General features: G+C 48.8%; 1 long non-coding RNA gene and 1 pseudogene across 1 annotated transcript; both read right to left on the bottom strand.

Moving 5' to 3' along the window:
* Positions 1–5486: 5486 nt before the first annotated feature.
* LOC147081949 (uncharacterized) lies at positions 5487–24108 on the bottom strand (annotated as a pseudogene).
* Positions 24109–34526: 10418 nt separating this feature from the next.
* On the bottom strand, positions 34527–106692 carry LOC147081948 (uncharacterized). The gene is made up of 4 exons (XR_015076349.1): positions 106290–106692; positions 104223–104374; positions 96370–96822; positions 34527–36218 (listed from the first exon to the last, which is right to left on the bottom strand). It is a non-coding gene; the product is annotated as an uncharacterized LOC147081948 (long non-coding RNA).
* Between the last annotated feature and the right edge of the window lie 20249 nt (positions 106693–126941).

The following is a 126941-nucleotide window of genomic DNA, read 5'->3' as shown; positions in this document are numbered from 1 at the left end:
TGCAATCTTTGAATGTTTGCCATTGCCTATCCACCATCAACCCTTTGAGTAACATTCCCCAATCAATCCTACCCAACTCGTGCCTCAGACCATCATAGTTTCCTTTATATAAATTCAGGACCCTAGTCTCTGAGTCAACTACTTCACTCTCCATCTTAATGAAGAATTCTATCATATTATGATCGCTCCAACGCAAGGGGCCTCGCACAACAAGATTGCTAATTAATCCTTTCTCATTACATAATACCCAGTCTAAGATGGCCTGATCTCTAGTTGGTTCCTCGACATATTGGTCCAGGAAACCATCCCGTATACACTGCAGGAATTCCTCCTCCACAGTATTGTTACTAATTTGGTTAGCCCAATCTATATGTAGATTAAAGTCACCCATGATAACTGCTGTGCCCTTATTGCACGTGTCTCTAATTTCCTGTTTAATGCCATCCCCAACCTCCGCATTACTGTTTGGAGGTCTGTATAACACTCCCACTAATGTTTTCTGCCCCTTGGTATTTCTCAGCTCTACCCATACAGAATCCACATCATCAGAGCTAATATCCTCCCTTTCAATTGTGTTAATCCCCTCTTTAACCAGTAATGCTACCCCACCTCTCCCTTTTTGCCTATCCTTCCTGAATATTGAATACCCCTGGATGTTGAATTCCCAGTCTTGGTCACCCTGGAGCCATGTTTCTGTAATCCCAATCGTATCATAGTCATTTACCTCTATTTGTGCAGCTAATTCATCCACTTTATTATGAATGCTCCTCGCATTAAGACACAAGGCCTTCAGGCTTGTTTTTTTAACTCTCTTAGACCTTTTAGAATTATTATTTACTGTGGCCATGTTTGATTTAAACCCTTGATTTCTCTGACTGCCACCTTTGTTTTTCTCCTTCCTGTCTTTTGCTTCTATCCTTCTTTCCCTTTCCTCTGTCTCCCTGCTCAGGTTCCCAACCTCCTGCCATTTTAGTTTAAACCCTCCCCCAGAGCACTAGCAAACACTCCCCCTAGGACATCGGTCCTGGTCCTGCCCAGGTGCAAACCATCCGGTTTGTACTAGCCCCACCTCCCCCAGAACCGATTCCAATGTCCCAGGAATTTGAATCCCTCCCCCTTGCACCATTCCTCTAGCCACCAGTTCATCTGAAATATCCTTCTATTTCTACTCTGACTAGCACGTGGCACTGGTAGCAATCCTGAGATTACTACCTTTGAGGTCCTATTTTTTAATTTACCTCCTAACTCCCTATAGTCAGCTTTTAGGACCTCATCCTGCTTTTTACCTATATCGTTGGTACCTATATGCACCACGACAACTGGCTGTTCACCCTCCCCTTCCAAAATGTTCTGCAGCCGCTCTGAGACATCCTTGACCCTTGCACCAGGGAGGCAACATACCATCCTGGAGTCTCGTTTGCGGCCACAGAAATGCCTATCAATTCCCCTTACAATAGAATCCCCTATTACTATAGCTCTCCCACACTTTTTCCTCCCGTCCTGTGCAGCAGAGCCACCCATGGTGCCAGGAAGTTGGCTGCTGCTGCCTTCCCCTGATAAGCCATCTCCCTCACCAATATCCAAACAGATCAGGACTACAGGAGGTCAAACAAGACAAGTGCATTCCTGACCAGAATGGCTGGTGGCTCAGCCTCAGGCCCATTCTGGCTTTGTGTCCTTTCTGTTAGGACTCGTCCTTCTCATATTCAACACATATTCCAGGGCCATGTGATAGAAATGTTTAAAATGGTGAAAGATGGGATGGGGTCGATAGAAGCAGGCGGTTTCCAGTGATTGAGGGATCAAGACAAGGAGCCATAGATACAAGATTAAATGTAGGAGATTTAGAACAGTGATCAGGAAAACCTTCTTCACACGGAGAGTTGTGAGGCTGTGGAATTCACTTCCAGGGTCAGTGGTTGGGTAACAAGGTTCTGTGCTGACAAGTGGTCCTCATGTTTTTATCCAGGACAGGCCTCAGCCCAGTCATTTGCTCCAAATGTTGATGCAATGGTTCAAGCTGAGAGGTGCCAGGGATCGGGAGCAGCAGCAGCTGCGAATAAAATCTCACTGTAAATAATCACCGATATAGTTTATCTTCATTTATTCCTATTTTAATAACTTTTGCTGAATGTGGCCAATGCCAAGTGCCAGGATATCGGATCAGACCCATCATAGAAAATGAGTTTGACACCCCTGAGGTCGACAACATCAACTGGATTCCCCTCATCCACCAACCTAGCAACATCTTCACAAAACTCCAGCTAGTTTGTAGACGTGACCTTGTTTTCTGAAGCCGTGTTGAGTCTCTCTAACGGCCCCTTCCCTTTCCCCAGTGATCATAAACAGCATCTCTCAGGATCCCTTCAAGCACCTTCCCTGTGATCGAGGTCACACTGATGGGCCTGTAGTTCCCCGGCTCTGATCTCTCCCTGATTTGGAAAATGGGAACTCCGTGAGCTGCCTTCCAATCTCAGGGAACAATCCCTGACTTTATGGAGCTGTTGATGATACGGGCAAGAGGCTCACAGAGCACCGTCCCATCTCTTTAAACACCCGTGGGTGGATATCATCTGGACCTGGAGCACCATCTAATTTCAGATTTCAGATTTTATCCAAGATGACAATCCCTTTCTATTTTAATATTGATGATGTTATTTTGTCACCAGCACATCCCACAGCTGGAATCTGAGCATCATCCACAGGAGTGTAGACTGACGTGAAATAGTCATTCAACAGCTGTCACAGCCTGGGAATCTGTTTCACTCTGTCCTGAACTGTCTTTCAGTGGCCTTAAACCATCTTTAATGGTCTTCTGACTCCTGACGTAGCTGGAAAAGCTTTTGCAATTATTACCACAATTGGGCAGCTTCTTCTTTTCCAAAGATCTCTGAGCTTCTCTAATGACTGCTTTTGTCTCCCTCAATTCTGGGTGATATTTGTCCCCATTCTCCTGTAAACTGAATTCATCTTGATCCAAACTGGGTTCAATGTAAGACAGTTCAGGGAGTCAGACATCATTCTCCCCTAGACCTACGCTGACAGGTAAAACCCCAGACAGTTCCTCAGTAAGGAGTCCTCTGGTTCCTCAGCATATATTTGTCAGGATACTGAAGCCCAGCTTCCTTACACTTCACTCCTGGAGGCCCCACTCCCTGAGCCTACAACCTTCAGCAGGGTCAGTGCTGGAGTTCCACAGCGCGAGTGATCCCAGAGTAACTGTCGGGATCGCACCCCCGTGGATGTTCCGGGTCATGTATTTTTAGTTATCCTGGTGTCTAACACACACACATCAATAAAACAGGGAATTCCTGGAAACACGCTGCAGGTCCTTCTTTATCTGGAGATCAAATGTCTGTTGTATAATTGTACCAGCAGTTAACAGGCTCCTGTGAACCCCTCCCTCTGCTATTTTAATGCCGACTTTAACCAATTTTATTTTAAATGGTTTTTTTTTTAATGAGTTAATGCCTGCCTTAAAATGGTAGACTCAGGACTGTCACACAAACATGTTAAATCTACATAGAATAATGACCACAGTCATTCTTAGACTGGAAACTTAAACCTGCCGTTTCACTTTCAGTCAGGAATAGATCGCAGTTTTACACCAAACTCTGATTTGACAGCATGTTTCCAGTTGTTGTTTGGCGCACTGACCTCTACCATGCAGAAGCTGAACGCCAACTCTCCGACACCTCCTCCTACCTCCACCTGGACCATGACCCCACTACCGAACATCAAACCACCGTTTCCAAGACTGTCACTGACCTCATCTCCTCTGGAGATCTTCCCCCTGCCACCAACCTCATAGATCCCCAACCCCGCACAGCCCGCTTCTACCTCCTTCCCAAGATCCACAAACAGGACTGCCCTGGTAGACCCATCGTTTCAGCCTGTTCTTGCCCCACAGAACTTATCTCTTCCTATCTTGACTCTATCTATTCTCCCCTTGTCCAGTCTCTTCCCACCTACATCCGCGACTCTTCAGACGCTCTCCACCACTTTTACAGTTTCCAGCTTCCTGGCCCCAACCACTTCCTTTTCACCATGGACGTACAATCCCTCTACACCTCCATCCCCCACCCAGATGGCCTGAGGGTGCTCCGCTTCTTCCTTGAACAGAGGCCTGACCAGTCCCCATCCACCACCACCCTCCTCCGCCTGACTGAACTTGTTCTCACATTGAACAACTTCTCCTTTAACTCCACTCATTTCCTCCAAATCAAAGGTGTTGCCATGGGTACCCGCATGGGTCCTAGCTATGCCTGCCTTTTCGTGGGCTATGTGGAACAATCTTTGTTCCAGTCCTACTCGGGTCCCCTCCCTCACCTCTTTTTCCAATACATTGATGACTGTATCAGTGCCGTTTCCTGCTCTCACCCCGAACTTGACAATTTCATTCACTTTGCCTCCAATTTCCACCCTTCCCTCACTTTCACATGGTCCATCTCTGACTCTTCCCTTCCCTTCCTCGACTTCTCTGTCTCCATCTCTGGGGATAGGTTATCGACCAATATTCACTACAAGCCCACTGACTTCCACAGCTACCTGGACTACACTTCCTCCCACCCCGCTTCCTGTAAGGACTCTATTCCATTCTCCCAGTTTCTCCGTCTCCGCCGTATCTGCTCTGACAATGCCACCTTCCACACCAGTGCTTCCGACATGTCTTCCTTTTTCCGCAACCGAGGATTCCCCTCTACCGTGATTGACACTGCCCTCGACCGTGTCAGTTCTATCTCCCGCACTTCTGCCCTCACCCCTGCCCCTCCCTCCCGGAACCACGATAGGGTTCCCCTTGTCCTCACCTTTCACCCCACCAGCCTCCACATTCAACGGATCATCCTCCGCCATTTCCGCTACCTCCAAAGCGATCCCACCACCAAACGTATCTTCCCCTTCCCTCCCCTTTCAGCATTCTGTAGGGACCGCTCCCTCTGAGACACCCTAGTCCACTCCTCTATCACCCCAAACAGCCCTTCCCCTTCACCTGGCACCTTCCCGTGCAAGCGCAGGAGATGTAACACCTGCCCCTATACCTCCCCCCTTCCCACTGTCCAGGGCCCCAAACACCCCTTCCAGGTGAAACAGCAATTTACTTGTACTTCTCGCAATCTAGTATACTGTATTCACTGCTCACGATGCGGTCTCCTCTACATTGGGGAGACCAAACGCAGATTGGGTGACTACTTTGCGGAATACCTCCGTTCAGTCCGCAAGGGTGACCCCGAGCTTCCGGTCGCCTGTCATTTTAATTCACCGCTCCATTCCCACTCGGACCTCACCGTCCTTGGCCTCTTGTATTGTTCCATGGAAGCTCAACGTAAACTCAAGGAACAGCAACTGATCTTCTGATTAGGCAGTCTGCAGCCTTCCAGACTCAATATCGAGTTCAACAATTTCAGATCATAACCTCGGCCCCTATTTCATTTTTTCTTGTATTTTTCCACTCCTTTCCCCCCCCCACTTTCCTTTTGTTTCTCTCTCACACCTGGCAGCTATCTCTTGCCCTGCCAGTACACTTTACACCTAATCTCAGCCTATCACCATCTCGTCTAGCTTCTAATACCTTTTATTGTCTCTTTTTTACTTCTTTTGTTTCTTTTATTCTTTTGTCCGATCACAGCCCTGCCTCCGATCTATCTTTTCTTTCCAGTTTTGAAGAAGGGTTCGACCCAAAACATCAACTCAAATTTCTGTCCACGGATGTTGCCTGACCTGCTGAGTTTTTCCAGCATTTTCTGTTGTTATCCAGCATTCACTGTTGTTCTTCCTGACTCTAAACACAGTTGTAAAGGAGTCTTCTGTTCCATGCCTAGGAGCTCTGAACCATGGAAGGGAGCGGCTGGGACACATTTCTTACTCGCCTCAAGATTAACCCACACGGCGACTTTGCTGTCAGTGAAGAGAGATGAGGGATCCACACAAAGGTGTTTAAACCAAAGCTGATTTATTTGACAAATATCCAGAATATTAAACTCCAGCCCAGTTACAGGGGTTATTAACATCAGCAGAAACAAACTCCAACTGTCAGAATGAATACGGTTCAGTCCTGGATGTGATTAACAGCAGCAAAAACAACAGAATCCAACCCCTGCTGTGACTTGTGAACTCGCTGGTGCCTCCGCAGATCATTTCTGCTTTTAAAGCTCTTCTCACAGACAGAACATTGAAAAGGTCTCTTATTGGTGTGAACATACTGGTGTGAAGTGAGGTGGGATGAGCGAGTGAATCCCTTCCCACACACGAAGCAGGTGAACGGTCTCTCCCCAGTGTGGGTGCGCTGGTGTACAGTGAGGTCAGATGATTGCTTGAACCCAGTCCTGCAGCGAGAGCACCTGAACGGTCTCTTGTCAGTGTGAACACGTTGATGGCATGTCAATTCCCCAGAACTTTTAAAGCACTTCCCACAATCTGGGCATTTAAAAGGTCTCTCATCAGAGTGAACTCGCTGGTGTGTCAGCAAGTTGGATGACTGAGTGAATCCCTTTCCACACTCAGAGCAGGTGAACAGCCTCTCCCCGGTGTGATTGTGTTGGTGTCTCAGCAGACCACTTCCGCTTTTAAAGCTCAGCTCACACTTCGAACATTTAAACAGTCTTTTATCAGAGTGAACAAGTTTGTGTTTCCGCAGGGTGGAAGAATGAATGAATCTCTTCCCACACATGGAGCAGGTGAACGGCCTCTCCCCAGTGTGAACACGTTGATGGCATGTCAATTCCCCAGAACTTTTAAAGCACTTCCCACAGTCCGGGCATTTAAAAGGTCTCTCATCAGAGTGAACTCGCTGGTGTCTCAGCAGGTGAGATGACTGAGTAAATCCCTTCCCACACACGGAGCAGGTGAACAGCCTCTCCCCAGTGTGACTGCATTTGATGTGTTTCCAGCTCAGACAGGTAATTGAATCCCTTTCCACAGTCCCCACATTTACAGTCCTCACGTTCCTCCATGGTGTGGGTGTCCTTGTGCCTCTCCAGGTTGGACTATCAGTTGAAGCCTCGTCTGCACACAGAACACGTGTACAGTTTCTCCCCGCTGTGAATGGGGTGATGTTTTTTCAGGCTGTGTAACTGGTTAAAGCTCTTTCCACACTCAGTGCACTGGAACACTCTCACTCGGGTGTGTATGTCAATGATTGTCTCTCCTGGTCACTGGGACCTTGAAGCTCCGCCCACTCATTGTTCCGGCACAAGTTAGTCGCGCATGCGCTGTGATCCTGCCCTGTCCAAGATGGCGGCCAGTGACCCCTTGACCCAGGCGGCTGGGCCTGTCACCGCGGGGCAAACACGAGGCCTGTGGGCTCTTATTCGGGGCCTGAGGCCTACCCTGGGTGTTTATGAGACTTCCCAGCCCACCAGCGGGTCCAATTCCTCCCCGAGCCCACAATCTCCTACCGCCTGCCAGAAGTGCATGCTCAGAGCAAGCCCTGTCCTGCGCCTGCACACTGGGCTCCTGTAGTCATTGATAGGGCACATTCTGCCGCGCGGTGGATTCTGGGTAAATGCCCCGCCATTGAAAATCCCCATTGGTGACAGAAATAATATTTTTGTCATCCCATTGAGCTTGTGGGTGCAGAGGCAATAAACTAAGTCAATCAAGAAATTATACAGAAACCTGACTGGGCGCCACTTTTCCATCACCAACATCTTTCTCTGGCCTGCTTCTCGCAGCCTGGTTTAGTCACTAAATGTTTTCTAACTGTTTTCAAATCGAATTCAGGCCTGTTGTTCAAAGGGAAACTCTAGAGGCTTCATTCTTTGTGTGCCCTATCTGAGAGACTGTTCACGGGTTAAATAAGCTGGCAACAAGAGTTTATAAAAGACGGAAAGGGTTTAAAAATACCACTGGCAATGCCTCTAAACACACGGGACAGAAAAATCCACTTCGTCAGTGCCCCTACCACATGTCCCAATATCCAACTCCTCCACCACTGGTGCCATATGTCTGCAGTATATACGGTTTACAAGATGAGCAAGATGGAGTCAAGGGCCGGGTAGCAGAATGGATGGAAAGATGGCTACAAAACAGAAATCAGAGGTTGAAGTTTAAGAACATTTCTCGGTGTGGCAGAAAGTGAGAAGTGGTGTCCCGCAGCGATCTGTGCTGCTGGGACTAGTGTTGTTTCCCATGACACAGCAGCAAAATACTGCGGGTGCTGGAAATCTGAAATAAAAACAAAATGCTGGAAATACTCAGCAGGTCAGGCAGCATCTGTGGAGAGAGAAACAGAGTTAGCGTTTCAGGTCGATGACCCTTCATCAGAACTGGGAAAAGCTGGAGATGGAACAGGTTTTTAAACAAGTGTAGGGGCAGGGAGAGGGAGGAGGGGAGGAAAGAACAAAAGGGAAGGTCTGTGATAGGTGATGTGCCTCAATAAATCTGAGACTCAATGTTAGCGGAACAAAACAAGGCTTTTATTAACTTAGAAGGTAACACACAGTGGAGAGGTATCTTCCATCCAGAGGTCTGCTGTACTGGATGTGAGGCAGGCTGGGCTTGCTTACATAGGGGCCAGGTATGGGCGGAGCCCTACACACAATACATTACAATACAATACAATGGTGAGGAAACGGAACAGAGGTAAGGGAAATGAAACTGAAACTAAACCACAGTCACAGGCAGAGAATACCGATGAGTGATGAATGGCATATTTCATCACATTCACCCCTTCTATAGATTTAGTCTGTTCGGGGGTTTGATAGTCCTCTGTGACTGACGTGGCTGTTGTGGTGCTGCGGGTGTTGGCTGGGTGTCCCCGGTGGCCTCCTGGGTCTCTGCCGGGGGTGCCGCCAGGGTTGTTGAAGGGGTAGTTGGTGGGGGTACCATTGGTCGATGTTCTTCCGGGGGTGATGAAAGAGTAGTGGGTGGGTAAGAGTTGCTGTGATCGTTGTTGCTGCTGTTGTCGTGGTTGTTGTCATTACCGGCTGAGGCGACGTCTTTTATGGACACGGTGTCCTCCCTTCCGTTGGCGTGCCGGACATACGCGTATTGGGGGTTGGCATGGAGTAGGTGCACTGACTCCACGAGATGGTCCATCTTGTGGCCCCTCACATGCCTTCGCACGAATACCGGACCTGGGGTGGAGAGCCATGACGGCATGGATACGCCTGAGGTGGATTTCCGGGGAAAGACAAACATTCGTTCATGAGGCGTGGCATTAGTGGCAGTACACAATAGCGACTGTATCGAATGGAGCACATCTGGGAGGACTTCCTGCCAGCGGGAGATAGGGAGGCCCTTGGTCCTTAGAGCTAGAGTGACTGCTTTCCATACTGTCCCGTTCTCTCGCTCCACTTGACCGTTACCCCAGAGGTTGTAGCTGGTGGTACGGCTCGTGGCGATCCCCCTGGACAGCATGTACTGGCGTAGCTCTTCACTCATGAAGGACACCCCCCTATCCGTATGGATGTAGCTCGGCATACCGAACAGGCAGAACAGGCTGTTGAGGCATTTAATGACCGTGGCGCTGGTCATGTCTGGGCAGGGGAAGGTGAATGGGAACCGGGAGTATTCGTCCACAATGTTCAGGAAGTAAACATTGCAGTCGACGGACGGGAGGGGGCCCTTGAAATCTAAGCTGAGCCGCTCAAAGGGCCGTGTAGCTTTGATTAAGTGGACTCTATCTGGGCGGTAGAACCGAGGCTTGCACTCAGCGCAAGTGCGGCAGTTCCTGGTCAGAGACCGAACTTCCTCAATCGAGTAGGGTAAGTTGTGGGACTTTATGAAGTGGAACAGCTGCGTGACCCCTGGGTGGCAGAGGTCGTTGTGGAGGGTCTGTAGCCGATCCCCGGTGGCGCTGGGACACATCCCTCATGAGAGGGCGTCGGGGGATTCGTTAAGGGCCCCTGGCCGGTAAATGATGTCATAATCGAAGGTGGAGAGCTCGATCCGCCACCTAAGAATCTTATCATTTTTAATCTTCCCCCTCTGTTTATTATTGAACATAAACGTTACCGACCGCTGGTCGGTAAGTAGGGTGAAGCGTTTGCCGGCTAGGTAGTGGCGCCAGTGGTGCACTGCCTCCATGATGGCTTGGGCCTCCTTTTCCACGGAGGAGTGTCTGATCTCGGGCCCTTGGAGGGTCCTCGAGAAGAAAGCTACAGGCCGCCCCGCCTGGTTGAGGGTGGCCGCCAAGGCAAAGTCAGACGCATCACTTTCCACTTGAAATGGAGTGTTCTCGTCCACTGCCTGTAGCGTGGCCCGCTCAATATCCTGCTTAATGCTTTTGAAGGCGGCGTGGGCCTCAGCAGAGAGCGGAAAAGAGGATGCTTTCAAGAGGGGGCGGGCTTTGTCGGAGTAGTTGGGGACCCATTGGGAATAATAAGAAAATAACCCCAGGCACCTTTTCAGGGCTTTGGGAGTGTTGGGCAGGGGCAGCTCCCATAGGGGGCGCAATCGGTCGGGGTCTGGTCCGATTTCCCCATTCTCCACCATGCTGCCTAGTATGCAGAGGCACGTGGTGTTGGAAACGCACTTGTCCTCGTTGTAGGTGAGGTTGAGTTTTTGTGCGGTTTTCAGGAACCTCTCGAGGTTCGAGTCGTGATCCTGCTGGTTGTGACCGCAGATGGTGACGTTGTCGAGGTAGGGGAAGGTTGCCTGCAAGTGGTGGTCATCGACCATGCGGTCCATCTCCCTCTGGAAGACCGAGACCCCATTCGTCACCCCAAAGGGAACTCTGAGGAATTGGTAGAGGCGTTCGTTCACCTCAAAGGCGGTGTACGGGCGGTCCTCTGGTCTGATAGGGAGCTGGTGGTACGCTGACTTGAGGTCGATGGTGGAGAACACCCAGTATTGGGCGATTTGGTTCACCATTTCTGATATGCGGGGTAGCGGGTAGGCGTCTAGTTGGGTGTACCTGTTGATCATTTGGCTATAGTCGATCACCATCCATTTCTTCTCGCTACCCCTTACCACCACCACTTGGGTGCGCCACGGGCTGTTGCTGTGTTCAATAATGCGCTCCTTCAGGAGCCTGTCTACCTCGGTCGTGATAAACCGCCTGTCCTCCCAGCTGTACCTCCTGCTTTTGGTCGCTATTGGCCGGCAGTTAGGGGTAAGGTTCGCGAATAGCGAAGGCGGCTTTACCTTCAGGGTAGCGAGACCGCACACTGTGAGGGGCGGCTTGGACCCACCGTAATTGAGCGTGATGCTTTGGTGGTGGCACTGGAAATCCAGGCCCAAGATCACGCTCGCACATAGATTCTTCATGATTAGTACTTTAAAATTATCGTATACAGTTCCGTTAATGGACAATTGTACCGTGCAGTAACCCATAATGGTCGATGTCTGGGTTTTATCAGCCATAGAGATGGTACCCCGAGTAGGGACCACCTTTAGGGAGAGTTGTTGTGCCAGTTCAGGGTGGATAAAACTCTCCGTACTTCCACTGTCAATTAAACATTTAACCCCGCACCCGTTTACCTCGATGTCCACCATTGATTTGGATAGCGGGTGCGGCCTGGTCTGGTCCACTGTGACTGATGCCACTGTAGGGCCCTGATCGAGACAAGATGGCGTCCACGCTGTCTGCTCACAAGATGGCGGACCCCACGAGGTCGGGCAAGATGGCGTCCAAGATGGCCGCTCCCACGGCGCACACGCAGCGGTGGCGGGTTTTCCGGTGGGGTTCCCTCTGCACACCTTCCCGAAGTGCCCCTTCTTACCACACTTAAAGCAGGTGGTGCCTTTCACCGGGCACAGGTTTCTGGTGTGCTTCGGCTGCCCGCAGAAGTAGCAGTTGTGTCCCCGACGCGTCGCGGCTGTCGTAGGGCTTCTGGGGGGAGAGCGGGGCCCCGACGGTGTCGGGCTGCCGGGCGGGGAAGATGCCTTCCAAGATGGCGGCGCCTTGGTGCACACGTGGCGGCGTGGACAGCGCGGGCTGAAGAGTAGGCGTCCGAGTTTCTCTGGGCCACATCCAGGGATCGTGCTGTGTCCACAGCCTGTTTCAGGTCCAATCCCGTTTTTTCCAGCAGTCTCTGCCGGATGTAAGTGGAGCTGAGGCCTGTGATAAAGGCATCGCGAACAAGCTCGTCAGTGTACACTGCGGCTTTTACATCTCGGCACTTGCAGTCTTTGCCAAGCGTTTTCAGGGTGCCTAGGAACTCATCCAGCGATTCCCCAGGTCGCTGTGCACGAGTAGCGAGCAGATGCCTAGCATACACCTCATTCATAGGCTGCTGGTAATGCGCCTTTAAGATGTCGCAGGCGGCCGGGTATGTGTCGGTGTCTTGGATGAGGGGGTAAACCCGGTGGCTTGCCCAATTCCGCAGGATTCCGAGTTTCATACTTGCAGCATCCATGGCGCCTGTGACAGCTGCGGAATTGTCCAGGAAGAATTCCATACACATAAACCAGCGTCCGAAGCGTGCCGATGCGTCCAAAGCATGCTGGTCCAAATCCAAACATTCGGGTTTAAAGAGTTGATCCATTGTGTTGAAAAGTAAGTTAATAAAATTGATGTGCCTCAATAAATCTGAGACTCAATGTTAGCGGAACAAAACAAGGCTTTTATTAACTTAGAAGGTAACACACAGTGGAGAGGTATCTTCCATCCAGAGGTCTGCTGTACTGGATGTGAGGCCGGCTGGGCTTGCTTACATAGGGGCCAGGTATGGGCGGAGCCCTACACACAATACATTACAATACAATACAATGGTGAGGAAACGGAACTGAGGTAAGGGAAATGAAACTGAAACTAAACCACAGTCACAGGCAGAGAATACCGATGAGTGATGAATGGCATATTTCATCACAATAGGGTGGAAGGCAGGAGAGATTAAGAGACAAAAGGGATGATGGTGCAAAGCAGAAGGAGATGGTAATGGGACAGGTTAAGCAACGAAAGATGGCTCTAGATGAGGTGTAAATGGCAATGGCAGGAAGATCAACAGGGGCCTTGTGAGAGAGGGGGGAAAATGAAAAAAAAGATAGGGACAGAGAATTGTTGAACACGATGTTGAATCCGGAAGGCTGTAAAGTGCCTACTCAAAAGAAGAGGTGCTGTTCCTCGAGCTTACGTTGAGCTTCATTGGAACAATGTAAGAGGCCGAGGACAGAGAGATCAGAGTGGGAGTAGAGCAGAGAATTAAAGTGCCAGGTGACCGGAAGCTCGGGGTCACCCTTACGGACTGAACGGAGGTGTTCCGCAAAGCGGTCACCCAATCTGCGTTTGGTCTCCCCAATGTTGAGGAGACCACATCATGAGCAGTGAATACAGTATACTAAATTGCAAGAAGTACAAGTAAATCGCTGTTTCACCTGGAAGGAGTGTTTGGGGCCCTGGACAGTGGGAAGGGAGGAGGTAAAAGGGTAGGTGTTGCAACTCCTGTGCTTGAACGTGAAGGTGCCAGGCAAAGGGGTGTTGGAGGTGATAGAGGAGTGGACCAGAGTGCTGCGGAGGGAGTGGTCCCTTCAGAATGCTGAAAGGGGAGGTGAGGGGAAGATGTGTTTGGTGGTGGGATCATGCTGGAGGTGGTGGAAATGGCAGAGGATATTCTGTTGAATGTGGAGTCTGGTAGGGTGAAAGGTGAAGGCAAGGGGAACCCTAGGAGGGAGGGGATGGGGTGAGAGCAGAAGTGCAGGAAATGGAATGGACACAGTCAAGGGCCGTGTCAACCACAGTAGAGGGAAATCCTCAGTTGAGGAAAAAGGAAGACATGTCGGAAGCACTGGTATGGAAGTTGACATCATCAGAGCAGGTGCAGCAGAGATGGAGAAACTGGGAGAATGGAATAGAGTCCTTACAGGAGGCGGGGTGGGAGGAAGTGTAGTCCAGGTAGCTGTGGGAGTCAGTGGGCTTATAGTGAATGTTTACCATGATTTGGACTCAGAACTTGGAGTATGGTATCAGAGTTTGCAGATGGCACCAAATTGGGTGGTGTAACTAATAATGTTGGGGACTGCACCAAAATACAGGAAAACATAAACAGGCTTGCAGACTTGGCCGATAAATGGGGAATGAAACTCAATATTGCAAAATGTGAGCTGGTTCATTTTGGTAGGAGGAATAAGGAGGCCACTTATTCCCTGTGCTCACTGACCTACATTGGCTCTCGGTTAAGCAGCGCCTCGATTTCAAAATTCTCATCCTTGTGTTCAAATCCCCACATGGCCGCGCTCTTTCCTATCTCTGTAATCTCCTTCAGCCCCACAACCCCCCGAGATATCTGCGCTCCTCTAATTCTGCCCTCTTGAGCAACCCTGATTATAATCACTCAACCATTGGTGGCCGTGCCTTCTGTTGCCTGGGCCCTAAGCTCTGGAATTCCCTGCCTAAACCTCTCCGCCTCGTTATCTCTCTGTCCTCCTTTAAGACGCTCCTTAAAACCTACCTCTTTGACCAAGCTTTTGGTCACCTGCCCTAATTTATTCTTATGCGGCTCAGTGTCAATGTTTTTGTCTTAAAATACTCCTGTGCAGCGCCGTGGGACGTTTTACTACATTAAATGCGCTATATAAATACAAGTTGTTGTTGTTGTTGTTAGAAGGGAATGAATTAAATGGAATAAAAGTGCAAAGAGATCTGTGATTACAGACACATAAAAGTAGCAACACAAGTTGAACAGGCCATAAAGAGTGCAAAGAAAGGACTGGGGCCCATTTCTAGAATAGAATACAAAAGCAGGGAGGTAATGTTGAATTTATATTGAACCTTGGTGAGACCACAGTTGGAGCACTGTGAGCGGTTCTGGTCTCCACTCTACAAAAGGATATTGAAGCACTGGAGAAAATGCTGAAAAGATTGACAAGAACGTTACCAGAATTGAGAGGATGCGACTCTCGGGCACGATTGAGCAGGTTTGGGCTCTTTTCTCTGGAAGAGAAGACTAAGAGGAGTCCTGATTGATATGAAGGTGTTCGATAGGATACATGTGGCAAAATTGTTTCCACTTATGGGTGAGTCAGGACAAGAGTGGAGCAATATAAGATAGTCACTAACAGATGAAATAAAGAAGTTCGGAGGAAGTTCTTCACACACAGTGTGGTGAGAATGTGGAACTCGCCGCCACACTGAGTGACTGAAGCAGATAGCAATGGTACATTTAAGAGCAGGGTTGATGCATCTATGAGAGAAGGGAATAAAGGAATATGAGGGCAGGGTAGGAAGCGGTCATTCGAGTGGGTGGAGGCTCGTTGATGCGCTATCAATAACTCAAAAAACTGAGATTAAGCGAGTAATTAACAGGCTTTTATTAACAAGAGAATGAAGGTGTGCCTCGAGTGGTCGACCGGTCCAGAATACAAAGGGGCTGCGGAGCAATCACCTTTATACTAGGATTTGTGGGAGGAGTCAGCCGAGACATGTACAGGCATGTACACAGTGGAATACAAACAGTGGTTTACCACATTCACCCCTTGTTTAAAATTGAGTCCGGCGGGGTGAAGTGTATTAAAAGTTAGTGTATTGGAGTCTCTCCGGAGGTCTTGTCTGCCGCTGTGATCGACGTGGCGACGGCAGGGGTAGTGAAGCTTCCAGCGTCGAGTCCCGCGTAGGCTGGGGCACTGGTGTGTCGTCCTCGTAGATGTCGAGCGGGTCGCGGGGCCCAGGCCTGCCGTCTGCTGGGGCTGGATATCGGATCGTGGGGGGGGGTAGTGGGTAGTGGGTTACTGCGGCCCCCGAGGGTGCGAGGTCTCTTATGGAGACTGTGTCCTCCTGCCCGTCCGGGTACGCAATGTAAGCATACTGGGGGTTGGCGTGGAGGAGGTCGACCCTCTCGACCAGGGGGTCCATTTTATGGGTCCTCACGTGTCTTCTCAGTAGGACCGGCCCTGGGGATGTCAGCCATGGCGGTAGCGATGTCCCCGATGTGGACTTCCTTGGGAAGACAAACATTTTCTCATGAGGGGTGGCGTTAGTGGCAGTGCAGAGCAGTGACCGAATAGAGTGGAGCGCATCGGGGAGCACATCCTGCCAGCGGGAGGTCGGAAGGCCCCTAGACTTTAAGGCTAGCAGGGCGGCCTTCCAAACTGTTGCATTTTCTCTTTCCACCTGTCTGTTCCCCCGGGGGTTGTAACTGGTGGTCCTGCTTGTGGCAATACCCCTAGCTAGCAGGTACTGATGGAGTTCGTCGCTCCTAAACGATGAGCCCCGGTCGCTATGGATATAGCTGGGGAAACCGAACAGGGTGAAGAGGTCGTTCAGACATTTAATGACTGTGGCACTGGTCATGTCCGGGCAGGGGATGGCGAACGGGAAACGGGAGTACTCATCAATAATATTGAGGAAGTACACATTGCGGTCGGAGGAGGGGAGAGGCCCTTTAAAATCAATGCTCAGGCGCTCGAAGGGGCGAGTGGCTTTTATCAGGTGAGCCCTGTCTGGTCGATAAAAGTGCGGTTTGCACTCAGCGCAGATTTGGCAGTTCCTGGTCATGGTCCTGACCTCCTCAATGGAGTAAGGCAGGTTGCGGGCCTTGATGAAGTGGAAGAACCTGGTGACCCCTGGGTGGCAGAGGTCATTGTGGAGGGCCCGCAGTCTATCGATCTGTGCGCTGGCGCAGGTGCCACACGATAGAGCATCCGGGAGTTCATTGAGCTTCCCGGGCCGGTACAAGATCTCGTAATTGTAGGTGGAAAGTTCGATTCTCCACCTCAAGATCTTGTCGTTTTTGATTTTGCCCCTCTGCTTGTTGTTAAACATGAAAGCAACTGAACGCTGGTCAGTGAGCAGGGTAAATCGTTTTCCGGCTAGGTAGTGCCTCCAATGACGCACAGCCTCCACAATAACCTGGGCCTCCTTCTCAACAGCGGAGTGTCTGGTCTCCGGGCCCTGGAGGGTTCGTGAAAAGAAGGCCACGGGTCTCCCCGCTTGATTGAGGGTAGCGGCCAGGGCAAAGTCGAACGCGTCGCTTTCCACCTGGAAGGGGATGGATTCCTCCACTGCATGCATGGTGGCTTTAGCAATGTCTTCCTTGATACGGTGGAATGCTAAGCGGGCCTCTGCCATCACGGGAAAAGAGGTGGACTTGATCAGCGGATGGGCCTTGTCCGCATAGTAGGGGAACCACTGGGCGTAATAAGAGAAAAACCCTAGGCACCTCTTCAGGGCCTTGAGGCAGTGGGGCAGTGGGAGTTCCATAAGGGGACGCATCCGGTCGGGGTCGGGGCCGATGACTCCGTGTTCCACAACACAGCCAAGGATGGCGAGGCGGTTTGTGCGGAATATGCACTTCTCCTTGTTATACGTCAGGTTGAGGAGTTTGGCGGTGCAGAGGAATTTTTTGAGGTTTGCGTCATGGTCCTGCAAGTCATGGCCGCAGATGGTCACATTGTCCAGATATGGGAAAGTGGCCTGCAACGCATTTTGATCTACCATCCGGTCCATCTCCCTTTGGAGGACGGAGACCCCATTGGTAACGCCAAAGGGAACCCTAAGGAAGTGATAGAGGTGGCCGTTTGCCTCAAAGGCAGTATACTGGCGGTCCTCAGGGCGGATAGGGAGCTGGTGGTACACTGATTTCAGGTCAATGGTCGAGAAGACGCGGTACTGCGCGATCTGGTTGACCATATCAGCTATGCGGAGGAGTGGGTAAGCGTCCAGCAGGGTGTAGCGATTTATTGTCTGGCTGTAGTCGATGACCAGGCGCTGCTTCTCGCCGGTCTTAACGACCACAACCTGGGCTCGCCAGGGGCTGGTGCTGCCCTCAATAATCCCTTCCTTCAGGAGCCGCTCCACTTCGGTTTTAATGAAAACCCTGTCCCCGGCACTGTATCGCCTGCTCTTTGTGGCGATGGGCTTACAGTCGGGGGTGAGGTTAGCAAACAGTGGGGGGGGTGACTCTGAGTGTGGAGAGGTTGCACCTGGTGCGCAGCGGGCAATTTGGAAGCTGCTGGCTGCGGACTGTGAGTGGGGGGAGGGGTCCACCGTACGCCATCGTAACACTTTTAAGGTGGCACTGAAAATCTAACCCCAGCAGAACGGCAGCACAGAGGTCGGGCAGGACCAGAAGTTTAAAATTATCGTACACAGTCCCGTCTACTACGAGTGTCACCATGCAGTAGCCGCCAATGTCCGCCGAATGGGACTCGGAGGCCATAGAAATCTGCTGGTGCACAGGCAGGACTGGGAGAGAGCAACGCCGCACTGTGTCGGGGTGGATGAAGCTCTCCGTGCTCCCAGAGTCAAAAAGGCAGATTGTTTCGTGACCATTTACCTTAATGTCCATTGTGGAACTGGCCAGCTGGTGCGGTCTCGCTTGGTCCAGTGTAACGGAGGCCAGCGTAGGGGTCGGTGTGTCACTGCGGGTATCAGATGAGGCGGCGTTGGGGGCCTGCTGCATCCCGGCTGTCGTCCAAGATGGCGGCGTCCATGATCCCCATGTGGCTGGAGGCGTCCAAAATGGCTGCTGTTCCGGTGGTTCGCACATGGCTGGGGAGGCCCAAGATGGCGGCCCGCACGGCCCACACGCAGCGCTGCTGGGGTTCGGGGTGGCTTTGGCCCTGCAGATGCTGGCGTAGTGTCCCTTCTTCCCGCAGCCCGAGCAGATCGCATTTTTCACCGGGCAGCGTGCTCTGGGGTGTTTGGCCTGGCCACAGAAGTAGCATTTCTGGCCTTGGGGCACTGCCGTCTGGCCTTGGGACACTGCTGCGGTAGTTGGGCCGTTGCTGGGATGTGGCTGGGGTGGCACGGCGCTATGAGGCGGTCCTACTGTGTCCCAGGCTGTTGTTCCCCGCGGCATCCACGGTGCAGAGGAGTAGGCATCCATGCCCCGGTAGGCTGCATCCAATGATAGTGCGAGTTCAGAGGCCTTGTTGAGGTCGAGGTCACTCTGCTCCAACAGTCGCTGTCGGGTGTAATTGGACCTGTGGCCCGCTACAAAAGCGTCCCAGATAAGTTCCTCTGTGTACACGGCGGCCTTTACATCCTTACAACCACAGGCCCGGCCAAGCACAGACAGTGCCTGAAGGTATTCCACGGTCGATTCCCCAGGTTGTTGTTTACGACTCCCCAGAAGGTGCCTGGCGTACACTTCGTTCACTGGGCGCGTGGACTGGTCCTTGAGGAGCTTGATAGCGTCCGCGTACGAGGTCGCGTCTTGGATGACCGAGTACACTCGGTGGTTCACTTTGGAGGTCAGGACATCCAGTTTGTCCTCGTCTGATTTGATTGCAGCGGAGGCGGTCAGGAATTTTTTGAAACACTTAAGCCAGTGAGTAAACTTGGTGGATGAGTCCGCCTCCCGATGATCTCAGTCCAGGCATGCTGGTGTGAGGATCTTCTCCATTATAAAAATCTTGTTAATAAAATTGATGCGCTATCAATAACTCAAAAGACTGAGATTAAGCGAGTAATTAACCGGCTTTTATTAACAAGAGAATGAAGGTGTGCCTCGAGTGGTCGACCGGTCCAGAATACAAAGGGGCTGTGGAGCAGTCACCTTTATACTAGGGTTTGTGGGAGGAGTCAGCCGAGGCATGTACACAGTGGAATACAAACAGTGGTTTACCACACTCGTGTAGGGTATAAACACTGGCACAGACCAGTTGGACCAAATGGCCTGTTTCTAGGCTGTCAATTCTATGTACGTACAGCAGGGGTGGATTAATATTCGGGCCCTCGGGGCCCTGGGGTGGATTAATGCTCAGAGCTATGTGGCCCTTGCCCATGGGGTGCTTTAGGAACATACATAAGAATTAGGAGCAGGAGTAGGCCATACGGCTCTTCGAGCCTGCTCTGCCATTCAATAAGATCATGGATGATCTTCAACCTCAACTCCACTTTCTCACCCGATCCCTATATTCCGTGATTCCCCTAGAGTCCAAAAATCTATCTATTTTAGCCTTGAATATACTCAAAGACTCAGCATCCACAGCCATTTGGGGTAGAGAATTCCAAAGATTCAGAACCCTCAGTTAAGAAATTTCAACTCATCCTTAAATGGCTGACGCCTTATCCTAAGACTATGCCCCCTAATTCTAGACTCTCCAGTCTGGGGAAACAACCTCACAGCATCTACCCTGTCAATCCCCCTCAGAATCTTACATATTTCAATGAGATCACCTCTCGTTCTTCTAAACTCCAGAGAGTATCGGCCCATTCTACACAATCTCTCATCATAGGACAGCCCTCTCATCCCAGGAATCAATCTAGTGAACCTTCGTTGCACCGCCTCTAAGGCAAGTATATCCTTCCTCAGATAAGGAGACCAAAACTGTGCACAGTACTCCAGGTGTGGTCTCACCAAGGCCCTGTACAATTGTAGTAAGACGTCCTTACTCTTATGCTCCATCCCCCTTGCAGTAAAAGCCAACATGCCATTTGCCTTCCTAATTGTCTGCTGTACCTGCATGCTAACATTCAGTGTTTCCTGTACGAGGACACCGAAATCTCTCTGAACACCAACATTTAATAGTTCCTCAATATTAAAAAATATTGTTTTCCTATTTTTCCTATCAAAGTGAATAACCTCACAATTCTCCACATTATACTCCATCTGCTGTCTTATTGCCCCCTCACCTAACCTGTCTACATACCTTTGCAGGCTGCTTGTGTCCTCCTCTCAGCTGACTTTCCCACCTAGCTTTGTATTGTCAGCAAACCTGAACACATTGCACTCAGTCCCTTCATCTAATCATTGATATAGATTGTAAATAGCTGAGGCCCAAGCATTCTTGTGGCACCCCACGAGTTACAGCCTGCCAATCGGAAATTGACCTGTTTATTCCTACTCTGTGTTTTCTGTCAGTCAACCAATCCTCTCTCCAAGCTAATACATTGCCCTCAATCCCACGAGCCCTTATCTTGCTTAGCAACCTTTTATGTGGCACCTTATCGCATGCCTTTTGCAAATCCAAATATACTACATCCACTGGTTCGCCTTTATCTACCCTGCCAGTTACATCCTTAAAAAACCTAATACATTTGTTAAACACAATTTCCCTTTCATAAAACCATGTTCACTCTGCCTAAGTGCCCTGTTACCACTTCCTCAGTCATGGATTCCAGCATTTTCCCCATGACTGATGTCAGGCTAACTGGATTGTATTTCCCCGTTTTTGCTCTCCCTCCTTTCTTGAATAGAATGCTTGGGCCGATGGGCCCTCCCCAGAGGAGGATTAATGCTCGTGCCTATGGGGCCCTCCCCTATGGATGGATGAATGCTGCTGATGGCCCACAGCGCCTCATGGGTACCCAGTTTTGAGCTGCTAGGTCTGTTCAAATTCTATCGCACTTAGCACAATGGATCATTTGCACAGTGTGAAGACACTTGGTGTAATCTGTTAATTCCAGCAACATACCTCTAGTTTCTGAGTCCAAATGATAGTGAACACCAGTGGTCCCAGCACGGATCTGTGTGGGACACCAGTTCTCACTTTTTGCCAGTCCGAGAAACTCCCCTTAACTTCCACCCTCTGATTTCTGTTTTGTAGCCAGCTTTCCATCCATTCTGCTGCCTGGCCCTTCACTCCACACAGCCTGACCTGGGTCATCTTGTCGATCTTACATACTGTTTATGGATAGCAAGCTGGTCACAAAACAGAAAACAGAGAGTAGGGGTTGGGAGTAGCTACTCAGACTGGCAAAAGGTGGGAAGTGGTGTTCCACAGGGATCGGTGCTGGGATCACTATTGTTCACCATTTATATAAACAATTTGGACTCGGGAATCAGAAGAACAATTTCAAAGTTTGTCAATAACACCAGAAAAGGTAGAGTTAATACTGAGGAAGACAAAATGCAAGAAGATATTAATAAATTTCAGAATGGGTGTGTAATTGGAAAAATAATTTCACTATAGATCAGTGTGAGGTGGTGTGTTAATGAATTTCACTATAGATCAGTGTGAGGTGGTGTGTTAATGAATTTCACTATACATCAGTGTGATGTGGTGTGTTAATGAATTTCACTATAGATCAGTGTGAGGTGGTTTGTTAATGAATTTCACTATTGGTCAGTGTGAGATGGTGTGTTAATGAATTTCACTATAGATCAGTGTGAGATGGTGTGTTAATGAATTTCACTATAGGTCAGTGTGAGGTGGTGTGCTTTGGTGGGAAGAATAAGGGGGCCACTCACTACTTGGATAAGGGGGTGAAATTGGGTTGCTTTGTGCCTCCTGTGATATTCAGCGGGAGGTTAGCGGTGGCGGTAGATGGTAGCTCCCCGCGGCACTGCACTGCCGGCAATGACGTCATTGCCATGCGCAGCACCCTGGCTGCAACCTTGGGTATGAAACACCTGACCTATTGCCGGACGATATGTCAGAACGGGTCAGGGGTCATTCCTGCAGCCACGGCGACGCCACTTAAAGGGCAGGTGTCGGGCGGCAACTTTTTATTTTGGCCGACTGCCAGCACCTGCCGACTTCCCCTTTCTTCTTCGGGGTGTTGGCCGCGATCGCTCAGCCCAGCGCTCCTCTTGATCCAACACCCCGCTCCCCAGTGGTCCAGCAGGGCCCCGGTGTGCGCAGTGCTAGGCCCCTCCCCTTTAATCAGGGAGGGAGGTCTGCTATGTCGCTATGTGCCGACGGGCGTGGCGCTCTTGCATGAAGTGCCGCGGAATTCACTGGTCATGCCCCAAGAGAGAGGGGAGTGCTTCCAGTAGCACCCCTCCTCCTGCTTGGGGTGCCACCACTGAATTTAATGCGCAGGGGTGCTAACTTCGCCCCGGCGACGTTAGCAACCCAAAGGGGGCGCCACCAAATTTTTCCCCCTAAGCGTCTAAATGGGCTGGAGGAGCAGAGGGATCCAGGGATACAGATAAACAAATCACTAAAAGTAGCGACACAGGTTAATAAGGCCATTAAAAAGAAAGCACTGAGTACATTCCTAAAGGAGCCTTCTGTTCCGTGCCTAGGAGCTCTGAACCATGGCAGAGCACGGATGGGACACGTTTCTCACACGCCTCGAGATTACCCGCACGGTGACTTTGCTGTCAGCGAAGAGAGATGAAAAAGACCAAAGTGCCGTTTGCCCCTCTCAGTGTGGCCCTGAAGGACTGTGTCCAGGCTGGGGTTCTGTTCCCGCCGTACGATCCTTCCCCAGGTTGTCCTTTCTGAGCTCCAGCCAGGTGATGCTAAACACTCAGGTGGGAAGGAAGAAAATCTGCAACAATGTGCTTAAAATAAAGCTGGGTTATTTGACATCTATCCAGAATATTAAATTCCAGCCCAGTTACAGGAGTTATTAACATCAGCAGAAACAAACCCCAACTGTCAGAATGAACATGGTTCAGTCCTGGATGTGACTAACAGCAGCAATAACAGCAGAATCCAACCCCTGCAGTCACATGTGAACTCGCTGGTGTCTCAGCAGGTTGGATGACTGAGTGAATCCCTCCCCACACACGGAGCAGGTGAACGGCCTCTCCCCAGTGTGAGTGCGCTGATGTACAGTGAGGTCAGATGATCGCCTGAACCCAGTCCCACAGTAAGAGCACCTGAAAGGTCTCTCGTCAGTGTGAGCTCGCTGGTGTCTCAGCAGGTGGGATGAGCGAGTGAATCCCTTCCCACACACGGAGCAGGTGAACGGCCTCTCCCCAGTGTGAGTGCGCTGGTGTACAGTGCGGTCAGATGACTGCCTAAACCCAGCCCGCAGTGAGAGCACCTGAATGGTCTCTCGTCAGTGTGAACACGTTGATGGCATGTCAGTTCCCAGGAACTTTTAAAGCACTTCCCACAGTCCGAGCAGTTAAAAGGTCTCTCGTCAGTGTGAACTCGCTGGTGATTCAGCAGGTTGGATGACTCAGTGAATCCCTTCCCACACACAGGGCAGGTGAACGGCCTCTCCCCAGTGTGAACTCGCTGGTGTCTCAGTAGGTGGGATGACTGAGTGAATCCCTTCCCACACTCAGAGCAGGTGAACGGCCTCTCCCCAGTGAGAACACGCTGGTGTGTCTGAAGGTCAGATGACTGAGTGAATCCCTTCCCACACTCAGAACAGGTGAACGGTCTCTCCCCGGTGTGAACTCGCTTGTGTCTCGATAGGCCAGATGGTTGGCTGAAGCCTCGTCCACACACAGAACACGTGTACGGTTTCTCCCCGCTGTGAACGGTGCTTTTTGCTTCCATGTTCAGAGGCCGATGATATTCAGATCGGATGAGTCGAGTGACTCTGTCAGATCTTGAAGTGATGTTTGGTTTGAGCTTACCATCTGTAAATCCTCCCCTTCCAGTGCCCTGTAAAATTAATTTAAAACAGGGAGCGTGAGAGACAACCCACAAGAAAACAAAGGCAGGTTGTGAAATTGAGCTCAACGAATCTGGTCAATTGTGGGGCCGGCACTAGAGAAAAGTGACCATGAAAGCTGCCGGATTGTCATAAAAACCCAACTGGTTCACTGATGTCCTTCAGGGAAGGGAATCCGCCACCTGGTCTGGGCCTACACAAGACTCTGGCCTCTATGGGAGGAGCGAGAGAGAGAGAGAGAGGTGGGTGTGGGAGGGGGAGGGGGCGAAGGAAAGGAACTTTATACATCTGCAACTCGACCAGAACTTTGATAGAACCTCCAAAACCCACAACCTCCACCACCTAGAAGGACAAGGGCAGCTGTTGTATGGGAGCACCATCACATCCAAGTTCCCCTCCAAGTCAGACACCATCCTGACTCAGATATATTCATCGTTGCTGGGTCATAATCCTGGAACTCCTTACCGAACAACATTGTGGGAATACCTTCACCACACGGACTGCAGTAGTTCAAGAAGGTGACTCACCACCCCCTTCTCAACGGGAAACTGGGGATCGGCAATACAGGAAACTTTCGTTTAAACGGAGGTTAAATATCCGGAATGCTCTATCCACCGGCAAAATTCAGGAGTGGGTTCAGATAACTTTTTTTACTTTTAGCTGCTTTTTTTCTCCATTTGTGGCTCTGCAAGCGTCTCGCTGAAGCTGTTGCTTAGCTACAGAGATGCTTGCAAGCTGCGCCGACAGTTTTGAAGCTGTTGCTAAGCAACAGGGTTTGTTGCTTCAGACGGAGCTCAGAAGCTCCGTATCTTTTAACTATAGCGCTCGTTTCTCCGGCAGTGTTGATCGACCGGCACCAGCTCGGTCCCGTCAGTGCCGGATACCAGAAAGTTTCCTGTATTTGCTGCTCTTGCGAGCTACGCCCACATCCCAAGAATGAATTAAAACAAATCTGGAGATGTAAACTGGATTAAAAGCCTGTACAGAAATACTGGTTCCTAAAACAATACTCTTTTACATTGTACGGACAGTGTCTGTGTAACAACCTAATCTCCCCTAGAATCCACCTCCCTTAACAGTCTCACATTGGAAATTGTTGGGTCCTCCTGGGCTCAGAAGTACTGGGGGTTAAACCCAGCAGCTTCTCCTCCATCTCCACTCCAGCTCAAACTGAAACATAGAAACATACAAACATAGAAACACAGAAGATAGGAGCAGGAGTAGGTTATTCAGCCCCTCAAGCCTGCTCCGCCATTCAATGCGATCATGGCTGATTATCCAAATTCAGTACCTGGTCCCTGCTTTCTCCCCATACCCCTTGATCCCTTTAGCTTTAAGAAATATATCCAACTCCTTCTTGAATATATTTAATGTATTGGCCTCTACTGCCTTCTGTGGTAGAGAATTCCATAGGTTCACCACTCTCTGGGCGAAGAAATTCCTCCTCATTACTGTCCTAAATGGCTTACCCCGTATCCTTAGACTGTGACCACTGGTTCTGGACTCCCTGACCATCGGGAACATCCTTCCTGCATCTAGTCTGTCCAGTCCTGTCAGAATTTTATAAGTTTCAATGAGATCCCCTCTCATTCTTCTAAACTCCAGTGAGTACAAGCCCAATCGTCCCAATCTCTCCTCACATGTAATTCCTGCCATCCCAGGTATCAGCCTGGTAAATCTTCGTTGAACTCCTTCCACGGCAAGAACATCCTTCCTCAGATAAGGCGACCAAAACTGCACACAATACTCACAATGTGGTCTCACCAAGGCCCTGTACAACTGCAGCAAGACATCCTTGTTCCTGTACTCAAACCCTCTCGCTACGAAGGCCAACATAAAAGGTCCCACATAAAAGATTAGCATGGAAAATTGAGGCTCATGGGATAAAGGGGAAAGTTTTGGCGTGGATAGGGAACTGGCTGTCAGATAGAAAACAGAGAGTTGGAATAAACGGCTCATTTTCTGAATGGCAGGCAGTAACAAGTGGGGTACCACAGGGATCTGTCCTGGGCCCCCAGCTGTTCACAATTTACATTAATGACCTGGATCAGGGAGTCGGATGCAGCATTTCCAAATTTGCAGACGACACTAAACTAGGAGGTGGGGTGGGCTCAGAGGAAGAGACCAGGAAGCTCCAGAGCGATTTGGACAGACTGGGCGATTGGGCGGATAAATGGCAGATGCACTATAATGTGGACAAGTGCGAAGTTATCCACCTTGGGTGCAGGAACGGGAGGGCAAATTATTATTTAAATGGCAATAGATTGGGAGAGGGGGAAGTACAGAGAGACCTGGGTGTTCTTGTACACCAGTCACTGAAGGCGAGCATGCAGGTGCAACAGGCGGTCAAGAAGGCAAACGGTATGCTGGCCTTCATAGCAAAAGGGTTAGAATACAGGAACAGGGATACCTTGCTGCAGCTGTACAGGGCACTGGTGAGACCACACCTCGAGTACTGTGTACAGTTTTGGTCGCCTCATCTGAGGAAGGATGTTCTTGCCATGGAGGGGGTGCAGCGGCGATTCACCAGGCTGATACCAGGAATGGCGGGAATGACCTATGAGGAGAGACTATGTAGTTTAGGGATGTACACACTGGAGTTTAGAAGATTGAGAGGGGACCTCATAGAAGTGTATAAAATTCTGACAGGTCTAGACAGACTGGATGCAGAAGGAATGTTTCCCTTGGCGGGTGAGAACAGAACTAGAGGACATAATTTAAGGATAAGGGCTAAACCATTTAGGACAGAGATGAGGGGGAATTTCTTCACTCAGAGAGTGGTGAACCTGTGGAACTCATTGCCACAGAGGGCAGTGTACGCCAGCTCATTAAATATATTTAAGAGGGAATTAGATATATTTCTACGGGCAAAAGGGGTTAAGGGTTACGGAGAGAAGGCGGGGACGGGATACTGAATTAAAGGATCAGCCATGATCTCATTAAATGGCGGAGCAGGCACGAAGGGCCGAATGGCCTACTCCTGCTCCTATCTTCTATGTATCTATGTAACATACCATTTGCCTTCTTAACCGCCTGCTGCACCTGCATGCTTACCTTCAGCGACTGGTGCACAAGGACACCCAGGTCTCGTTGCACTTCCCCTTCTCCCAATCTATTGCCATTCAGATAATAATCTGCCTTCCTGTTTTTGCCACCAAAGTGGATAACCTCGCATTTATCCACATTATACTGCATCTGCCATGCTTCTGCCTAATCACCCAACCTGTCCAAATCATACTGGAGTTTTTCGGCATCCTCCTCACACACGCCCACACTGCTTTGTGTCGTCTGTAAACTTGGAGATGTTACATCTAGTTCCCTCGTCTAGATCATTTATATATATTGTGAATAGCTGGGGTCCTAGGACCCATCCCTGCGGTACCCCACTAGTCACTGCCTGCCACTCGGAAAAAGACCCGTTTATTCCAACTCTTTGCTTCCTGTCTGCCAACCAGTTCTCGATCCAAGTCAGTACCTTGCCCCCAATCCCATGTGCCTTAACTTTACACGCTAATCTCTTATACGGTACCTTATCGAAAGCCTTCTGAAAGTCCAAATACACCACTTCCACTGGTTCTCCCTTATCTATTCTACCAGATACATCCTCAAAAAATTCCAGATTAGTCAAGCATGATTTACCTTTTGTAAATCCATGTTGACTTTGTCCAATCCTGTCACTGTTTTCCAAGTGCTCTGCTATTACATCTTTTATAATGGACTCTAGCATTTTCCCCACTCCCGATATAATTCCCTGTTTTCTCTCTCCCACCTTTTTTGAATAGTGGGGTAATATTAGCTGCCCTCCAACCCATGGGTACTGTTCCAGAGTCTATCGAATTTTGGAAGATGACCAGCAATGCATCTACTGTTTCTAGGGCTACTTCGTTAAGTACCCGAGGATGTCGATTATCAGGCCCTGGGGATTTATCGACCTTCAATCCCGTCAATTTCCCTAACACCATTTCCCTACAAATACTGATTTCTTTCAGTTCCTCCCTCTCATTAGACCCTATGTTCCCCAACATCTCTGGGAGGTTATTTGTGTGCTCCTTTGTGAAGACAGAACCAAAGTATGTATTTAATTGGCCTGCCATTTCTTTGTTCCCATTATAAATTACCCTGATTCTGCCTGCAAGGGACCTATACTTGACTTCACCAATCTTTTTCTCTTCACATATATCTACAGTTAGTTTTTATGTTCCCTGAAAGCTTACGCTCATACTCTATTTCTCCCCATTTAATTAATCCCTTTGTCCTCCTTTGCTGAATCCTAAACTGCTTCCAATCCTCAGGTTTACTATGTTTTCTGGCCTATTTATATGTCCTCTCCTTGGATCTTACGCTATCCCTAATTTCCCTTGTTAGCCACAGTTGAGTCACACTTTTTGTTTTACTTTTATGTCAAACAAGGATGAACAAATTCTGTAGTTCATCCATGCGATCTTTGAATGTTTGCCATTGCCTATCCACTGTCAACCCTTTGAGTAACATTCCCCAATCAATCCTACCCAACTCATGCCTCATACCATCGTAGTTTCCTTTATTTAAATTCAGGACCCTAGTCTCTGAGTCAACTGCTTCACTCTCCATCTTAATGAAGAATTCTATCATATTATGATCGCTCTGACCCAAGGGGCCTCGCACAACAAGATTGCTAATTAATCCTTTCTCATTACATAATACCCAGATTAAGATAGCCTGATCTCTAGTTGGTTCCTCGACATATTGGTCCAGGAAACCATCCCGTATACGGTCCAGGAAACCATCCCGTATACACTCCAGGAATCCCTCCTCCATAGTATGGTTACTAATTTGGTTAGTCCAATTTATATGTAGATTAAAGTCACCCATGATAACTGCTGTGCCCTTATTGCACACATCTCTAATTTCCCGTTTAATGCCATCCCCAACCTCCGCATTACTGTTTGGAGGTCTGTATAACACTCCCACTAACGTTTTCTGCCCCTTGCTATTTCTCAGCTCTACCCATACAGATTCCACATCATCAGAGCTAATATCCTTCCTTTCAATTGTGTTAATCTCCTCTTTAAAAAGCAATGCTACCCCACCTCCTTTTCCTTTTTGCCGATCTTTCCTGAATATTGAAAACCCCTGGATGTTGAGTTCCCAGCCTTGGTCTTCCTGGAGCCATGTTTCCGGAATCCCAATCATATCCGTTTACCTCTATTTGCGCAGATAATTCATCCACCTTATTATGAATGCTCCTCGCATTAAGACACAAGGCCTTCAGGCTTGTTTTTTTTTAACACTCTTACACCTTTTAGAATTATTATTTACTGTGGCCATGTTTGATTTAAACCCTTGATTTCTCTGACCAACACCTTTGTTTTTCTCCTTCCTGTCTTTTGCTTCTATCCTGGTTTCCCTTTCCTCTGTCTCCCTGCTCAGGTTCCCAACCCCCTGCCATTTTAGTTTGAACCCTCCCCCACAGCACTAGCAAACACTCCCCCTAGGACAGCGGTCCCGGTCCTGCCCAGGTGCAAACCGTCCAGTTTGTACTAGCCCCACCTCCCCCAGAACCGGTTCCAATGTCCCAGGAATTTGAATCCCTCCCCCATGCACCATTCCTCTAGCCACGTAGTCATCTGAAATATCCTTCTATTTCTACTCTGACTAGCACGTGGCACTGGTAGCAATCCTGAGATTACTACCTTGGAGGTCCTATTTTTTAATTTACCTCCTAACCACCTATATTCAGCTTTCAGGACCTCATCCCTTTTTTTTACCTATATCGTTGGTACCTATATGCACCACAACAATTGGTTGTTCACCCTCCCCTTCCAAAATGTTCTGCAGCCGCTCTGAGGCATTCCTAACCCTTGCACCAGGAAGGCAACATATCATCCTGGAGTCACGTTTGCGGCTGCAGAAATGCTTATTTATTCCCCTTACAATAGAATCCCTTATTACTATAGCTCTCCCACTCTTTTTCCTCCTGTCCTGTGCAGCGGAACCATCCACGTTGCCAGGAAGTTGGCTGCTGCTGCCTTCCCCTGATAAGCCATCCTCCCCAACAATATCCAAAGCAGTATATCTGTTTGAGAGGGGGATGGTCACAGGGGAACCCTGCACTACCTGCCTGCGTCTACTGCTCTGCCTGGTGGTCACCCATTCTCTTCCTGCCTGTGTAGCCTTTACTTGCGGTGTGACCAACTCCCTAAACGTGCTATCCACGATGTCCTCAGCATCGCGAATGCTCCAGTATGTATCCACTCGCAGCTCCAGCGCCGCAATGCGGTCTGTCAGTAGCTGCAGCTGGATACACTTCCCGCACACATGGTTATCAGGGACACAGGAAGTGTCACAAGAATTACAGACACCCTATAAACTCCGCCGCCTCGCTCTTTATATCACCGCCGCCGCTCCTCACAGGTCCGCTGCTGTGGGGCTTACCTGCTCCACCACCTCGCTTTAAAGCACCACCGCCGCTCCTCACAGGTCCGCCGCCGCCGTGGGGCTTACCTGTGCCTCGGATAATAGATACATAGAAGATTGGAGCAGGAGTTGGCCATTCGGCCCCTCGAGTACCTGAAGGAAAGAAATTTGCAGGGTTACGGGGAAAGGGCGGGGAGTGGGACTCGCTGAAGTGGTCTTGCAGAGAGCCGGCACGGGCTCGATGGGCCGAATGGCCTCCTTCTGTGCTGTAACCATTCTATGATTCTATAAAATATTAGAAAGTTTGTTTCACAGAAGCACAAGGTTTATCTGCTTTTATTGATGAATTTAAAAAGTCTCTATTAAAACCTGAGCCAGTGTGTTGTGAGACAAAGAGCCTTGTGTCCAATGCGGGGAATAAAGGCCCACAGCCTCCCCGGGCCCCGGGCCCTGAACAAGGGACTGGAGAAACTCGCTGCCCCGCGGATCAGACAATCAGCCGGCGCTAGTCCCGCCCCTCGGGCTCCCCGATTGGTTGGAGGACCCGCCGCCGGCTCGCTCCTCCAGACCCGCCCACTGGGTGCCGCTAGTCCCGCCCCTCGGGCTACCCGATTGGTTGGAGGACCCGCCGCCGGCTCGCTCCTCCAGACCCGCCCACTGGGTGCCGCTAGTCCCGCCCCTCGGGCTACCCGATTGGTTGGAGGACCCGCCGCCGGCTCGCTCCTCCAGACCCGCCCACTGGGTGCCGCTAGTCCCGCCCCTCGGGCTCCCCGATTGGTTGGAGGACCCGCAGCCGGCCCGCTCCTCCAGCCTCGCCCACTGAATGCCGCTAGTCCCGCCCCTCGGGCTCCCCGATTGGTTGGAGGACCCACCACCAACTCGCTCCTCCAGCCCCGCCCCGCTCGCTCCCTATTGGTGGGAAGCTGCCGTCAATCAGGCGGCGGGCCCGAATGACGTTTCCCCGAGGAGATCACGTGCACCGTCCAAGTGCTGCCGCTCGGTCCGGGGCCTCGCGGACTCTGAGGTTTTTCTATTTCTCTCGATTCTCTCCCGATCCACCCCGCGCCATTCTCCACCCAATCGGAGCGGAGAAAACTCACTTCGCGCCACCGATCGCGACTCTGGACCCGACACCAAGGCCTTTCCCCGGAATGGCCCCGCGCCGACTCCGTCCGGCAGGATCCGAGTGCGCAGGCGCAGCTCCGGGTGGGGGGAGGGGGTTGGTCTCCTCTGGGCATGCGCGGTCATTACCCTTGGTGACCGGGAGGGGTCGCTGTGCCGGACTTGGGCCAAACCGCCGCTCCGAGTGCGCATGCGCGGACTCTTGGCTGTCAATCCACCAACCGCCAGAAGAGGTCGCTGGTGAGACCAGTGAAGAAAGAAAGACGCCCCAAAGTACTTTACAGCCAATGAAGTACTTTTGCGGTGTCGTCACTGTTGTAATGTAGGAAATGCGGCAGTCAATTAGCGCACAGCAAGCTCCCACAAACAGCAATGTGATAATGACCAGATAATCTATCATTTTTTATGTTGATTGAGGGATAAACATTGGCTCGGACACTGGGGATAATTACCCTGCTCTTTCCCACATTACAACAGTGACTACTTCATTGTAGTACTTCATTGGCTGTAAAGCACTTTAGGATATCTGGTGGCACTATATAAATGCAAGTCTTTCTTTCCTGAAATAATGCCATGGGATCTTTTACATCCACCTGAGAGAGCAAACAGGGCCTCAATTTAACATCTCATCCGAAAGACGGCACCTCCGACAGTGCCGCACTCCCTCAGCACTGCACTGGAGTGTCAGCCTGGATTTTTGTGCTCAAGTCTCTGGAGTGGGACTATGAACCCACAACTTTCTGACTCAGAGGCGAGAGTGCTGCCCACTGAGCCACTGGCTGACACTAAAGAGCAAGCAGTTCTGACGAATGGTCATCGACCTGAAACGTTAACTCTGTTTCTGTCTCCACAGATGCTGCCTGACCTGCTGAGTATTTCCAGCATTTTCTGTTTTTATTAAAGAAACGAGGGAGTGATTGCTGACAGGAAGAATGTTGGGTCGTCCTGCGCATGCGCACCTCCCTGGTGGCTGAGGCGAAACACCGACTCGCCCCCACCTGAGCCGCTCACGCGTACCAGATGTTGTGGCTCCGCATGCACGACCGATGTTCCAACCGCGGGGTTTTGTGTGCTGAGCATGCATGTTGCGGACCGATCGGGACAGGCGATTGTAGAGCAGGAGGGAGCGCGCGGGGGCCATGAGCAAATGCACGGGACTCACAGTCAAGAGTGCTTTCTGGAGCGCGGGGGCTTGTGGGTATTACAGCCGCCATTACTGCTGATTCTTTCAACCAACCTGTGCAGCAGCTGGGGCCTGAAAATCAGCTTCACTGCCCCTAGGTTCGGAAAGGGGAAAATTAAACAACAGTTTGCCTCTGATCCTTTTCTGATCTCAATTAACAGGGTTATAGAAGTGGAGCAGTTACAGGCGGGAAGCTCAGACCAAACACCACGTCAAGATCTGACAGAGTCGCTGGATTCATCAGGACCTGAATATCATCGGCCTTGGCACATGGAAGGAGAGAGCAGGGATCGCAACGCAGACAAACCGCACACGTGTTCAGTGTGTGGACGCGGATTCAGCCGATCGCCTGACCTGGTGAGACACGTGCACCGTCACACCGGAGAGAAACCGGGTAAAGGTGGGGACAGGGTGAATGGATTCAGTTCCCCGTCTGCATTGGAAGTTCAACGGCGCAGTCACACCAGGGACAGTCTGTTCACCTGCTCCATGTGTGGAAAGGGATTTGTTTGTTCGTCCCACCTGCAAACACACCAGGGAGTTCACACTGGGGAGAAACCATTTCAATGTTCTGACTGTGAGAAGAGCTTTAAAAGCTCTTGGGAGCTGAAGAGACACCAAAACTTACACACTGGGGAGAGACCATTCACATGCTCCGTGTGTGGGAAGGGATTCGCTCAGCCCTCCAACCTGCTGGCACATCAGCGAGTTCACACTGGGGAGAGACCGTTCACCTGCTCCGTGTGTGGGAAGGGATTCGCTCAGCCCTCCAAACTGCTGGTACATCAGCGAGTTCACACTGATGAGAGACCATTTCAATGTTCTGAGTGTGGGAAGAGCTTTAAAAGCTCCGAGGAACTGAAGGGACACCAGCAAGTTCACACTGATGAGAGACCATTTCAGTGTCCTAACTGTGGGAAGAGCTTTAAAAGCCCCGGGGAACTGAAGCGACACCAGCGAGTTCACACTGATGAGAGACCATTTCAGTGTCCTAACTGTGAGAAGAGCTTTAAAAGCTCCGAGGAACTGAAGGGACACCAGCGAGTTCACACTGATGAGAGACCATTTCAGTGTCCTAACTGTGGGAAGAGCTTTAAAAGCCCCGGGGAACTGAAGCGACACCAGCGAGTTCACACTGATGAGAGACCATTTCAGTGTCCTAACTGTGAGAAGAGCTTTAAAAGCCCCCAGGAACTGAAGGGACACCAGCGAGCTCACACTGATGAGAGACCTTTTGAATGTTCTGACTGTGGGAAGAGCTTTAAAAGCTCGAAGAGCCTTAAGGGACACCAGCGTCTTCACACTGATCATAGAATCTAACAGCACAGAAGGAGGTGATTCGGCCCATCGTGTCTGTGCCGGCTCTTTGAAAGAGCTGTCCAATTTAGTCCCAAACCCCAGCTTTATCCCCAGAACTCTGCAAACTAGTCCTCTTCAAGTACATGTCCAATTACCGTTTGAAAGTTCCTGTGGAACCTGATTCCAGCATCCTTTCAGATGGTGCGTTCCAGATCTTAACATCCCTCTGTGTGAAAACAATTCTCCTCATTTCCCCTCTAGTTCTTTTAGCAACTATTTTAAATCTGTGACCTTTGGTTATCGACCCACTTGCCAGAGTGAACAGTTTCTCCCTACTTGCTCGATCAAAACCACTCTGTTGTGGCGAAATTAAATAATTAAGTCTGCACACTAGTCTGTAAATGGTAAAGAGCCAAGCAGTTTATTTAAAACACAAAACTATTCAACAGTACAATACAAACAGTCCGCGGAGGTAACTAAAGGCTGATCAGGGAGTACACCTAGAGCTCCTTTAGCTCATTCCTCGCTGTCTCCTCGATTGACTTCAATTTCTATTATTTAAGTGTACAAAAGCCGTGGATACCTCGTGCACATTGTTCTAATTGGCTTAAAGCCCACATGCACAATTCGTTACATTGTTTTAATTGGCTTGAAGCACGCATGCACAATTGTTGATTGTCACATGATCTTTACGATCTTATCTGTTGTTCCCCACATGGTTTTACTTCCCTAGTTCGTGGCTGTAGTGTCCGTGTGTTGATAGAGACACTGAAGACAGGAGTTGGTTCATAGGTGTTTATTAAGCAAAGTCTGGGGGGGGTTCTAACGGATATACACAATATACAGGCTTATATAGCCCGAGTGGCCATTACCGGCATTACAGCACACCTGGGGCTCTTAAAGGCACATACACTACAATTCCTCCCCTTTTAGTTAACCAGTACATCATATTTTAAGTCATTATTAATTACATGTTATAAGAAAAATAATATACACATTGCTGTAGTTAATTAATTATAAGTCAGTCTCTCAGGAGGCTTCCTGACTCGGTCCGGATAACGCCTCGGTGGTGTAGTAGTTTCTGGTGGTGTAGTAGGTTCTTTTGGCAAGGCTGATTTGGCTTGAATGCCAGTGTCGGGTTCATCGGGTTCCAGTATCACCGGATCGGAGGTAGATATGGGTATCGCTACTTCATCGTTAGACGTATAGAGTTGTGGTGTAGGTTGTCCCTTTTCGGATGACTCTATGATTTGGTCAGCATGGCGCCTTATTATGCTTTCTCCGATGTCCATGGTATACATCAGTGGTCCTAGTCGTGTGCAGATAGTTCCAGGCTGCCATTTCTCGGTACGGTAGTCCCGGGCCAAAACTTGTTGACCTATCTGGAAGGTTCTAGTTGGCCTTTCATTCATGCCTTGAAACTGCCGGTTCTCCACGTCCCTTCTGATGTTGGGCTTGACCAAATCCAGCCGGCATCTTAGGTTTCTATTGAAGAACATCATGGCGGGAGTTTGGTTGGTAACCATATGTGTTGCATTCCTGTATGCGAATAAGAAGTTATCCACCTTGTGTTGAAGTTTTATGTCTTCATTACCCATGGCCTTTATGGCCTTCTTGAAAGTCTGGACAAACCTTTCAGCCTAGTGAGCACCTGCTCCAAATTGGCAAGGTGCTCGTTGTCGTTTTCTCCTGTTACAAGGATGTCATCTAGGTAGCGTTGAGTACCCGGAATCCCTTGGAGGACTTGCTCCATAGCTCTTTGCCAGATAGCTGGAGCGGATGCTACACCGAAAACCAGTCGATTGTACTGGTACAGGCCTTTGTGTGTATTTGTCGTGAGATATTTTTTAGAGGCCTCTTCAACCTCCATCTGTAGATATGCCTGTGCCAAGTCAATTTTGGTGAAACGTTTCCCTCCGGATAGTGAGGCGAAAATATCTTCTATCCTCGGAAGAGGATGCTGTACTGTGTGAAGGACCGGGTTTACAGTCACCTTGAAGTCTCCACAGATGCGAATTTTTCTCTGTTCTTCAGATTTATCATTATTCAATGCTTTCTTCATGACTGCCATGGTGTGGAGATGCCGGTGTTGGACTGGGGTGGACAAATGTAAGAAGTCGCACAACACCAGGTTATAGTCCAACAGCTTTATTTGAAATCACAAGCTTTCGGAGCGCTGCTCCTTCGTCAGGTGAAGTGGAGAAATGCATAAAGACACAGCTTATATAGTCAGAGAATAATGTCAGATGTTTACAGGTAATCTTGCTAACTGCCATTTATCACACCTCGGCAGAGAGATAATCACAGCAATCAAAGGTGTGAATGGTGTCCAAACAGTTCAGTCAGGGAAACATTACATCAAAGAACAATGAGGTGGGGTCACAAGGGGTCAAATATTGCAGATGCTGGGGTCTGTATGAAAAACAAAAAAAGACAAAAAACAAAAAACCGAGATCTTGGGTTCATGTCACGCTACATGTAACCCCACCTGACGCAGGGTCATCCAGACTCGAGTCGTCGTTGGCTTGTTCTATCTACACAGATGCGGCCGGACCTGCTGTGATTTCCAGCAACAACAAAAAAAAATGTCTGTGATTGGTGCAGGGGGAAGGGAGGGTGATTGACAGGTGGCGATTGAGAGAAGCGCCTGCCCGCGCTGTGATTGGTGCAGGGGAAGGGAGGGTGATTGACAGGTGGCGATTGAGAGAAGCGCCTGCCCGCGCTGTGATTGGTGCAGGGGGAAGGGAGGGTGATTGACAGGTGGCGATTGAGAGAAGCGCCTGCCCGCGCTGTGATTGGTGCAGGGGAAGGGAGGGTGATTGACAGGTGGTGATTGAGAGAAGCGCCTGCCCGCGCTGTGATTGGTGCAGGGGAAGGGAGGGTGATTGACAGGTGGTGATTGAGAGAAGCGCCTGCCCGCGCTGTGATTGGTGCAGGGGAAGGGAGGGTGATTGACAGGTGGGGATTGAGAGAAGCGCCTGCCCGCGCTGTGATTGGTGCAGGGGAAGGGAGGGTGATTGACAGGTGGTGATTGAGAGAAGCGCCTGCCCGCGCTGTGATTGGTGCAGGGGAAGGGAGGGTGATTGACAGGTGGGGATTGAGAGAAGCGCCTGCCCGCGCTGTGATTGGTGCAGGGGAAGGGAGGGTGATTGACAGGTGGTGATTGAGAGAAGCGCCTGCCCGCGCTGTGATTGGTGCAGGGGAAGGGAGGGTGATTGACAGGTGGTGATTGTTGAAGCGCCTGCCCGCACTGTGATTGGTGCAGGGGAAGGGAGGGTGATTGACAGGTGGTGATTGTTGAAGCGCCTGCCCGCGCTGTGATTGGTGCAGGGGAAGGGAGGGTGATTTCAGGTGGCGATTGAGAGACGTGCCTGCCCGCGCTGTGATTGGTGCAGGGGAAGGGAGGGTGATTGACAGGTGGTGATTGTTGAAGCGCCTGCCCGCGCTGTGATTGGTGCAGGAGAAGGGAGGGTGATTGACAGGTGGCGATTGAGAGAAGCGCCTGCCCGCGCTGTGATTGGTGCAGGGGAAGGGAGGGTGATTGACAGGTGGCGATTGAGAGAAGCGCCTGCCCGCGCTGTGATTGGTGCAGGGGAAGGGAGGGTGATTGACAGGTGGTGATTGAGAGAAGCGCCTGCCCGCGCTGTGATTGGTGCAGGGGAAGGGAGGGTGATTGACAGGTGGTGATTGAGAGAAGCGCCTGCCCGCGCTGTGATTGGTGCAGGGTAAGGGAGGGGGAGTGACAGGTGGTGATTGTTGAAGCGCCTGCCCGCGCTGTGATTGGTGCAGGGGAAGGGAGGGTGATTGACAGGTGGAGATTGAGAGAAGCGCCTGCCCGCGCTGTGATTGGTGCAGGGTAAGGGAGGGGGAGTGACAGGTGGTGATTGTTGAAGCGCCTGCCCGCACTGTGATTGGTGCAGGGGAAGGGAGAGTGATTGACAGGTGGTGATTGTTGAAGCGCCTGCCCGCGCTGTGATTGGTGCAGGGGAAGGGAGGGTGATTGACAGGTGGAGATTGTTGAAGCGCCTGCCCGCGCTGTGATTGGTGCAGGGGAAGGGAGGGTGATTGACAGGTGGTGATTGAGAGAAGCGCCTGCCCGCGCTGTGATTGGTGCAGGGGAAGGGAGGGTGATTGACAGGTGGCGATTGAGAGAAGCGCCTGCCTGCGCTGTGATTGGTGCAGGGGAAGGGAGGGTGATTGACAGGTGACCATTGAGAGAAGCGCCTGCCCGCGCTGTGATTGGTGCAGGGGAAGGGAGGGTGATTGACAGGTGGCGATTGAGAGAAGCGCCTGCCCGCGCTGTGATTGGTGCAGGGGAAGGGAGGGTGATTGACAGGTGGTGATTGAGAGAAGCACCTGCCCGCGCTGTGATTGGTGCAGGGGAAGGGAGGGTGATTGACAGGTGGTGATTGAGAGAAGCGCCTGCCCGCGCTGTGATTGGTGCAGGGGAAGGGAGGGTGATTGACAGGTGGCGATTGAGAGAAGCGCCTGCCCGCGCTGTGATTGGTGCAGGGGAAGGGAGGGTGATTGACAGGTGGTGATTGAGAGAAGCGCCTGCCCGCGCTGTGATTGGTGCAGGGGGAAGGGAGGGTGATTGACAGGTGGTGATTGAGAGAAGCGCCTGCCCGCGCTGTGATTGGTGCAGGGGAAGGGAGGGTGATTGACAGGTGGTGATTGAGACAAGCGCCTGCCCACACTGTGATTGGTGCAGGGGAAGGGAGGGTGATTGACAGGTGGAGATTGTTGAAGCGCCTGCCCGCGCTGTGATTGGTGCAGGGGAAGGGAGGGTGATTGACAGGTGGTGATTGAGACAAGCGCCTGCCCACACTGTGATTGGTGCAGGGGAAGGGAGGGTGATTGACAGGTGGTGATTGAGAGAAGCGCCTGCCCGCGCTGTGATTGGTGCAGGGGAAGGGAGGGTGATTGACAGGTGGTGATTGAGAGAAGCACCTGCCCGCCCTGTGATTGGTGCAGGGGAAGGGAGGGTGATTGACAGGTGGTGATTGAGAGAAGCGCCTGCCCGCGCTGTGATTGGTGCAGGGGAAGGGAGGGTGATTGACAGGTGGCGATTGTTCAAGCGCCTGCCCGCGCTGTGATTGGTGCAGGGGAAGGGAGGGTGATTGACAGGTGGTGATTGTTGAAGCGCCTGCCCGCGCTGTGATTGGTGCAGGGGAAAGGAGGGTGATTGACAGGTGGTGATTGAGAGAAGCGCCTGCCCGCGCTGTGATTGGTGCAGGGGAAGGGAGGGTGATTGACAGGTGGTGATTGAGAGAAGCGCCTGCCCGCGCTGTGATTGGTGCAGGGGAAGGGAGGGTGATTGACAGGTGGTGATTGAGAGAAGCGCCTGCCCGCGCTGTGATTGGTGCAGGGGAAGGGAGGGTGATTGACAGGTGGCGATTGAGAGAAGCGCCTGCCCGCGCTGTGATTGGTGCAGGGGAAGGGAGGGTGATTGACAGGTGGCGATTGAGAGAAGCGCCTGCCCGCGCTGTGATTGGTGCAGGGGAAGGGAGGGTGATTGACAGGTGGTGATTGTTGAAGCGCCTGCCCGCGCTGTGATTGGTGCAGGGGAAGGGAGGTTGATTGACAGGTGGCGATTGAGAGAAGCGCCTGCCCGCGCTGTGATTGGTGCAGGGGAAGGGAGGGTGATTGACAGGTGGTGATTGTTGAAGCGCCTGCCCGCGCTGTGATTGGTGCAGGGGAAGGGAGGGTGATTGACAGGTGGTGATTGAGAGAAGCCCCTGCCCGCGCTGTGATTGGTGCAGGGGAACGGAGGGTGATTGACAGGTGGTGATTGAGAGAAGCGCCTGCCCGCGCTGTGATTGGTGCAAGGGAAGGGAGGGTGATTGACAGGTGGTGATTGTTGAAGGGCCTCCCCGCGCTGTGATTGGTGCAGGGGAAGGGAGGGTGATTGACAGGTGGTGATTGAGAGAAGTGCCTGCCCGCGCTGTGATTGGTGCAGGGGAAGGGAGGGTGATTGACAGGTGGCGATTGAGAGAAGCGCCTGCCCGCGCTGTGATTGGCGCAGGGGAAGGGAGGGTGATTGACAGGTGGCGATTGAGAGAACCGCCTGCCCGCGCTGTGATTGGTGCAGGGGAAGGGAGGGTGATTGACAGGTGGCGATTGAGAGAAGCGCCTGCCCGCGCTGTGATTGGTGCAGGGGAAGGGAGGGTGATTGACAGGTGGCGATTGAGAGAAGCGCCTGCCCGCGCTGTGATTGGTGCAGGGGAACGGAGGGTGATTGACAGGTGGTGATTGTTGAAGCGCCTGCCCACGCTGTGATTGGTGCAGGGGAAGGGCGGGTGATTGACAGGTGGCGATTGAGAGAAGCGCCTGCCCGTGCTGTGATTGGTGCAGGGGAAGGGAGGGTGATTGACAGGTGGCGATTGAGAGAAGCGCCTGCCCGCGCTGTGATTGGTGCAGGGGAAGGGCGGGTGATTGACAGGTGGTGATTTTTGAAGCGCCTGCCCGCGCTGTGATTGGTGCAGGGGAAATAAGTGGGCGTTTCCGGCCCCCGGGCCAACGTCGGGCAGTCAAAGCCTGGCTGGAGCGCATGCGCAGCCCGCCTCGCACCGTTGGGAAGCTTTTCAAATATTTTTTTTTGCGAAACAAATTGAAAACTCATTAATTGCCCCAACCTCCTCCGCTCTAAAGTGCGATTATTATTATTTTTGTTTTTCCTCATTTGTGTGGGGTGCTTCTGTTTTTTTACCTTGCAGTGGCGCGCGCCGATCCAACCGACCCCTGGGCGTTGCGTGCTGGCGTCAGCGCGTAATCGGAGGGGGTTGATTGACGCGAGGCGCCCGCCAATCAGGAGCGCGGAAAACGCTGGGAGGACCGGGCGGGCTGACGGTCCTCCAATCAATGGCGGCGCGGGTGGGAGGGGGCGGGACCTCGGTGGGCTGCGCGCGCCGCTTTCCTGCTTTCATTGTCTGCAGGAGCTGTTAAAGGGAAGGGGAGGAGGGGGTGGAAAAAACCCAGCTTGTGAGTGTTTATTCCTTTACATTACCTTTATTGCAAGGCTATTCATCAACTGCATTAATTTAAAAATAAGTGAACCTTTTCTCTTTTATCCAGAACAAAGAGCCCTGGTGCTGTGAACATTTTGGTGGGCAGCCACTTTTAAAGGGACAAAGGCCAGCATTCTTCCTCCACACTCTCTCTCTCTGTTGTGAGTATTTGTGGTGGGTGAGAGGGTGGGGGGTGAGTCAAAGGGGACTGCGGCCCCTTTTCAACAAAAAATTATTGCTTGGCCATTTAAAGGGGAATGGTGCCCCCCAGGTATTTAAAGGGGCAGTGCCTCTCTCTGTATCACGTAAGAGCAGGGAGGTTCTGCTTGAACTGTACAAAAACACCAGTTAGGCCACCGGCTAGACTGCTGCGTGCAGTTCTGCTCACCCCATTGCAGGAAAGATGTGACTGTGCTCGAGACGGGAGATTTACGAGGATGTAGCCAGGACTAGAGAATTTCAGCTACAAGGAAAGATTGAATACATAGAAGATAATCTACATCCTAGGGTACTTAAGGAAGTGGCCCTAGAAATAGTAGATGCATTGCGGGTCATCTTCCAAAATTCGATAGACTCTGGAACAGTACCCATGGATTGGAGGGTAGCTAATGTTACCCCACTGTTCAAAAAAGGTGGTAGAGAGAAAACAGGGAATTACATCGGTAGTGGGGAAAATGCTAGAGTCCATTATAAAAGATGTAATAGCAGAGCACTTGGAAAACAGTGACAGGACCGGACAAAGTCAACATTGGATTTACAAAAGGTAAATCGTGCTTGACTAATCTACTGGAATTTTTTGAGGATGTAACTGGTAAAATAGATAAGGGAGAACCAGTGGATGTGGTGTCTTTGGACTTTCAAAAGGCTTTCGTTAAGGTCCCGCATAAGAGATAGAAACATAGAAGGTAGGAGCAGGAGTAGGCCATTCGGCCCCTCGAGCCTGGTCCGCCATTCAATGCGATCATCGCTGATCATCCAAATTCAGTACCCGGCCCCTGCTTTCTCCCCATACCCCTTGATCCCTTTAGCCTTAAGAAATATATCCAACTCCTTCTTGAATATATTTAATGAATTGGCCTCAACTTCCTTCTGTGGTAGAGAATTCCACAGGTTCACCACTCTCTGGGTGAAGAAATTCCTCCTCATTTCTGTCCTAAAAGGCCTACCCCTTATCCTTAGACTGTGACCCCTGGTTCTGGACTCCCTGACCATCGGGAACATCCTCCCTGCATCTAGTGTGTCCAGTCCTGCCAGAATTTTATAAATTTCAATGAGATCCCCTCTCATTCTTCTAAACTCCAGCGAGTACAAGCCCAATCGACCCAATCTCTCCTCATACATCATTCCTGCCATCCCAGGTATCAGCCTGGTGAATCTTGGCTGGACTCCTTCCATGGCAAGAATATCCTTCCTCAGATAAGGCGACCAAAACTGCACACAATACTCAAGATGTGGTCTCACCAAGGCCCTGCACAACTGCAGCAAGACATCCTTGTTCCTGTACTCAAACCCTCTTGCTATGAAAGCCAACATACCATTTGCCTTCTTAACCGCCTGCTGCACCTGCATGCTTACCTTCAGCGACTGGTGCACAAGGATACCCAGGTCTCATTGCACTTCCCCTTCTCCCAATCTATTGCCATTCAGATAATAATCTGCCTTCCTGTTTTTGACACGAAAGTGGATAACCTCACATTTATCCACGTTATATTGCATCTGCCATGCTTCTGCCCAATCACCCAACCTGTCCAAATCATCCTGTAGTTTCTCGGCATCCTCCTCACAGCACACACGCCCACCCAGCTTTGTGTCGTCTGCAAATTTGGAGATAATACATCTAGTTCCCTCGTCCAGATCATTAATATATATTGTGAATAGCTGGGGTCCAAGGACCGATCCCTGCGGTACCCCACTAGTCACTGCCTGCCACTCGAAAAAAGACCCGTTTATTCCAACTCTTTGCTTTCTGTCTGCCAACCAGTTCTCTATCCAAGTCAATACCTTGCCCCCCAATCCCATGTGCCTTAACTTTACACGCTAATCTCTTATGTGGGACCTTATCGAAAGCCTTCTGAAAGTCCAAATACACCACATCCACTGGTTCGCCCTTATCTATTTTACTAGTTATATCCTCAAAAATTTCCAGTGGATTAGTCAAGCACGATTTACCTTTTGTAAATCCATGTTGACTTTGTCCGATCCTGTCACTGTTTTCCAAGTGCTCTGCTATTACATCTTTTATAATGGACTCTAGCATTTTCCCCACTACCGATGTCAGGCTTACCGGTCTGTAATTCCCCGTTTTCTCTCTACCGCCTTTTTTGAATAGTGGGGTAACATTAGCTACCCTCCAATCCATGGGTACTGTTCCAGATTCCATCAAAAACCCAGCAGCTTCTCCTCCATCTCCACTCCAGCTCAAACTGCTGCAACAAAAAGACCTACACAGGCGGCCAGGGACCAACTTCCGTCACCTGCAATAAAACTCTTCCCGACAGCCGCTGACTAATGGCGGCAGCAGCACCCACAATTCCCCGCGCCCCAGAAACCACTCTATGCAACGCGCTGATTTCCCCGCTGAGAGTGCGCATGCTCCCCTGGCTCCTGTCCTTTGTCCTGAGTCGGACTTGGTGGAACCGGCTGAAGAAACCGGGAAGCGGCGGCTCGGATGGGGGAGGCGCTGCACCCTGGGTTTCCTGGTGCCGGGGCCCTGGCCTCATGTCCGCTGGGCCCGGCCGCTCTAATTCTGATTGAGTTTTTTGATGAGGTAACAGAGGGGGTTGATGAGGGCAATGCGGTTAACGAGGTGTACATGGATTTCCAAAAGGCGTTCAACAGCGTGTAAAGTTAAAGGCACATGGGATTGGGGGCAAGGTATTGACTTGGATAGAGAACTGGTTGGCAGAGAGAAAGCCAAGAGTTGGAATAAATGGGTCTTTTTCCGAGTGGCAGGCAGTGACTAGTGGGGTACTGCAGGGATCGGTCCTTGGACCCCAGCTATTCACAATATATATTAATGATCTGGACAAGGGAACTAGATGTAATATCTCCAAGTTTGCAGATGACACAATGCTGGGTGTGCGTGTGTGCTGTGAGGAGGATGCCGAGAAACTCCAGTATGATTTGGACAGGTTGGGTGATTGGGCAGAAGCATGGCAGATGCAATATAACGTGGATAAATGCGAGGTTATCCACTTTGGTGTCAAAAACAGGAAGGCAGCTTATTATCTGAATGGCAATAGATTGGGAGAAGGGGAAGTGCAACAAGACCGAGGTGTCCTTGTGCACCAGTCGCTGAAGGTAAGCATGCAGGTGCAGCAGGCAGTTAAGAAGGCAAATGGTTTGTTGGCCTTTGTAGCGAGAGGGTTTGAGTACAGGAACAAGGATGTCTTGCTGCAGTTGTACAGGGCCTTGGTGAGTCCACATCTTGAGTATTGTGTGCAGTTTTGGTCGCCTTATCTGAGGAAGGATTTTCTTGCCATGGAAGGAGTGCAGCGAAGATTCACCAGGCTGATACCTGGGATGGCAGGAATGATGTATGAGGAGAGATTGGGTCGATTGGGCTTGTACTTGCTGGAGTTTAGAAGAATGAGAGGGGATCTCATTGAAACTTATAAAATTCTAACAGGACTGGACAGACTAGATGCAGGAAGGATGTTTATGATGGCTGGGGAGTCCAGAACCAGGGGTCATAGTCTAAGGATAAGGGGTAAGCCATTTAGGACTGAAATGAGGAGGAATTTCTTCACCCAGAGAGTGGTGAACCTGTGGAATTCTCTGCCACAGAGGGCGGTGGAGGCCAGTTCATTAAATATATTCAAGAAAGAGTTGGATATATTTCTTAAGGCTAAAGGGATCAAGGGATATGGGGAGAAGGCAGGGACAGGCTACTGAAATTGGATGATCAGCCATGATCTCATTGAATGGCGGAGCAGGCTCGAGGGGCCGAATGGCCTACTCCTGCTCCTATCTTCTATGTTTCTATGTTTCTAAAGACCTGATAATGGAAGTATTTGAAATAATTATCTCGATGAAAGAAATAGTGCAAGGTATGTTAGTAACGAGATTAAATCAACTAGACCATCAAGCTCAGAACCTTTCAAAGGTTGTCACGTGCAGTCCGTGTGGAGGAGTTTTACTAAATTGAATCCACAAAGGGTTAAATGATACAGATAATAGATTTCAAAATTTATACAAGATAGTTCTATAAAGCTATGGTTCAAAGGAATTGCAGCTGAGTGTGCTCTTTTGTGTTAACAAATAAACTGTAGCTTAACTTAAAACATTAAAGGAAACTTAACAATTCAATTAACATTTCATTACCTGTGGTGATAAGCACTCCAGTCCCTGCGGTGTGCAGATAAGTTTACTCTTTTGTAGGGACCATAAACAAATAAACTGTAACTTAAAAAACCATTAAATGAAACTTAACAAATTAAATTAAAATTTCATTGGCCGCGGTGATGATGCACTCCAGTCCCCGCAGCGCCCACCGGTCGCGGAAGGCCTCGAGCCTGCCGGCGGACACCGCGTGCTCCATCTCCAGGGCCACCGGAAGAGAGGCAGGCAGTCGGGCCGAACGACACCCTCGACCGCCCGCTGCCTGGACCAGTTGATGGCAGTTGAGTGTAAGTGAGACACTACAGTTCAGTCTATGACACCCACAAGTTGTGTACTCAAATGGAGCAAGCTTGGGGTTTGATGTGTTAGAAGGCGAACGAGATGAGAACGGAAATAATCTAGAGTAAGAAAAGGCCCGAAAATTAAACAGTCTGGAACAGAACATCAATTCGTCTTCTCTTATCATGGAGAAATCAAATATTTGACACACTGTGTGTTTGAAACAAAGCTTATTTATTCCCTGAAATAACAACAGAAAATGCTGGAAATACTCAGCAGGCCAGGCAGGATCCGTGGAGAGAGAAACAGAGTTAACGTTTCAGGTCTGGGACCCTTCATCAGAACTGGAAAAAGCTGGAGATGTAACAGATATTACTAAGGTAAGAGGCAGGAAAGTTATCCTGGGTGGATCTGAAACAGGAACGGTGGAAGTTCAGTTGGAATCCACGTGGAATAAGTTGGAACCGGAGACAGTTGCTGAGGAAAGAGATGTGGCTGTGAAACCGCGTCTTGGAAAATGTTGCAAATGGGGATGGCAAAATCATACAGCATGAAAAATGGGAGTAAGGGTTAAAGTCTGAAATTGTTGAACTCAATGTTGAGTCCAGAAGGCTGTAAAGTGCCTAATCGAAAGATGAGGTGCTGTTCCTCGAGCTTTATTTATTCACTATTTAAACAGAATATTAATCTCCAGCGCAGATACAGGGGTTATTAAGATCAGCAGAAACAAACCATGACTACTAGAATGAACATGGTTCCGTCCTCAATCTGATCACAGTAAATCATGTTCCATTCACTAATCTGGTCTTTTACCCAGCATTCCCCGCGGTGGACCACGTGCCGCACCCAGACTACAAGAGCCCAGCACGCAGGCGCAGGAGGGGGTCGGTATATTGAGCATGCGCAGTGTGTTACTGGATATGGAGAGGGGCTGAAGCCGGGAGCGCGATGGTGCAGCGGGTAAAAATCGCGACGGAGGGGAGTAATGGACCGGTAGGTGGGTGGAGAGGCTTCATAAACAACTCGTGCAGGAGGCAAGCCCCGAATAATAAGCTGAAGATCCCGTGTTTGCAGTTGCAGGGATTTCTTCCGCTTACAGGCCCAGGTTAACGGCAGCCATCTTTGTAAAGGAGGGCGGAAAGTTTCAATGCGACATCACCCTATGCCTGAGACAAAGAGCCTTGTGTCCAATGCGGGGACTAAAGGCCCACAGCCGCCCCGGGCCCTGAACAAGGGACTGGAGAAACTCGCTGCCCTGCGGATCAGACAATCAGCCGGCGCTAGTCCCGCCCCTCGGGCTCCCCGATTGGTTGGAGGACCCGCCGCCGGCTCGCTCCTCCAGCCCCGCCCACTGGGTGTCGCTAGCCCCGCCCCTCGGGCTCCCCGATTGGTTGGAGGACCCGCCGCCGGCTCGCTCCTCCAGCCCCGCCCCGCTCGCTCCCTATTGGTGGGAAGCTGCCGTCAATCAGGCCGCGGGCCCGGGTGACGTGTCCCCGAGAAGATCACGTGCACCGTCCAAGTGCTGCCGCTCGGTCCGGGGCCTCGCGGACTCTGAGGTTTTTCTATTTCTCTCGATTCTCTCCCGATCCACCCCGCGCCATTCTCCACCCAATCGGAGCGGAGAAAACTCACTTCGCGTCACCCATCGCGACTCTGGAACCAACACCAAGGCCTTTCCCCGGAATGGCCCCGCGCCGACTCCGTCCGACAGGATCCGAGTGCGCAGGCACAACTTTGAGTGGGGGGAGGGAGGTTGGTCTCCTCTGGGCATGCGCGGTCATTACCCTTGGTGACCAGGAGGGGTCGCTGTGCCGGACTCGGCCCAAACCGCCGCTCCCGTGTGCGCATGCGCGGACTCTCGGCTGTCAATCAACCAACCGCCAGAAGAGGTCGCTGGTGAGACCAGTGAAGGAAGAAAGACTTGCATTTATATAGCGCCTTTCACCAGCACCGGACGTCCCAAAGTACTTTACAGCCAATGAAGTACTTTTGCAGTGTAGTCACTGTTGTAATGTAGGAAATGTGGCAGTCAATTAGCGCACAGCAAGCTCCCACAAACAGCACTGTGATAATGACCAGATAATCTATCATTTTTTTATGGTGATTGAGGGATAAACATTGGCTCGGACACTGTGGATAATTCCCCTGCTCTTTCCCACATTACAACAGTGACTACTTCATTGTAGTACTTCATTGGCTGTAAAGCACTTTAGGATATCTGGTGGCACTATATAAATGCAAGTCTTTCTTTCCTGAAATAATGTCATGGGATCTTTTACATCCACCTGAGAGAGCAAACAGGGCCTCAATTTAACATCTCATCCGAAAGACGGCACCTCCGACAGTGCCGCACTCCCTCAGCACTGCACTGGAGTGTCAGCCTGGATTTTTGTGCTCCAGTCTCTGGAGTGGGACTATGAACCCACAACTTGCTGACTCAGAGGCGCGAGTGCTACCCACTGAGCCACTGGCTGACACTAAAGAGCAAGCAGTTCTGACGAATGGTCATCGACGTGAAACATTAACTCTGTTTCTCTCTCCACAGATGCTGCCTGACCTGCTGAGTATTTCCAGCATTTTCTGTTTTTATTAAAGAAACGAGGGAGTGATTGCTGACGGGAAGAATGTTGGGTCGTCCTGCGCATGCGCACCTCCCTGGCGGCTGAGGCGAAACACCGACTCGCCCCCACCTGAGCCGCTCACGCGTACCAGATGTTGTGGCTCCGCATGCACGCCCGATGTTCCAACCGCGGGGTTTTGTGTGCTGAGCATGCGTGTTGTGGACTGATCGGGACGGGCGACTGTAGAGCAGGAGGGAGAGCACGGGGGCCATGAGCACATGCGCGGGACTGAGTGCTTTCTGGAGCGCGGGGGCTTCTGGGTATTACAGCCGCCATTACTGCTGATCCTTTCAACCAACCTGTGCAGCAGCTGGGGCCTGAAAATCAGCTTCACTGCCCCTAGGTTCGGAAAGGGGAAAATTAAACAACAGTTTGCCTCTGATCCTTTGCTGATCTCAATTTACAGGGTTATAGAAGTGGAGCAGTTACAGGCGGGAAACTCAGACCAAACATCACGTCAAGATCTGACAGAATCGCAACGCAGACAAACCGCACACGTGTTCAGTGTGTGGACGCGGATTCAGCCGATCGCCTGACCTGGTGAGACACGTGCACCGTCACACCGGGGAGAAACCGGGTAAAGGTGGGGACGGCGGGAAGGGCTTCAGTTCCCCATCTGCATTGGAAGTTCAATGGCGCAGTCACACCAGGGACAGTCTGTTCACCTGCTCCGTGTGTGGAAAGGGATTTGTTTGTTCATCCCACCTGCAAACACACCAGGGAGTTCACACTGGGGAGAGACCATTTCAGTGTCCTGACTGTGGGAAGAGCTTTAAAAGCGCTCAGTATCTGAAGGGACACCAGCTTGTTCACACTGAGGCGAGACCATTTCAATGTTCTGACTGTGGGAAGAGCTTTAAAAGCCCCGGGGAACTAAAGCAACACCAACTTGTCCACACCGATGAGAGACCATTTCAATGTTCTGACTGTGGGAAGAGCTTTAAAAGCGCTCAGTATCTGAAAGGACACCAGCTTGTTCACACTGATGAGAGACCATTTCAATGTTCTGACTGTGGGAAGAGCTTTAAAAGCCCCCGGGAGCTGAAGGGACACTGGCTCCTACACACTGGGGAGAGGCAGTTCACCTGCTCCGTGTGTGGGAAGGGATTCGCTCAGTCATCCAGCCTGCTGGTACACCAGCGAGTTCACACTGGGGAGAGCCGGTTCACCTGCTCTGTGTGTGGGAAGGGATTCACTCACTCATCCAACCTGCTGACACATCAGCGAGTTCTCACTGACGAGAGGCCCTTTAAATGTTCTGACTGTGGGAAGAGTTTTAAAAGCTCCCGGGAGCTCAAGAGACACCAACACCTACACACTGGGGAGAGACTGTTCACCTGCTCCGTGTGTGGGAAGGGATTCACTCAGTCATCCAACCTGCTGACACACCAGCGACTTCACACTGATCATAGAATCTAACAGCACAGAAGGAGGTGATTCGGCCCATCGTGTCTTTGAAAGAGCTGTCCAATTTAGTCCCACACCCCAGCTTTATCCCCAGAACTCTGCAAACTAGTCCTCTTCAAGGACTCGTCCAATTACTGTTTGAAAGTTCCTGTGGAACCTGATTCCAGCATCCTTTCAGATGGTGCATTCCAGATCTGAACAACCCTCTGTATGAAAACAATTCTCCTCATTTCCCCTTGATGCGCCATCAATTACTCAAAAGACTGAGGTTAAGCGAGTAACAACCAGGCTTTTATTAACTAAAGAATGAAGGTCTTGTCTCGAGTGGTCGACCCGTCCAGAATACTAAGGGACTGGGAGGTAGTCACTTATATACCTGGAATAGTGGGAGGAGTCAGCCGAGGCATGTCCAGACCTGTACCTAGTGGAATACACATACACATACAGACAGGTATAACAGTGGTTTACCACATTCACCCCTTGTTTAAAAATGAGTCCGGCGGGGTGAAGTGTATTTAAAAGTTCGTGTATTGGAGTCTCTCCGGAGGTCTTGTCTGCCGCTGTGATCGACGTGGCGACGGCAGGGGTGGTGGAGCTTCCAGCGTCGCGTCCCGTGTAGGCTGGGGCCCTGCAGTGTAGTCCTCATGGGTGACGGTCCGAGGCGAGCCGGCTGCTGGGGTTGGATATCGGGTCGTGGGGGGGGGTGGTAATGGGTAGTGGGTTACAGCGGTCCCCGAGGGTGCGAGGTCTCGTATGGAGACTGTGTCCTCCCGCCCTACAGCGGTCCCCGAGGGTGCGAGGTCTCGTATGGAGACTGTGTCCTCCTGCCCGTCCGGGTACGCAATGTAAGCGTACTGGGGGTTGGCGTGGAGGAGGTCAACCCTCTCGACCAGGGGGTCCATTTTATTGGCCCTCACGTGTCTTCTCAGTAGTACCGGCCCTGGGGACGTCAGCCATGGCGGTAACGATGTCCCCGATGTGGACTTCCTTGGGAAGACAAACATTTTCTCGTGAGGGGTGGCATTGGTGGCAGTGCAGAGCAGTGACCGAATCGAGTGGAGCACATCGGGGAGCATCTCCTGCCAGCGGGAGGTCGGAAGGCCCCTAGACTTTAAGGCTAGTAGGGCGGCCTTCCAAACTGTTGCATTCTCTCTTTCCACCTGTCCGTTCCCCCGGGGGTTGTAACTGGTGGTCCTGCTTGTGGCTATACCCCTAGCGAGCAGGTACTGGCGGAGTTCGTCGCTCATAAACGATGAGCCCCGGTCGCTATGGATATAGCTGGGGAAACCGAACAGGGTGAAGAGGCTGTTCAGAGATTTAATGACCGTGGCACTGGTCATGTCCGAGTAGGGGATAGCGAACGGGAAACGGGAGTACTCGTCAATGATGTTGAGGAAGTACACATTGCGGTCGGAGGAGGGGAGTGGCCCTTTAAAATCGACGCTCAGGCGTTCGAAAGGGCGAGTGGCTTTTATCAGGTGGGCTCTGTCTGGTCTATAAAAGTGCGGTTTGCACTCAGCGCAGACTTGGCAGTTCTTGGTCATGGTCCTGACCTCCTCGATGGAGTAAGGCAGGTTGTGGGCCTTGATGAAGTGGAAGAACCTGGTGACCCCCGGGTGGCAGAGGCCATTGTGGAGGGCCCTCAGCCTATCAATCTGCGCGCTGGCGCAGGTGCCACGCGATAGGGCATCTGGGGGTTCATTGAGCTTCCCAGGCCGGTACAAGATCTCGTAGTTGTAGGTGGAAAGTTCGATTCTCCACCTCAAGATCTTGTCATTTTTGATTTTGCCCCTCTGCTTGTTGTTGAACATAAAGGCAACTGAACGCTGGTCAGTGAGCAGGGTAAATCATTTTCCGGCCAGGTAGTGCCTCCAATGACGCACCACCTCCACAATAGCCTGGGCCTCCTTCTCGACCGCGGAGTGTCTGGTCTCCGGGCCCTGGAGGGTTCGTGAGAAGAATGCCACAGGTCTCCCCGCCTGATTAAGGGTGGCGGCCAGAGCGAAGTCGGACGCATCGCTTTCCACCTGGAAGGGGATGGATTCGTCCACTGCGTGCATGGTGGCTTTGGCAATGTCCTCCTTGATACGGTGGAAGGCCAAGCGGGCCTCTGCCATCAGGGGAAAAGAGGTGGATTTGATCAGCGGACGGGCTTTGTCTGCATAGTAGGGGACCCACTGAGCGTAGTAGGAAAAAAACCCTAGGCACCTCTTCAGGGCTTTTAGGCAGTGGGGCAGTGGGAGTTCCATAAGGGGATACATAGATACATAGAAGATAGGAGCAGGAGTAGGCCATTCGGCCCTTCGTGCCTGCTCCGCCATTCGATGAGATCATGGCTGATCCTTTAATTCAGTATCCCGTCCCCGCCTTCTCTCCGTAACCCTTAACCCCTTTTGCCCGTAGAAATATATCTAATTCCCTCTTAAATATATTTAATGAGCTGGCGTACACTGCCCTCTGTGGCAATGAGTTCCACAGGTTCACCACTCTCTGAGTGAAGAAATTCCCCTCATCTCTGTCCTAAATGGTTTAGCCCTTATCCTTAAATTATGTCCTCTAGTTCTGTTCTCACCCACCAAGGGAAACATTCCTTCTGCATCCAGTCTGTCTAGACCTGTCAGAATTTTATACACTTCTATGAGGTCCCCTCTCAATCTTCTAAACTCCAGTGTGTACATCCCTAAACTACATAGTCTCTCCTCATAGGTCATTCCCGCCATTCCTGGTATCAGCCTGGTGAATCGCCGCTGCACCCCCTCCATGGCAAGAACATCCTTCCTCAGATGAGGCGACCAAAACTGTACACAGTACTCGAGGTGTGGTCTCACCAGTGCCCTGTACAGCTGCAGCAAGGTATCCCTGTTCCTGTATTCTAACCCTTTTGCTATGAAGGCCAGCATACCGTTTGCCTTCTTGACCGCCTGTTGCACCTGCATGCTCGCCTTCAGTGACTGGTGTACAAGAACACCCAGGTCTCTCTGTACTTCCCCCTCTCCCAATCTATTGCCATTTAAATAATAATTTGCCCTCCCGTTCCTGCACCCAAGGTGGATAACTTCGCACTTGTCCACATTATAGTGCATCTGCCATTTATCCGCCCAATCGCCCAGTCTGTCCAAATCGCTCTGGAGCTTCCTGGTCTCTTCCTCTGAGCCCACCCCCCCTCCTAGTTTAGTGTCGTCTGCAAATTTGGAAATGCTGCATCCGACTCCCTGATCCAGGTCATTAATGTAAATTGTGAACAGCTGGGGGCCCAGGACAGATCCCTGTGGTACCCCACTTGTTACTGCCTGCCATTCAGAAAATGAGCCGTTTATTCCAACTCTCTGTTTTCTATCTGACAGCCAGTTCCCTATCCACGCCAAAACTTTCCCCTTTATCCCATGAGCCTCAATTTTCCATGCTAATCTTTTATGTGGGACCTTATCGAAGGCCTTTTGGAAGTATCCGGTCCGGGTCGGGACCGATGACCCCGTGTTCCACAACACAGCCAAGGATGGTGAGGTGGTCTGTGCGGAATATGCACTTCTCCTTGTTATATGTCAGGTTCAGGAGTTGGGCGGTGCGGAGGAATTTCTCGAGGTTTGCGTCATGGTCCTGCAAGTCATGGCCGCAGATGGTCACATTGTCCAGGTAAGGGAAAGTGGCCTGCAGCGCGTTTTGGTCGACCATCCGGTCCATCTCCCTTTGGAAGATGGAGACCCCGTTGGTAACGCCGAAGGGAACCCTAAGGAAGTGATAGAGGCGGCCGTTTGCCTCAAAAGCAGTATACTGGCGGTCTTCAGGGCGGATGGGGAGCTGGTGGTACGCTGATTTCAGGTCAATGGTCGAGAAGACGCGGTACTGCGCAATCTGGTTGACCATGTCAGCTATGCGGGGGAGTGGGTAGGCGTCCAGCAGGGTGTAGCGGTTTATTGTTTGGCTATAGTCGATGACCAGGCGTTGTTTCTCGCCAGTCTTAACGACCACAACCTGGGCTCACCAGGGGCTGGAGCTGCCCTCAATAATCCCCTCCTTCAGGAGCCGCTCCACTTCGGTTTTGATGAAAACCCTGTCCCCGGCACTGTATCGCCTGCTCTTTGTGGCGATGGGCTTACAGTCGGGGGTGAGGTTAGCAAACAGTGGTGGGGGTGGGGCTCTGAGTGTGGAGAGGTTGCATCTGGTGCGCGGCGGGCAATTTGGAGGCTGCTGGCTGCGGACTGTGAGTGGGGGGAGGGGGCCACCGTACGCCATCGTAACGCTTTTGAGGTGGCACTGGAAATCCAACCCCAGTAGGACGGCAGCGCAGAGGCCGGCAGGACCAGGAGTTTAAAATTATTGAACACAGTCCCATCTACTACTAGTGTCACCATGCAGTAGCCGCCAATGTCCGCTGACTGGGACTCGGAGGCCATAGAAATCCGCTGGTGCGCAGGCAGGACTGGGAGAGAGCAACGCCACACCGTGTCGGGGTGGATGAAGCTCTCTGTGCTCCCGGAGTCAAAAAGGCAGTTTATTGCATGGCCGTTTACCTTAACATCCATTTTGGACCGAGCTAGTTGGTGCGGTCTCGTTTGGTCCAACGTAACAGAGGCCAGCGTAGGGGTCGGTGTGTTGCTGCGGGTATCAGATGGTGGGGGGGTTGGCGGTCTGCTGCGTCCCGGCTGGTGTCCAAGATGGCGACGTCCATGATTCCCATGTGGCTGGAGTCGTCCAAGATGGCTGCTGCTGCGGTGGTTCGCACATGGCTGGGAAGGCCCAAGATGGCGGCCCGCACGGCCCACACGTGGCGCTGTTGGGGGCCCAAGATGGCGGCTCGCCCGGCCCACACGCGGCGCTGCTGGCGTTCGGAGTGGCTTTGGCCTTGCAGACGCTGGCGTAGTGTCCCTTTTTCCCACAGCCCGAGCAGGGCGCATTCTTCGCCGGGCAGCGTGCTCTGGGGTGTTTGGCCTGGCCACAGAAGTAGCATTTCTGGCCTTGGGATACTGCTGTCTGGCTTTGGGACACTGCTGCGGTAGTTGGGCCATTGTTGGGCTGTGGCTGGGGTGGCACGGTGCTATGGGGCTGTCCTACCATGTCCCAGGTTGTCGTTCCCCGCAGTGTCCATGGTGCAGAGGAGTAGGCATCCATGCCCCGGTAGGCTGCGTCCAGCGTTAGTGCGATTTCGGAGGCTTTGTCGAGGGTGAGGTCACTCTGCTCCAGCAGTCGCTGTCGGGTGTAGTTGGACCTGTGGCCTGCTACGAAGGCATCCCGGATCAGTTCCTCTGTGTACTTAGCGGGCGTTACCGCCTTACACCCACAGGCCCGGCCAAGCACGGACAGTGCTTGGAGGTATTCCTCAGTCGATTCCCCAGGTTGTTGCTTGCGACTCCCCAGAAGGTGCCTGGCGTATACTTCGTTCACAGGGCGCGTGTACTGGGTCTTGAGGAGCTGGAGGGCGGCTGTGTACGAGGTCGCGTCCCGGATGACTGAGTTCGCTCGGTGGTTCACCTTGGAGATCAGGACAGACCGCAGTGGAGGCAGTCAGGAATGTTTCGAAGCACGTGAGCCAGTGAGCAAACTTGGTGGAAGCGTCCGCTTCCCGACTGTCCAGGCCCAGGCATGCTGGTGTGAGGATCTTCTCCATTATAAAAAATTTAGTTAATAAAATTGATGCGCCATCAATTACTCAAAAGACTGAGGTTAAGCGAGTAACAACCAGGCTTTTATTAACTAAAGAATGAAGGTCTTGTCTCGAGTGGTCGACCCGTCCAGAATACTAAGGGACTGGGAGGTAGTCACTTATATACCTGGAATGGTGGGAGGAGTCAGCCGAGGCATGTCCAGACCTGTACCTAGTGGAATACACATACACATACAGACAGGTATAACAGTGGTTTACCACACCCCTCTAGTTCTTTTTGTAACTATTTTAAATCTGTGACCTTTGGTTACCGACCCACTTGCCAGAGTGAACAGTTTCTCTCTACTTGCTCGATCAAAACCCCTCATCATTTTGAACACCTCTATTAGGTCTCCGCTTAACCTTCTCTGCTCTAAGGGGAACAATCCCAGCTTCTCCAGTCTCTCCACATAACTGAAGTCCCTCATCCCTGGTACCATCCTGGTCGACCGCTTCTGCACCCTCTCCAAGGCCTTGACATCCTTCCTAAAGTGTGGTGCCCAGAACTGTACACAAGACTCCAGCTGAGGCCAAAACCCTGCAGCTGTACAAAACCCTGGTTAGACCACACCTGGAGCACTGTGAGCAGTTCTGGGCACCACACCTTAGGAAGGATATATTGGCCTTGGAGGGAGTGCAGCGTAGGTTTACCAGAATGATACCTGGACTTCAAGGGTTAAGTTACGAGGAGGGATTACACAAATTAGGGTTGTATTCCCTGGAATTTAGAAAGTTAAGGGGTGATCTGATCGAAGTTTTCAGGATATTAAGGGGAACAGATAGGGTAGATAGAGAGAAACTATTTCCGCTGGTTGGGGATTCTAGGACTGGGGGCAGAGTCTAAAAATTAGAGCCAGACCTTTCAGGAGTGAAATTAGGAAACACTTCTACACACAAAGGGTGGTAGAAGTTTGGAACTCTCTTCTGCAAACAGCAATTGATGCTTGATCAATTGTTAATTTTCAATCTGAGATTGATAGGTTTTTGTTAACCAAAGGTATTGAGGAATATGGGCCAAAGGCGGGTGTATGGAGTTAGGTCACAGATCAGCCATGATCTCATTGAATGGTGGAACAGGCTCGAGGGGCTGAATGGCCTCCTCCTGTCCTATGTTCCTAACTAGTGATTTGTAAAGGTTTAGTGTAACTTCCTTGTTTTTGTATTCACTGGCACTATTTACAAAGCCAAGTATCCCATACGCTTTCTGAACCGCCTCACCAACTTGCCGTGGCACTTTCAAAGACTTGTGAATATGGACCCCCAGGTCCCTCTGCTCTTGCACCCCCTCAAAATAGTCCCATTTAGATTATACGGCCTCTCCCTGTTGTTTCTCCCAAAGTGCATCACTTCACACTTATCCTCATTGAATGTCATCTGCCTTGTGTCTGCTCATTTCACAGTCTGTCCTTCTGAAGTCTGCTACTACTACACTCACAAAACTTGGCAACATAGTAAATAGTATCATCCGTAAACTTTGAAATTGTTCACCTATACCCAAGTCCAGGTCATTTATATATAACAAGACAATGGTCCTAATTCCGACCCCTGGGGGAATCCACTGCATACTTCCCTCCAGTCAGAAAAACATCCCTCAGCACTGCTCACTGCCTCCTCTCCCTTAGCCAATTATATACCCAAATTACCATCGGCCCTTTAATTCCCTCTGCTTCTATTTTCAGAGTAAGTCTCTCATGTGGTATTTTATCAAATGCCTTTTGAAAGTCCATATATACAACATCTGCTGCACTACCTTCATCAACCCTCTGTCACTTCATCAGAGAACTCAATCAGGTTAATCAGACACGATTTACCTTTAACAAATCCATACTGGCTGCCCCTTATTAATCCATGCTTCTCCAAGTGAGAATTAATTTTGTCCTTGACAATGGTCTCTAGTCATTCACCCACCACTGTAGGGGTCGCATAATCCCCACAGCCCCCAAAGATCGGGAAATATTAATCCACATCGTGGACGAAGACTTGTGTGATTTAAATTGTCTCTGGGTTGGACAATGTTTTGAAACATACCCAGAACCGCAAAAGGCTGCGTTAAAAAGCTCGTAAGCTCGGCAGCACTTGGACACTGGAATCAAAGAACTTTGTGAAAATCGCACACTTTAAGATTGTACATTTTATTAAAAGATGTACTCTTGAGTTTTGGACTGTTTAAATTGCCCAGGGCATAAAAATGGCTGAACAGACCTCATGGAAACAGAATTTTAAAAGGCTGCAGAAAAGGACAGACAAGCTGTTAGCATATGAAAAGCTCAGCGCTGCCCTGTAGTAAGTTTGAATGGAGCCCGAGCTGTCAGTCACCCTGTGGTATTGGGCGGGTCCAGTAACCTACAAGCTGCTTGTTTACACTGGGAAGTAGCCCGTTTGAATCAGCCAATCATCGGACAGCAAGCACAATGGGTTGCTTACACACATCCATTCACTGAAATTGACTCTACTACGTGATGTCTCCATGTATGAATGGAGGAAGTTAAAAGCCCTTCTCCTGTGTATTCGGACTTTTCGGCGCAAAATTGCGCACGGACCTTTTCGGCGCGAAAACAGCAGGGACTCCCAGGGTATAAAGATTAAGCCCAGGAAGTCCTCTGCCCCCTTTTTTGTCTCTTACTCTTTGGACTGCAGGTGAGCAAGGTTTTGACCCACTAGCAAGACAATCTAGTGAGAAGGGGTGGTAATTTAAGGGAAATGTTGCTAAGAGTGTAGGTTAACATTGTAGCCATTTATCCCTCATTTTTGCTGTCTGCCTTCCCCTGTTAAGCAATTTTACCATGATTACTTTGATCGTGTGGTGTAGTTTCTTTAGTTTTAATAAAATTTGACTTTCTTGCATCCAGACCATTAGTCCATTTTTAATATATCATTAATTATAAGTTCCTCCAGTCAGAACTGGAGGGGGGGGGTTTAGCGATTCGAAACTGCTGATTGGAATTGGTCACAGTGCAGTGGCAAAGGCTGCCTGACCAGGTCAATTACCGTAAACCAGGTAAAGGATGCCCACCTACACCACTGACATTAGACTGATTGGCCTGTAGTTACCAGGTTTAGCCCTCTTCCCTTTTTTTAAACAGGGTGTAACATTTGCAATCCTCCAGTCCTCTGGCACCACTCCCATATATCTGAGGGAGATTGAAAGATTGTGGTCGGAGCTTCTGCTATCTCCACCCTAGCTTCCCTCTGCAATCTAGGATGCATCCACCTGGACTGGGTGACTTGTTAACTTTGAGTGATGACAACCTATTTAGCACCTCCTTTCTATCCATTTTTATCCAATTTCTCTACTCCCCCCCCCTCCTCTACTGTGACATTAACTTCATCCTCTTCTTTTGTGAAGACAGATGCCAAGTACTCATTCATTACCTCAGCCACGCCCTCTGCCTCTGTATGATGAGCTCCTATTTGGTCCCTAATCGGCCCCACCATTCCTTTAACTATCCTTTTACTTTTCATGTGTTGATAAAAGATTTTTGGGTTCCCTTTTACATTACCCACTCATCTTTTCTTGTCTTCTCTTCCTTGTGTCAGCTGTGGCTCAGTGGGTAGCACACTTGCTCTCTGAGTCGGAAGGTTGTGGGTTCTAGTCCCACTCCAAGGACTTGAGCACATAAAGCTAGGCTGACACTCCAGTGCAGTGCTGAGGGAGTGCTGCACTGTTTCTGATGAGACTTTAAACTGAGGCCCCGTCTGCTCTCAGGTGGATGTAAAAGATCCCATGGCACTCTTTTGAAGAAGAGTAGGGGAGTTATCCCCGGTGTCCTGGCCAATATTTATCCCTCAACCAACATAACAAAAACAGATTACCTGGTTATTATCACAATGCCGTTTGTGGGAGCTTGCTGAGCACAAATTGGCTGCCGTGTTTCCCACATTACAACAATGACTCCACTTCAAAAGTACTTCATTGGCTGTAAAGAGCTTTGAGATGTCTGGTGGTCGTGAAAGGCGCTATATAAATGCAAGTCTTTCTTTCATATATCCTATTTCAATTTCCCCCCACTCTCTGTATTCTCCTGGTTTTTGACTGTATTCTGTACCTGACATTTGTCGTAAACCTCCTTTTTCTGTTTTATTCTAACCTCGACATCCTTTGTCATCCAGGGAGTTTGAGCTTTGGACGCCCCATCTTTCCTCCTTATGGGAATATGCTTGGTTTGTACCTGGTGTCAAATTTTGTTTTATAACGCTCCCGTGAAGCACGTTGGGACATTTTACTACATTAAATACGTTATATAAATACAAATCGTTGTTATTGTCTGAAACTAACAAATTCCACAGTGGAAAAATAACAGTATTTTTACTCCCAAATATTAAATCATAATTATAATCAACTTTATTGTCATTGTTAGTGCACAAGTGCAGTACAATGAAATGTAGGCTTGCGGCTCCCGAGAGTGTACATTTAGATTAAGACATTTAAACATTCAACATACATTTGGCTTGTAATACATTAACATAAACATAACCATAATAAAGTGCATTGGCAGATGTGCAGGCTTTAGAGTTTATTTGTGGAGTTCAGTCGGATGACAGCCCTGGGAAAGAAGCTGTTCCTAAATCTGGTCGTACGGGTGGAACAATATTTTGTTCCACAAGATTTATCTGCTTTTATTGATGAACTAGCTGGAGTGCCCGGCGGTGCCGAGGCTTTTTCGAGGGCATGTTGTTGTTGGAAGAGAGAGAGCGACTGGGGGGCGGGGAAGAGAGAGAGCGACTGGGGGGGGTGCAGAAAGAGAGCGACTGGGGGGGAAGAGAGAGAGCGACTGGGGGGAAGAGGAGGAGGGGGAGTGAAAGGGCAGAGAGGAGGGGGGAGGGAGAGAGGAGGGGGGAGGGAGTGAGAGTGGGGGGAGGGAGAGAGAGTGGGGGGGAGGGAGAGAGAGTGGGGGGGAGGGAGAGAGAGTGGGGGGATGGAGGGGGGAGGGAGAGAGAGAGTGGGGGGGAGGGAGAGAGAGGGGGGAGGGAGGGAGAGAGATGGGGGCGAGGGAGAGAGGAGGGGAGGGAAGAGGGGGGGCGGGGCAGGGAGAGAAGGGGGAGGGAGAGAGGGGGGAGAGAGAGGGAGGGAGGGGGAAGGAGAGAGGGAAGGAGGAAGAAACCGGGCAGCCCAGACTAAAGATGGCGCTGTTCGGGCCCACATTGAAGTTCCGCCATGATCAAAGATGGCGGCACGAGGAAATTGTCGTGTGAGGAAATCTACATGATATAAGGGGTTAATTTCAAGTGCTTGCTGGGTAAAAGTTTTCAGACTTGACACTGGGCAAGTGTCGATGTGTAACTAGAGCTATTGCACGTACTCGAACTACAGCCAAGAACAGATGCCTGCCCACCTAATGAGAATGTAGAAGTGGAATAATGAGTTTCTTTGATGTACCAATGACCTGATAACTTGTGACCGAAAGCAAAGCTTGCCTCCCTTATATATGATTAAAGAGGACCTCCGGGTTACACGATTCATGCCCTGTTATAGATTAACGGTTGACTTATGTGTCCAGGATCCTTCTGTCAATATGTTATTTCTACCTGATGATTAATCTAAAATGTATCCTGATAGAGGAACAAAGGGATTTCAATCAAACTTGTTTGTTACACTGTATAAATATAGAACGTTTACACTGTATCATTGGAATAGTAGCCTCACCCCTTGAGTGGAGGTGCTGATTCCCCTTGCAAGAGAAGTAAAATAAAAGGCCTGTCCGTCTGACGAATCCAAGTGTGTATTGAGTCATTACCCAGAGCTAAGAAGTAAGGCACTTCTACAATTTGGAGGTTCCACCGAGATGGCTTGCTGTACCAATTGGTGAGTTAACAGACGCCGAGTACGTTGCTCGGTTGGGAAAATCCCATCGGCCGAAGGTGGTGTTTTGCCACATTTTTGGGACTTTCCCTGCCAGAAGCATAGCTGCGCACAGTCTGTTTATTCCATTGGACAGCACTGCCATCGGGTAATTGACTCACAAGGTTCGGGGGTTAAACTGCCGTTGTGACTGCTTCCCTTTCAGAAACGGAACAGAGGACCAGCCATGAGGCGCTGACGCCCCGCGAACAGGATCGTGCAGAAAAGGACGGTAGGAAGTGCTGAAATAAAGGTACCAGAGAGAGAAGGTTAAGTCAGGAATTTGATTAACTAAGGAGCTAGCGATTTATTGGAAATTGAACTAGCAAGGTTCCAGCTTGCTGAGAGAGAAGGTTAAGTCAGGAATTTGATTAACTAAGGAGCTAGCGATTTACTGGAAATTGAACTAGCAAGGTTCCAGCTTGAAGTTAGCTGGGACAAATTGAAGGCCCTTTTTGCTAAAGATTTGGCTAAAGGGAGTAGGGTAGAAGGAGAGAAGAGCTTGAAGTTAGCTGGGACAAATTGAAGGCCCTTTTTGCTAAAGATTTGGCTAAAGGGAATAGGGTAAAAAAAAAGAGAGAAGAGTGGGCGGATGTCTGAAACACAGTGTCAATGTTTAATGTTTATGAGAGTGAGTATTTAACTACTTGTTATTATCAATCAACTTTGCAGCTTTGTCCAGTAAGGCTGCATAGGTTGGGGATTTAGTAACACTTTGGTTGTTGTTTAACAAGTGTATTGTTTATTGTTTATTGTTATATGTATTAATGTTTAGTCATGTCTGATCTGTAGGGGCGTCCCACGCAGATCATAGAGTGTTACGGAATTGTTGTATGTTTTAACTAAAATATTTAAGCTGAAAAAAAAAACTGCAGAAGGGGTTGGAAAAGACCCAAGCCGGGGAAGTGAGTCCCGCGGCGGAATGTATGGTTGAGAAAATAGTGATGTCTTTTACATGATCCACTAAGCTATTGTGGATTCAGTATTTTCCCCAGTTAGAAATACCTTCCACAAGGGTTGAGAACCCTCGAGTTTTATATGTATGTATAGTTTATTAATCTGATCTGTAGGGGCGTACAACGCAGATCATGGATTGTCACAGGAGTTTAGATTGTTTTAAGTGAACCATTTAAACTGCTAAAATGAGTGCTAGCGCCAGTAAGCCACCCGAGAAAGGCACGCCAGCAGCCTTTATGTTAAAGAACTGGTCAATCATCCATTGATCACCTACCAAATTGGTCCAAATGGACTGTAAATAAGGCTAGACCCTTTCCCTCAGATAGTCATTTAACATAGAAAGAATTACTTGCCTCGAGAAATGTTTAACGGACAAGAGAGAAATAGAGAACAGCCAGATAAAAAGACTGCCTCTATGTTTGTTGAGTCAGAAAAAAAAAAATTACCCTGAAGAAACACCTTTCTCCTCTATTATGGTAGGATAACAAGGTAACTATAGAAGGATGAATAGAGGGGAATATAGAGGAAGACGTGGTAGAGTAAGAGGGTATGGACGATCTGGTAATTGTTACAATTGCGGACAACCCGGACATTGGGCAAACCAATGCCCTGTGAAAAATCGTCAGAACAAAACCTCCAATAATGGACCTCCGTTAGAGAATAAAGGTCCTAATTTCACTGTCCATAACCCTTTTTCGGACCAGTCAGGAGGTTACCCTACAAACGGACAGGGATTTAGGAGAAATAGAGATCAGAATTACTGACTGACACCAGCAGCCCCAGGCGCCACAGACCACCAAATGCCCGTTGTTTCTTTAAATTCACACAGCGAACTTGAAATTAAAATGCAAATAGCTGGGAGACCTATGTCATTTTAGTAGATACAGGAGCAACCTTTTCGGTGTTAGGGAAAGGATATTCTGAAGGAATGCCTATTAATGGGAAAAAGACTCCGATAGCTGGATTGGCTGGAATACTACAATGCTTGAATCAATTGACTCCCCTCACAGTAAAAGTAGAAGAATTTGAGGAAGAACACTCCTTTCTGTTATCAGGAGATGTCTCTATGAATTTATGTGGAAGAGACTTGCTGTGCAAAATGAATGCTACAATCATTTGCTCCGCATCAGGAGTAACAGTAGAAATCCAAGTAGATAAGGCATATGCGTACCCAGTAACAGAAATAAAACACCCTGTTCTTTACGCATGGGAAATTGCCGACCCAAGTTTGAGTCCCAAACTTGTCAGTCTGTTAGGAGCGTGGGGATTCGTTACAAGCTCCATAAAACAATACCAGGAATCCCTGAAACTAGGGAAATGGCATCCAAAATTGCACTGCACGGCCTGCTATGACAAAACAGGACAAGATTATCAGCCGTTTTTTAATTTAAAATACCTCCTAACTATTAGACTGCACAGCCCTATAAAGTTACAATTAATCCAGCTGCACCATTACCCAAAAGGTCACAGTATCCATTGTCAGAGAAAGCAGAAAAAGGAATTGAGCCAGTGATGGAATCATTGTTAAAACAGGGAGTTAACGCCGGATAGAATAAAGGTCGTTTGCAACACATCGTTGCCAAAAACTAAAAGAGAAATGAAGCATTTTCTAGGAATGACTGGCTATTGTAGACAATGGATATTGAACTATTCAGAAATAACCAGACATGAGCATGACAAATTTGGAAAATTCGCGGTTACCTGACTTCCTCGGGAACCCAGATTAAAAATGCACAAGAAGTGCAAAATCTTTTACTAGCTATTCAGAGACGTAAACAGATTGCAATTATTAAGTGCCAAGCGCACATGGGGCATTTGGACAAGGTTGCGCTTGGAAACGCTGCTGCAGATAGCGCTGCTAAGTCAGTAGCTATATCAAGTACTGAACGACAAGTTTCAGCCTTCCCTGTTAGGGAAAAGCCAGAGATACCGCAGCCCCCATCCTTAGATGATGTGCTGACCCATCAAGATAGGGCCAGTTCTGATGAAGTAAAGGAATGGGTTGTTAATCATTGTTTTAAAAAACACTGACGGCTTATGGGTTCATCATGACGGCCGCATGGTGGCACCCAAATCATTACTATCACCAATTGCCCGATGTGTTCATAAATTCACCCATGCGGGCAAAAGGGGGATGGCGGACTATATCCTCAAGACCTGGTATGCACCAGGAATCTCAAAGTTGGCAAAACAAATATGTGAAAATTGTATTATCTGCCAGACCATGAATGCAGGAAAAAAAATAAAGAAGGTACAGCCCGCATCCCATCCAAACCCCATGGGTCCTTTTGTACACTTGCAAATGGATTTTATTGAACTACCTGTGTGTATGAGCTTTAAATATGTATTAGTTATTGTTGATATGTTTTCAAGATGGATTGAAGCGTTTCCTTGTAGAGTGACGCCACTACTGTTGCTAAATGTTTATTGAAGGACATTGTACCGCGCTTTGGGATACCAGCAAAACTGTCAAGTGACAATGGGTCCCATTTTATGGGAACAGTGATTAAGGAACTATGCAAAGCCTTACAGATTAACCAGCACCTCCATTGCAGTTATCATCCACAGTCGGCTGGACTAGTGGAAAGATATAACGGGATGCTGAAAAACAAGCTTGCAAAACTGTGTAAAGAAACTGGACTTAAATGGGTTGATTTGTTACCCATAGCTTTAATGACAATGCGGTCTGCTACCAACAGAACTACAGGATTGTCGCCTCACGAGATCGTCATGGGAAGACCACAAAGATTGCCCTTTTCGGCACCTTTAACAGCTAAACAAATGGACATTCATAAAATGGAGGAAGATATGTTGAGTTATTGCATTGCACTAACCAAATGCATTTCTAGTTTCCATCAACAGGTGAAGGAAGCCCAGGTCGATCCCGCTGAAGGAAAGTGCCATACTTTCGAGCCAGGAGATAACGTTTACATAAAAATCTTCAAACGAAAGAATGGCCTTCAACCCAGATTTGAGGGACCCTTCCAAGTACTCCTGACCACAAACACCGCTGTAAAAGTAAAGGAGCGACCAACATGGATACACACGTCCCATTGTAAGAAGGCATCAGTTAAAGACAATACACTACCAAGATGAACTGGATTTGGACTCTGATGAGATTGTTCCTTTTGTTAACGATAATTGAAACTGCCATATGGATTTACCCAGATCCTCTGAAAGGCAAACCATGTATAGAAGAATGTGTACTTTTAATGTTATATGCTATAATGAGACCATGAAAGTTCAGCTTCAGGACCATACTATGCAGGTACCCCCGTATCAACCCCTAAATCTTAGGGTAAGACAGGGTAAGATAGTAGAAGAAGATAGTGGACAGAGGCTTGATAAGCTGTGGGTCACATGCCCTGATACTGTATTACCAAGTGACAAAACTGCGAACGGAGGGGTTTTCTGCAATGGTAATTCAAGAGGAGGACTGGCCCTGACAGCTAAGTCAATGTTTTGTGATAATCCTTTTCATAACTATCATCAAGTTATCTGTACGCTAAAAGACAGAACCTTGCCAAATGCTGGATATGCAGCCACATCCCTGTGCATGCAGAGGGTGGAATACCTCTAAGGCCCATTCCCTTCGAGATAGAAGAGATGGTAGGGTGGTTATTACAGTCTAATACCACCTGGAATAAGGAGGCAGCCAGTACATTTCAGACCCAAAATAGTTTAAACCCAGATCAGTTGGAAAATGAATGGAAAAATGCAGGATACAACCTTATAAAATTTGAAGGGTGGTTTCATCCCCTATATGATAATCGAAGGAATCCAGAGAGTCTATTAGTTACGTCAATGGGAACCATAAATAAAACAAAAGGAGAAGTCTGTCTTGTAAACGACAATGGAGAAGGATTGATGGTTGGATGGAGTGAGTGCAAATGTAACTACACTTTGACTAAAACTACTACTAAACCACCAGGTGCAATCGAATGGCCTTATTGGGGATGGTGGAATCTGTCCACAGTACAAAATTTGACTAGCAAAAAAAATCTGGAAAGGAGAATACGGAATAGGAATGATGCACCAGATATGGAACAAATTTGAAGCCTATAATAACACCTATTTCATCTGTGGGCATAGAGCATACCCCTGGTTACCACAAAATTGGACTGGGTCATGTTATTTGGGATATGTAGTGCCTTATATACATCACATTTCATCTTTGGATAGCCACCCTGGGACACGAGCAAAACGAGCCATTACAGAAATTGAAAGGTTCTTTGCTATAGCATTTCCCTGGTATGGAACAGGGAAGTTAACAAGAGAATCTATAAACATGGCAGCAGTGTTGGAACAAATAGCCAATGATACTGCAGATGCTCTTAGTGATGTAAACGCAGAAATGGTGGCTTTGCGCACTGTTGCCTGACAAAACCGCATGGCTCTGGACTATTTGTTGGCAAAAGAAGGGGGCACATGTGCAATCATAAAAACCGAATGTTGCACCTATATCCCAGATAGCTCAGAAAATATCACCAATCTGGTAAACCACATAAAGAAGGCCGTAGAGAAACTACGTCAACCTGAACCATGGTCAATGTGGGATTGGATTTCAGGATGGGGAGGAGCATTGGGAAAGCAAATTTTGGAAGCTTTTATCGCAATTGTGATGATAATAATTTTAATTAGTTTATTGATTGGTTGTTTAAAATTATTGTGTACAAAAGTCCTTTCCTTATTAGCGTCAACTCCTCCAGTACCAATGATGTCTGAATATGAGGATATTAAGGGTGAGACCTTTGATGTAGAGTTTCTTAAACTTAGCGAGATAGATTGTCCTTAGAAAGGACAAAAGGGGGGAATGAGGAAATCTACATGATATAAGGGGTTAATTTCAAGTGCTTGCTGGGTAAAAGTTTTCAGACTTGACACTGGGCAAGTGTCGATGTGTAACTAGAGCTATTGCACGTACTCGAACTACAGCCAAGAACAGATGCCTGCCCACCTAATGAGAATGTAGAAGTGGAATAATGAGTTTCTTTGATGTACCAATGACCTGATAACTTGTGACCGAAAGCAAAGCTTGCCTCCCTTATATATGATTAAAGAGGACCTCCGGGTTACACGATTCATGCCCTGTTATAGATTAACGGTTGACTTATGTGTCCAGGATCCTTCTGTCAATATGTTATTTCTACCTGATGATTAATCTAAAATGTATCCTGATAGAGGAACAAAGGGATTTCAATCAAACTTGTTTGTTACACTGTATAAATATAGAACGTTTACACTGTATCATTGGAATAGTAGCCTCACCCCTTGAGTGGAGGTGCTGATTCCCCTTGCAAGAGAAGTAAAATAAAAGGCCTGTCCGTCTGACGAATCCAAGTGTGTATTGAGTCATTACCCAGAGCTAAGAAGTAAGGCACTTCTACACGTGCCGCCAGGATCAAATATGGCGCTGTGGTGTCGCTGCATTGAACTGCTGCCAGGATGAAAGATGGCCGGGCCCAGTTGCCGGGGTAACCCTCCTCCCCTCCCGATCTCCAGAGCCGGTTGCCGGGTTAACCCTTGAGAGGGGGGGGACCGAGGAGAGGGGATAGGGGGCGGGGGCAGAAAGAAAATAAAGCTGTCTGCCAGCCTTCAGGGCGGGTGCGGCCAGCCTTGAAGGTGCGTGAAGAAGCCAGCGGCCATTTTCTCTTGTCGGATGGAAGCACGAAAAAAAAAAATGTTCTTAATAAAAACTGCAAAATTTCTTTACTTTTTAAAAAAAGTAGCTGCAAAGTACAAAATCGGAAATCTTCTAACTTTATATCTTCTTTCCTTAAAAAACTTTCGCCTTTTGAAAACCGAAAGTTTTTTAAGGAAAGAAGATATAAAGTTAGAAGATATAAAAACTGAATTATTTATTCTCTATCACTTCACTTACGTTGCAATAGTTGCTGCAGTCACTCCAGTGCTCGCGAAGACTAAAGTAACTTTTATTTACTCTGTCTTATTAAGCATCAGGCCCCGCCCACACGTCATAGGATTGGTCAACCATCACGTGATGGGGAGACCGAAGCGGGGGTGAGGGGTGGGAGGAGCTTGCCACAAAACAATAGCCTAGGGTCCAGCATGGCTGGCAACAGACGCCCAGGCTTAGAGGCCTACCTGCAAAAACGGGGAAAGGTAGGAAAATTAATGAGATTAGATAAAAGATTTAGAAAGTAATTAACTTTTTTTAAAAACAATTTCTGAAAGTAATTAACATTTTTTAAAAAGAAATTCTGTTTTAAAAGGAACTTTTTTTTTTAAAGACGCAGAAAGCGGGAAAAAGAAATGAAAAGTTTGGAATCAAGATGGCGGCGACTCACCTCGGTTCAGAACGATAAGGCCCGCCCACACAGGCACCGATTGGTGGACCGTCAGGTCACCGAAGCGTAGGATTGGTCAATCATCCCGTCACTCGACCGTAGGAGGACCCGGCCGCATGCGCCAGGAACCCGCCGTACGATCGGTCGACCTCGACGTCACTCGATGCTAATGAGCGGATAATGAGCGGAATGTTGAACGTTTTTTGGATACCGCGGGCGCAATTTTTGTCCGGCCGAAACATAAATATGCTTAGGACGGTTCTGGAATCGTCAGCTTTCTTTCGACGTAACGCACGTGTAGGTACGCTCTATAACTTTCGAGTTAATTCAAGACAGACAGCAGACAGACAGACGGAATGACAGACAGAAGTATCCTTTTATATATATAGATTTAAAAAGTGTCTATTAAAACCTGAGCCAGTGTGTTGTGAGACAAAGAGCCTTGTGTCCAATGCGGGGAATAAAGGCCCACAGCCTCCCCTGGCCCCAGGCCCTGAACAAGGGTCTGGAGAAATTCGCTGCCCTGCGGATCAGACAATCAGCCAGCGCTAGTCCCGCCCCTCGGGCTCCCCGACTGGTTGGAGGACCCGCCGCCGGCTCGCTCCTCTAGCCCTGCCCCGCTCGCTCCCTATTGGTCGGAAGCTCCCGTCAATCACCCGGGCAGTGTGAGCTGAGCATGCGCGGACCTTGGCAGCTGCTGCTGACACATCAGGTGAGAGAGCTCAGGGAGCAGGTTAATGAACCCCAGGGAAGGCTGTGAGATTCTCAGCAGCTCAGCTCTGCTCGGTGCTGTGTGAACGGGCTGCTCCACACCCTGGCTGCTCACGGGGAATGCCAGTATGGAGGGCCCAGTGCAGAAGGCCCAGGGTGGAAGACCCAGAGGAGAGTGTCCTACGCGGGAGGCCCAGCATGGAGGACCCAGAGGAGAATGTTTATGTGCTAAACCATAAATGTATTTTGATGCTTTGGCAACATAAGATGTAACTTATCATGCCAATAAAGCGATTTGAATTGTGAATTGTGTCCTAGGCGGGAGGCCCAGCACGGAGGACCCCAGGCGGGAGGCCCAGCATGGAGGACCCCAGGCAGGGGGCCCAGGGCAGAGGACCCCAGGCGGGGGGCCCAGCACGGAGGACCCCAGCCGGGGGGCCCAGGGCGGAGCGGCTGGTCGACAGAGGTGGAGTTGGGAGATGCTGTGGGTGAGCATGCTGCACGGTTTCTAAAGTTGAAGAACGGTCTCCGGCCCGAATGAGTTCCAGCGGCCCCGCCTGTGCTTCGTCTGGTGGCAGCTGTGAGGCTTTGTTTCGGTGATGGGATCGGGTTTGTGCGCTGCCATTTTGGTGGAGGAAAGACAGACTGTTCCTATCTATAGTCTGGTGCTTGAACAGCCATAAGATGGGAAAAGAGACCGGGATACAAGTGAAACAGGAAAAAAGGAAAATAAAAGACAAAACAAGGTATATCGGCAAGGAATAACCAATGTCTTGATGGCTGGGTCCTGAGAGTGATTACAGCAAGAAGAAGGAAATTTGAGTACTCGTTTTCCTCTTTTACGGGATTTGAGAAAGTGGTCGGCTTCTTTTCTGTGGAAAGGTTGAAGACTGTGGATAAGGATTATGACATTATATGGTTGGATAACATCAAGTGAAGACCAGGAGTTATTAGAGTGCCAATAGGACTGGCGTTGAACTGGTATTACTTGTTTTTTGAAGAAGTTTCGGGTTCTGGTTAGAAGTAATTTACTTGAAGTCTTAAGTGATTTTTTGATATGGTTGTAGGACTTTGTATATTGTGGTGTTATTTAGTGTTAAAGCCTTCCTTAATCGAATGAACGAATGCTCTAGTGAACGCACGCATGCGGATACAAATATATGCACACACGCACACATACACAGTGGAACTTACGTTCGACCGAATGAAGGGCCCTCGCTCCCCAGGATGAAGGCCCGCTTGGTGAGCGTGAAGCCTGCCGGACGAATGAACGAACGCACGCATGCACGCAGATAGAAATGACACACATGTACACAGTCATGCACAATGGAACTTACGCTTGAGCGAACGAACGGACGAATGGAGGAATGAATGATTGAACGATGCCAGTTGGACTGGTGTGTGCGGATTCTTGGTTTATTAAATAGTTGTAGTTTGTACTGTAAATATTATTGATTTACCTGTAAAATTTATTGTTGTATTTATATTGTTGACCTTAATTAGTCAATGAATGTAATGGATTTACTATGCAACTGATGAGTTGTATAAGTACTGTTGCACTTGAATGTTAAATTTTAAAAAGGACAACAGGTTATACCAAGCAAAAATGAAGAGTTACTAGATTACCAGTAGGACTGGTATGTATTGTTTTTTACTACGAGTACCTGTATTGTTGACATTGTTTTTGTCTAGAAAAATGTATTATTGTATTTGTACTGTTAATCTCAAAGCTGTTTTTTTTTAAGGCTTAGCCTTATTGTGGTTAATGAATGTAATGGATTTATCATGTAATTGATGAGCTGTAACAAGTACTACCAGATTTAAATAAAAGAGAATAAATGAACCCCGGGATCCCTGATAGCCAGCCAGGAATCTTGTGCTCAATGGACAATTGATGGATATGAGGTGCCTCTTTAGAGAGAGACAAAGAGAGAGAGAAAGGGGGGTGGGAAGGAGGGAGGCCACAGGGGCTGGGTCTCCACTCAAGATGGTGGGTGGGTGCTCGCAGGGGTGCACTCTCCGAAAAATAAGTCTCTATTGATGGTCTTCTTGTGGGGGGAGAAGATGTCTTCACCTGGGAAAATAAAGCTGGAGATGCCCAGGCTCAGTCCACCACCAGGTCTGAACGATGTGATAAGTAAATGGTGACTTCGCCTGGGCAGCTCCTGCTGTCCCAGGTCAAGCAATAGGGAGGGGTGTTTGCTAGTGGTGTGTGGCCTAGTTTTTACAAGAGACACACACGCTCACACACACCCCTAGATGTTTTCTTCTCCTTTCCTCCCCCCACTTAAATACAAAGGCCTAGAAATTCAGTGGGCTTTGCGCCCAGTTACCGCCCAAAGAGGGCTTCTGCGCCAGTAGAGGAGTTTGCGCTGAAATTCAGCGCTGCGGTAATGGCGGCGGCAGCCGGTAGCGCTGCGCCGGCACCGATGACGTCATCAGTGTGCGCAGTGCCCCGGTTCCGCCCCGCTACCGGCCCGAACCCCATATTTAGTTGCGGCCGCCTCTTCCGCAGCGGCCGCAAACAACATTCTGCAACTGGGGCCATCCTGTAGCCTTAGTGGTGCGAGTTAAGGCGGAGGTGCGGCCGGCCGCTTTTTCGGCGGCCGCCTGCCCGCACCTCCTTCCCCGGCCTCCTCCACCCCCCCCCCCCCCGCGGCATTGCCGGCTGCTTTCCGCGAGCCCGGCACTTCTCCGTGGTGCCGGGCTCATTTGCCGGCACTAGCGAGCGGCGATCTCCGAGTTGCAAGCACCTCCCCCTTAAGAGGAGGAGGCCTGCAGTACCGCAGCCTGCCGCTCCGCAGCGGGTGGCGCAGCGGCACCTACAGCGCTGAAATTCAGTTTCAGCGCCCAAAGCGGGGGCGGGCACACACTGGAATAGCGCCCGGTTCCGACTTGGGGCGCAAAAACTGAATTTCTGATGGGCGCAACTGGCTCTGCGTGCAGCGCTAACTTTTGGGCGCTAGCCAGCTGGCGGGGCCAAAGTGAATTTCTAGCCCAAAGTCTTTATGAGAGTGCACCATGAAACACCCACCTGTAGAAGTTTTCCAACGGCTCTCCCTCTTTCTGAACAGATGTAGGATGTTCGTTTTTCTCACCTCTCTCCCTCTCCTGTAATGGAGACCAGTTGGGGAAACAGTGATGGAATGGCTTCCCTTTGTTGTTCGCTCTGGTCTGGTCTCCTGGTCTCTCCTCTCCTCTGGCACCCAAATAGTAGCTGCAGCAGCAACAGATGTGGTCTCTCCTCCTGGACACAGAGAGAGAGAGAGAGACCTCACCTGTCCTGTCCTCTCCTCTCCTCTCTTCTGGCACAGCAGCAGCACAAGATTCCTGGCTGGCTATCAGGGATCCCGGGGTTCATTTTTTCTCTTTTATTTAAATCTGGTAATACTTGTGACAACTCATCAATTACATGATAAATCCATTACATTCATTAACCACAATAAGGCTAAGCCTTAAAAAACAGCTTTAAGATTAACAGTACAAATACAATAATACATTTTTCCAGACAAAACCAATGTCAACAATACAGGTACCCGTAGTAAAAAACAATACATACCAGTCCTACTGGCAATCTAGTAACTCGTCATTTTTGCTTGGTATAACCTGTTGTCCTTTTTAAAATTTAACATTCAAGTACAACAGTACTTATACAACTCATCAGTTACATAATAAATCCATTACATTCATTGACCAATTATGGTCAACAATATAAATACAACAATAAATTTTACAGATAAATCAATAATATTTACAGTACAAACTGCAACTATTTAACAAACCAAGAATCCGTACACACCAGTCCAACTGGCATCGTTCAATCATTCATTCCTCCATTCGTCCGTTCGTTCGCTCAAGCATAAGTTCCATTGTGCATGACTGCGTACATGTGTGTCATTTCTATCTGCGTGCATGCGTGCGTTCGTTCATCCGTCCGGCAGGCTTCACGCTCACCAAGCGGGCCTTCATCCTGGGGAGCAAGGGCCCTTCATTCGGTCGAACATAAGTTCCATTGTGTATGTGTGCGTATCATTTGTCTACCTGTGTGCATGCGTGCGTTTGTTCATCTGTCCGGCAGGCCTCACACTCACCGAGTGACCCTCGTCCTGGGGAGCGGGCCCTTCATTCGGTCGAATGTAAGTTCCATTATGTATGCGTGTGTGCGTGCATATATCTGTATCCGCATGCATGCGTTCACTAGAGCGTTCGTTCGATTAAGGAAGGCTTTAACACTAAATAACACCACAATATACAAATTCCTACAAGCATATCAAAAAATCACTTAAGACTTCAAGTAAACTACTTTTAACCAGAACCCGAAACTTCTTCAAAAAACAAGTAATGCCAGTTCAACGCCAGTCCTATTGGCACTCTAATAACTCCTCGTCTTCACTTGATGTTATCCAACCATATAATGTCATAATCCTTATCCACAGTCTTCAACCTTTCCACAGAAAAGAAGCCGACCACTTTCTCAAATCCCGTAAAAGAGGAAAACGAGTACTCAAATTTCCTTCTTCTTGCTGTAATCACTCACAGAACCCAGCCATCAAGACATTGGTTATTCCTTGCCGATATACCTTGTTTTGTCTTTTATTTTCCTTTTTCACTTGTATCCCGTTCTCTTTTCCCATCTTATGGCTGTTCAAGCACCAAACTATAGACAGGAACAGTCTGTCTTTCCTCCACCAAAATGGCAGCGCACAAACCCGATCCCATCACCGAAACAAAGCCTCACAGCTGCCACCAGACGAAGCACAGGCGGGGCCGCTGGAACTCATTCGGGCCGGAGACCGTTCTTCAACTTTAGAAACTGTGCAGCATGCTCACCCACAGCATCTCCCGACTCCGCTTCTGTCGACCAGTCGCTCCGCCCTGGGCCTCCCTCCTGGGGTCCTCCGTGCTGGGCCCCCCGCCTGAGGTCCTCCACCCTGGGCCCCCCGCCTGGGGTCCTCCGCCCTGGGCCCCCCGCGCTGGGCCTCCCGCCTGGGGTCCTCCGCGCTGGGCCTCCCGCCTGGGGTCCTCCGCGCTGGGCCTCCCGCCTGGGGTCCTCCGTGCTGGGCCCCCCTTTGGGGTCCTCCGCGCTGGGGCCCCTGCCTGGTGTCCTCCGCCCTCGGCCTCCTGCCTAGGACACTCTCCGCTGGGTCTTCCGTGCTGGGCCCCCCGCCTGGGGTCCTCCGTGCTGGGCCTCCCGCCTCGGACACTCTCGTCTGGGTCCTCCGTGCTGGGCCCCCGCCTGGGGTCCTCCGTGCCGGGGAGGCTGTGGGCCTTTATTCCCCGCATTGGACACAAGGCTCTTTGTCTCACAACACACTGGCTCAGGTTTTAATAGAGACTTTTTAAATTCATCAATAAAAGCAGATAAATCTCGTGGAACAAAATATTTAATATTTGGGAGTAAAAATACTGTTATTTTTCCTCTGTGGAATTTGTTAGTTTCAGACAATAACAACGATTTGTATTTATAGAACGTATTTAATGTAGTAAAATGTCCCAACGTGCTTCACGGGAGCGTTACAAAACAAAATTTGACACCAGGTACAAACCAAGCATATTCCCATAAGGAGGAAAGATGGGGCGTCCAAAGCTCAAGCTCCCTGGATGACAAAGGATGTAGATGTTAGAATAAAACAGAAAAGGGAGGTTTACGACAAATGTCAGGTACAGAATACAGTCAAAAACCAGGAGAATACAGAGAGTGGGGGGAAATTGAAAAAGGATATATGAAAGAAAGACTTGCATTTATATAGCGCCTTTCACAACCACCAGACATCTCAAAGCTCTTTACAGCCAATGAAGTACTTTTGAAGTGGAGTCATTGTTGTAATGTAGGAAACACGGCAGCCAATTTGTGCTCAGCAAGCTCCCACAAACAGCATTGTGATAATAACCAGGTAATCTGTTTTTGTTATGTTGGTTGAGGGATAAATATTGGCCGGGACACCGGGGATAACTCCCCTACTCTTCTTCAAAAGAGTGCCATGGGATCTTTTACATCCACCTGAGAGCAGACGGGACCTCAGTTTAAAGTCTCATCAGAAACAGTGCAGCACTCCCTCAGCACTGCACTGGAGTGTCAGCCTAGCTTTATGTGCTCAAGTCCCTGGAGTGGGACTAGAACCCACAACCTTCTGACTCAGAGAGCAAGTGTGCTGCCCACTGAGCCACAGCTGGCACAAGGGAGAGAAGACAAGACAAGATTAGTGGGTAATGTAAAAGGGAACCCAAAAATCTTTTATAAACATCTGAAAAGTAAAAGGATAGTTAAAGGAATGGTGGGGCCGATTAGGGACCAAATAGGAGCTCATCATACGGAGGCAGAGGGCATGGCTGAGGTACTGAATGAATACTTAGAATCTGTCTTCACAAAAGAAGAGGATGAAGTTAATGTCGCAGTAGAGGAGGGGGGAGTAGAGAAATTGGATAAAAATGGATAGAAAGGAGGTGCTAAATAGGTTGTCATCACTCAAAGTTAACAAGTCACCCAGTCCAGGTGGATGCATCCTAGATTGCAGAGGGAAGCTAGGGTGGAGATAGCAGAAGCTCCGACCATAATCTTTCAATCTCCCTCAGATATATGGGAGTGGTGCCAGAGGGCTGGAGGATTGCAAATGTTACACCCTGTTTAAAAAAGGGAAGAGGGATAAACCTGGTAACTACAGGCCAATCAGTCTAATGTCAGTGGTGTAGGTGGGCATCCTTTACCTGGTTTACGGTAATTTACCTGGTCAGGCAGCCTTTGCCACTGCACTGTGACCAATTCCAATCAGCGGTTTTGAATCGCTAAACCCCCCCCCTCCAGTTCTGACTTGAGGAACTTATAATTAATGATATATTAAAAACGGACAAATGGTCTGGATGCAAGAAAGTGAAATTTTATTAAAACTAAAGAAGCTACACCACACGATCAAAGTAACCATGGTAAAATTGCTTAACAGGGGAAGGCAGACGGCAAAAACGAGGGATAAATGGCTACAATGTTAACCTTACAATCTTAGCAACATTTCCCTTAAATTGCCACCCCTTTACTTCTCCCTAGATTGTCTTGCTAGTGGGTCAAAACCTTGCTCACCTGCAGTCCAAAGAGTAAGAGACAAAAAAGGGGGCAGAGGAATTCCTGGGCTTAATCTTTATACCCTGGGAGTCCCTGCTGTTTTCACGCCAAAAAGGTCCGTGCGCAATTTCGCGCCGAAAAGTCCGAATACACAAGAGAAGGGCTTTTAACTTCCTCCATTCATACATGGAGACATCACGTAGTAGAGTCAATTTCAGTGAATGGATGTGTGTAAACAACCCATTGTGCTTGCTGTCCGATGATTGGCTGATTCAAACGGGCTACTCCCCAGTGTAAACAAGCAGCTTGTAGGTTACCGGACCCGCCCAATACCACAGGGTGACTGGACAGCGATGGATGGGCGGCGCAGACACGATGGGCCGAAGGGCCTCTTTCTGTGCTGTAAAACTCTATGATAACTGACCTGGACTTGGGTATAGGTGAACAATTTCAAAGTTTACGGATGATACTGTTTACTATGTTGCCAAGTTTTGTGAGTGTAGTAGTAGCAGACTTCAGAAGGACAGAGACAGACTGTGAAATGAGCAGACACAAGGCAGATGACATTAAATGAGGATAAGTGTGAAGTGATGCACTTTGGGAGAAACAACAGGGAGAGGCCGTATAATCTAAATGGGACTAGTTTGAGGGGGTGCAAGAGCAGAGGGACCTGGGGGTCCATATTCACAAGTCTTTGAAAGTGCCACGGCAAGTTGGTGAGGTTTCAGAAAGCGTATGGGATACTTGGCTTTGTAAATAGTGCCATTGAATACAAAAACAAGGAAGTTACACTAAACCTTCACAAATCACTAGTTAGGAACATAGGACAGGAGGAGGCCATTCAGCCCCTCGAGCCTGTTCCACCATTCAATGAGATCATGGCTGATCTGTGACCTAACTCCATACACCCGCCTTTGGCCCATATCCCTTAATACCTTTGGGTAACAAAAACCTATCAATCTCAGATTGAAAATTAACAATTGATCGAGCATCAATTGCTGTTTGCGGAAGAGAGTTCCAAACTTCTACCACCCTTTGTGTGTAGAAGTGTTTCCTAATTTCACTCCTGAAAGGTCTGGCTCTAATTTTTAGACTATGTCCCCCAGTCCTAGAATCCCCAACCAGCGGAAATAGTTTCTCTCTATCTACCCTATCTGTTCCCCTTAATATCCTGAAAACTTCGATCAGATCACCCCTTAACTTTCTAAATTCCAGGGATTACAACCCTAGTTTGTGTAATCCCTCCTCGTAACTTAACCCTTGAAGTCCGGGTATCATTCTGGTAAACCTACGCTGCACTCCCTCCAAGGCCAATATATCCTTCCTAAGGTGTGGTGCCCAGAACTGCTCACAGTGCTCCAGGTGTGATCTAACCAGGGTTTTGTACAGCTGCAGGGTTTTGGCCTCAGCTGGAGTCTTGTGTACAGTTCTGGGCACCACACTTTAGGAAGGATGTCAAGGCCTTGGAGAGGGTGCAGAGGAGGTTGACCAGGATGGTACCAGGGATGAGGGACTTCAGTTATGTGGAGAGACTGGAGAAGCTGGGATTGTTCCCCTTAGAGCAGAGAAGGTTAAGAGGAGACCTAATAGAGATGTTCAAAATGATGAGGGGATTTGATCGAGCAAGTAGGGAGAAACTGTTCACTTTGGCAAGTGGGTCGGTAACCAAAGGTCACAGATTTAAAATAGTTGCTAAAAGAACTAGAGGGGAAATGAGGAGAATTGTTTTCATACAGAGGGTTGTTAAGATCTGGAACGCACCATCTGAAAGGATGCTGGAATCAGGTTCCACAGGAACTTTCAAACAGTAATTGGACGAGTCCTTGAAGAGGACTAGTTTGCAGAGTTCTGGGGATAAAGCTGGGGTGTGGGACTAAATTGGACAGCTCTTTCAAAGACACGATGGGCCGAATCACCTCCTTCTGTGCTGTTAGATTCTATGATCAGTGTGAAGTCGCTGGTGTCTCTTCAACTCCCCGGAGCTTTTAAAGCTCTTCCCACAGTCAGAACATTTAAAGGGCTTCTTGTCCGTGTGAACTCGCTGGTGCCCCTTCAGGTCCCCGGAGCTTTTAAAGCTCTTCCCACAGTCAGAACATTTAAAGGGTCTCTCGTTAGTGTGAACTCGCTGGTGCCCCTTCAGCTCCCCAGAGCTTTTAAAGCTCTTCCCACAGTCAGAACATTTAAAGGGCCTCTCGTCAGTGTGAACTCGCTGATGTGTCAGCAGGTTGGATGACACAGTGAATCCCTTCCCACACATGGAGCAGGTGAATGGCCTCTCCCCAGTGTGAACTCGCTGGTGTACCAGCAGGTGGGATGACTGAGTGAATCCCTTCCCACACATGGAGCAGGTGAATGGCCTCTCCCCAGTGTGTAGGTGTTGGTGTGTCTTCAAACCCCTGGAGCTTTTAAAGCTCATCCCACAGTCAGAACATTTAAAGGGTCTCTCGTCACTGTGAACTCGCAGATGTACCAGCAGGTGGGATGAATCAGTGAATCCCTTCCCACACACGGAGCAGGTGAACGGCCTCTTCCCAGTGTGTAGGAGCCAGTGTCCCTTCAGCTCCTGGGGGCTTTTAAAGCTCTTCCCACAGTCAGAACATTTAAAGGGTCTCTCATCAGTGTGAATAAGTTGGTGTCGCTTTAGTTCCCCGGGGCTTTTAAAGCTCTTCCCACAGTTAGGACACTGAAATGGTCTCCCATCAGTGTGAACTCCCTGGTGTCCCTTCAGATACCGAGCGCTTTTAAAGCTCTTCCCACAGTCAGAACATTGAAATGGTCTCTCGTCAGTGTGAATAAGTTGGTGTCGCTTTAGTTCCCCGTGGCTTTTAAAGCTCTTCCCACAGTTAGGACACTGAAATGGTCTCCCATCAGTGTGAACTCCCTGGTGTCCCTTCAGATACTGAGCGCTTTTAAAGCTCTTCCCACAGTCAGAACATTGAAATGGTCTCTCGTCAGTGTGGACAAGTTGGTGTAGCTTTAGATCCCCGGGGCTTTTAAAGCTCTGCCCACAGTCAGAACATTGAAATGGTCTCTCATCAGTGTGGACAAGTTGGTGTTGCTTTAGTCCCTTGGGGCTTTTAAAGCTCTTCCCACAGTCAGAACATTGAAATGGTCTCTCCTCAGTGTGAACGCCCTGGTGTGTTTGCAGGTGGGATGAACAAACAAATCCCTTTCCACACACGGAGCAGGTGAACAGACTGTCCCTGGTGTGACTGCGCCGTTGAACTTCCAATGCAGACGGGGAACTGAATCCCTTCCCGCCGTCCCCACCTTTACCCAGTTTCTCCCTGGTGTGACGGTGCACGTGTCTCACCAGGTCAGGCGATCGGCTGAATCCGCGTCCACACACCGAACACGTGTGCTGTTTGCCTGCGTTGCGATCCCTGCTCTCTCCTTCCATGTGCAAAGGCCGATGATGTTCAGGTCCTGATGAATCCAGGGACTCTGTCAGATCTTGACGTGATGTTTGGTCTGAGCTTCCCGCCTGTAACTGCTCCACTTCTATAACCCTGTAAATTGAGATCAGAAAAGGATCAGAGGCAAACTGTTGTTTAATTTTCCCCTTTCCGAACCTAGGGGCAGTGAAGCTGATTTTCAGGCCCCAGCTGCTGCACAGGTTGGTTGAAAGGATCAGCAGTAATGGCGGCTGTAATACCCACAAGGCCCCGGCTCTGCAGAAAGTGCTCTGTTGACTGAGTCCCGCGCATGTGCTCATGGCCCCGCGCTCTCCCTCCTGCTCTACAATCGCCTGTCCCGATCGGTCTGCAACACGCATGCTCAGCACATTGGAACATCGGGCGTGCATGCGGAGCCACAACATCTGGTACGCGTGAGCGGCTCAGGTGGGGGCGAGTCGGTGTTTTGCCTCAGCCGCCAGGGAGGTGCGCATGCGCAGGACGACCCAACATTCTTCCTGTCAGCAATCACTCCCTCGTTTCTTTAATAAAAACAGAAAATGCTGGAAATACTCAGCAGGTCAGGCAGCATCTGTGAAGAGAGAAACAGAGTTAACGTTTCAGGTCGATGACCTTTCGTCAGAACTGCTTGCTCTTTAGTGTCAGCCAGTAGCTCAGTGGGCAGCACTCTCGCCTCTGAGTCAGAAAGTTGTGGGTTCATAGTCCCACTCCAGAGACTTGAGCACAAAAATCCAGGATGACAGTCCAGTGCAGTGCTGAGGGAGTGCGGCACTGTCGGAGGTGCCGTCTTTCGGATGAGATGTTAAATTGAGGCCCTGTTTGCTCTCTCAGGTGGATGTAAAAGATCCCATGGCATTATTTCAGGAAAGAAAGACTTGCATTTATATAGTGCCACCAGATATCCTAAAGTGCTTTACAGCCAATGAAGTACTACAATGAAGTAGTCACTGTTGTAATGTGGGAAAGAGCAGGGGAATTATCCCCAGTGTCCGAACCAATGTTTATCCCTCAATCAACATAAAAAAATGATAGGTTATCTGGTCATTATCACATTGCTGTTTGTGGGAGCTTGCTGTGCGCTAATTGACTGCCGCATTTCCTACATTACAACAGTGACTACACTGCAAAAGTACTTCATTAGCTGTAAAGTACTTTGGGACGTCCGGTGGTGGGGAAAGGCGCTATATAAATGCAAGTCTTTCTTTCTTCACTGGTCTCACCAGCGACCTCTTCTGGCGGTTGGTTGATTGACAGACGAGAGTCCGCGCATGCGCACAGGGAGCGGCGGTTTGGGCCGAGTCCGGCACAGCGACCCCTCCCGGTCACCAAGGGTAATGACCGCGCATGCCCAGAGGAGACCAACCCCCCTCCCCCCACTCAGAGCTACGCCTGCGCACTCGGATCCTACCGGACGGAGTCGGCGCGGGGCCATTCCGGGGAAAAGGCCTTGGTGTCAGTTCCAGAGTCGCAATCGGTGACGCGAAGTGAGTTTTCTCCGCTCCGATTGGGTGGAGAATGCTGCGGGGTGGATCGGGAGAGAATCGAGAGAAATAGAAAAACCTCAGAGGCCCCGGACCGAGCGGCGGCACTTGGACGGTGCACGTGATCTCCTCGGGGACACGTCACCCGGGCCCGCGGCCTGATTGACGGGAGCTTCCGACCAATAGGGAGCAAGCGGGGCGGGGCTGGAGGAGCGAGCCGGCGGCGGGTCCTCCAACCAATCGGGGAGCCCGAGGGGCGGGACTAGCGGCACCCAGTGGGCGGGGCTGGAGGAGCGAGCCACCGGCGGCTCCTCCAACCAATCGGGGAGCCCGAGGGGCGGGGCTGGAGGAGCGGGCCGGCGGCGGGTCCTCCAACCAATCGGGGAGCCCGAGGGGCGGGACTAGCGCCGGCTAATTGTCTGATCCGCAGGGCAGCGAGTTTCTCCAGTCCCTTGTTCAGGGCCCGGGGAGGCTGTGGGCCTTTAGTCCCCGCATTGGACACAAGGCTCTTTATCTCAGGCATAGGGTGACGTCGCACTGAAACTTTCCGTCCTCCTTTACAAAGATGGCTGCCATTAATCTGGGCCTGTAAGGGGAAGAAATCCCCGGAACTGCAAACAAGGGATCTTCAGCTTATTATTGGGGGCTTGCCTCCTGCACGAGTTGTTTATGAAGCCTCCCCACCCACCTACCGGTCCATTACTCCCCTCCGTCGCGATTTTTACCCGCTGCACCATCGCGCTCCCGGCTTCAGCCCCTCTCCATCTCCAGTAACGCACTGCGCATGCTCAATATACCGGCCCCCTCCCGCGCCTGCGCGCTGGGCTCTTGTCGTCTGGGTGCGGCACGTGGTCCACCGCGGGGAATGCTGGGTAAAAGACCAGATTAGTGAATGGAACATGATTTACTGTGATCAGATTGAGGACTGAACCATGTTCATTCTAGTAGTCATGGTTTGTTTCTGCTGATCTTAATAACTCCTGTATCTGCGCTGGAGATTAATATTCTGTTTAAATAGTGAATAAATAAAGCTCGAGGAACAGCACCTCATCTTTCGATTCGGCACTTTACAGCCTTCTGGACTCAACATTGAGTTCAACAATTTCAGACTTTAACCCTTACTCCCATTTTTCATGCTGTATGATTTTGCCATCCCCATTTGCAACATTTTCCAAGACTTGGTTTCACAGCCACATCTCTTTCCTCAGCACCTGTCTCCAGTTCCAACTTATTCCACGTGGATTCCAACTGAACTTCCACCCTTCGTGTTTCAGATCCACCCAGGATAACTTTCCTGCCTCTTACCTTAGTAATATCTGTTACATCTCCAGCTTTTTCCAGTTCTGATGAAGGGTCCCAGACCTGAAACGTTAACTCTGTTTCTCTCTCCACGGATGCTGCCTGGCCTGCTGAGTATTTCCAGCATTTTCTGTTGTTATTTCAGTGAATAAATAAGCTTTGTTTCAAACACACAGTGTGTCAAATATTTGATTTCTCCATGATAAGAGAAGACGAATTGATGTTCTGTTCCAGACTGTTTAATTTTCGGGCCTTTTCTTACTCTAGATTATTTCCGTTCTCATCTCGTTCGCCTTCTACCACATCAAACCCCAAGCTTGCTCCGTTTACATAGAAACATAGAAGATAGGAGCAGGAGTTGGCCATTCGGCCCCTCGATCCTGCTCCGCCATTCAATGAGATCATGGCTGATCATCCAAATTCAGTACCCGGTCCCTGCCTTCTCCCCATATCCCTTGATCCCTTTTGCTCCAAGAAATATATCTAACTCCTTCTTGAATATATTTAAAGACTTGGCCTCAACCGCCTTCTGTGGTAGAGAATTCCACAGGTTCACCACTCTCTGGGTGAAGAAATTCTTCCTCATCTCTGTCCTAAATGGCTTACCCCTTATCCTTAGACTGTGACCCCTGGTTCTGGACTCTCCGACCATCAGGAACATTCTACCTGCATCTAATTTGTCCAGACCTGTCAGAATTTTATAAGTTTCGATGAGATCCCCGCTCATTCTTCTGAACTCCAGCGAGTATAAGCCCAATCGACCCAATCTCTCCTCATACGTCATTCCTGCCATCCCAGGGATCAGCCTTGTGAATCTTCGCTGAACTCCTTCCATGGTAAGAACATCCTTCCTCAGATAAGGCGACCAAAACTGCACACAGTACTCAAGGTGTGGTCTCACCAAGGCCCTGTACAACTGCAGCAGGACATCCTTGCTCCTGTACTCAAACCCTTTTGCTATGAAGGCCAACATACCATTTGCCTTCTTCACCGCCTGCTACACCTGCATGCTTTACCTTCAGCGACTGGTGCACAAGGACACCCAGGTCTCGTTGCACTTCCCCTTCTCCCAATCTATTGCCATTCAGATAACAGTCTGCCTTTCTGTTTTTGACACCAAAGTGGATAACCTCGCATTTATCCACGTTATATTGCATCTGCCACGCTTCTGCCCAATCACCCAACCTCTGGGATCTCAGAAAACACCATGAATATACAACTGGTGGATTTGACTGCTGTTTTACAATCATAATTCTCCATTTGTGTGTGTGCCCGTGCATTATAACTATCAATCAGCAGCCTTTCCTTTCCCCACTGTGGAAATGTAAAAGCGATTGTTAATTCAGTACCAGTTTGAGTCTTTGTAAAATTCAGTACTTTGCTGTTTCACTAACGCTGCCACTAGTGTAATAAACACACAACAGCAACAGAGGGGCAAGGAGAATGTATGAGAAATGATTAGTGGTAACATAATAGGGAACACTAATGCCTTTTATAAACATATAAAGCGTGACAGAATAGCCCAAGGAAAGGTGGGGCCGATTACTGACCAAAAAGGCAATCTTGTGGAAGCAGAGGACATGGCTGAGGTACTAAATTAACACTTTGCCTCTGTATTCACTAAAGGAGAGGATGCTGCCAATCGTACAGTAGAGGAGGAGGTGGTAGAGAAATTGGACAGGATATAAATCGATTAGGACGATGTACTAAATTGGTTGGCAGGGCTCAAAGTAGAAATGTCACCCGCTCTGCCACAATCTTCCAATCCTTAGATATGGGAAAGGTGCCAGAGGACGGGAGGGCTGCAAACGTTACTTCCCTGTTCAAAAAAGGAGAGCGCGATGAACCAAATAACTACAGGCGACTCAGCTTAACATCGGTGTTATTTCCGAAACACAATTAACCGTCACTTGGAAGAACATGGGTTTATTAGCGACAGACAAAATGGATTTTATTTAAAGGCAAATCAAACCTGGCTGACTTGAATGAGCCAATGGATGAAATAGGAGAGGGTTGATGAAGGTAGTGCAGTTGATGTTCTGTTTCTGGACTTTCAGAAGGCCTTTGATAAAGTACCTCATAATAGACTGGTGAACAAAATTGGAGCCAATGATATTAAAGGAGCAGTGGAAGCGTGGATACTAAATTGGTGAAGGGACAGAAAACAGACAGTAGTTGTGAACCGATATTGTTCACACTGGAGGGAAGTTTACAGTGTTCCCAGGGGGCGGGATTAGGACCACTGCTCTTTGATTTATTTCAGTGACATGGACTTAGGTATACAGGGCATAGTTTAAAAGTTTGTCGATGACACAAATCTCGGAAAAGTCGTAAACCGTGAGGAGGACAGCAGAAGACTTCAGGAGGAAATAGAGACACTGGTGAAATGGGCAGACACATGGCCGGTGAAATTTAATGCAGAGAAGTGTGAAATGCTGCATTTTGGAAGGAAGAATGAGGCGATGCAATTTAAACCAACTGGTACAATTTAAAGGGGTTGCAGGAACAGTAAAACTTGGGGGTATAGATACAGAAATCTTTGACGGTGGTAGGACAGGACGATAAGGCTTTTAAAAACGTATATGGGAGCATTGGCTTTATAAATAGAGGCACAGGAACATCGGAACAGGAGTAGGCCACTCATTTGTTCCAGCTTGTTCCTCCATTCAATTCGATCATGGCTGAGCTGTATCTTAACTCCATCTCCCCGCCTTGGTTCCATAACCCTAAATACCATTGCCTAACACAAATCTATCAATGGCAGTTTGTCATTTTCAATTGACCGAACCTCAACAGCTTCTTGAGGGCGAGTGTTCTAGATTTCCACTACACTGTGTCTGAAGAAATGCTTTGTAACATCACCCCTGAACGGCCTCGCTCTGCGGTTAAGGTTACGTGGACCCCTCGTTCTCTCTGCCCATCCACAGTTCCTAACTTCTAACATCACCCCTGAACGGCCTCGCTCTGCGGTTAAGGTTACGTGGACCCCTCGTTCTCTCTGCCCATCCACAGTTCCTAACATCACCCTTGAACGGCCTCGCTCTGTGGTTAAGGTTACGTGGACCCCTCGTTCTCTCTGCCCATCCACAGTTCCTAACTTCTAACATCACCCCTGAACGGCCTCGCTCTGTGGTTAAGGTTACGTGGACCCCTCGTTCTCTCTGCCCATCCACAGTTCCTAACTTCTAACATCACCCCTGAACGGCCTCGCTCTGCGGTTAAGGTTACGTGGACCCCTCGTTCTCTGCCCATCCACAGTTCCTAACTTCTAACATCACCCCTGAACGGCCTCGCTCTGCGGTTAAGGTTACGTGGACCCCTCGTTCTCTCTGCCCATCCACAGTTCCTAACTTCTAACATCACCCCTGAACGGCCTCGCTCTGCGGTTAAGGTTACGTGGACCCCTCGTTCTCTCTGCCCATCCACAGTTCCTAACTTCTAACATCACCCCTGAACGGCCTCGCTCTGCGGTTAAGGTTACGTGGACCCCTCGTTCTCTCTGCCCATCCACAGTTCCTAACTTCTAACCATTTAGAACATTCTCTGATCGATCCTTTTTAGGTCCAACGTGAATGAGCTCATTTCTTTCTGAAGTGAGGGGAGTGCGACAAACTCGCTCAATCCACTCCAGGAGGGTGGGTTCTCCGGCGTTCTGAATGTTATTTAATATTGGTGTCGCGAGTCTAACGCCCTCGAACGTCTATGTGGACACGGTGTCAAGATGTAATGAGAGTGGGAGGAGGCTCCCGTGGAGTATAAACACAGCATAGACCACTAGAGCCGAATGGACTGTTTCTCTGCTGCAGTTTCGATGTAAATCTAATCTGCCCCGAACTGTCACAAACTCCAATCTCTGTGACTGTGACCATGGTGTGTAACCCTTCCTTGTCCATCATTCACCTTCCCACAGCATTCGATATAGTCTCATCTGGCATTCTTTTCCATGTCATGGCCTCCACTGTCCATCCCATAAAACTGATCCTCATGTGCTTCCTGTCCTAGCTCCCTGATCGCAGATCGCAAATCTCCAGCAATGGGTTAACTTTTGTCTTTCTATCAACACCTATATTGTAGGCCAATATTGAACCGATGATGCTGCTTCTGGTGCATAGTAACCGATTACTGTAGCGCCGGAGGCAGATTGGATTGTTTCAATATCTGCTTCTTGGGATTTGCTGGTGGATTGAAATCTCGGTGCCGAGATCGCCTCATCAGGCACCTCCATTGACGAGGCGAGGCTGCATCATAGACCCATAATATGATACAGCACAGGAGGTCATTCAGCCCATCAGGCACCTCCATTGACTGGGTGAGGCTGCATCATAGACCCATAATATGATACAGCACAGGAGGTCATTCAGCCCATCAGGCACCTCCATTGACTGGGCGAGGCTGCATCATAGACCCATAATATGATACAGCACAGGAGGTCATTCAGCCCATCAGGCACCTCCATTGACGAGGCGAGGCTGCATCATAGACCCATAATATGATACAGCACAGAAGGAGGTCATTCAGCCCATCAGGCACCTCCATTGACTGGGCGAGGCTGCATCATAGACCCATAATATGATACAGCACAGGAGGTCATTCAGCCTATCAGGCACCTCCATTGACGAGGCGAGGCTGCATCATAGACCCATAATATGACACAGCACAGAAGGTCATTCAGCCCATCAGGCACCTCCATTGACTGGGCGAGGCTACATCATAGACCCATAATATGATACAGCACAGGAGGTCATTCAGCCCATCAGGCACCTCCATTGACTGGGCGAGGCTACATCATAGACCCATAATATGATACAGCACAGGAGGTCATTCAGCCCATCACACCGGTGCTGACTCTTTGGAAGAGCGATCCCATTATTACCACTGCCCCCCTCTTTCCCCATAGCCCTGTAAAAGTTTTCCCTTCAAGTATTTATCCAATTCCCTTTTCAATGTTACAACAGAATCTGCTTCCTCCACCCTTTCGGGCAATGCATTCCAGATCTCACGAACTCGCTGTGTAACACAATGTTACCTCACCACCCTTTCGGACAATGCATTCCAGATCACACTAACTCTCTGTGTAACACAATGTTACCTCACCACCCTTTCGGACAATGCATTCCAGATCACACTAACTCGCTGTGTAACACAATGTTACCTCACCACCCTCTCGGACAATGCATTCCAGATCACACTAACTCGCTGTGTAACACAATGTTACCTCACCACCCTTTCGGGCAATGCATTCCAGATCTCACTAACTCGCTGTGTAACACAATGTTACCTCACCACCCTCTCGGACAATGCATTCCAGATCACACTAACTCGCTGTGTAACACAATGTTACCTCACCACCCTTTCGGACAATGCATTCCAGATCTCACTAACTCACTGTGTAACACAATGTTACCTCACCACCCTTTCGGACAATGCATTCCAGATCTCACTAACTCGCTGTGTAACACAATGTTACCTCACCACCCTTTCGGACAATGCATTCCAGATCTCATTAACTCGCTGTGTAACACAATGTTACCTCACCACCCTTTCGGGCAATGCATTCCAGATCTCACTAACTCGCTGTGTAACACAATGTTACCTCACCACCCTTTCGGACAATGCATTCCAGATCTCACAAACTCGCTGTGTAACACAATGTTACCTCACCACCCTTTCGGACAATGCATTCCAGATCACACTAACTCGCTGTGTAACACAATGTTACCTCACCACCCTTTCAGACAATGCATTCCAGATCTCACTAACTCGCTGTGTAACACAATGTTACCTCACCACCCTCTCGGACAATCCATTCCAGATCACACTAACTCGCTGTGTAACACAATGTTACCTCACCACCCTTTCAGACAATGCATTCCAGATCACACTAACTCGCTGTGTAACACAATGTTACCTCACCACCCTTTCGGACAATGCATTCCAGATCTCACTAACTCGCTGTGTAACACAATGTTACCTCACCACCCTTTCGGACAATGCATTCCCGATCTCACTAACTCGCTGTGTAACACAATGTTACCTCACCACCCTTTCGGACAATGCATTCCAGATCACACTAACTCGCTGTGTAACACAATGTTACCTCACCACCCTTTCGGACAATGCATTCCAGATCTCACTAACTCGCTGTGTAACACAATGTTTCCTCACCACCCTTTCGGACAATGCATTCCAGATCACACTAACTCGCTGTGTAACACAATGTTACCTCACCACCCTCTCGGACAATCCATTCCAGATCACACTAACTCGCTGTGTAACACAATGTTACCTCACCACCCTTTCAGACAATGCATTCCAGATCACACTAACTCGCTGTGTAACACAATGTTACCTCACCACCCTTTCGGACAATGCATTCCAGATCTCACTAACTCGCTGTGTAACACAATGTTACCTCACCACCCTTTCGGACAATGCATTCTAGATCACACTAACTCGCTGTGTAACACAATGTTACCTCACCACCCTTTCGGACATTGCATTCCAGATCTCACTAACTCACTGTGTAACACAAGGTTACCTCACCACCCTTTCGGGCAATGCATTCCAGATCTCACTAACTCGCTGTGTAACACAATGTTACCTCACCACCCTTTCGGACAATGCATTCCAGATCACACTAACTCGCTGTGTAACACAATGTTACCTCACCACCCTTTCGGACAATGCATTCCAGATCTCACTAACTCGCTGTGTAACACAATGTTTCCTCACCACCCTTTCGGGCAATGCATTCCAGATCACACTAACTCGCTGTGTAACACAATGTTACCTCACCACCCTTTCGGACAATGCATTCCAGATCTCACTAACTCGCTGTGTAACACAATGTTACCTCACCACCCTTTCGGACAATGCATTCCAGATCTCACTAACTCGCTGTGTATCACAATGTTACCTCACCACCCTTTCGGACAATGCATTCCAGATCACACTAACTCGCTGTGTAACACAATGTTACCTCACCACCCTTTCGGACAATGCATTCCAGATCACACTAACTCGCTGTGTAACACAATGTTACCTCACCACCCTTTCGGACAATGCATTCCAGATCACACTAACTCGCTGTGTAACATAATGTTACCTCACCACCCTTTCGGGCAATGCATTCCAGATCTCACTAACTCGCTGTGTATCACAATGTTACCTCACCACCCTTTCGGACAATGCATTCCAGATCACACTAACTCGCTGTGTAACACAATGTTACCTCACCACCCTTTCGGGCAATGCATTCCAGATCTCACTAACTCACTGTGTAACACAATGTTACCTCACCACCCTTTCGGACAATGCATTCCAGATCTCACTAACTCGCTGTGTAACACAATGTTACCTCACCACCCTTTCGGACAATGCATTCCAGATCTCACTAACTCGCTGTGTAACACAATGTTACCTCACCACCCTTTCGGGCAATACCTCACCACCCTTTCGGGCAATGCATTCCAGATCACACTAACTCGCTGTGTAACACAATGTTACCTCACCACCCTTTCGGACAATGCATTCCAGATCTCACTAACTCGCTGTGTAACACAATGTTACCTCACCACCCTTTCGGACAATGCATTCCAGATCTCACTAACTCGCTGTGTAACACAATGTTACCTCACCACCCTTTCGGACAATACATTCCAGATCTCACTAACTCGCTGTGTAACACAATGTTACCTCACCACCCTTTCGGACAATGTATTCCAGATCACACTAACTCGCTGTGTAACACAATGTTACCTCACCACCCTTTCGGACAATGCATTCCAGATCTCACTAACTCGCTGTGTAACACAATGTTACCTCACCACCCTTTCGGACAATGCATTCCAGATCACACTAACTCGCTGTGTAACACAATGTTACCTCACCACCCTTTCGGACAATGCATTCCAGATCACACTAACTCGCTGTGTAACACAATGTTACCTCACCACCCTTTCGGACAATGCATTCCAGATCACACTAACTCGCTGTGTAACACAATGTTACCTCACCACCCTTTCGGACAATGCATTCCAGATCACACTAACTCGCTGTGTAACACAATGTTACCTCACCACCCTCTCGGGCAATGCATTCCAGATCACACTAACTCTCTGTGTAACACAATGTTACCTCACCACCCTTTCGGACAATGCATTCCAGATCACACTAACTCACTGTGTAACACAATGTTACCTCACCACCCTCTCGGGCAATGCATTCCAGATCACACTAACTCTCTGTGTAACACAATGTTACCTCACCACCCTTTCGGACAATGCATTCCAGATCTCACTAACTCGCTGTGTAACACAATGTTACCTCACCACCCTTTCGGACAATGCATTCCAGATCACACTAACTCGCTGTGTAACATAATGTTACCTCACCACCCTTTCGGACAATGCATTCCAGATCACACTAACTCGCTGTGCAACACAATGTTACCTCACCACCCTTTCGGGCAATGCATTCCAGATCTCACTAACTCGCTGTGTAACACAATGTTACCTCACCACCCTTTCGGACAATGCATTCCAGATCTCACTAACTCGCTGTGTAACACAATGTTACCTCACCACCCTTTCGGACAATGCATTCCAGATCACACTAACTCGCTGTGTAACACAATGTTACCTCACCACCCTTTCGGACAATGCATTCCAGATCTCACTAACTCGCTGTGTAACACAATGTTACCTCACCACCCTTTCGGACAATGCATTCCAGATCACACTAACTCGCTGTGTAACACAATGTTACCTCACCACCCTTTCGGGCAATGCATTCCAGATCACACTAACTCGCTGTGTAACACAATGTTACCTCACCACCCTTTCGGACAATGCATTCCAGATCACACTAACTCGCTGTGTAACATAATGTTACCTCACCACCCTTTCGGGCAATGCATTCCAGATCACACTAACTCGCTGTGTAACACAATGTTACCTCACCACCCTTTCGGACAATGCATTCCAGATCACACTAACTCGCTGTGTAACATAATGTTACCTCACCACCCTTTCGGACAATGCATTCCAGATCTCACTAACTCGCTGTGTAACACAATGTTACCTCACCACCCTTTCGGACAATGCATTCCAGATCTCACTAACTCGCTGTGTAACACAATGTTACCTCACCACCCTTTCGGACAATGCATTCCAGATCACACTAACTCGCTGTGTAACACAATGTTACCTCACCACCCTTTCGGACAATGCATTCCAGATCTCACTAACTCGCTGTGTAACACAATGTTACCTCACCACCCTTTCGGACAATGCATTCCAGATCACACTAACTCGCTGTGTAACACAATGTTACCTCACCACCCTTTCGGGCAATGCATTCCAGATCACACTAACTCGCTGTGTAACACAATGTTACCTCACCACCCTTTCGGACAATGCATTCCAGATCTCACTAACTCGCTGTGTAACACAATGTTACCTCACCACCCTTTCGGACAATGCATTCCAGATCTCACTAACTCGCTGTGTAACACAATGTTACCTCACCACCCTTTCGGGCAATGCATTCCAGATCACACTAACTCGCTGTGTAACACAATGTTACCTCACCACCCTTTCGGACAATGCATTCCAGATCACACTAACTCGCTGTGTAACACAATGTTACCTCACCACCCTTTCGGACAATGCATTCCAGATCTCACTAACTCGCTGTGTAACACAATGTTACCTCACCACCCTTTCGGACAATACATTCCAGATCACACTAACTCGCTGTGTAACACAATGTTACCTCACCACCCTTTCGGACAATGCATTCCAGATCTCACTAACTCGCTGTGTAACACAATGTTACCTCACCACCCTTTCGGACAATACATTCCAGATCTCACTAACTCGCTGTGTAACACAATGTTACCTCACCACCCTTTCGGACAATACATTCCAGATCTCACTAACTCGCTGTGTAACACAATGTTACCTCACCACCCTTTCGGACAATACATTCCAGATCACACTAACTCGCTGTGTAACACAATGTTACCTCACCACCCTTTCGGACAATACATTCCAGATCTCACTAACTCGCTGTGTAACACAATGTTACCTCACCACCCTTTCGGACAATGTATTCCAGATCACACTAACTCGCTGTGTAACACAATGTTACCTCACCACCCTTTCGGACAATGCATTCCAGATCTCACTAACTCGCTGTGTAACACAATGTTACCTCACCACCCTTTCGGACAATGCATTCCAGATCACACTAACTCGCTGTGTAACACAATGTTACCTCACCACCCTTTCGGACAATGCATTCCAGATCACACTAACTCACTGTGTAACACAATGTTACCTCACCACCCTTTCGGACAATGCATTCCAGATCACACTAACTCGCTGTGTAACACAATGTTACCTCACCACCCTTTCGGGCAATGCATTCCAGATCACACTAACTCGCTGTGTAACACAATGTTACCTCACCACCCTTTCGGACAATGCATTCCAGATCTCACTAACTCGCTGTGTAACACAATGTTACCTCACCACCCTTTCGGACAATGCATTCCAGATCACACTAACTCGCTGTGTAACACAATGTTACCTCACCACCCTCTCGGGCAATGCATTCCAGATCACACTAACTCACTGTGTAACACAATGTTACCTCACCACCCTTTCGGACAATGCATTCCAGATCACACTAACTCGCTGTGTAACACAATGTTACCTCACCTCACCTGTGGCTCTTTTTCCACTCACTTTAAATCTGCGTCGTCTGGTTACTGACCCCTTCTGCCAATGGAAACAGTTTCTCCTTATTTACTCATCAAAACCAATCATGAGTTTCAACAGCTCTATAAAATCTTCATTTAACCAACTCTGCTCTAAAGAGAACAAACCAGCCTCTCCCCAGAACTGAAGTCCCTGATCCTTATTACAATTCTCTCAAATCTCTTCTGCACCATCTCCAAGGCCTTGATATCCTCCCTAAAGTGTGGTGGCCAGAATTGAAAACCAGACTCCAGCTGAGGCCTAACCAGTCTGTTATAACAGTTTAACATCACTTCCTTGCTGTTATTCGCTATTCCTCCTGTAATAAAGCCGAGGACATCGCTCATGGTGTCAGCACTTGACTAATGAGCACTGTCGGAGGCGAGGACATTCACCACTGCTCCACTAATATTAACAGTGGGGTCACTTTAAGCAGATTGGTGACACAATATCTTTAGGGGTCTTACAATATCTGGAAATGTCTTAAATACATAACTGGTTTGATCTGACTGCTGTTTTACAATTATAATTCTCCACGTGTGCGCGTGTCCCGCTGTGTGTCTAACAAACTCTCAGTCAGCGTCCTTCCCTTTCCCCACTGGGGAAATGTGAAAGCGATTCAGTCCCGGATCAGTAATTTCTCCAAACTTAAGTTGATGTTATTCGCCGGCATTAAGTTATAACCCAATTTGAGACCTTGTAAGATGGAGTTTTCTGCTGTTTGACACACGCAGACTCTGGTATAATAAACACACGACAACAACAGCAGCACCGTAGGGAATCAAGCTGAATACAGAAAGTACAGAGGAGAAATCAAAAACAAACTAAGAGGGGCACGGAAAAACTGAGGAAAGATTAGTGGGAATAGAATAGGGAACATTAAAATCTTTCTTAAACATGTAAAGCCTAAAAGGAGAGTCAACGGAAAGGTGCGATGATTAAGGAGCAAAAGGGGAATCTTCACGTGGCATAGTGGTTAGCACTGTTGCCTCACAGCGCCAGGGACCCGGGTTCGAATCCGGTCTCGGGCGACTGTCTGTGTGGAGTTTGCACATTCTCCCCGTGTTTGCGTGGGTTTTCCCCGGGTGCTCCGGTTTCCTCCCACAGTCCAAAGATGTGCGGGTTAGGTTGATTGGCTATGATAAATTGACCCTTAGTGTTAGGGGGATTAAATACGTGGGGTTACGGAGATAAGGTGGGATATGTGTTGGTGTAGGGGTTACGGGGATCGGGTGGGATATGTGTCGGTGCAGGCTCGATGGGCCGAAATGGCCTCCATCTGCACTGTGGGGTTTCTGTGATTTCTGTGATTCTGGTGGATGCAGTGGGCATGGCTGAGGTACTGAATGAGTACTTTGCATCTGCCTTCACTAAAGAAGAGGATGTTGCCAATGTTACAGTGAAGGAGAGGGTGGTAGTGAAATTGGACAGGATATAAATAGACCAAGAGGATGTAGTGAAACAGTTGACAGCGCTCAAAGTGGAAGTGTCATGGTCTGGATGGGATGCATCCTGGGTTACTGAGAGAAGGAAGGCTCTGGCCACAATCTTTGAATCCTCCTTGGATAGGGGAGTGGTGCCACAGGACTGGGGATTTGCAAATGTTACCCCCTCGTTTAAAAATGGAGCATGTGGTAAACCAATGAACGACAGGTGAATCAGTCTAGCGCCGGTGTTCAGGAACCTTCTGGAGATAAATCATTGAGAACCTGCTAAGATATCATCCCTCCTTACAGCAGTAATTGACTCCTTGATTAATATTGTGACACCCCCTCCTCTTTTACACCCCCCTCTGTCTTGTCTGAAGATTCTATACCCTGGAATACTGAGCTGCCAGTCCTGCCCCTCCCTCAACCATGTCTCTGTGATAACAATATCATACTCCCATGTGTTCATCAACACCTTGAATTCATCTGCCTTACTCGCAAGACTCCTTGCATTAAAATAAATGCCATCCAGCCTTGCCATGCTCCCTTGTGCCGTTACATATTTGCTCTGCCTTGCAGGCTGACCTGTTTTTTCCTCTATATTTGGCTGTGCATCACCCTCTACTGTAGCTCCACTCTGTATCCCATCCCCCTGCCAAGTTAGTTTAAACTCCCAACAGTACCAGCAAACCTCCCTGCAAGGATGTTGGTCCCGTTCCGGTTCAGGTGCAAACCGTCCGACTTGTACAGGTCCCACCTTCCCCAGAAGCAGAGCCAGTGATCCAGGAAACTAAAGCCCTCCCTCCTGCACCAACTCTTTAGCCACGCATTCATCTGCTCTATCCACCTATTCCTATTTTCTCACTAGCACATGGCACCGGGAGCAATCCAGAGATTACAACCTTTGAGGTCCTGCTTTTTAATCTGCTACCTAGCTCCCTAAATTCTTGTTGCAGGACCTCATCCCGCTTTCTATCTATGTCCTTGGTACCAATGTGAACCACGACCTCTGACTGTTCGCCCTCCCCCTTCAGAATGCCCTGCAGCCGTTCAGTGACATCCTTGACCCTGGCACCAGGGAGGCAACATACCATCCTGGAGTCACGTCTGCGGCCACAGAAACGTCTATCTGTTCCCCTTACGATAGAATCCCCCATCACTATTGCTCTCCCACTCTTTTTCCTCCCCTCCTGTGCAGCTGAGCCACTCGTAGTGCCACGGACTTGGCTCTTGCTGCATTCCCAAGAAAGCATCTCCCCCAGCAGTATCCAAAACGGAAAATCTGTTGGCGAGGGAGATGGACCCTGCACTACCTTCCTAGTTCTTTTACTCTGTCTGGCGGTCACCCATTCCGTCTGACCACCTCGTTAGACAAGCTATGAAGATCTCAGCTTCGCGGATGCTCCACAGTGACTCCAGCCGCAGCTCCAGCTCAGAAACGTGGATTTCGAGTAGCTGCAGCTGGAGACACTTCCTGCACACATGTTCGCCCTGGACACCGAAAGTGTCCCCGACTTCTCATAGCACAGGAGGAGCACTCCACACTGCCGAGCTGCCCTGCCATGTCCTACCCTTAATTTACTCCCTTTAAAGAATATTAAATACACTCGGGACCTTACTTCCCTTTAAACACTACTTATGCTAAACTAGAGACCTTACTTTCACTTTAACGACTGGACTGTAGAAATACTCACCAGGTCCTACTTCCCAATCAGCTCCTTCCCTGGTTGCGACGTCACTTTAGCGGTTTTGCAGTTTGACTGCTCCCGCTCTCACTCTTTCCTGCAGTCCTGTGACGTCTCTCCTCGATTTTGCTGTACTTTTGGAATTCGCCGGACTTGTAGCTGTCTCCTCACTGCTGCCGACTCCTTGAAGGTCCGCGCTGTCCTCGGCCTCCCGCTGTATTTATGCCTCCTCGCTGCTGCTGCCGACTCCTCGCAGGTCCGCGCTGTCCTCGGCCTCCGGCTGTATTTATGCCTCCTCGCTGCTGCTGCTGACTCCTCGCAGGTCCGCGCTGTCCTCGGCCTCCCGCTGTATTTATGCCTCCTCGCTGCTGCTGCCGACTCCTCGCAGGTCCGCGCTGTCCTCGGCCTCCCGCTGTATTTATGCCTCCTCGCTGCTGCTGCCGCCAACTCCTCGCAGGTTCTCTTTAGAGCAGAAAAATGTTAATTGGGAGATTTAATAGAGGTGTTCAAAATCATGAAGGTGTTTCCATAGAGTAAATAAGGAGCAACTGTACCCACTGACAGAAGGGTCGGTAAACAGAGGAGACGGATTTAACGTAATTGACAAAATGCCAGAGGGGAGGTAAGATAAGATTGTTTTTAGGCATCGTGTTATGATCTGGAATGCAATGTCTGAATGAGTGATGGGAGCAGAGACAATAGTAACTTTTAAACCTGAATTAGTGAAACACACGAAGGGGAGAACATTAGCAGTGCTCTGGGCACAGAGCAGGGGAGTGGGACACATTGGTCTGCTCTTTCAAAGAGCCGGTACAGGCCCGCTGTGCCCAATGGCCTCATTCTGTGCTGTCTGGTCCCAAGTTTCTATAGTATCAACCTCGAACTTTGTTCCTGAGCGAGTAATAAATGATAAATGTACCTGAATGCTATTTACAGAAGCAGACCTTTAGCATGTGAAATTGCATTGGGAAGTTTAATTCTGTTAACCAGCAAACGATGACCAAAAATTGATAAAAAAGGGAGAAAAATCGACTGAGTACACCAGCAAGAAACATTTAAAAATTGTAGGAGCTTCTGAAAGTAAGTAAACATGAAGAGTAGCAAAAAGTAAGCATTGGTCCCTTAGAGGCTGAGACAGGAGAAATTATAATGGGAAATGAGGAAATGGCAGAGACTTTAAACAAATATTTTGTATCTGTCTTCACAGTAGAAAACACAAATAGCGTACCAAAAATAGCAGGGAACCAAGGGACTAATGAAAGGACTGACATCAATTACTTTAAGTTCCTTCGAGAAAAAAAGTACTTGAGAAACTAATGGGACTAAAAACCGACAAATCCCCAGGACCTGACGGCCGACATCCTAGGGTTCTACAAGAGGTGGCTGAAGAGAGAGTGGATGCATTGGTTGTGATCTTCCAAAATTCCCTAGATTCTGGAACAGTCCCAGCGGATTAGAAGGTAGAAAAAGTAACCCCGCTATTCTAGAAAGGGGGAAGAGAGAAAGCAGGGAACTACAGGCCAGTGAGCCTGGCGTCAGGAAAATGCTGGAATCCATTATTAAGGGAGGGGTAGAGGGCACTTAGAAAATCATATGATCAGGTGGAGTCAACATGGTTTTATGAAAGAGAAATCATGCTATTAGTGTTCTTTGAGGATGCAACTAGCTGGATAGATAATGGGGAACTGGTGGATGTCAAATATTTGGATTGCCAAAAGGCATTTGATAAGGTGCCACATAAAAGGTTGCTGTGCAAGATAAGGACTCATGGGGTTGAGGGGAATATATTAGCTACAAGGACAGGTTGGAGAAGCTGGATTTGTTTTCATTAGAGCAAAGGAGGTTGAGGGGTGATTTGATCGAGGTGAACAAGATTATGACGGGTTTGGATAGACTAGACAGGGAAAGGCTGTTCCCACTAATGGATGGTACGAGGACTAGGGGACACAGATTTAAGGTTTTGGACAAGAGATACAGGGGGGATGAGAATAAAAACCTTTTTACGCAGCGAGTGGTGAGGACCGGGAACTCGCTGCCGATGGAAGCGGTGGAAGCGGAGACACTCGATGTTTTCAAGGGGAGACTGGATAGGCACTTGAGGGAAATAAACTTGCAGGGCTACGGGGATAGAGCGGGGGAATGGGACTGACTGGATTGCTCCACAGAGAGCCGGCACGGACTCGATGGGCCGAATGGCCTCCTTCTGTGCCATTATGACTATTAGCATTGATAGAGGATTGGTTAACTGACAGAAAACAGAGAGTAGGGATAAACAGGACATTTTCAGCTTGGCAGGCTAGTGGGGTGCCACAAGGATCAGTGCTGGGGCCTCTGCTATTTACAATCTATATTACTGACTTAGATGAAGGGACCGAGTGCAATGGATCCAAGTTTGCTGCTGATACAAAGCTAGGTGGGACAGTAAGCTATGGGGACACAGAGCCTGCAAAGGGATATGGGCAGTCTAAGTGTGCGGGCAGTAAGGTGACAGATGGAATATAATGTGGGGAAATGTGTGCGTATTCACTTTAGTAGGAAGAACAGAAAAACAGAACCTTTTTTAAATGGTGAAAAATTATTAAATGTTGGTGTTCAGAGAGATTTAGGTGTTCTCGTACAGGAAACAAAGTTAGCATGCAGGTACCGCGAGCAATTGGGCAGGCAGATGGCATGTTGGCCTTTATTACAAGGGGTTGGGATACAACAGTGAGGAAGTCTTGCTACAATTGGACAGGGCTTTGGTGAGACAACACCCGGAGTACCGCGCACAGTTTTGGTCTCATGTCGATAAAGGATGGGATAAAGACATGAGAGAGAAATGATCTTAGCTCCGAAAATAAAGTTAAAAAATCAGTTTGGGTGGAGCCAAGAAACAGCAAGGGGCAGAAAACATTGGTTGGAGGTGTTTATAGGCCCCAAACTGTAGTTGGAATGTAGGGCGGCGTATAATTCAGGGAACTAGAGGTGCATGTAGCAAGGGTAATATAGTAATCATGGGGGATTTTAAGCTATGTATAGATTGGGGAAACCAAATCTGCAGTAATAGTGTGGGGACATCATCTGAGTCAATGGGACTCTCTCTGAACTTTCTCCCCAGTCCATCTCCAGGACCAGTGTGTATCTGAGTCAATGGGACTCTCTCTGACCTTTCTCCCCAGTCCATCTCCAGGACCAGTGTGTATCTGAGTCAATGGGACTCTCTCTGACCTTTCTCCCCAGTCCATCTCCAGGACCAGTGTGTATCTGAGTCAATGGGACTCTCTGACCTTTCTCCCCAGTCCATCTCCAGGACCAGTGTGTATCTGAGTCAATGGGACTCTCTCTGACCTTTCTCCCCAGTCCATCTCCAGGACCAGAGTGTATCTGAGTCAATGGGACTCTCTCTGACCTTTCTCCCCAGTCCATCTCCAGGACCAGTGAGTATCTGAGTCAATGGGGCTCTCTCTGAACTTTCTCCCCAGTCCATCTCCAGGACCAGTGTGTATCTGTGGTGATTATTCTTTATGTTTAGTAAGAAGTATTGTAATTGGTTGTTTGTTTCCTGCCTTGAGATATATGCTGTAAACTCATTGGTAGTTGATGTAATGTGATTTGTGGTGGCCATCTTAAATTCAGTTCTCTACAGTCTTGGTTGGGACTGGGTGTTGAAAGATCTGCTACTGGATTTTTAAAGTTAATAAAGCCTAGATTTAGAAAGGCAAATCTACTCTTTATTTCAATTTATTAACTTTAAGTTAGAATGGAGCGATATCTTCAACCGGAACGATTCAATGCTGACCCTAATTCTGCAGGAGTGGATGATAAATGGAAACACTGGTATCGTACATTAAAAAACTTTTTGGGTGCGTTGGATCAAGAGTCTCTAAATAAGCTGAATATGCTGATCAACTACATTGCTCCGGATGTGTATAAGTATATTTTGGACTGTGAAACTTACGCATTGGCTATTTCTACATTGGAAAAGATTTTTGTTAAACCAAAGAATGAGGTATTTGCACGTCACCTTCTATCTGCCCGTAGGCAGCAGGTGGGAGAATCTTTGGATACTTATTTACAAGCACTTCGGCGCCTTAGTGCTAACTGTAATTATAAGGCCATGACAGCAGAAGAATATAAGGAAGAATCGGTACGGGATGCTTTTAATGGATTACTGTCTAGATCAATTAGTCAGCGGTTGTTAGAAAATAAGACTTTGGATCGTAAGAGTGCTTTCGAGCAAGCCTCTACATTGGATGTGGCTCAGAGAAGTTCGGATTCTTATGCTCTTTTTAATCGGCCTGCAACTGTGGTTTCGGCAGTTCCAAATGAAAAGGAATTATGTGGACTTAATAGGAGTGGTTTACTAGATTCTGAAACAGTTTCTACTTCGGTGGCTGTTGCCTCTTGGATTTAGAAGTGTTATTTTTGTGGGAACGTCCGGCACCCTCGTCTGAAGTGTCCTGCTCGGGAGGCTGTGTGTAGTAAATGCGGCAAGAGAGGTCATTATGCACGTGTTTGTAAATCATCAGGTTCAATTACCTCCTCTGCGACTATTCAGCCTTTAGATAGGGCGTTTATTGCATCAATTTCTGCTGCATTTGCTCATGGCCTAAACAAAGCTATAGTTACGGCCCAAGTTAATGGGTTAGAAGTGAAGGCCCTTATAAAACTCTCGGTACTGCCCGTATCTATAAGTCTTCAGTTTGCGAAGGAGAAGCGTTTGAAAATTTCGCCTGTTACTTATCAGGTGTGTATGGCTCAGACGACTCTCACTTCACAAGTAGCTGGTTGTTGCCTTGTGAAATTGATTCTTCTAGGTCATATGTATACTGATATACGCCTATCTGTTCTGCCTAATCTCTGTGCGGATATTTTGATTGGTCATGATGTGCTTCAATTACACGAGTCTCTCAGTCTTTCGTTTGGAGGGACTAAGCCACCTTTATCTATTTGTGGATTAACACCTTCCATTTCTCCATTATCACTTTTTTCCAATTTGATGCCAGATTGTAAGCCAATTGCTACCAAGTCAAGAAGGTATAGCAGTCAGGATAGAGAATTGATTAATTCTGAAGTTCAACGTCTTTTATTGGAAGGAATCATTGAACCTAGTTGTTCGTCTTGGCGGGCACAGGTAGTTGTCACCACTAACGAGAGACATAAGAAACGAATGGTGATAGACTACTCCCAAACCATTAATAGGTATACTCAATTAGATACATACCCTTTGCCTAAGATTGATGAGCTTATCAACAAAGTATCTCAGTATAAGGTTTTTAGCACTATTGATTTAAAGAGTGCTCATCAGATTCCTATTGTTAAGAGGGATCAACCATATACGGCCGTTGAGGCTGGCGGAAAGCTGTATCAGTTTTGCCGAATACCATTTGGTGTTACTAATGGTGTTGCTTGTTTTCAACGGGCAATGGATGCTTTTCTAAGTGATAACTCTCTCTCTGACACCTTTTCATACTTAGATGACATCACGGTGTGTGGCAAATCAAGGGTGGAGCATGATTCTAATTTAGAAAGATTCCTTCAAGCTGCGGAAAAAGTTGGTTTAACTTTCAATAAAGAGAAGTGTACCTTTTCGACCACGGAGGTAAATCTACTGGGGTACATTATCTCGGGAAACAAGATTAAACCAGACCCAGAACATCTGCGACCATTGATTGATTTACCTTGTCCTACTAATTCTAAGGCTTTGCAACGAGTTGTTGGACTGTTTTCTTACTATTCTAATTGGATTGCAAATTTTTCACAGAAGATCCGGCCTCTTATTCGGGTTACGACATATCCTCTATCATGGGAGGCCAGGACGTGTTTTGATAATTTTAAAAAGGATATCCTTGGAGCAGTTGTGCATTCTATTGAGGAGCAGGTTCCTTTTGTGATTGAGACGGATGCTTCTGATTTTGCAATTGGGGCTACGCTGAACCAAAATGGAAGACCTGTGGCCTTTTTCTCACGTACCTTGAACAATAGCGAAAAAAGGCATTCCTCAATAAAGAGGCGTATGCAATAGTAGAAGCACTGCGTAAATGGAGGCATTATTTATCGGGGCGACATTTTACGTTGGGAACTGATCAAAAGTCTGTGTCCTTTATGTTTGATGTCAAACATTTTGGAAAGATTAAGAATGATAAAATAATGAGGTGGAGGATTGAGTTGGCATGTTACCATTTTGATACAGTTTATCGTCCGGGGAAGGATAATGTTGCTGCTGATGCGCTGTCGAGGGCTTATTGTTCTGTGATTCACGGAGATACGCTTATTAATCTTCACAATGCCTTATGCCATCCTGGGGTTACGCGGATGATACACTTCGTACGCAGTAAGAATTTGCCCTTTTCAGTTGAAGACGTCAAGCAGATGACTTCATCATGTTCTATCTGTGCTCGGTGTAAACCGAATTTCTTTAAGCCTCAACGAGGCTCATCTTATAAAGGCTACTTCTCCTTTTGAACGTCGATTTTAAGGGGCCTCTTCCTTCAACGACTCAAAATCGATATATATTTACTGTTGTGGATGAGTTTTCAAGGTTCCCTTTTGCTTTTCCTTGCGCAGATGTATCAGCTGCTACAGTTATCAAATGTCTGACTCAACTTTGTCATTTTTGGGATGCCTGCGTATATCCATTCGGATCAGGGAAGTTCTTTTATGTCTTCCCAGTTGAAGGAATACCTTCAGAGTCGGGGAATCTCTACTAGTAGAACTACCCCGTATAATCCCCAGGGTAATGGACAGTGCGAACGATACAATGGGGTGATCTGGAAGGCAGTTATGTTGGCTTTGACATCCCAGAACCTCAAGAATACACAGTGGGAAATGGTACTGCCTGATGCCCTGCATTCCATTAGATCATTGCTTTCAACAGCTACTAATGTGACCCCCCATGAAAGGCTCTTCAACTATCCGCAGAGATCTACTACGGGATATTCGGTACCTTCATGGCTTACTATGCAGGGACCTGTGCTGCTTCGACGCCATGTTAGATTGCCAAAATATGATCCTTTAGTGGAGGAGGTGGAGCTGTTGGAGGCAAATTCCCAATATGCTCATATTCGATTCCAAGATGGGAAAGAAAGTACTGTTTCAATTAAAGACTTGGCTCCTTGTGGTGGCCAGCCCTCTTCTGAGGATATTAACAATAGTCATGATTCAGATAAAGTGGATGTCGTTACAGATACTACAAATATTTCCAATCCGATTGCAGATAATTATACTTCTATTAGTCAGCCTTCGATGGATGTTCATGACCGTCCCCGTTTACCTCCTGATGGGATTTCCAATCCGGAAACCGTTGATAATCGGGATATGGATAGCCTTCCTGCAGAAGATACTTCTGTGTCTCCTGGTGTGGGAGGGCAAGGAATTTCACCAGGGTTAAGAAGGTCGACACGAACAAGATATCCGGTCGACCAATTGAAAATGGACTTTTAAATTGATAGTAATGTTTTAAAATTGTTGAAATATTATATTTGTATTGTTTTAGTTGTAAATAATTAATTGTAAATTGTAAAGGTTATTTAGGTTGGAGTATATTTTAAAAGGAGGGGTGAATGTGGTGATTATTCTTCATGTTTAGTAAGAAGTATTGTAATTGGTTGTTTGTTTCCTGCCTTGAGATATATGCTGTAAACTCATTGGTAGTTGATGTCATGTGATTTGTGGTGGCCATCTTAAATTCAGTTCTCTACAGCCTTGGTTGGGACTGGGTGTTGAAAGATCTGCTACTGGATTTTTAAAGTTAATAAAGCCTAGATTTAGAAAGGCAAATCTACTTTTTATTTCAATATCTGAGTCAATGGGACTCTCTCTGACCTTTCTCCCCAGTCCATCTCCAGGACCAGTGTGTATCTGAGTCAATGGGACTCTCTGACCTTTTTCCCCAATCGATCTCTGAATCGGAAGAGTTCTCTCCGGTTGGTGCTCACAATCCTGTGTTGGTTCACCTGCTGTCGTTCCTCAGTCTACAATCCCAGTTTACTCTCAGCTGTGAACCTCTCAATCACTCAGTCTTTCACCAGGAAATCTAATTATGGCAGGACAGAAAATAACAATATCAACAGTGTGAAGTAATATAATAGACATTTCTTCTGCTTCATAAAAATAAAAGTTTGGGTCCAAGTACTTCGGTCTGATGTTGTCCCTTTTCTCAGATCCCCGCCATGCCCGCCTGGGCTTCCAGCAAATCACCAAGGTTCTGGATAGAAATGTACAATTTCCCTGTGCTTTAGGCAAACCGAAGCTGGGGCAATCTTTCCCAGGTAACACACTGACTGATCTCACTGGGCCCATCCTCCCCGGGTTACACACTGACTGATCTCACTGGGCCCATCCTCCCCAGGTTACACACTGTCTGATCTCACTGGGCCCATCCTCCCCGGATTACACACAGTCTGCACTGGGCCCATCCTCCCCGGGTTACACACTGTCTGATCTCACTGGGCCCATCCTCCCCAGGTTACACACTGTCTGATCTCACTGGGCCCATCCTCCCCAGGTTACACACTGTCTGATCTCACTGGGCCCATCCTCCCCGGGTTACACAATCATAGAAACTTACTGCACAGAAGGCCGCCATTCGGCCCATCTTGTCCGAGTCGGCTGACAAAGATCTATCCCCTCTAATCCCACTTTCCAGCACTTGGTCCATAGCCTGGTAGCTTACGGCACTTCAAGTGCATATCCAAGCAGTTTTTAAACGTGATGAGTGTCTCTGTCTCTACCACCCTTTCAGGCAGTGAGTTCCAGACCTCCACCACCCTCGGTGTAAAAAACTCACCTCAAAACCCCTCTAATCCTTTGACCATCTGCTTTAAATCTATGCCCCCTGGCTATTGACCTCTCCACTAAGGGAAATAGGTCCTTCCTATCCACTCAATCTAGGCCCCTAATAATTTGATACACCTCAATCGAGTCTCCCCTTGGCATTCTCTGTTCCAAAGAAAACAACCCCAGCCTATCCAATCTTTCCACATAGCAAAAATTCCCCAGCCCAGGCAAAATCCCCGTAAATCTCCTCTGCACCCTCTGGTGCAATCACATCCTTCCTGTAATGTGTTGACCAGAACTGCACGCAGTATTCTAGCCAAGGCCTAACTAGTGTTTTATACAGTTCACGCATTACCTCCCAGCTCTTATATTCTATGCCTCGGCTAGTAAAGACCTTTCTCCCCAGTCCATCCACTAGAGGGTGCAGAGCAGATGTAATTTTTTTCACCCAGAGGGTGATAGGGGTCTGGAACTCACTGCCTGAAAGGGTGGTAGAGGCAGAGACCCTCAGCACATTTAAAAAGTACTTGGGTGTACACTTGATGAGCCGTAACCTACAGGGCTGTGGAGCAAGAGTCTGCAGGACGGGTTCATGGAATCCATTCGGGACAGTTTCCTGGAACAAAATGTCATGGAACCAACAATGTTAGAACTTGTATTGTGTAATAAGACAGGGTTAATTAGCAAGCTCATAGTAAAGGATCCAGTGGGGCAGAGTGATCATAATATGTTAGAACTTCACATTAATTTTGAGAGAGAGTGACTTGCCTAAGTCCGAAACTAGTGTCTTAAACTTAAATAAAGCCAATTACATAGGTGTGAGGGGCGAGTTGGCTGAGGTAGATTGGAAAAATAGATTAAAAGGTATGGCGGTAGATAAGCAGTGGCTAGCATGTAAAGAAATATTTCATAATTCTCAACTAAAATACATTCCATTGAGAAACAAAAACTCCACGGGAAGTGATCCAACCATGGCTAACTAAAGAAGGTAAGGATAGCATTAGATTGACAGAAGCTTATAATGTTGCAAAGAATAATAGTAAGCCTGAGGATTGAGAGAGTTTCAGAAACCAGCATAAGAGTGACCAAAAATTGATCCTCCTCCCCCCAGAGATTACCCGAGAGAGGCCGGCGCTGCTGTAAATGCCGGAGATTCTCTGATCCACACTCACCGCACCATCCGCCGCTCCTCAGTCCCGCCGCCATTTTATCTCCTTCAACAAACCGGAGCCTCATCCGGGGACTGCGAGCAGCACCGAGCATGCGCACTGCGGTCACGCAGCCCGCGCTTAAAGTCCCTCACGGAGTCCATCTCTTCTATTGGCTGCGACTCGTAGATTGACAGCTGCGCTCACCAATCGCAGCCCGAAACGACTCGGGGCCCCGCCCACTGTGTTAAAAGGCCGCCGCCAGCTCCGGGGTCACGTGGCTCCTGATCGGCCGTTCAACCGCCTCAGCGCGCGGGTGAGGTCATAGCCCCGCCCACCCGCGAGCCCTTGTTGCCCAAGGTGCCGGCCGGCGGTTGTCCCTTCTCCCCGGGCGGGCGGCGGCTGTCCTTCCCCCGGGGGGCGGACTCCTCTCTAACTCTGTTCTCCAACTACTCCTCCCCACTCCGGGCTGTCCCTTCTCCCCGGGCGGGCGGGCGGACTCCTCTCTTACTCTGTTCTCCAACTGCTCCTCCCCGCTCCGGGCTGCGGCTTTTATAGCAGCCGCCGGCCCCGCCCAGCCGCGCCTTCTGATTGGCTGAAAACACGGCAAATCTCCGCCTCTGATTGGCGCGTTTTTCAATCCGCTCCAACCTCGGACACCAACGAAAAAGGCGGCTTACAGAATAAGAGCTCGTCTGTTAATCAGACTGGTTATTGTTAAAGTGATGGCCCTCTGTGGGACTGAATATTAACCAGTTATTAAAAACATTGCATCTGTGGGACTGAATATTAACCAGTTATTAAAAACATTGCATCTGTGGGACTGAATAATAATCATTATTGTTTAAATTATTGCATCTGTGGGACTGAATATTAACCAGTTATTAAAATCATTGCATCTGTAGGACTGAATAATAATCATTATTGTTAAAATTATTGCATCTGTGGGACTGAATATTAACCAGTTATTAAAATCATTGCATCTGTGGGACTGAATAATAATCATTATTGTTAAAATTATTGCATCTGTGGGACTGAATATTAGCCAGTTATTAAAATCATTGCATCTGTGGGATTGAATAATAATCATTATTGTTTAAATTATTGCATGTGGATTGAATAATAATCATTATTGTTTAAATTATTGCATCTGTGGGATTGAATAATAATCGTTAAAATTATGGTATCTGGGACTGAATAATTAAAACTATGGCATTTGTGAGACTAAATAATAATCATTACTGCTAAAGATTGTCATCTGTGGGATTGAATAATCATTTTAATTAAAATTATAGCGTCTGTGGGACTGAATAATCATTAAAATGGCATCTGTGAGACTGAATAATTCATTATTAAATTTGAATTATGGCAAATTGATCCTTTAAAATGACTGGTTCCTGAATTGACAGATTTAATTTCATTTGAGCTTTTCAGCGACCCGCTTATAAATGAGTGCTTTGTACAAAACAGGGCAGTGACAATGCATCATTTTGTTATATATTTGTTAAATTTCAATCTATTTTAAATTAACGATATACTGTATTACGAAAACACACCAGCAAAATCTGAACATACGACAAAAAAATGAAAGTGAGGGTTAAATAAAGAAAGGATGATAAAACATTTTTTAAAAGAGTTTCATTCTTTATGCTGTCCATATTTCAAATGTCATTAGTCAAATGAAAATAAATAGTCCCTTCTGGATCTCGTGAGTGGCTCTGAAAAGAGCCTTTGGGTTGAGTTTTTAAGGTGGGAGGAACGAGAGGCTTTATTTGCAGCTGGTGTATTTGGTGACTGCTTTCGTCCCCTCCGAGACGGCGTGCTTGGCCAGTTCCCCCGGGCAGCAGGAGGCGGACGGCGGTCTGGATCTCCCGGCCAGGAGGAGATGGTCTGGCGTTTGGTGTAATGGATCAGGCGGGAGGCCTCGCAGGACTCTGAGTGATTGATAGGGAATAAGGCGGACGTCAACCCTTTATATCAGAGGGGAGAAGAAGCTCTCCCGGTTTACCCTTACTGAAGTGCCAAACAACGGCCTGAATCCAAGAGGTTAAGGCTTATAACTCAAGGCTTTTATTAAGTAAGGACATAACATAATATTAACACATGGCAACCATCATTCATCACCGACCCAGCCCTTATGAGTACAACCCAGCTCTTATAAGTAAGACTCACACCAATCCAGAGGGGCCGGGCTAGGGAAGAGCATTAGTGATTACACCTGTAAAACATTCCAGACATTAACAAGTACAACACAACAGCCAATACAAATGCCAGAACACAAATGCCAGAACAAAGTTATTTCATCACATTCACCCCCTGCTATAGATTCAGTCTGTCAGGAGGTCTAATAGTCCTCTGGGAATGACGTAACTCTTGCTGAGGCTCCTCCCAGGGTACTAACTCCGGTTCATTCAAAGTCCCAGAATGATCAGTGTTTTCCACACTGAGAGTTTGTGTCTCTAAAGGTCCAATACCATGATTAAAAACTACTCTCAGAGTCAAACTCTTTTTGAGCTCCAGCGGGTGCAAGATCTTTAATAGAGACCGTATCCTCTCGCCCATCCAGATATTGAATGTACGCATACTGGGGATTAGCATGGAGGAGTTGTACTTCCTCCACCAGTGGATCAGTCTTGTGGCCTCTCACATGTCTGCGCAACAGCACAGGGCCCGTGGTCGTCAACCATGTGGGTAACGATACTCCATTGGTAGCTTTTCTTGGAAAGCTAAACATCCTTTCATGAGGAGTGGCATTCGTCACTGTACACAAAAGAGACCTTATGGAATGCAGCACGTCTGGCAGGACATCCTGCCAGCGAGAGGTCGGCAGGCCTCGCGACTTCAGAGACAGTACGATAGCCTTCCACACTGTCGCATTTTCTTTCTCGACCTGCCCATTACCACAAGGGTTATAGCTGGTAGTTCTACTCGTTGCAATCCCTTTCGATAGCAAAAACTGTCGCAATTCTTCGCTCATAAAGGCAGAACCCCTATCACTATATATATAGTTAGGCATGCCAAACAAAGAAAACAGTTGGCAGAGGCATTTAATTACAACAGCACTGGTCACATCCGGACAGGGGATAACAAAAGGGAACCGAGAGTACTCGTCTATAATATTAAGAAAATAGACATTACGGTCGCTCGATGGAAGGGGACCTTTAAAATCGAGACTCAAAACGCTCAAATGGTCGAGTTGCTTTAATAAGATGAGCTGGCTCGGACAGCTTATAGAAGCGGGGTTTGCATTCAGCACAAACACGACAGGTTCTGGTCATTGTCCGGACCTCCTCAATAGAGTAGTGTAGATTGTGAGACTTAATGAAGTGGTTCATTCTGGTAACCCCAGGGTGGCAGAGTGCGTCGTGGAGACTTTGAAGCTTATCTATACCCAGACTAGCACATACTCCTCGTGACAAAGCATCCGATGGCTCATTGAATACTCCAGGCCTGTACTGAATATCATAGTCATATGTTGACAGTTCTATTCGCCATCTTAAAATCTTATCATTTTTGATCTTGCCTCTCTGCTTAGTATTGAACATAAAGGCCACAGATCGCTGGCCAGTAATGAGCGTAAAACGTCGGCCAGCGAGATAATGCCTCCAATACCTGACTGCTTCAATAATTGCCTGTGCCTCCTTTTCCACTGAAGAATGTCGAACTACTGGTCCTTGCAATGTACGAGAGAAGAAAGCTACTGGTCTACCAGCTTGGTTAAGAGTTGCTGCCAACGCAAAATCAGATGCATCACTTTCCACTTGAAAAGGGATCTTCTCATCCACGGCACATACCACTGCCTTCTCAATGTCCCGTTTGATATTAAAAAAAGCCTCCTGAGCTTCCGCCGACAGCGGAAAAGACGTCGACTTAATAAGAGGTCGGACTTTATCTGAGTAGTTAGCCACCCACTGGGCATAGTACGAGAAGAATCCCAGACACCTTCTTAAAGCTTTTACAGTGTGAGGTAAAGGTAATTCCTTAAGTGGGCGTTGTGGCGTACCGATCACAGAAAGGACACAATCCGCTTTTCGGTCCGTAGACTATAAATCGGGCATCATGCCTTTAAGAAGGATCACACCTTTAAGAAACTTGATCTGCAACATAGTTAAGCCCAGAGCGGGGGAGGAGCAGTCGAAGCTGTGGACTGATGAAAGGCAGTCGGACTTGGTGGAGTCTCTGACGCCATTTTTGAGTTCAAAATGCAGTCTCAACAATTAAACCTTTTCTGTTGAACCTCTCTGAGTTCAGTATTTTTTGCTAGGAGTACGTAGACTCCTACATTGGTGACCCCGACGCTCAGGACGACTCCTAAGCGTAACCATGGCTGACACAAACGCAGTTTCTGTGAAGCTGCCGGAGTTCTGGGAGAACCTAGCCACCGCCTGGTTCCTTCAAGCCGAATCGCAATTCCGACTCCGCGGCATCACCGCCGACGCAATGATGTACGACTACCTCCTCACCTCCCTGGGCAGCTCCACAATCACGAAAGTCTGGACAACACTACAAAACCCTTCGGAGGAAGGCAAGTACGCACATCTCAAGGCCGCGCTCCTTAAAAAATTCACAGCCTCCCAATTTTTGCGCAACTGCCACCTCCTCGACCTCCCGGGCCTCGGTGACTCCACGCCGTCAGACTTGCTCTCACACATGCTTGCTCTGACCGACAAGAAACCGCCCGGTTCCCTCTTCCGCACGCTCTTTATCCGCCAACTACCTCCCAGCATCCGCCCGGCGGTTGTGGCGTCCAGCCTCATGGACCTTGAGGCCCTGGCCGATGAAGCCGATAATCTCCTGTCCGCCGGCTCCAACCACGCCGTCACCCCTGACCTGGCCTCCGCAGCGTCGGCGCGCGCTCCACCCTCTATCGCGTGGCCACACAGCTCGGCCACGAGGCCCCCACGTCCCCCAAGCCCTCCGACCCAGGGCTACTGCTACTTCCATACCTGGTTCGGCGCACGGGCATGCCGCTGCAGCCACCCCTGCACGTTTCCAACCGCCCCCACATCGGCCTACACTATGGCCATGGGGCAAGCAGGCGCGCTGCTGTACGTTACGGACAGCGCCTCCGGACGCCGTTTCCTATGCGACACGGGTGTGCAGCGCAGCATCATCCCCGCGTCCACCCTCGAGATCCAGTGAGGCGGCTGCGGCCCTGCGCTGGCTGTCGCCAACGGCACCGACATCCGGACGTACGGCACCCGCACCGTCACCATCGACCTCGCAGGCCGCCGCTACCACTGGGAGTTTATCACCGCCAAGGTGCTCTCCCCGCTCCTCGGTGCGGATTTCCTGTGCGCCCACGGCCTGTTGGTCAACATGCCTCGGCGCCGCTTCGTGGACATGAACACCATGTCACCTATCCCGGGCGCTATGGCCCCCTCCCAACCCGCCGAAATGGCGTGGCAGTGCCGCGCCCGCTCAACGGACAACTACTCAGCACTCCTGTCTGAGTTCCCAGCCCTCACCAACCCGACCTTCTCCGCGAAAGTTGCTAAGCACGGGGTAGAACACTTCATCCCCATCACAGGCACACCGGTGTATGCCCACGCCCGCAGGCTGGACCCAGCCAAGCTGGAGATCGCGCGGGCCGAGTTCGCCACAATGGAACAGCTCGGCATCATCCGCCGCTCCAACAGCCCCTGGGCCTCCCCACTCCACATCGTCACCAAACCCGATGGGGGATGGCGCCCCTGCGGGGACTACCGGCGCCTAAACGACGCCACCATGCCGGATCGGTACCCCATACCGCACATTCAAGACTTCTTGGCTAGACTGGCCGGCCGCTCAGTCTTCTCCAAAGTCGAACTGGTGCGCGGTTACCATCAGGTGCAAGTCCACCCCACGGACATTCCCAAAACGGCCATAATCTCCCCTTTTGGGCTATTAGAGTTCCTCCGAATGCCCTTCGGCCTCAAAAACGCAGCCCAGGCCTTCCAGCGGCTCATGGACTCGGTCCTCCAGGACCTGAAGTTCCTCTTTGTCTACCTGGATGGCATCCTGGTAGCTAGTTCCTCCAAGCAGCTTCACATCGAGCACCTCCGCACCCTGTTCCAGCGGTCAGTGAGCACGGGCTCATCATCAGCCCAGCCAAGTGCCAATTCGGCCTCAGCAGGATCGAATTCCTCGGCCACCACATCACGCAGGACAGAGCCATTCCCCTGCCCGCCAAGGTGCAAGCCGTCCAGCAGTTCCCCCGGCCCACCACCATCAAAGGCCTCCAGGAGTTCTTGGGGATGATCAACTTTTACAACCGCTTCATTTCCGGAGCGGCCTCCCTCATGCGGCCCCTATACGAAGCCCTCCAGGGTAAGAAAGACAGAATGACGATCGAGTGGTCGGCGGACATGTTGACCGCTTTCGACTCGACCAAAAAGGCGCTCGCCGACACCACCATGCTCGCTCACCCACAGCCCAACGCCAGGGTGGCCCTCACCACGGACGCCTCCGACCACGCGGTCGGCGCCGTGTACGAACAGTGGGTCGACGGGGCCTGGCAACCGCTGGCCTTTTTCAGCCACCAACTGCGCCCCCCGGAGGCCAAATACAGCACCTTTGACCGCGAGCTCCTCGCACTGTACCTGGCAGTCCGCCATTTTAGATTTCTTCTGGAGGGCCGCCCCTTCACCGCGTTTGTCGACCACAAACCCCTGACATTCGCGATGGCAAAATCTGCGGACCCGTGGTCAGCCAGGCAACAACGCCAGCTCGCCGCGGTGTCCGAATTCACCACGAACATCCGGCACGTCTCCGGTCGAGACAACGTGGTGGCCGACTGCCTATCCCGCCTCGCCATCCACGGCGCCCACCTGGCAGTGGACTATGCTCAACTGGCAGCGGAGCAACGCACCGACCCCGATCTGCTCTCCGCGCCCACAACCCTCCCAGGGCTGCGGCTGACCGATGTCGCCTGCGGCCCGTCCGCCGTCACAGTCAAATGCGACACCTCCTTGGCGCAACTCCGCCCCGTAGTCCCGGCGTCCTGGTGAAAACGGGTGTTCGACATCGTCCACGGCCTCTCACACCCCGGCACCCGCGCGTCCATTAGACTGGTGGCCAACCGATTTGTCTGGCGCGGCCTGCGCAAAGATGTGCGCGTCTGGTCCAGATCCTGCATAGCTTGCCAGCGTGCCAAAATCCACCAGCACATCAAAGCCCCACTCGAGGAGTTCACCGTGCCAGAAAGAAGGTTTGACCACGTCCACATCGACCTCGTCGGTCCCCTGCCGCCATCACAAGGTCACACGCACCTGCTGACAATCGTGGACCGTACCACCCGCTGGCCCGAGGCCATTCCACTGACGTCCACCACCACCGCCGACATCGCGAGGGCGTTCATCGGTACCTGGGTCGCTCGGTTCGGCGTCCCCTCCGACATGACCAGCGCCAGGGAGCCGGGTTCGAATCCGGCCTCGGGTGACTGTGCAAACTCCACACAGACATCCTCCCCGTGTTTGCGTGGGTTTCCTCCGGGTGCTCCGGTTTCCTCCCACAGTCCAAAGATGTGCGGGTTAGGTTGATTGGCTATGATAGATTGACCCTTAGCGTTAGGGGGATTAAATACGTGGGGTTACGGGGATAGGGTGGGATATGTGTTGGTGTAGGGGTTACGGGGATCGGGTGGGATATGTGTCAGTGCAGGCTCGATGGGCCGAAATGGCCTCTATCTGCATTGTGGGGTTTCTGTGATTCTGTGATGACGTCGGATAGAGGCCCGCAGTTCACCTCTGATCTGTGGGCTGCCATCACCCGAAACCTCGGGGTGGCCGTTCACCACACCACGGCTTACCACCCCCAAGCCAACGGACTGTGCGAGCGATTCCACAGGTCCATGAAGGCGTCCCTCCGTGCCAGCCTCGAGGACGAGGCTTGGGTCGACCGCCTCCCGTGGGTGCTACTTGGCCTACGCTCCGCGGTCAAGGAAGACCTGCAAGCCTCGGCGGCGGAACTCGTGTACGGCCAGCCGCTGCGCGTACCTGGAGAGTTCCTGCCCACCACCACGACCCCCTGGTCGGCTGACCAGCAATGCCGCGCTTTCGCCAACCGAGCACAACAGTTCGCTCCGGTACCCACCGGCCGCCACGGCGAACCAGCAACCCAGAGAAGGTCACAGACTTAGGTAGCAGTGGGGAAATTAAAAACCAGAGCGTGTCAGGAAGGGGCAGAAGGTATGGAGTAAAAGGTAAAGAAATAAAAAGGGCAAAAGCAGGAACTAAGTGTCACAAAACATCTTTGAAAGTTCTCTATCTGAATGCACGTAGCATTCATAACAAAATAGATGAGTTAATGGCATAAATAACTACATATGGGTATGATCTTGTGGCCATTACAGAAACATGGCTGCAGGGTGACAATGCCTGGGAATTAAACATACCAGGTTATTTAACGATCAGGAAGGACAGGCAGGAAGGAAGGGGAGGTGGGGTGGCTATGTTAATAAAGGAAGGAATCACTGCAATACAGAGAAATGATATTGAGTCAAAAGATTAGGATAATGAAACAGTTTGGGTGGAGGTAAGGAATAATAAGGGGAAAAAAACACGAGTGGGCGTAGTCTATAGGCCTCCGAACAGTGGCAACTCTGTTGGACGGAGTATCAATCAGGAAATAGTTGAGGCTTGTAATAAGGGAACATCTATAATTATGGGGGATTTCAACTATCATATTAATTGGACAAATCAAATTGGGCAGGGCAGCCTTGAGGATGAGTTCATTGAGTGTATTAGGGATGGGTTTCTTGAGCAGTATGTAACTGAACCGACCAGGGGACAAGCAACCTTAGATCTGGTCCTGTGTAATGAGACAGGATTAATTAAAAATGTCCTAGTAAAGGATCCCCTTGGAATGAGTGACCATAACATGGTTGAATTCCATATTCAATTAGAGGGTGAGAAGGTTGGATCTCAAACAAGCGTGCTAAGCTTGAATAAAGGAAACTATGAAGGTATGAGAGCGGAATTGAGTAGAGTGGATTGGGAAAATAGATTAAAGGGTAAGACGATACATGATCAGTGGTGTACATTTAAGGAGTTATTTTACAACTTCCCAAAAAAATATATTCCACTGAGAAGAAAAGGGTGTAAAAGAAAAGACAGCCATCCGTGGCAAAGTAAAGAAATTAAGGATAGTATTCGACTAAAAACAAGGGCATATAAGGTAGCCAAATCTAGTGGGAGGATAGAGGATTGGGAAAACTTTAAAAGACAGCAAAAAATAACAAAAAGATTGATTAAGAAAGGGAAGATAGATTATGAAAGTAAATTAGCAAAAAATATAAAAACAGATAGTAAGAGTTGTTATAGTTATATAAAAAGAAAAAGGGTGGCTAAAGTAAATGTTGGTCCCTTAGAGGATGAGACCGGGAAATTAATGGTGGGAAATATGGAGATGGCAAAAACACTGAATGAATATTTTACATCAGTCTTTACAGTAGAAGACACTAAGAATATCCCAACACTGGACAAACAGGGGGCTAAAGGAGGGGAGGAGCTAGACGCGATCAAAATCACTAAGGAAGTGGTACTCGGTAAAATAATGGGACTCAAGGCGGATAAATCACCTGGACCTGATGGCTTACATCCTAGGGTCTTGAGGGAAGTGGCGGTAGGGATTGTGGATGCATTGGTAATAATTTTCCAAAACTCCCTGGACTCAGCAAAGGTCCCGGCAGACTGGAAAACTGCTAATGTAACACCCTTGTTTAAAAAGGGCAGTAGACAGAAGACTGGAAACTATAGACCGGTTAGCCTAACATCTGTGGTAGGTAAAATTTTGGAGTCCATTATTAAGGAGACAGTAACAGGACATTTGGATAATCATAATTTAATAAGACAAAGTCAGCATGGTTTTATGAAGGGGAAGTCATGTTTGACAAATTTGCTGGAGTTCTTTGAGGAAGTAACGTATAGGGTGGATAAAGGGGAACCAGTGGACGTAGTGTATTTAGACTTCCAAAAGGCATTTGACAAGGTGCCACACAAAAGATTATTGCTTAAGATAAAAAATCACGGGATTGGGGGTAATATTCTGGCATGGATAGAGGATTGGCTATCTAACAGAAGGCAGAGAGTTGGGATAAATGGTTCATTCTCAGACTGGCAATCAGTAACTAGTGGTGTTCCGCAGGGGTCAGTGCTGGGTCCCCAACTCTTTACAATCTATATTAACGATTTGGAGGAGGGGACCGAGTGTAACATATCAAAGTTTGCAGATGATACTAAGATGGGAGGGAAAGTAGTGAGTGAGGAGGACATAAAAAACCTGTAAGGGGACATCGACAGGCTAAGTAAGTGGGCAGAGATTTGGCAGATGGAATACAATACTGGAAAGTGTGAGGTTATGCACTTTGGCAGGAAAAATCGTAGAGCAAGTTATTATCTTAATGGCAAGAAACTGGAAAGTACTGAAGTACAAAGGGATCTGGGGGTCCTGGTGCACGAAACTCAAAAGGTTAGTATGCAGGTGCAGCAAGTGATTAAGAAGGCCAATGGAATGTTGGCTTTCATTGCTAGGGGGATAGAATATAAAAATAGGGAGGTATTGCTTCAGTTGTACAAGGTATTGGTGAGACCGCACCTGGAATACTGCGTACAGTTTTGGTGTCCATACTTAAGAAAGGACATACTTGCTCTCGAGTCAGTACAAAGAAGGTTCACTCGGTTAATCCCGGGGATGAGGGGATGGACATATGAGGAGAGGTTGAGTAGATCGGGACTCTACTCATTGGAGTTCAGAAGAATGAGAGGCGATCTTATTGAAACATATAAGATTGTGAAGGGGTTGCATCGGGTGGATGCGGGGAGGATGTTCCCGATGATGGGTGAAACTAGAACTAGGGGGCATAGTCTTAGAATAAGGGGCTGCTCTTTCAAAACTGAGATGAGGAGGAACTACTTCACTCAGAGGGTGGTAGGTCCATGGAATATGCTGCCCCAAAAAGCTGTAGAAGCTACATCATTACATAAATTTAAAAACAGAAATAGACAGATTCCTAGAAGTCAAGGGAATTAAGGGTTCCGGGGAGCGGGCAGGAATTTGGACATGAGTCTAGGTTCGGATTGGTCATGGCACTGTGGGTAGCGGAGCGGGCCCAGGGGCCGTGTAGCCTGATCCTGCTCCTATTTTGTGTGTCTAATACTGTTAGATTCAGGAGATGGTTCTGTGATAGGGGATTGGCGGTTAGGATCAGATCAGCCATGATCTTATTGAATGGCGGAGCAGGCTCGAGGGGCCGATTGGCCTACTCCTGCTCCTATTTCTTATGTTCTTATGTTCTTATGTACCACCTAGCCTGCACATGGCCAAATTTGTTTTCATGCGCCATGATGCCCACCGAGGACCTCTATGGCCCCCATACGACGGACCCTACAAGGTACTCCAGACGGGGAACAAGTTCTTCCTCCTCGAAGTGGGCGGCAGAACTGACAAGGTGTCGTTTGACCGGCTCAAGCTGGCGCACCTAGAACCCGACGAACCCGTTCAAGTGGGCCAACCCCCACCGCGGGGCAGACTGCCTAAGAGCCCGACGCGTCCGACCGCCCCGCTCCCGACACCAACCGCCAAGAGCCGTTCCGGCCGTGCCATCAAGCCGCCATGCCGGTTCGTACACTCCCTACTAGCGGATTCTGGGGGAGCTGTGTGGTGTACCGACCACAGAAAGGACACAATCCGCTTTTCGGTCTGTAGACTATAAATCAGGCGTCATGCCTTTAAGAAGGATCACACCTTTAAGAAACTTGATCTGCAACATAGTTAAGCCCAGAGCGGGGGAGGAGCAGTCGAAGCTGTGGACTGATGAAAGGCAGTCGGACTTGGTGTAGTCTCTGACGCCATTTTTGTGTTCAACATGCAGTCTCAACAATTAAACCTTTTCTGTTGAACCTCTCCGAGTTCAGTATTTTTTGCTAGGAGTACGTAGACTCCTACAGCGTAATCTTTCAGGATCCGGCCCAATTACCCCATTCTCCACAACGCAACCAAGAATACACAAACGTGTAGTATTGAAGGTACACTTGTTTTCGTTGTAGGTCAGGTTTAACCTCTTTGCAGTCTCTAGGAACTTCGTGAGATTTTGATCATGCTCCCATTGGTCGCGCCCACAGATAGTAACATTGTCCAGGTACGGGAATGTTGCTTCCAATGCGTATTCATCCACCATACAATCCATCCCCCGTTGGAAGATGGATACCCCATTCGTCACTCCAAAGGGCGCCCTAAGGAATTGGTACAGGCGCCCATTAGCTTCGAAGGCCGTATAAGGTCGGTCTTCTATTTTAATGGGGAGTTGATGGTAGGCAGACTTTAAATCAATGGTGGAGAACACGCAGTACTGAGCAATCTGGTTCACCATCTCAGAAATACGAGGCAAAGGATAGGCGTCTAATTGGGTATACAAGTTTATAGTCCGGCTATAATCAACCACAAGTCTTTTCTTTTCATTAGTTTTAACCACCACCACCACCTGGGCACACCACGGGCTATTACTGTGTTCGATGATTCCCTCCCGTTGAAGCCTTTCCACTTCCTCTTTTATAAATTTTTTATCTTCTGAACGATACCGTCGACTCTTAGTCGCTATAGGTCTACAATTAGGAGCAAGGTTCATGAACAAAGAAGGCGGACTTATTTTTAAAGTAGAAAGGCCGCAGACTGTGAGCGGAGGCTGGGATCCACCATACTTAAGGGTGACGCTCTCATGCTGACACTGGAAGTCCAAGCCTAAAATTAAGTTCACACACAACTGAGGTAATATGAGGAGTTTAAAGTCCTTATACTCCGTATCCTTAACGGTCAATGTGACTTTACAATGTCCAGTTACCTCCGAAGTAAGGGACATAGACGCCATCACGATTTCACTTCGAGTAGGATACACCTTCAATGAACAGGAGTTAACAAGGTTGGGGTGTATAAAACTTTCAGTACTGCCACAGTTTATCAAACACCCAGTAGGACGACCATTAATCTTGATGTCCATCATAGATTTCGACAAGGAACTCGGTATGGGCTGGTCAACCGTAACCGAGGCAACAGCAGAGAAAACATCGGGTACAGGATTACCCTTACACACTTTACTAAAATGTCCCCGTTTCTTACATTTAAAACAGGTAGCCTCTCTGGCTGGGCATCTTTGCCTGGGATGTTTAGATTGGCCACAAAAATAACACTTAGACCCATGGGGTACAGCCGCAACAATAGGATTAAGTGGAGGCTCCTTTGGTGTTATGGATGCCTCCATACTCGGAGCACACGAGGCTGAAAGAGACGCATGGGCTGATGCATACACTTCTAAATTCTTCTGGGCTACCTCTAATGATCGAGCAGTAGCGACAACCGTTTTTAAAACTAACGAGTCATTCTCGAGAAATCTCTGTCTAATATAACTAGATCGGAGACCAGGTATGAAAGAATCGCGGATGGCTTCTTCCTGATACACTATGGCAGAGACAGCCTTGTAGTTGCAATCCTTAGCCAAAGCCTTAAGGTCCTGCAGGAAATCGTCCAGAGATTCCTCGGGTAATTGCCTGCGAGTAGACAAAAGATACCTGGCGTATACTTCGTTGACCGACTTAAGGTACTGGGCTTTAAGGGCTGCCAGGGCCTCTTCATAAGTAGTAATATCTTCAATTATGAAGTAAGTTTGATGACTTACCAAGTTGGTTAAAAGACCCAACTTGTTAACCGTCGGATCAGTGAATGATGCGATGAAGTGTTCAAAACATCGAAGCCAATGCGTAAATTTCTTCAACGCATCTGCCGAATGGGGAGCGATATCCAAACGCTCTGGTTTCAATAATCGATCCATCTTCCAAAAGTTGTTACTTAATAAAATTGAAGTGCCGAACAATGGTCTGAATCCAAGAGGTTAAGGCTTAAAATTCAAGGCTTTTATTAAGTAAGAACAGAACATAATATTAACACAGGGCAACCATCATTCATCACCGACACAGCCCTTATGAGTAAAACCCAGCTCTTATAAGTAAGACTCCCACCAATCCAAATGATCCAGAGGGGCACTCTTTTGGTTGAACCAAACATAAACAAATAGACTGTAACTAATAAAACTTTAAATAAACCTTAACAAATCAAATTAAAATTTGGTTGTACAAATCAATTATGCACTCCAGTCCCCACGGCGCCCACCGGTTGCGGAAATACTCGAGCGTGCCGGCGGACACCGGGTGCTCCATCTCCAGGGCCACCCGGGCGCGAACATGGCCGCGGAAGAGAGGCAGGCAATCCGGCTGGACGACCCCCTCGAGCGCCCGCTGCCTGGACCAATTGATGGCTTTTTTAGCCAGGCCCAGGAACAGACCCACGAGGAGGTCCTCCAACCTGCCTGCTCCCCTCCGCACCGGGTGACCGTAGATCAAGAGCGTGGGACTGAAGTGCACCCAAAAATCGAGGAGCAGCCCCTTCAAGTAATGGAAGAGGGGCTGCAACCTCTCACACTCCGTATATATATGAAAAATGGACTCCTCCAGGCCGCAGAAAAAACAGGCGGCCTGGGAGTCCGTGAACCTATTTAAAAATATATTGCACGGGACTGCTCCGTGCAACACCCTCCAGGTCAAGTCCCCAATAGAACAAGGGAGGACTCCCGCATAGAGAGCCCTCCATTGGGGAACTCCGCCTCAAGGCAAGACGGCACGCCAAGGCGTGTCCGGACGGCAGGCGAAGATGGCAAAGTGGAGAGTGTGCAGGAGCAGCCCGTACAGGAAACACCTCCGTGTGGAATGAAAAAGGCACGGAGGGTATTTCCTCGAGACGGCTCAAGTTGTGAGGCGCCGGTTCCCGAGGGGAGTTTCGGGGCCGGGCGCCGATGAGGAATTCCGTCCGAACGGGTAAAAGCTCGGACGGGATTGCCCCACGTGCTTGAGCCGCCTCGATACACCTTGTGGCGCCGGGGCGCAGTGTCGCTTTCAACGATGGCTTTGACCGCGAGCTGGACGTTGGCCCAAGACATGCGCCGCACCAACTCCTCCGGCGCCATCCAGCCCGCTCCTCCACCATCGAGCAGGTCCCCGACTCTGGTCACCTTGCCAGGCACAGCCCTGCCCTCCGCCAGCCGCCTGAACCCGCGGTCGTGGAGGTGCGGATTCCTGAGCAGCGGCTCCCGAAGGACAGCCGCCATTCCTGATGGGGGAGAGCTCCGCCTGGAAGCGACGTAGTTCCAAACCCATAGCAGTTCCTGGTAAAAGACAGGCAGCTCCTGCAGGCTGGCACGCGTGCCGCCCACTTTCACAAACAGGAGCTGCATGTCGTAATTGAGGCCGTGCAGCTGGCGGAAAAAAGACGTCGCCAGCGCACACCATCTCGGAGGATTCTCGACGTACAGGTACCTCTGCAGCGTCTGAAGATGGAAAGTCGCAGCCTGGGTGCGAAGGCACACCAGCGCCTGACCGTCCTCCCTAAGCGGGAGACTCAGAACCACGGCAGAGACCCAGTGCTTCCTTTTGTCCCAGAAGAAGTCGATGAGCTTCTTCTGCATCTTGGCGACAAACGCAGGGGGAGGGATCAAAGTTACCAACCGGTACCACAACATGGCGGCCACCAGCTGGTTTATGACCAGCGCTTGACCCCTGTAGGACAACACTCGGAGCAGTCCTGTCCAGCGTCCTAAGCGAGTGGTGACTTTGGCCTCCAACTCTTGCCAGTTCGCCGGCCAGGCGTCCTCGGCAGGGCTAAGGTTCGGATCAGCCACAATCCTATTGAATGGCGGAGCAGGCCCGAGGGGCCGTAGGGTCTACTTCTGCTCCTACTTCTTATGTTCTTATGTTCTTTTTCTCTTCACATATCTATACAAGCTTTTACAGTCAGTTTTTATGTTCCTTGCAAGCTTACTCTCATATTCTATTTTCCCCTTCTTAATTAATCCCTTTGTACTCCTTTGTTGAATCCTAAACTGCTCCCAATCCTCAGGTTTACTGCTTTTTCTGGCCAATTTATATGTCCTCTCCTTGGATCTTATGCTATCCCTAATTTCCCTTGTTAGCCACGGTTGAGTCACCTTTTTTGTTTTATTTTTATGCCAAACTGGGATGAACAAATTCTGTAGTTCATCCATGCGGTCTTTGAATGTTTGCCATTGCCTATCCACCGTCAACCCTTTGAGTGACATTCCCCAATCAATGCTACCCAACTCGTTCCTCAGACCATCGTAGTTTCCTTTATTTAAATTTAAGACCCTAGTCTCTGAGTCAACAATTTCATTCTCCATCTTAATTAAGAATTCGATCATATTATGATCACTCCGACCCAAGGGGCCTCGTACAACAAGATTGCTAATTAATCCTTTCTCGTTACATAATACGCAGTCTAAGATGGCCTGATCTCTGGTTGGTTCCTCGACATATTGGTCCAGGAAACCATCCCGTAAACATAAGAACATAAGAACATAAGAAATAGGAGCAGGAGTAGGCCATACGGCCCCTCGGGCCTGCTCCGCCATTCAATAGGATCATGGCTGATCTGAATCTAGACTCACGTCCACTTCCCTGCCCTCTCCCCGTAACCCCTAATTCCCTTATCTGCTAGGAAAATGTCTATCTCCATTTTAAATTTATTTAATGTTGCAGCTTCCACAGCTCTCTGCGGTAGCAAATTCCATAGATTTACTACCCTCTGAGTGAAGAAGTTTCTCCTCATCTCAGTTTTGAAAGGGCAGCCCCTTATTCTAAGATTATGCCCCCTAGTTCTAGTCTCACCCATCAGTGGAAACATCCTCACCGTATCCACCCGATCAAGCCCCCTCACAATCTTATATGTTTCGATAAGATCGCCTCTCATTCTTCTGAACTCCAATGAGTAGAGTCCCAACCTACTCAACCTTTCCTCATACGTCAGCCCCCTCATCTCTGGAATCAACCGAGTGAACCTTCTCTGAACCGCCTCGAGAGCAAGTATATCTTTTCTTAAATATGGAAACCAAAACTGCATGCAGTATTCCAGCTGTGGCCTCACCAATACCCTGTACAACTGCAGCAAGACTTCCCTGCTTTTATACTCCATCCCCCTTGCAATAAAAGCCACGATTCCATTGGCCTTCCTGATCACCTGCTGCACCTGCATACTAACCTTTTGTGTTTCATGCACCAGGACCCCCAGATCCCTTTGTACTGTAGCACTTTGCAGTTTCTCTCCATTTAGATAATAACTTGCTCTTTGATTTTTCCTGCCAAAGTGCATAACCTCACACTTTCCAACATTATATTCCATCTGCCAAATCTCTGCCCACTCACTTAGCCTGTCTATGTCCTTTTGCAGGTTTTTTATGTCCTCCTCACTCACTGCTTTCCCTCCCATCTTTGTATCGTCGGCAAACTTGGATATGTTGCACTCGGTCCCTTCCTCCAAATCGTTAATATAGATTGTAAAGAGTTGGGGTCCCAGCACTGACCCCTGCGGAACACCACTAGTTACTGATTGCCAGCCCGAGAACGAACCATTTATCCCAACTCTCTGTTTTCTGTTAGATAGCCAATCTTCCACCCATGCCAGCATATTACCCCCAATCCTGTAATTTTTTATCTTGATCAGTAATCTTTTGTGTGGCACCTTGTCAAATGCCTTTTGGAAGTCCAAATGCACTACATCCACTGGTTCCCCTTTATCCACCCTGTATGTTACATCCTCAAAGAATTCGAGCAAATTTGTCAAACATGACTTCCCCTTCGTAAAACCATGCTGACTCTGTCCTATTAAATTATGTTTATCCAAATGCTCTGTTACTGTTTCCTTAATAATGGACTCCAACATTTTGCCAACCACAGATGTTAGGCTAACTGGTCTATAGTTTCCAGCTTTTTGTCTACTTCCCTTCTTAAATAAGGGTGTTACATTAGCAGTTTTCCAATCTGCCGGGACCTTTCCTGAGTCCAGGGAGTTCTGGAAAATGATCACCAATGCATCCACAATCCCTACCGCCACTTATCTCAAGACCCTAGGATGTAGGCCATCAGGTCCGGGGGATTTATCCGCCTTAAGTCCCATTATTTTACTGAGTACCATCTCCTTAGTGATTTTAATCGTGTTTAGCTCCTCCGCCCCCCCCCCCCCATTGCCCCCTGTTTGTCCAGTGTTGGGATATTTTTAGTGTCCTCTACTGTAAAGACTGATACAAAATATTTGTTCAGCATCTTTGCCATCTCCATGTTCCCCACCACTAGTTTCCCGGTCCCATCCTCTAAGGGACCAACGTTCACTTTAGCCACCCTTTTTCTTTTTATATAGCTGTAGAAACTCTTGCTATCTGTCTTTATATTTTTTGCTAGTTTACTTTCATAATCTATCTTCCCTTTCTTAATTAATCTTTTAGTTATTGTTTGCTGGCTTTTAAATGTTTCCCAATCTTCTATCCTCCCACTAGATTTGGCTAATTTATATGCCCTTATTTTCAGTCGGATACTATCCTTTATTACTTTGCTAAGCCACGGATGGCTGTCTTTTCTTTTACTCCCCTTTTTTCTCAGTGGAATATATTTATCTTGAAAGGTGTGAAATAGCTCCTTGAATGTAGACCACTGCTCTTGTACCGTCTTACTCTTTAATCTGTTTTCCCAGTCCACTTTAGTCAATTCTACTCTCATACCTTCATAGTCTCCTTTATTTAAGCTTAGTACACTGGTTTGAGATCCAACTCTCTCACCCTCAAACTGAATTTGGAATTCAACCATATTATGGTCACTCATTCCAAGGGGATCCTTTACTAGGACATTTTTTATTAATCCTGTCTCATTACACAGGACCACATCTAAGATTGCCTGCCCCCTGGTTGGTTCAGTTACATACTGCTCAGGGAACCCGTCCCTAATACACTCTATGAACTCTTCCTCAGTGCTGCCCTGCCCAATTTGATTAGTCCAGTCAATATGAAAGTTAAAATCCCCCATGATTATAGCTGTTCCCTTATTACAAGCCCCAACTATTTCCTGATTTATCCTCTGACCAACAGAGTTGCAACTGTTAGGAGGCCTATAGACTACGCCCACTAGTGACTTTTTCCCCTTATTATTCCTTATCTCCACCCAAACTGTTTCACTATCCTGATCCTTTGACCCAATATCATTTCTGACTATTGCAGTGATTCCATCCTTGATTAACATAGCAACCCCACCTCCCTTTCCTTCCTGTCTGTCCTTCCTAATTGTCAAATACCCTTGTATGTTTAGTTCCCAGTCATGATTATCTTGCAGCCATGTTTCCGTAATGGCCACCAGATCATACCCATGTGTAGTTATTTGCACCGTCAACTCGTCAATTTTGTTATGAATGCTGCGTGCATTCAGATAAAGAACTTTCAAATATGTTTTCTGACAATTTATTCCTGCTTTTACCCCTTTTACTACTTTACCTTTATCATTATTCATTCTGTCCCTTCCTGACACGCTCTGGTTTTTAATTCCCCCACTGCTACCTTGCTCTATTGCCTTCTCCACTGTCATTTTTATTTTTCGCTCTCTTAAAACCTCCCCCCCACTAATTAGTTTAAAGCCCTCTCTACAGCCCTAGTTATTCGATTCGCCAGGATTCTAGTCCCAGCACTGGCCAAGTGAAGTCCGTCCCAACGGAACAGCTCTCTCCTGTCCCAGTACTGATGCCAGTGTCCCAGGAAGCAAAACCCATTTCTCCCACACCAGTCTTTGAGCCACTCATTTAACTCTCTAATTTTATTTACCCTAGCCAAATTTGCACGTGGCTCAGGTAGTAATCCAGAGATTATTACCCTTGTGGTTCTGCTTTTTAATTTGGCCCCAAGCTGCTCAAACTCCCTCAGCAGAACCTCCTTCCTTGTCCTATCTATGTCGTTGGTACCAACATGGACCACGACAACTGGATCCTCCCCCTCCCACTCCAAGTTTCTCTCCAGCCCAGAGGAGATGTCCTTAACCCTGGCACCGGGCAGGCAACACAGCCATCGGGACTCTCGCTCTCAGCTGCAAAGAACTCTATCTATCCCCCTAACGATACTATCCCCTACCACTACAACATTTCTTTTAACTCCCCCCACTTGAATGGCCCCCCGCTCCACGGTGCTGTGGCCAGGTTGCTCATCCTCCCCGCAGTCCCTGTTCCCATCCCCACAGGGAGTAAGAGCCTCAAACCTGTTGGACAAGAGCAAGGGCTGCGGCTCCTCCAACACTACCTCCTGGATCCTCGTACCTGCCTCACTTCTAGTCACACCATCCTGACCCTGGCCACGGACTACATCTGAATTAATTAATCTAATTGGTGTGACTACCTCCTGATACACAGAGTCCAGGTAACTCTCCCCCTCCCTGATGTGTCTCAGTGTTTGAAGCTCGGACTCCAGCTCTTCAACACGGAGCCGGAATTCCTCGAGCAGCCAACACTTACTGCAAATGTGATCACCGTGAGCATCAATGGTGTTCACCAGCTCCCACATATTGCAGCAGTAACACAACATCTGATCTCCCATTCTATGTAATTAATTAAATTTATTAATATTATTTTTAAATACCCTCTGCCCCGATTCTAGATGATGAATATCGCACCTTAGAAACTATAAACCACAGAGTTTAAGCTTAAAAAAGAGAGAAATACTTACCAACCAATCACTTACCCGCTTTCTGGTGACGTCACACTTGGATTCATTTTTACCTCTTTCCTTCACTCCGAGTTCCGAGTTCGGAGACTGGTAAACCTTACCTGGTCTCTGGG

This window comes from Somniosus microcephalus, unplaced genomic scaffold, assembly GCF_052327205.1.
Source record: "Somniosus microcephalus isolate GS21.2 unplaced genomic scaffold, FLI_Smic_1.0 scaffold279, whole genome shotgun sequence".
NCBI lineage: Eukaryota > Metazoa > Chordata > Chondrichthyes > Squaliformes > Somniosidae > Somniosus > Somniosus microcephalus.
The sequence above is the reverse complement of the archived record's forward strand: the minus strand, read 5'-3'. Positions and strand labels throughout refer to the sequence as shown.